This window comes from Uranotaenia lowii, unplaced genomic scaffold, assembly GCF_029784155.1.
Source record: "Uranotaenia lowii strain MFRU-FL unplaced genomic scaffold, ASM2978415v1 HiC_scaffold_63, whole genome shotgun sequence".
In the NCBI taxonomy this organism is placed as follows: Eukaryota; Metazoa; Arthropoda; class Insecta; order Diptera; family Culicidae; genus Uranotaenia; species Uranotaenia lowii.
The window spans coordinates 22,501-125,000 of record NW_026598567.1 but is presented as its reverse complement, the minus strand read 5'-3'; the positions used below and the strand labels follow the sequence as shown (position 1 = coordinate 125,000).

Below are 102,500 nucleotides of genomic sequence, written 5' to 3'. Positions count from 1 at the left end.
TAAATTACTCGTTCCTTGAAACTCCCACGTACCAAGTTTCCATCTTAATCCAATGTTTTAAGCATTAATATCGCAAAAACAGTGTTAATATGGACGACCCCTTTGGCCGATCTTTGACCCTGAGTTTGAAAATTGGAATCAATTGATAGTTCCTCAAAATACTCTTATGCAAATTTTCATCAAAGACAAATCTATAATTACGCCAATATCGCAAAAACATTGAACAGTTGATATGGACGACCCCTTTTGCCGACCCCTTTTGTCGACCTCTTTTGCCGACCCCTTCTACTGAATTTGATAACTGGAATCGATTGTCCGTTCCTTAAAATCCCCGTCTGCAGATTTTCATCTCAATACAATGCCTTATAACGCCAATATCGTAAAAACATAAAAAAGTTGATATGGATGACCCCTTTGGCCGACCCCTGATTCTGAATTTAATACCTGTTATCGATTGCTTGTCCCTCAAAACACTCATGTGCAAATTTTCATATCAATCCAATGCATAATAACGTCAATATAGTAAAAACACTGAACAGTTCATATGGACGACCCCTTTTGCCGACCCCTGACACAAAATTCAATATCTGGAATCAATTTCTCATCTCTCAAAACCACTATGTGCAAATTTTTGTCACAATCCGACGAAAAATAACGTCAATATCGCGAAAACAATATTTGTCTTGTATGGAAGACCCCCTTTAGAAGAGGTCATCCGAAAATCGGAAAACATTTTTCATTCCTGGTCCTAATGAGCATCAATGCCAAATTTCAGCTCTCTAGCTCTTAAGATGGCTGAGCCTATAGTGGACAAACAAACAAACAAACAAACAAACCCACAGAAATTGCTTTTTATATAAATATATGTATAGACAATCAGTAACTAAATCTGTTTCAATCAAACACCTAAAACAATTTTGTAACATTCGGTTTCAAAACACAAATGGATAATTTACTCATTTTTTTCATTTTTTCATTGCTTCTATCAGACATTTTCTGACTGATTTGTGGATGGAAAAGATATTGTTCTCATGAATCGTCCAAAATTCCATAGAAGTCGCATTTTTAGGTTCATGTCTGAAATATTGTACATTGCTTAACTTTTGATCCCATCGATAGAACTTTTAAAAAACTTCAGACATGTTAACTTTGTTTTCCAACAATCTCTCTGAAAAATTTCAATATAAAGCGTTGCGTAGCTTCTGAGATATTGTAGTTTGAATAATAAAAGTAAAAAAAGTTAATAAAATTCCTGTGTAATAATAAATTCCTTTCTTTCCTTTTTGTGGAGAGATAGAAAAAGGGGAGCGGGCTTCTTTACATTTTCCAGCATAATTGGAAAGCTTATAAAGCATATGGATCTAAATTTGGCATAGGAAGGTATTTGAAAACGAGAAATGTCTCTATGATATTTTTAGAACCCTCTGTTCTTCCTGTGGGGAAATCTTAAGGTGGGAGGGTGCACTCATACATTTTTTACATCACTCGAGAACTTATCCAGTAAATGGAATCAAATTTCGCTTGGTAGGGTATTTGAGTAGTTACGAGGAATATTACTATGAATATTAGGTACTATATTCTCCTTCCAGTGGGGTGATAGATAAAGGGGAGTTGCCTTGCATACAATTATATGCAAAATTCGAGAATCAATCAAGCAAACGGAACCGAATTTGACAAGGGTGGTTATTTGGGTACGAGAAATGTTTCTATGATTATTCGGGACTCCACCCTCTTTGATCGGGGAGATACAAAGGGTGATAGGCGGTCTTCCATACAATTTATTGCATTATTCAATAACTTATCATGCAAATGAATTCAAATTTCACCTAGGATGTTTAAGGCTACGAGTCAAGTTTCCGCGATGGTTGAGACCCATCTGCCTTTCCACTGGGGAAAGCGGAAAGGGGATCTTCCATACAGTTTTATGCATTACTCGAGAACTAATCGAACAAAAAAAACAAATTTATCATGAAAGTTTATTAGAGTACGAGAAATGACCCCTCCCTCTCTCCTACGGGAAGAGGGGAAGGAGGAGGAAACAATATCTTTGGATCACTCGAGAACTAATCATTCAAATTAAATAGCAGAAGTTATTTGTTTAGTTTTTTTCTATAATTGCTTAAGGCTTCTTCCTCATAGCACTGATTCGATAGGAAGGGCAAGTTTAGCTCCCATACTTTTTTTTTGAATAACTCGGGTGCTAATCTAGTAGATGGCAACAAATTGGGACTTGTTTTTTTAAATACAAGAAATATAATAAGTTTGTGAAACTTTTCAAGCAATAGAAACCATATTTTACATTAGAGGTTTTTATAAGATTCAAGACCCCTCCTTCTTTCAGAGGAGAAACGGGAAGAAAGAAAGCTCGAAAACTTATTAAGCAGATGGAGCCATATGTGAAATGTGATGTTATTGGTTACGAAAATGTTGTTATGGCTGTTCGAGGGTCCACATTGCAGGGCAGAAAGCGAACCGGGCGCAGCTCTGGACAGTTTGGCGGGTTCATGTTCTTTGGAACTAAATACCTCATACATCTCCAGGACACTTTTAGAATAGTAGCATGATGCCAAATCTATCCCAAATAGCGGAGCTTCGTCATGCTGCTGCAAGAACGGCAAAAGGCGCTTCTTGAGGCATTCAGATTTGAAGATCTCGCCATTTACTGTGCCCTTTATCACGAAAGGCTCACTCCTCAGTCCGCAAGAGCAGATGGCATGCTAAACGAGATATTGAGACGAACTTCGACTTTTTTTCTTCTTAAATTTGTCGTCCACATCGAATTTGCTCTTGCAGGTGAAAAACTTCAACTCCAAATATTTTGTCAACATCTTCCGTGCCCGAGTTTTAGCCGTCGATTGTTGCCGCTCATCGCGGTTTGGGAAGTTATGTACCTTGTATGTATGTAGTCCAGCTCTATTCTTTGCATTCTGGACGTAGCTCTGCGACAAGCCAATCTTTTTAGCCAAATAGCGGCTTGAGACGTTGGGATTTGCTCTAATCATCCGCTTTACCTTTTCCTCCGTCTTTTTGTTCTCCGGTCCCGGTTTTCTTCCAGCTCCTTTGCCGTGGTTCAACGTCAACTGCCCCTGGAACCGCTTCAACACTCTGGAGACGGTTGGTTGAATGGTGAATGTTCAATATTTTTCCCAACTGCCGGGGCGACAGGTCAGAAAATTCCAGGTGTTTGGAAGGAATTTGTTCCCTCGACTCTTGTTGATTCACCTCCATTTTCGTTGAATCGAAAAACACGACTTCGTTTTTGACAGCATGTAAGCAATACACATCAATGAGAAAGTGTGTGTGGTTGATTTTTACCCAATGGTAAAAAAGTTATGCTCTTTTAAATGTGTCGCAATAATTTCGTGTTCGTCCTTTAATGCAGTTTCGTACTACTAATTTTTCATCATATTCACAAAAATCAGGGAAAATTTTGCTTTTAAAAAATCTAGGCTTACCAAGTTACCAGGTTGGGCCTCCAAAAATTATGCAAATTCTGAAAAATCAGACACATTGGCAACTCTGCATGCGAGTTATACATGGAGTGTATCGATAAAAGATCCAGCAGTTGGGGATGATCAACACAATTGGATTTTTATGTTTCTCCCGAACAAAATGTCTCAAAACCTGTAACGTTTTTGAGCAAAATTGAGTATAGAGCGATAAGATGCAGCATTAAAGCACCCAAAACATAGTTATTCACCCACTGCGTGAAGGAAATTGCGCTAAAGGCAAACGAGCGTGTAGCGACGCAAGAAAATTTCTCGACGCTCGAACAACTTCAAGTTGCCCGGTTAGAAAAACCGCTGAGCATAAACGTCGACAAGTAAAAAGGAGGGAAAAAAGCTTGGTGTGCTTCATCCACGCGGCGTAGTTTTTCGGAAGTGGCAGCCGTTTGTTGAGGTGGCAGAAAAAAACCCTCTAGGAGGCAGGATCGATTCCTGATTTTCATCACCTTGCTCATCACGACCGGCGGAAACATCGACACGTGTGAATAAGGGAAAAACCCTCACACAGAGGGCCGTTTGTTACGAATCGGAAGTTTTTATTCCGAAGCGGCTGGTTTTTACAAAGAGCCGGAAGCCCTTTTTTATTCAGAATCAAACTTTTTTACAAAGAGCCGGAAGTTTTTATTCCGAAGAAGATTTCAATTCCGCACCTGGAGCAAGCTGTCATCACGCACCGGAAGCGGACTGCGAGTTTATTTTGTACCTCTCCGAAAGCGAACTGCGGAAATTATATTTCGAGCCGGAAGTTTTTATTCCGAAGCAAGCTTTTGTTCCGCGCGGAAGCAGGCTGCGGAAGTTTTTTGTGCCGCTCCAGAAACGGACTGCGAGTGTATTTTGTTCCGCCCGGAAGCAGGTTGCGGGAATTTCTTTTCGGAACCGAAGGCGAAGAGCGGGAAGTTTTTTGTGCCGCACCGGAAACAGACTGCGGGAGTCTTTTGTTCCGCGCCAGAGGCAGACTGCGGGAGGATTTGTGCCGCACCAGAGGCCGACTGCGGGGACTTGGTTACGCACCGGAAGCAGATTGCGGGAAATTTTATTCCGCACCGGAAGCAAACAAGTGCGAATATAGGCAGCGCTAGTACCGCGATTGGAGCTGAAGTTGCTGAGTGGCAGAGGAGGCCAAGGTGCGCTGGGAGAGGCGCAGATTCACCGTGGAAGCTCGATCTTGCCTAAGAAACTCCAGGAATTTGGCAAAACGAGTGGAGCAGCGGTTCCGTGATGAACATATCACCGTGCGAGCGAATCATGCATGCAGTAAACATGTTAGTCGATATTCTTGCTACTTTAGTCTTACACAGCAAAAAATTTCTAAAAGTATACGCAATCTAAAACAAGAGTGATCTATTTTTTCACAAGTGTAATTGAAAAAAGATGTAATGTTCCACTCTTTTTGATGTAATTTTAGTCTTTTTTCAAAACGTGAATAAAAATAAATTGTTTTGCTATAATTTTACATTTCGTGATGTAAAATTCAAGCGGTCGATGAAATGTATACCACAAACAGTGTAAAATTATATCTGCTTGATTTAAAATCGAACGGCAATGTTTCACTCGTGCCATTTTATATTCTTCAATTCAGTTTGCGCGTCGGTTACAAAGAAAACTGCTGCTAAGGTTGTTTATTAATTTTTAAAACATGATCCGGTGTTCTTTTTGTGATGTTTGGTGCTCATGTGTTGAAGAATTCTTACAACACACAAAAACACATAGAAATATAAAAATGTTCAGTTGTCCAATAGATAACTGTGTGTTGAAATTTCTGTCGTACGAATCGTTTCGAAAACACATAAAGTATCGTCATGTTGGAAAAGATAAAGTCAACGAAGAATTACTGTGTTCCGTCCAAAGCTGCCAATTCAGTACTAACAATTTCAAAACGGCAACGAAACATGCATTCGAGCATTTGCGAGCAGGAGAACCAGTGCTTTGTCCACTTAACTGTTATCGGCTAAAACCATTTGGAACGAAAAATGCTCTGGAGATCCATAACAGGTACTATCACCGAACGTCAAAATTTTCTTTCTCGGAAACTAAACCTTCATCCTGCAACCCCGAAGCAATCGACGTAAATATTGAAGGAAATAATAGAGAACTTCCGTCTGACACTCGAAAATCATTTGATGAGCCTGAAGATGATGGAAGCGATGAGAGATTAGAAACGGATTTGAGAAAGCTATTTGGTACTCTGTTTTTGAAGCTTCTTACAGAACATCGTCTAACTGATTCAGGTATCCAAGAAATTGTTAACACGTTTGAAGCAGCTGTTACATTAAATTTGAGACATCGAAGAAGAAGAAATCATCCTGTTGAGGTCGATTTGTTAGAAAAAATGTTTAGTTCTACAGGCCCATTTCGTACTTCGCATAAAAGGAAAATGTACTTCCAGTCGCAGTTTTCGTATGTTGCCCCTGTTCGTGTTAGTTTACAAAGGAATAATTCACATGAAGAATGTTTTTATTACTATGTCCCTGTAATCGAAACTCTTACGGTTATGTTGAACCATCCACGAATTTATAATTCAGTTTTTCGTGAAAAAAAGACCAAGCCGGATATCTTATGCGATTACACTGATGGTTTGAAATTTAAAACAAGTAGTTTTTTTTCACGGAAAACTATAAACTTGTTCCTCTATCAAGATGCAACCGAAGCTGTGGTGAATGTTGTAGGAAATGCTACTGGCCGACATAAAATGCTTTGTGTATATCTTGTGATTGGTAATCTTGATCCACACCTCCGCTCGCTGACCGAAAATACACAACTGGTAATTTTATGTAAAAATAAAGACTACACTTATTTTGGACCCAGCACAGTGCTAAGGAGATTAGTCGAAGATCTGAAGGTGCTAGAAGAACAAGGCATTACAGTCCACGGAGGAGGAGATGAGGAACGTGTATATGGTTCCGTCTTTGTGACTCTGAACGACAATCTAGGAGCACATCAACTCTCAGGTATGACAGAGAGTTTTTCAAAATTTTCACATTTTTGTAGATATTGCCATATACATTACAACACATTTCAAATCGACTTCAACACCAAATCACAAGATCGAACGCCGGAAACAAACCTACAAGATCTCGCCACAATTCAGGAAAATTCAGGACTGGTAACGTATCGTGGTACAAAAACGAAATGCATCCTCAATGAACTGAGATATTTTAATATTTTCGATAACGGTGCGCCCCCGTGTGTTGCTCATGATATATTCGAAGGTTGGGCTAACAATGACCTGTTCCTAATATTTCAACGACTTGTTAAATATAAGGTCGTTAGTAAAACGTTTTTGGAATCACGCGCCAACTTTATTTTCAAGGAACTAAAGCTAAGCACCAAAATCAATTTAGATTTGAATCGTAAGGCAAAAACTATAAGAGCAAAAGCTACAGATATATGGCATTTAATACAAATTTTGCCTTTAATATTTTTAAATCAAAATATGGACATCCAAAATAACTCTTTATTTTCAATGATGCTTTTGCTGAAAAACATCACAGATCGTGTGACTTCCCCTGTAATTTATGCCCACCAAATAGATCTTCTAGACTCAGACATTCAAGAGTATTTGGCGTTAAGAATGGAGCAGTTTAATGTACCGTTGAGACCAAAGCATCATTATGCTCAGCATTACCCCATGTTGATCAAATGGTTAGGACCGCTAATATGTTACTGCACCTTGTCATGTGAACGGAAACACTGTTTTTTTAAACGAACGATTCGCAGTTGCCTGAACTTTAAAAACGTGTTGAAGACCTGCAGCGAAAGACATCAGTTGTACCAGGGAATGCTGAGCATGAAAACTATGCGATTCGAAAATAACTTTTTGGTGAAAAAAAACATTGAGCAATACGACGATTTGGGTCTGGATGTACAACATGTTCTAGAATTGCATGGATTGCGGGAAGGTAACATATACGCAGAATCGGCCGTTTACTGTGGCCATTCATACAAAACCTCGGACTATCTGTTTTTGGATCACGCAGACAATGAGACGTTTTTCGTGCTGCGCATTCTTTTGTTGGTGTGTGATAAAAATACCAATCAGATCTTCGTAGTAGGCGAAAAGTTTGCGGTATCTAATTTAGTGGAACGCGGAATAATGTGCGTAAGCCGTGACTGCATTGAAGTACTATTGAAACAAATAGTAGACTTCGTAGATACTACACCACTACAGATCTACAGGGAAAACGGACAGGATTTGTTATATGCGAAGCATTGCATCCCACTTTTTTAAAATGGCAAGTCTAACAATGTTCAAAATTTGCGATTCCCATCGTTCGGCACGGCATGCTATTCCTGCGGTTTGTTCGGTTAAAAGTTTGATCGAAGAAGGTAAATTACAAAAAAAAAACAAATCAAGACATTGAAAGTTATCTAACTTCTCTAATTCATGTCTTTTGCCAGGTTCTATTGTTCTAGGAAAACGAATTTCGCAAATCGTCATTGAAAACGATGGATGCCGAATAAGTTCGGATCTAGCTTTATCGGCATTCAAAAACGATCTCCTGATGCTGTTGGCCCCTTCTGAAACCTGGGCGCACAATCCTTCATCACCAATGATCACGTCAACCGAATCGCAAGAATCGAATGGTGAGTACCTTCTTATCATATTAAACTTTTCGATCATCTGTACGTATATAACATGTAAACTGTCTAAATTACATACCAGAAATTCCATTTCATTCCCGAAACAGGAGGGATATGGTCAATGATCTCCCGCATAACAGCTTTCTTCACAATTCTTTCTAATTTCATTATCTGGAATTCAACGAACAGGCCACATTTAACAGTTTATATTTAAATATGTAAATTATTATTGTTAAAGTTTCCTGTCGGATCTTAGAATACACAACCAAAACTTGAATTTTCACTTCACAAATAATACTGAAATATACTTTTTTCAACATCAGGGGGGAACTAAACAAACAAATTTGCTGAGTAACTTTGGCTGAATACCTTGATTGTTACTGTTTTCAGGTGCTTTTCGAGCAGTTGTTCAGTGCAACCGGGTAAATTTCAAACGCGAGTTTCGGAAAAAATATGATTTTTTGTACTTTGACAACTGGTTTATGAAATGACAGTCTTAAAACTAAGCCTGATGAACACTTCAAGATTTAATGTTAGCCTTATAAACATTAGTTTGGAGACTTTGAGTACGGGTGTGGGATGCCAGCACCCAAGTTTTTTTTTGTAATACTTATACAAAAATCTTAAATTCGTCTACATTTTTCTCAGACACGCCAAACACATATTTTGAATAATATTACAACTAAAAGGTACAAAGACATAAAAAAAAGATTTATTTAAAAAAAATTATGTTTATTCATGAGATTTGTAAGTATTACCAGCTTGGTCATAAAACATTAAAAATCGTATATGTATATTGAAAAAATGCTCAGTTTTCTAGCTTATTGTGTTAAAAAAATTGTATAAAATTTAAACATGGATGAATATGATTAGCAGTATCGATGATTTATCTTAACTGCGAGTAAACATGATTCGGATAAAAAGGACATTTTGAATACTTATGAATAATATTTGTCATAGAACTCTACACAATACACAATATGTATATTTTTATCTACAATAGTCATCTGAAATTAATGCGTTTAATTGTTGATTGCTTAAGAAATTGACAATTTCAAATTTGTCAGTGAAAAACCAAATCAATTGGGGAAATCAGCTTAATTAGGGATAATTGCTTATTATATGTGTGATTTTTTTCTTATGTTTTAGGATTGAAATTCTGCTTTGGATGCGCCCTAAAAAGATAATATTATTTTTTAATGCATAGCTGTTAGTAAATTTTCAAAGGTACTGCATCATTTGGAAACCTCCCGTTTGAGAAAACTAACTTCAATTTTCAAGGTTCTCGTTATGAAATTGGAACCATTAAAATGTGGGACAAAATCGGATAGGTGTTCAACAATAAAGGGTAAGTTCTTCTTAACTTTGATAAGGTTTTTAAAACATTCGAATTTAAATTTCAGGATGCTCTGTTAAAACTTCTAATTATATATCAAGAAAGAAAACTAAGCTGAAACAACGTCTTCAATATGAGGTGATTAACAATTACATTGCCGAGTTCTACTCTTTGCAGCCGTTAAAATTTTCTTTTTTAAACTTCTAGTACTAGTGGAATACAAATTTCATTGGATGATGGCAAAACGGATTCCCTGACTGAAGTTGCCAAATGGATGTTAAGGCATTAGTGCTTATAAATGAAAAATCATATTCGACGTTAGGATTGAACTTCTACTAAAGAATATTTTGTGTAAGCAATTTTCTTTCATTATTCTTCAACTTTATTTAAATGTTTGTTATTATTTACAGATGTTGAGAGAGTGGCACCACTCGACGTTAAAAAATATATCAGTGACAAATATTTAACCAAAAAACCCAGCAAGCATCACCCGAATTATCCTTCATTATATTAAGATTTTAATTTATACCACTTTATTCATACGGAATTGTCTGTTTTTAAGTCAAATTTAAGTTGGAAACTTTCAACGTTCCGAACAAGCGATATCAATGCATAGTTTTAATCAAAATTGTAAGAAATGAAATATTTAAAAGGAAATTGAATAACAAAAAAATGACCTTGAAATGGTTTTAATGCATTTGGAAAAAACCTTATTTTAATTGATCAAAAATATTTGTAGAATATCTTTTTTTTAAATTTATATTCTTTGAAAAAAAATCCTTGACAAAAAATTTGGTTTACTATTTATGCAAAATTTCATCAACTTTTGTTCTTTATTTGATCTAGATGCAAGCATCAGAATGTTATACCTTACATAATATAAGTTAATATTAGCTACCTGGAACTCTCCAATAATATTGGAAATCTTCAACTCGTTGTAGCCCGTTGCAGTGGGCAGCAACCAAAATAACTTACACTGAACCAAATCTGGCAATCTCGTTATTTTTCAGTTTATGTGCTATCATGGTAAGTTAAATGTTTTGTTTCACAAAAAAATCATTATGATTGTTTGAAATTTATGTTTTAGGAATAAAAACATGTTTGATAGGTAGATGAAACAACGACACTTACTACAGGCTATATAATCAACAATCCAACCATGAAAAGGAAGCGCAAAAGGCATTCGACGATAGAACAAAATGCAGAAGTAAAATAAATATTTCCCCCGCTGCGAGGTGCTACAAGGTTGGAGAAAATGGGCTGCGGTGAACAATATTTTAAGTAGAATTGAATACTGCTAAGGATGGAAGTGTAAAAGGCATTCGTACTAAAGGTAAGTTTTCATATGCATAAACTTATTTATTTTTTATTTATTAAAAAAAATTACGATTTCAGACATCCAATCGATCGCCCATTGTGGCTCTTGTCTAGCTAATGTGACAAACAAACTTAAGAAAACATGCAGAAGTGCGGATTTGCTTTCTGGTTCCAAGGAACAACACTATATGATGCTGGTTTCAATTCTTCAGGGTTAAGGCGCAGGCTATCACCTAGCTAACAGAAGCGCAGAACTGAAAACGACCGGTTCTAAACAGGGCTGATGTGGAAACCGGAGCTCTTTGGATTTAGATTGAAAAATCAAGCAGAACGAAACTGGAGGTAAATAATGGTATGATGGCTAGTATTATAATAACAGTTCTCATAAATTGCTTCTCTTTTTCAGATTGAAAAGGTTCCGTTAGACCCATCGACTGTCTGAAAATATAGTAGTGATGAAGCTGGAGTAGGAGGAGTCCCGGGACCAAAGACACATTACGTCCTACGTACCGATGTTTCAACCAATTCCCAAGTTGCCTTTTTAATGCAGAAGCAAAATTGTATTGCATCTAGAAATACAGCAAATTTAAATTTAAATTTTTAGCTGGCAAATTACATTACTGATCGTATCACATATGTACGCTAACAAGCTACTGTAATTGAAAGCAACTTAAAAAAATAAAAATTGTGGGAAAACAAAATACGAGCATATTTTATTACACTTATCATACCATCCTTTTCACTATCTTAAACAATAAATTTTATCAATTTGGCTCGATTTAGAATTCCTTGAAAATTCCTATAAAAATAATCTTTCGTATAATTGGTTAAAAGTAGATTTTCTTCAGTGAACCCATCGCCTAGTGTGAACTAGGCTTAACCTATCATTTGTTTCCGTGTACAAATATACAGTAGACTGAAATATATGAAAACAGGCGAATTTTATAAAATTTCATTTAATTGAGGATTACACTTTTTAGCATAAAATACGTGTAATAGTTGAATAAACTACATGATAAGAGAACAGATCGAGAGGTCAGATAATCGACATAGCTCTGCTTTTTACTTAGCATTCAAGAAGTGTAAAAAAGATTAGAAAAAATAAATTCAAAATTACTGTCCTTTCTAATAAAATTCTAACAATTTGTTTACAGATACTGTTGACGAGGTTGTACAACTTATCACCGACGAGCAACATATTCAAATCGAGACATTGGATTTGATGGAGGAGTGTACAAGGAACAATGAAATTGACAATAGAATTTTCGAATCTATTAACCCATCAGGAGATGTAGTCGCCCTCAGAACATTGAGTGAGTTCGGCCAACATTCTGGGACGATCATTGCGGATGTTCCATTGGATGATCTTGATAGCGAGATATCGGAAAGGATAATAAATTCGGAAGAAACCTCAAATCAAACTGAAGAAATGAATTCGAATATAAATGTCATGATGAGCACTAGAAGAGTACTCAATTCTGACCAAAAATTTCGAAAGTTTCGCGTGAATTGGGAAAAAATCGGAGGCACAATTTTGAAAAAACTGTCTGCTTTGCATGAACATCGGACTAAAAACCCTGAAAGCGCCATTCCCAGGGAATTGCATTTTACTAAGCAAAATTGGACCAGTTTGGTGCAAAGTGTTATTGACCAAATGATTATCATCGACAAGAAACCAAGTGCAACAGTTTTGGGCGAAGTGGCCAAGTCGATTCTGCTAGAATACCCTTGCCTTGGATTTACGGATGACGATGGATTCGAACGGTTGCTTGGATACATTCCACTGAAACAAAAGCTTATTAGCAGACGGAACTATTTACTAAGATTTGTTAACGAACAACCGCATCAACGAGCATCGACAAGAAAAAGTACGAACCGTAATTTGAGGGCCGGTACGCTAACAGAATATTGGCAAATGTCGTCCAATTCTTGCTCAAAAGAAGTTTTAAGTACTCTGCAAAGAAATGATAGCGAATTGCTAAGTGACGACTTTTTGGTCGCATCACAGCCATACGTTCGTTTCATATTGGACGAATCAAAACCTGTGCTCGAAATAATGTCTCAGTTCCCAGTAATGAAACAAAAGAAATTACTATCATTTCATTTTGAAAGAGCAACGGGAGTACCTTCGGATTCAATGCACAAATATTTTACAGCAAAACGTTGTAAAATAATTGATTATTCCAAAACAAAAAAAAAGTTTCAAAGCCTTGATGATGACGCAACCGATTTACAAATAATCGATTTTATATGTGGAAGACTTGGCGAACGAATTTCCGATTTAATTATTGCCAAAGAGGTAGGTTTCATATCTGGTTCCTTTATATTACAGAAAAAATAATATTTTCGTTTTTTGATTGAATGTGCTCGATGATTAAATAAATTAATAACCGTGTAGTTTACTTTTCGGTCTACTTATTTATTTTAAACCATCTTCCGAACTAACTATTATGAAAAATAAAACGGTTATTTTTAATCAAATTTTATAAACTTTCTCATCTTTCATATCTACTGTCTTTCGCTTACAATAAGCTTCTCTACACCCACTGTGGGGCGGTCACTTTTTTTTAGTCACTAGTTGATAATGCAGTGCTGCTGACTAAAGAAAAACAATGTGAATGTAATAGGAAAGCTATTGTAGTGTAAGCGAAAGATTGTAGACATGACAGATAAAGTTTATAAAATTAAATTCACTTTTTCCGTTTTATTTTTTATAATAATTAGTTCTGAAGGTGATTGAAAACAAATAAGTAGACCGAAACGTAAACTACGGGCCAGTTTATTTGTTTAATCACCGAGAAAAATCAATCAAACAACAACGTTGACTTAAACATTTGGAGAGCAAAAAATAAATAACATAACAATAAATATCTAGGGAATATAATATTACTATAACTTCTTTGCTTACTTTCAGATGGGAACTCAGCTGCGCGAACTGAGGGTCGAGAGCAATTGTCCTGTGATTGTTGCCATTGGTAGGAAAATTTTGCATAATCTATTTGATAAAAATCTAATTCTCTTTATATATTATAGATCTTGGAAACAGAGCATCAATGCACTACGTGTTTCTCGATGAAGCATGTGTGACAGGAGGAACCGTTGATTTAATTGAAGCCCTATCAGAATTAATGTATGTGCAGTTCGTGTACAATCGAATGTACTCAAAGCACATTTCGAAATTCCTTGAGTTCATTCAAGAATATTTTTTTAAAATTTCAAGTGTTTCTGGGTCCAAATCAAAAGCTACCAGGACGAATCGGATCCAAAGATTGGTTGCTTCTGTTATAGAAGAAATATCGAATTTTTCTTCCCCTATTTGATTTTTTTTACGTATAGTTTTGTTTTTATGCATAAGATAATTAGAAAACCGGATATTAATAAACAAATATGTATGTATATGAAATGAAAACAACTTATGAAGCTTTTTATCATTTGAACGAAACTCAGAATATTCCCTGTATTTACAAACTGATGAATGAATTAAACGATTCCTTAAATTTGATGAAATAAATAATTGGCTGTATTTATTTATCATTGTATAAATTTTAAATTTACATCGCATTGTATTTTTACACGACAATGTAATTTAAAAACATTGTTTTCTTTTTTACACCGTTTTTGATCTAAATTTACACGCCATTATATTTACACTCATTGAAAATTACACCGAGATAGAAATTTACATCAAAATCGATGTTCCGTTTTCGTGCATCGTTTTCGATCTAAATTTACACGATTTTTTCTAGCTGTGTAGGGTGCGAGGCGAAATGCCACTATTGCACAAGCTCACACTCAAGTTATGATTGCTCTATTTTGGCCACAGATAGCGCCATTTTAAGTAAAAGAGTCTTACACTCGTAACAAACCCTATACGAACTGTAGGCTCGTTGAGCACCCTTTTCCCGTGATGCGATCTGGTCCAAATTTGACATCGCTTTGCACTAGGCATAGAATCAATATTAGCTTGCAGCGAATAAAAGCTGCGTTCAATCGTTAGTAGCGATTGGTTTCGACTAGTTTCTGTTAAGTGGTCGTTGTTCAATCGGCTGATGTTTTGGTCGAAACAGATCTGGTCGTTGTTCAACGGAGCATCGATCGAAACTAGTCGAAACCGATCCAGCTCGAAAGCAGGATTCATTTCTACCACACTAACACACATGCAGCGTGTGTGTTAGACAGAGAGCATGTTTTTGTTTCGTTTTCGCCATTTCACTTTCGTGCTCTGGATGTTTGGATTCAGTCGGCGCACACAGGAGAATTTCACCCAAAAACCTGGCCAAAACTCAAATTTAAAATTTCATTGGTTATTTTTATGTCAATGTTTATTTGATTCTTGAATAAATTTAGCACCATGTTCCGGTCAGTTTTTTTAAATCTGATTTGTTTATAAGCTGTTGCATCTATCGAAACTTTAGTATTTTTATGAGATAGATTTTTTCAACAAATCGTTGAATCAGCGCGACTACGTCATATCAATGAATAAAGCTTTCTTAAGTGACTAAAAATGAAAATTTGAAATGGAAAACATCAATGGAGGGATGTTTAATAGTTTTAAGTATAATAGACAAAATTCGATGACTATAGAGACAGTACGCAGCGCTTTGAAAATTCTTCTATTTATTTTTTGTTTTAAACGTTGATTTTTTTTTTACAAATTAGTGTTTTTGTTTATGTTCCCAGCAAGTCCTGGCAAAATGTTTGATAACATTAGAAAATTGATAACTTCAATAATCATGGGCAAAAGAAAAAACTCGCGCAAACTCGCGCATTTTTGATATTTTTAAGTTTGAAGTTTAAAAATATTGATAGATTTTTTCCACAAAAAAGTCACCTAGGGCTTCGTTTATTTTAAATTAAAGCTCAGTAGAATTAATGTTCTTTTTCGAATATTTTCAAATGTTATTTAACTTTCAAAAACTAATAAAAAAAATCTAGATTTTTTTAAATTTCCTAATTTTTCCAACCTGGATTATCTAACATGTCATATAAATGTTAGAAAATTACTAATAGAAAATTATGAAAAATTACGAAAATGGTAAAAAATATTTTAAATGATCTAAAAAAAAATGTTTCATAAGTCAAAATAAACTTTTTTATTGATTTCAAAACTAAAAAATACTTTTGGCCAACTTTTTCTTCTACGTACTCCTGTGTGCGGCGGTCGGTCTCGATCCTGTGTGTTTCGGGTCGGGATTGTCGCTGTGCTTCCAGCAATTAATTTTTCATGCATGATCTCTGCTGGCACCGCAATCAAACGGTTTGATGTGGTGCTTGCGGGAGATACTTTTGAACTTTTTAGGTACCAACCAAAGCCGTGCGAACCCGCCCCCCATGGAGATTTTTTCCAAATAAAATTTTCGTAGATTTCCGGAATATTATTTGACCTTAAAAGGTGTTTAATAATAAGTGTTGAATTAACACTTTAATCAACCTAATTTTATTTGACGACATTATAATTGAAAATATGTTAAATTGTAAATTTTAAATTGCAATTCAATTAACCTTTTGTTTTAATTGAAACTCTAAATAAGACATACAAAAACACTAGCTCGTCATTTGAATGGGTTTTAATTAAGAAGTGTAACTGAATAAGAACATAGTTTGAAAAATAATTTAACGCTTTTTGACAAAAATTGAAAACAAAAACGTGACATTCTAGAATAAAAGTTTCGAATCAATTATCAAACTTTCCTTAATACTTCAAATAATTCTGCGAAAAAAGCTATAGAAGTTTTCTATTTGATGACTTTTGCTCATTTAATGAATTTTGAAAGAAATTTTAAACCAAATTGAATTTTAGAAAAGCATAAATGTATAGTTTCGCAGGTTCCAAAAATTTTTGAATGAAAACGGTCTGTCTGGAAATTCGTGTGTACAACGCACAAAACACGCATTAGTATTGGTGAACGTACACACTTAATCTTTTCTCCTGTGGTCGGGACGATTTCGACCTGTATTTTCAACAGCTGAAATTACAGGACGATTTCAGGACAGAAAAACAGCTCAGGAAAACAAATGTCAAATTTAACGGTAGGTTCAAAACGGATTTGTCCTGTGACTTGCAGGAAGTTTCAAAATTCTCCTGTAGGCTCGAAAATGTTTCCCATCCCAGATTTACATAAAAATGAAAGGGTTTATTATGCATAATATGAAAAGCACATTGTTCTTCGAATCAAAGTTTTATTACCCTTTGAAAAACAATCAGATTAATGCTTTACAATCATATTGCTGTTATTACTGCGTTGCTGCATTTTGTGGTGTTAGATCCAGCCTGAAAACAAAAAAAAACAACGAAAAGTTAATTTTTCAGTTTATTATAAATTATAGAAGATTTACCTTCTCTAGCAAAAAATGTATGCCACTAAAACCAGCAGTTCAATCTCCAGCTTCTTCATCAGACGCCTATTTGGTTTTGGAGTTCAGCAGCCAAAAACGGATCTGTTCCTTAAAATTGGAGCCACCCTCTGAACAATGGACGCCACACTTCGCCGATGAATGCTCCGGAAGGAAAACTGTTCCTCTCGGAGAAATCGTTTCCCATTAGCCCCGCGGATTTCGGCCGTATCTAAAAAGTGAAAAAAGGCAAATAAACATTAATAAAAGTGTATTAAACAACTTACTCATTACATACCTCTCTCCCGTGCAGAAATGGGCAGTTCTCAAGATGGCTTTTATTGAATTTGTCCTCGCGGTTCCAAGCAAATACGAAAACACATGTCACTTAAAACAGTGATACAGGAGATTGTTGTCCTGAAATTTTTCGAGCTCCTGAGCACTCGAAGGAGAGTTCCTTCAAATTTCAGGAGAAATTGAGTGATACGAGAATCGGTTAGCAATCTCTCAGTGCCACAGGAAAATCTCTTGTTTTTGACAGTTCAAATGTCATTTTCAGCTGTTTTCCTGTGATTCAGAGAATCACGGTTCCGAGCAGAATAACTGATTATCAACTGTCAAAATCCATTCCTACTTGTTTCGACCTATTTCAACCTGTTTCGACTAACTTCCATTGAACACACATAAAATTTCACAGGTGTTGAATTTCCTATACAAATTTTGGGCTGTCTAGTGCATAGGCCTTTGTAATCATGGTTTAATGGAATTTAAATTTGACTAAAGCTGAAAATAATATTTGTAATATTGATAGATTAACGGCTTTTCAGACAATTGTTGTAATCAAAACGATTGTTATTTACTACTGTCCAGACGTTTCGGCTATTTGTTGTAGCCTTCTTCAGTGGAAAATAATTGTCAAGTTCGTTTCTTGTCTAGTTCCTATTGTAGCTAAATACTAATGGTTGAATTTCCTGTATAAAAATGCTGCATCAGTAAGACTGCATTTGTTTTGTAAGACTTTGTTTTGTAAGACTAACCTTTTCTTCCGCAACGACGCTGGCTACAGGTTTCGAGCTTTCTGGAACATTGACCAGAGCCAAACTGGTCAAAGTTTCCTTGGTCACTATTGGCAGCAGCGGGAACCATGTTTCGCTGGCGCTGTTGGAACTGAGCGCCAGAATGTTGGGATTTTTGTCGTGCGTTTGACTTTTCGGCTTTGCTGTCGTTGTCGTCGTCGTCGCTGATGCTGCCCCGGAGAGCGTGCTCAACTGATCGTCATTGATCAGCAGAACTCCGAAAAACTGTTGCATCCGTTGAATTGCACGTTTCACGTTGACATTTAAATGGAAGTAGAATACGTCAAAATCGAATGGGTCAATGTGGCCTTTGAATGTAGCCACCAGATGGTTACATCGATCGAGGAAATGCTTTTGATCAGATCCAGTGAAAAGCAGCTGGAGGAATTTCAGATCAAAATAGTATTGGAGGGAACAATTTTGATTTTTCTGAACGAATTCATTGCTTGCTAAAACCTGATAGTGTTCCATGAAACTAGTTGTAAGACGATCGATGATTTGAACATGAATCGGTTTAGGTAAGGTGTGCGGAATTTGGTGGTTAAGGAGAGAAACGATAGCGTGAAGTTGCTTTTGAAGTGGAAAGCTGGGGAGAGCCGGTATGCGTATCGTGGATTGAACGATCTGGTTTTGTTCGTCGTTTTCTTCAATTGTGATAGTATCCCAGAGCTGCAAAGAAAGAAAAAAATAAAAATTAATTTTAAAATAACCTTTGAAATAAATTTAAACAACTTACGGGAAAATGAGAAAGAAGTGTTGGATATCCAACGTTCTGTTCAAGAAGGGGCCACATCTTGACAAAATCCTCCAGCCAAAGAGACCAAAATCGTGAGCTTTCCTCATCCAGAAGACCTTCGATACGATACCAACGATCTTTCGTGTTGGAGTTTCCTTTTTTCTCTTCTGCGAAATTATCTTGCCAAGGAGAATATTTTTCCGTTTGTTTGAGAGGTGCAATACATTGTTTTAATGCGGGACATATTGTTTTGAAGCTCGCGGTTAAACGGGCCATAAGAATAACTGCTTCTAAGTTATCTTTCAATTCAACTGATCTCAGAGAGCTTAGGAGTTCAGTGAAATTTTGGACACTGCACTCACTGAAAAATTCCTCAAATTGCTCTGATTCGCTTGGACTGGAAGTTTCTCGAAAAGAAATTATATCATTTGTCATCGATTGAATTTTTCCATCCAAATGAAGTGATAGCTCTACCAAGGCCGGAGGGAAGGCAAAATATTTCATGAGAAGTGGGTGGGAAGCTAAATGAGTGCGATCAAGGGCTTCTTTTAAATTTCTTGGAATATCCTCACTGGACTCAGACCAAACGAAAGTTTTATGTTCTCTGAGTAATTTGTCAGTTTTGATGGACAAAATCAAGTGATAGACATCTTTACGGTTAGCATCTATTATTTCGGACCAGTCGTGTTCAATTATTGCTTTAGCACGTGAATTAAACAGTGGTTGATAATAGAGCAAATAAAAATTCAGATTTTCCGGCAGAGACAAATTACGACAATTTTCAGACCACGAGCCTGGCCGCTCGGCTGTTTCAAGACAGTGTTTTTTGACATCTTGTAACATTTTAATAGAAGGAATCAAGTTAAAGAGATGACCAAACTGATTCGTGACAACTTTTTCTACAGTTTGCAACCAGTTTTGAGAACTTTTACGAACTAGTTCAGAGTTCAGAGGTTGAAGCTGAATCCTTGGACGAAAATTACGTATAATTCCGGGTAAGATCTGTATAATTTTGGGATCCTCAGATTTGAAATAAGCAATGGTTGGTGGTGAGCTTTCGTTGGTGATTAAGGAGAGTTCTTCTAGAAGGAGAGCATCAGACCCAATGAAACACATGTGGATCAACTCAACGGTATTCATCAACAGTTTTAAGCTTGTCAAGATTTTGTCCTTAACCTTTTCATATTGGGAAACTTCTTGAACCACTCGGGAAAATGCTTTCAAGCGCATTTGAACAAAAGTGGACAGAATATGATCCAGTTGACAGTTTTCCAAGAGTAACAGGCTAGCTAAACATTTAGCCGCTACGTCCGGTGATAAATCTTCCCGTTCCAAACAGTTGGCACAATTCTGCTTAATGGTAAAAAAGAATTGGCTCAAAACTGCCCATTGTTTTTTAGCAACCGGGAACTTGTTCATCATGTCACTGTTTGTATCCAATTGTAGCCCGGTCGAAATATGCCTCGAGAAAATGAACAGCTGTGTCGCCACGAAATAATCCTCAGCATCGATGGCGCTCCAAATTATTTCCGGTAAACTGGTCAGTAGTTTTATCTGCACAATCACACCGTGAAATTTGCTGTTCGAGTTTTTGCGCTGTGTCTTATGCGTGTCAGTTCCGGACCGGAAGCCGATCAACTGATGTTCGTTGAGGTTGCGACAGGTGGTGGTTATGTTATCGATGTTCTGGATTATCGAGCCGGCAGTATTCCGCATGTCACCGATTGTGTCCGCCGCTTTTAGTAAATCGCGATACCGTTCCCTAAAACGCCGTGAGGATTGATTAAATTGAATTATATTTAAAAAAAAAAGTAGTCAAAAACTTACCCAACCATAGTGCGTAATTCCTCTCGCTTAAGTTCGACTTCCGCTTGAAGCCGCTTATGTACCTGATCGATTTCTGCGACCCCATGCTGCTCGAAAAGTTTGTCGACGTTTATGTGCAACAGATCCGTTACGTTGGCCATATTTTAGAGGAAAACTCTAAAAACTTATGAAAACTTTCCGATAAAATTCAGTTTTTTCGGTGCCACATCACTTGCGTATGAGCTGAGCAAAACAAAACTGTTCAATGACATAGTCCATTTACATGTGTAGGTGAGGGGATTCGGTCGAACAGGTCGAAAAACACGAAAACATCGCATGTGGGTTTTCAAGTCAACGCTTAACAAAATAAACTGATTTTGAGTTAATATTATCCCAGTCACGTAAAATGAAATTTTGAATACTGATCAACACATTCCTAGTTTAACGTGTACGCGCATCGGCCGCTTTTTTTGTCACGCGTGAAGAAAATTCAAATTTTCAAACTGAATTGAGTTGCGATAGGCGTTTTAATTAGGATTATTGGAAAGTTGAAGTCGTGGTCGTTAGTTGTGGAGTGGTTTAGCAGCAAATAGCGCAATACCGAGAAAGTTATTATAAAAGCGAAAGGACGCTGTGGTTTTTGGTGCGTATGTGGCAAGTGAGGTTAAGTGATGGGAGGCGAAACGCAATTACCGGATCCACCGGATTTGGAGCAGAGATCAACAGGAGCCGTGAAAAAAGGAAGCAATGAAAGAATGGTGATTGAAGGAGAAAGAACATCGAAGCAGGACAGTGGAAAAAAGGATAAACCGGTCTTCAACTACACGGTTACCGATTCGGGGCCGTATAGGGTGTACTTTGAGCCACGCAGTGAAGCAGCCGAAAAATTTCCTCAAATAAATAAGTTTGCTTTGGGAAGTGCTTTGAGAAAAATGGCTGGCTACAAAAATTTTATTTCAGACATGAAATACGTAAGCCGACAGAAAATTATTGTATTTCTCAGCAGTTACAACAAAGCTAATAAGCTGGTTGAGGAAATAAACGCATCGTCCGGTGAGTACAAGGCATACATTCCAAAACATTTGATATGCATTACCGGTATTGTGAACGGGATACCAATTAATTTGGACATGGGCGAAATACAGGAGGATACGGAGAGTGATGTTCCGATTTTTAGTATCGACAGAATGCACCGTTTCTTCTATAGAATCCACCTCCCTTTATCAGGAGGAATTGAAGCTGTTGCATGTCATACAACTATAAGAGGTAAGGACTTATGCGTTGTCAGTTTGTACTGGCCTCATAGAGTTGCAGTGGATCGAAATCACCTAGAGGATCTGTGCTCAGTACTTCCTGAGCCAAGGTTGATCCTGGGTGACTTCAATTCACATGGAACTGTCTGGGGAGAACAAATTGACGATAGTCGTTCTACTCTTATTTATGACATTTGTGATAGTTTCAATTTAACAATTTTGAACACGGGTGAAAAAACACGGGTACCTAAACCTCCTGCAAGACAAAGTGCAATTGACCTCTCACTCTGCTCAAACTCACTATCATTGGATTGCCAGTGGAAGGTAATCTCTGATCCCAATGGTAGTGATCACTTACCAATCAAAATAACAATCACCAATGGGGCCAGCACTTCAAATTCAACATATATGGCATATGACCTTACAAGACACATCGATTGGAAAAAGTATTCGGACAAAATAACAGATGCCATTGATACTATGAATGTTCTACCTCCTTTGGAGGAGTACCACTTTCTTTCACGCTTGATCCTTGAAAGTGCACTTTGTGCTCAAACAAAACCCATCCCAGATTCATCTGTTCTTCGAAGGACCCCAAATCCATGGTGGGACCAGCAGTGTTCCAAGCTCTATAAGGACAAATCAAAAGCATTCAAAGATTTTCGAAAACATGGAACCCTCGTCCTTTTTGAATCATATGTTTCCCTTGAAAATCAGTTCAAAAAATTGATCAAAGGGAAGAAAAAGGCATATTGGAGAAATTTCGTGGGTGGTTTATCACGGGAAACATCCTTGAGTACTTTATGGAAAGTTGCACGAAGCATGCGTAATCGATCATCTACAAATGAAAGTGAAGAATATACACATAGATGGATATTCAACTTCGCACGGAAAGTCTGTCCAGATACTACACCTGTGCAAAAAATAATCCGGAACGTGCCTCCTGATAGGTGTGGTCTGGATTCCAGCTTTTCGATGGTCGAATTTTCACTTGCCCTCCTCTCTTGTAACAATTCAGCTCCGGGAATTGATAAAATCAAATTTAACTTGTTGAAGAACCTTCCGGACGCCGCAAAATTTCGCTTGTTAAATTTGTTTAATCAATTTTTGGAGAACAACATTGTTCCTCAAGAGTGGAGACAAGTGAGAGTTATCGCTATCCAAAAGCCCGGAAAACCAGCGTCCGATGCGAATTCGTACCGTCCAATAGCGATGTTGTCTTGTATACGCAAATTGATGGAGAAAATGATTTTGTTTCGTTTAGACAAATGGGTAGAAACAAATGGTCTCCTTTCAGATACTCAATTTGGGTTTCGAAGGGGCAAAGGAACAAACGATTGTCTTGCTTTGCTGTCTTCAGAGATACAAATGGCGTACGCAAAACGTGAGCAAATGGCTTCAGTGTTTCTAGACATAAAGGGAGCTTTTGATGCAGTCTCAATAGAGGTGTTGTCAGACAAGTTGCACTCCCGGGGTCTGCCTCCTTTATTGAACAACATCTTATACAGCTTGCTTTGTGAGAAACATCTGAACTTTGCTCACGGAGATATTGCAGTTAGAAGAACCTCTTACATGGGCCTCCCCCAGGGTTCATGTTTGAGTCCACTTTTGTACAACTTTTACGTAAGTGACATCGACAGTTGTCTCTCTGAAGGCTGCACTTTAAGACAACTTGCAGATGATGGCGTAGTATCTGTAACAAGTGATACTGAGTCACATCTGCACAGACCTTTACAAGATACTTTAAACAGATTGTCTTCCTGGGCTTTGGGGCTTGGGATCGAGTTCTCTCCAGAGAAAACTGAGTTGGTGGTTTTTTCTAAAAAGCATAGACCAGCTCAACCACAGCTCCAACTTCTTGGCAGAACGATCACTCAATCGAGGTGTTTTAAGTATCTTGGGGTTTGGTTTGATTCCAAATGTACCTGGAGAGCACACATTGAGTATCTGAAAGGAAAATGCCAACAAAGAATCAATTTTCTCCGTTCAATCACTGGCACCTGGTGGGGAGCCCATCCGGAAGATCTTTTAAAATTGTATCGAACAACCATTCTTTCAGTGATGGAATATGGTAGCTTTTGTTTCCAGTCGGCTGCCAAAACTCACCTCATCAAACTCGAGCGTATCCAATACCGTTGTCTTCGCATCGCTTTGGGCTGTATGTCCACAACGCACAACATGAGTCTTGAAGTTTTGGCAGGAATACTTCCTTTGAAAGATCGATACAATCTACTATCACTTCGGTTCCTCATCAGGTGTGAGGTCATGAACCCATTGGTGATCGTTAATTTTGAAAGGTTACTAGAGCAAAATCTTCATACCAGATTTATGTCTATATACCATGTCCTCATGTCAATGCAGGCAAACCCTTCTTCGTACTCTTCAACTCGTGTTTTCATCCCAGACTACGATAATTCTTCTGTCCAGTTTGATTTGTCTATGCAGCAGGAAATTCGTGGAATCCCGGATTCGCATCGCCCACTTCAGATTCCAAGAATTTTCGAAGCTAAATATAGACACGTCGATGCTGACAAAATGTACTTTACCGATGGGTCTCTAATTGAGGAATCAACGGGATTTGGAGTTTTCAACGAAACAACTAGCGCCTCTTATAACCTCCAGTCACCATGCTCTGTATATATAGCAGAGTTAGCTGCTATTCACTGGGCCTTGGACAGCATCGCCTCACGGCCTATTGGGCACTACTACATTGTAACGGATAGCCTAAGCTCAGTTGACGCAATACGCTCAATACGACCGGGAAAGCACTCGCCGTTCTTCCTAGAGAAGATACGGGATATTTTGAGTGCTTTAACAAGACGTCGCTTTTCCATCACCTTTGTTTGGGTTCCCTCTCATTGCTCGATAGTGGGCAATGAGAAGGCAGACTCTCTGGCAAAGGTGGGGGCGACGGAAGGCGACACGTGTCCACGTGAAATCGTCTTCAACGAATTCTACTTCTTAGTACGAGGGAACTCTCTTGTCAACTGGCAGCGCAAATGGGACGAGGATGAGGATGGTCGGTGGCTCCACTCGATTATCCCAAAGGTAAGCCTTAAACCATGGTTCAATAGATTGAACTTGAGTCGGGATTTTATTCGTATATTTTCCCGTCTCATGTCCAATCATTGTTCCTTAAACGCGGTACTCTATCGTTTTGACATTGCTGGTAGCAATTTGTGTAGTTGCGGCCAAGGTTACCATGACATCGAGCATATTGTTTGGTCGTGTGAGGTCCATCTTGTCGCCAGAACGAATTTAATAAACTCCCTTAGGGCCCGAGGAAAACCACCTAATGTTCCAGTTAGAGATGTACTAGCTGTGCTAGATTTGGACTACATGTTCGAAATCTACCTTTTTCTAAAAGCTATCGATCTTCGTCTATAATTTCTTTTTTATTTTCATATTTCCCTTTCTATCTTCCTTTCTCCTCTCACAAAGTGTTAAGTTAAGAAAACAATTGTAAACAACAAAATCGGTTTTGGCTCCTTAAAGCCTAAAGGTATGAGCCGTTTCAAATAAAGAATTGTTAAAAAAAAAAAAAAAAAAAGAATGCACCGAGGCAAGGAGAAGACTCCCATTAATAAAATCCGCGTAACATTCCGAGCTCAACAGTTGCCTGATTCTATTAGGATCTTTGGATGCCCTGCAAAAGTTAAACCATTTTATCCAACGATAGTAGTTTGCCACAAATGCCTGAGATTTGGACATAACACTACGAACTGCAAAGGAGCGAAGCGTTGTGATAAATGCGCGGAACGACACGAAAACGATGAAGATTTTGAAAACTGTTTGAATCCGATCAAATGTGCAAATTGTCGCAGTCGCGAACACAGTTCAACTGACATCGATTGCCCGGAGAAGAAGAGACAACAAACCATTAAAATGTTGATGTCCAAGCGCAACTGGACTTATGCGGAAGCAAGAGAACAAGTCACCATTAATCAGAACGTGTATGCTCCACTACAAAATATCACAGATTTCCCTACTCCAGCAGAAAGCTATGCAAGCATGACGCAAGGAAATTTCAGGTGGAAGGATCCATTACGGGAACAATGGACTAAAACAAATCAGGACCGGAAATCCATTCAAGCCGCCGTGAAACTTCACAAAGACCAACCAAATACAACTACAAACGGACAGAAAGGTAAGAGGGCCCGTTTTGAAAATCCTACAAAACCTACATTGGCAGAAATCGTTACTGAAGAGCGAAATAATATTACTCGCACCGATGAAAGCAATAATCTTGGTTTAGGACTTCAGAATAGATGGAGAGTGGGAGACCAAGAAAGATGGACAAATGAGGTAAGAGAAGCGCAAATATTTTATGAACGAACTTTCCAAGAGAAAATGATGTCGTTTTATACCGAGTTTATTGGTCTTTTGGGACCACAAGAACAAGTAAAAGAATTATTCAACAATTGCACAAAAAAACATTTTAATCTGGCAAACTCGGTAGTACTCAATCAAAAATAAATTAATATGTATTTATAAAAAACATGATGAAAAACTTCCCTTTTCAAAACCATTTGCCGTCATGGATGATCCATATAAAGGTTTTAAAATTGTACAAGCCAACGTTCAAAGCTACTTTAAAAACAAATCAGAAATTCACAGGGTCCTCTCAGGGGAGGATTTCTCCGCAGCTATCCTTTCAGAGACTTGGACAAATGAGCTCCTTGAAAAGACTAATAAATATAATTTATCAGGATACCATTTCATACCTCATTCAAGAGAGGATAATTACGGTGGTTCTGGTATTCTGCTGAAGAATACCTATAGCTTCAACAAACTGAACCAGGTACCAAATCTATCATCGTCGACACAGACAGTTAGCTTGAGAATAAATAAGCTAGACCTAATTTTATGCTCCGTTTACATTAGCCCATCAATTTCCACATCTGATTTTGAAACGGACATTCAAGCGATCCTATCCAGCCTAGATCAATATAACAAAGTCATTATCGGCGGCGATTTCAATGCGCACCATAATGAATGGGGAGATGACGTTTGTGACCTTAAAGGAAGGAAATTTTTAGATGCAATCAATAATAGTCGACTACTTTTGCTAAATGATGGTAGCAAAACTTTTATTCCGACTCAACTCAACAAACGTTCAAGCGCCATTGACATTACCTTGTGTTCTGTTAGCATTAAAAATCTAGTTAACTGGAAAGTACTGGATTACGGTATAGCTAGCCATCACATGTGCTTAGAGATACTCTGGGTAACTAAAGTACCAGTGCAAAAACAGTTCTACTATAATAAAACTAAAATTGCTAATCAGCTATCTAAACTGGATGCCTCACAAATAAATTGTGTCAACGATTTGACAAATAATGTCAAAAAACTTTTCAAAGAAAACCGAATGAACTGTAGAAGAACTCCCAAATTCTGGTGGTCAGACAGCGTAGACGAAGCCTGGAAGCAAAAAACGGAAGCTAGGAGGAAGTACAACAGACACTCTACGCTTGAAAATTTAATTGACTTTAAGAGAAAAGCTGCAAATTTTCAACGAAAGAAAAGGGAAGAAACTCGAAAAAAGTTTGAGGAGTTCCCAAATGAAATCGGGCCCTTTATCAGTTCTAAGCTGCTTTGGTTAAAGGTTGGGCGCCTAACCGGCAAACGATTTTTCAAAAAGGAAAACAACATTCTCCATGACGACGAAACTTTGGCTGAACAATTCCTGGATATGCATTTTGGTCCAAATGACCCACAATCAATCGAAACCCCCTTTTCTATCAACAGTGATAGCTTGCTAAACAAGGAGAACTGGTATAGGATCCTAGGCAGAAAGAAAAAGTCATCAGCTCCTGGGGAAGATAACCTCTCCTACGAATTGTTATCTAATCTGAAGACAGAGCTTACAGAAAAGCTGATTTCCCTTCTAAATGAAATGTGGAGAAGGAGTACCATCGACAAAAGCTTGAAAATTATAAAAGTAATTGCGATACCTAAGCCGGGTCGCGATCAGAATACGATAGCTGGGAAAAGGCCGATTTCTCTTGTTCCAGCAATTACGAAGCTGGCCAATTCAGCTGTTCTGGAACGGCTCCAGAAGTTTCTTGATGAGAAACGAATATTGCCTGATAATTCATTTGGTTTCCGCAAGAACTTATCTACGAATACCTGTGTGAACTACGTTCTCAATTGGGTTAAACAGAGTAGACGCCTCAATTTTTTAACGGCACTGATATGCATCGATTTATCCAACGCATTTAACGCAGTCAGACTGGATAAGCTGGAAGAAATCATGTTGAGGATCGGCGTTCCACAAGATGTTTTGCTTTGGACAATTTCTTTCCTGAACAATCGACAAATTGTGTTTCACACAAGTAGCAAAACTATCACTAGAACTATAAACAACGGGCTCCCTCAAGGTGATGTGTTGTCTCCCACTCTCTTCAACATCTACACCATAGACCTGCATAGAAATGCGAACACAGAAGTCGAATTGGTGCAGTTTGCCGACGATTTTGGCATTTTGCTCCGGGCCAAAAATATTGATGGACTCAACGAGCTAGGTCAAGAATATCTGATCAATTTTACAACTATCGCAGAGTCACTGAACTTTTCCATCAACCCGGAGAAAACGAAAGCTCTACTATTTCAAAATGGCACTAAAAAGCTTAATATATCTATCAACGGCATCGGACTGGAAACTGTAAAATGTCATAAATACCTGGGTGTGACTTTTGACCGTTCTCTGAGCTTCGGAATTCACATCAAAGATCTGAAGGCAAAAATTCAAGACCGACTCAACATGGTGAAGGTTCTCAATGGAGTCAAACATGGAGCTCACCCTCAAACGATGCTAAAAATCCACACGGCACTTTTCAGAGCCACTATGGAACAAAACTGTTCGGTTTACAACAATTCCAGTTGCACAAACCGCAACATACTTACAGTTATCAATAACCAGTGCCTAAGAAGGGTTACAGGTTTGACCAGATCCACTCCAAGAAATGTAATTGTTGCTCTCAGTGGGCAAGAGCCCGTAGGGTTAAGACAAGAATTCGTGACTTGCAAGGAATTATGCAGACATTTCTCCCGCAATAATGTCATTGCCCAACAGTTGAGAAATGTGGTGCTACCAGAAGATAAAAATAGCTGGAAGAAATTTTCGTATCAAGAGCAAATTTACTGGGTCCACAAAGAGATTTTCGATAACATTCAGCCAATCTTACGCTCAGAATTTTTCCAACCTGTCGAAATATTCCCTGAATTGGAAGGTCTAACTACGACGAAACAAAATACGAACCCGATGAGATCCAAACAACTAGCCTTATTCGTTATGAACGGTAGAAACAAGGGTAGAGGACGTGTTTTTACTGATGCCTCGAAAGATGGGTCGAAGTGTTCCATAGGAGTGTTTTTCGAAATGACGAATCTTCGGCTTTCCATGCTGTTAGGCAAGGAAACAAGTATAACCTCAGCAGAATTAATTGCCATCAGAGAAGCTACACGGATCATCGAAGAAAGATCACTGGTGCGATCGGTAATATACACTGACTCCAAAGCATCCTGTCTCATGTTACAGGCAGCCCAGGAGTCCAAACAAGACGAAAGGATTTTAATCGAAATTCTACGAGTATGCTCTCTCCATCAAGTTGCTATTCAATGGATCCCTAGCCACGTTTCCATCCAAGGAAACGAAATTGCAGATAGTCTGGCTAAGCACGGCCTTCAGTCGGCTAACGTTTATGAAAACCACTTTATGGTAAAGGACAGCATGGCTTTCTTCAAAAGGTACTTAGGAGAGAAAACAGAGTCTTGGTACAGCTCTTACTCGGAGGAGAAAGGCAAAATTTTTCATTCCATTCAACCCAAATTCTCAAAAACTCCATGGTTCATTGGACAAGATATGGATGGCAGAGACATTCGTCTCTTGAACCGTCTAATGACCACTCACGACTACTCGAAGTACTGGCTGGCGAGGATGAAAATAGTTGAGGACGCCAATTGCGAAACTTGTTCAGTACCAGAAACGGCAAACCACATAATAATAGAATGTCCCCGGTTCACATCTCTAAGATTACAATACGATTTCAACGGATTATATTCAAACATTCAAGATATCTTCAAGTCAAAGACAATTATGCACTATAAGGAAATCGTAGAATTTGTACGCAAGACAAAGATCGAATTCTAAATCGTACCGACGAAGTATAACAGGGCATATAGTCTAAGCCACTGGCCCTTACACCCCCTGGACTGCAGCCCAAACAGCCACAGTCCAGAAGTAGAAAGAAGAAGAAGAAGAATACTGATCAAACCGACCAAACATGTTAACTTACCTCAACCTCAACACGTCAATGTTCATCGTTTTAGCTTTTGATCTGGCAATAGCTCAGCTCGGTCTTTCAGCGCCTTTCTATTATTTCAGTCCTTGCACCACTCAAGGCGGTGTGTCCTCCAAATCTCATCCGACATTTATTCACTTCTTCCACAAATTTTGTCGAAAATATTTTTGAGATGCTCAGAAATGAACGTTTTGTGATATGGAAATAAAAAAAAAATTGTTGAGTATTATAAGCAAGCAGTATATTGAATATTTTTAATGCATAGTTAATAATATTTCAAGTGTGTTTATCTAGCTTTTTGCTAGTTCATTTTTGTAAGGATAATAAAAGGAATGGAGACCAACACAACTTATCCATATTCTCGCATATGACCATTACGATGTGTAGCGGGGAAAACATTTTATGTGGAGAGTCCTTCATTGAATTTAGCAGTCCCTGTTGGTATCACAGTCCCAATATACCTACATAATGCATAATTTCAAGGCATATTTATAGTTTGCCTACCATCACCTGTTCCAATAAATAGTGTAATATGTGTTGTTGTTGATATAAGGAATATATTAGCTTATCAATTGATGAAACTTTAGTTCAAAGCAGTAGAAGCCAGAACCGCAACGCCTCGTTCGTAGAAGCTGTGTGGGTCCTGCCCGGGAGCAACGGTCATATCGACCGTGAAAAGTAACTCAGTACGAGTAGAATTTAGATATACTGGCAGCGTCAACTTGGCCGCTCGGGCTCCTTCAGCATCTATGCGTGTCCATTTGAGCAACGTCAACGGAAGCTCTGTCATAATAGCCGAAGTAAGCAGCAATTGGTTATTTTTGCATTGTGCGCCCTGGAGTTTCAAACCGGAAACACAGAAACTACTGTCCTTGAGATTATCAAATCCATCGGAACCGTTCTCAGTGATAGTGACATTAAGTGTCAGCTCCTCAAGTGACCAACTGTTGGCCTGGGCCACGCATTGACGCGTTGCTGTAATATACGCTTCCGGGTTGAACAAACCGCCTAGCCACACAGGGAAACTCTGTAAAAACAATAACATCAATATTTTTTACAGATAAACCGAAGCAAAAATGTACCTGAAGCTCCTTGGCACCAGCTTGTGAAACCAGGGTTGAAACTTTCTGCAACTGTTGAACGCGATGGCTGAAGTCCGTAACCCATTGGATAACGGTGCAACCGGCAGGGACAGTATATCGTCTCCATCCTGCTGGTAGAATGCCTCGCACCAGTTCGCCAAGCATAGTACGGTGATAGTTGGTTTGCTTTTTCTCACCTTGGCAAATGTAGACGACATCCTGCAAATCGCTTACCACAGTTTGCAACAGCTTAGCACCGGAGGAAACCTCACGTTCAAAGTAGCGATACAATGGATCTTTAATGTTCTCCACAGTACGTTTTAAGGTAGCCAATTGTTTAGGCAGCAATTCCAACCAAGTCAAAGCGCTGTTGTGCAGCGTCTTCATCCAAGAAGGTCGACCATCTTCCTGCCGGGTTTGTACGCTGTCCAAACTTTCTTCGGTACTGTAGGCAAGTTCATCATCGTCCTCCAATTGCTGCATTTTCAAAAGCTTGCTGACTAAATCGGTACCACGTGTGGTTAACAGAACCTTCTCAGCATTGTTGGGCAAGCCCAACCAGGATGGCGTTTGGCGATCGGCCAACGCCTCAATCCATTTTAAGAAGTGATCACGACGGGTTCCATCGGGCATAGTAATGTGACGTTGTCCATTGGGGCCGCCAGCTACACCATCAACGTTAGCAACCAAGGCAAACTCTGCCTCAAAACTGTGTGCGGTGAACAGTTTAGATAGGAAAGATGAAAGCAAACGTTGATCGAAATCATTGTCAATTTTACCACCATAAATACTTTGAGATAAGAGCGTAACCAGGGCATCCCACGGTACCTTCTCCGGAGGAAGATTAGTTCGTCCCATAGCAGTTGCATCGATCCAAGTGTCCAGAGTATCACAAGCAACGCGTAAATCGGATTCGTTGAATTCGTACTTCTTGGCCCAGCCGAGCGGAACATAGCGTAGTCTTTCCTGAACAATGGCGTGGAACCAGGAAAGGAGAAAATACAAACGTGCTCGTTCACTTGGAGGTTTCATCATACGAGCTGCTGGTACAGTCGAGAAAGTACGTAGCAAGTTGGCTCTAATACCTGGTGGCGGTTCATAGACAAAGATGCGTCCAGCACGTAACAAGTTGACCGGTACTTTCGGGTTGATTTCCATCGTAAGGAAAAGACGGAACCCAGAATGGGGCTGCAACGAATGTAACTTTTTCTCCAGTTGTACCAGCCACTGAGGCGCCAGGTGAACGTTCTTAAGCAGAACCCATCGACCAGTTTTGCAAGCCATATTGATGGCTCTCTCTGCTTGATTAAATCCTTCGGCGGACCCAATGGCAATGCTAGATATTTGTTTGTTGAGTTCAGCAGCCAGATCATCGACGCGCGAGGATGCATCGTAACCGGTAACGGAGCAAAGCAAAGCAGGTGTATTGCTGCTAAGCTCTTTATCAACACATGCTGCAAAATCAAGTTCCTTTTCGGCCTGTGGCATGAAATCTTCTCCAAGTACGGTAGAAACAAATAGATGAGCGGCAGCAATAACTCGATCAGGTCTAAATGCTTGAATCAGTAGCAGTTGATGCATAGATGATGCAATTGCAGATAATGCCTTTGACTCATCCCACAGAACAGGAACATTTTGTTCCGGTGATCCTTGTTGCAACCAAGCCGTTAGTTCGGGAATCGACTGTATTTTATCCATCAATTTTCGGAAGATGGGAAGGCGGTTTGCTAGTCGTGTCACTGATTCCAGCTGTTCAGCACTTACCCCGTCGATGTGATTGGCCGAGGCAACCAACCCTTCTTTGTTGCGAAGGAAAAAGTTGAACTCTTGATCCAAGTTTGCTTCGGTAGTTCCCTTGAGGTGTATACGGCAAAGCAAAATAGCGAACGTAAGCCGATCCGCATGGAGCATACCTCGACCTACGCGCTCGTAACACACCTTGTATAACTCTGATGTGATCACTGACAAACGTGCGGTGTAGTCGGTTTTACCTTCCAATTTGGGATTGTTATGCAATACAGTACTGAAAATGTCCAAGAACATTTTCAATGAGTATTGATACAGGAAATGGACTTGATTCAAACTATCCATGGTGAAGTATATGTTGCTACAGGCTTGTGAAAGAGGAAGATATTGCTGGGATACCGTTTCAATCTCTCCTATGACCTTGTCCGTTTCTTCAACCTTCTGTCCAATATCGGCAGCTTCTTTCTTCAGCGTTTCTAAAGTCGTTATTACAGAATCATCGTCCAAGATCTTGCCCTTTGCATCGTTGAGAGCTTGCAATAGACTCTTCTCCAACTGACGAAGGCGGAGATGGAATTCACCCTGCAGTTTAAGGAGATCAGAGCGCTTTTCATCAATATCCGGTCGTTCAGCTTTAAGAACTTGGTTCAAGCATTGCGATTGCAGTGAACTTCTGGTAACGGTGAAATTGACGAAAGTTACACGAGAGCAAATATCAGGAGGGAATTCCACTGTAGGATCACGTGTAGAGAGGAAAATTACAAATGAAGGTGACAAATCGATGTCCTGGTCTCCGAGAGTAATCAACACTCGACCACCCGTTCGACGAAGTTCTCGGTTCAGTACCGGGTTGAGGATTGGATCATAATTTTCGACATCCTGCACCAGCAGTGGATTACCGAAACGGAGAGCTGATTCCAGATTTTTACGGAACGAATCATCAAGGAAACTGGTTTTTGTTATTTTCTTATCTCGGAACTCGTTCAAAATGAACTCCGTTGCTTGACCAGAAGGATCGATAATCAATGGGTACCGGTTGAATCGTTTCAACATGATTGCGTTTTCTGTACATAGATCATCCGTCGGTAAAGCGTTCGCCTGCCAACGCAATCGCTCGTCTGGGTTCGAGAGATACTCCGTTCTGGCAATATCAGCTCGGAATTGTATATTGGCTGCTTGTAGATGCTGACACCAGGTCGAGAATAGATTACTGCGGTAATGCTGATCAAAGTATCCACCGTAAGCAATAAACGCTGCCGAAAGCAAGACATCCCCGATGATGGTGGACATCTGGGAACGGAACGTTTCACTGGTCGCTTCCCAACGTTCGCGTTCGATGACCAGAGATTTCAACAGGGCTATCGAACGGTCGACCTTCGCTTGAACGTTCTCCAAATCATTCTTGATAGCTTGGGCTTGCGAAATCAACTGAGCGTATTCCTCTTTGTAGGAGGCAATACTCTGCTCCAACTGGGTAATAAGTTCCTTGACTTCTTGACCGTGTTTGATGTTGGTTTCTGCTTGACGTTCCAACGATCCAAGTTCATCTCGCAGTGGTTCTACACGCTTCAACATATCAGCATACTCCACCTGTCAACGAATTGGAAAATAAGTTTTAACTTTTATCAACTCGTCGAAAGATCTTATTCATACCTGAGCAATGGCCCATTTAACCATGGGTCCACAAGCCATTGAAGCACGGTTAACTTTCTCAAAGTTATAATCCGGATTGCTGATGTATCTTGACTTCATCTTTTCGCGCACATCATCGCTGTGGATAAATCCGCGTTGAAAGAAAGGAAATTGATGTTTAAATCGAGCAGATTTTCTTCTGATTTGTATTAATTGAAAGGTTAACTACAACGTTAGACATAACAATAAGCTACAGCAACCAGCATGCAATAAAGCCATTTGTGAAATCAATTGAGGTCAAACGAGAAAGAATGTTTGCTTTGGCATCTCATTTCAGACGCAATGAAAAAACAAAATTCTTCTAGCCAAGAAGTTCTGAGAGTTTTTTTAGGTAAATAAAGAAAAAGATTTCCAAAAAACAGGGCATAACAAGGTAACAAAATGTAAAAAAGATTTCATTGGGAAAATTTTGCACAGAAGATTTTAGCTTTTCAACACTTTAAATCCAATATTTACTTTTTGTTCCAAAAAGAGATTCATATATTCGTAAACCAACTAAACATAGTACCTATACATTTTTTAATGTCAGACAGTATATCTGAGAAGAAATCCAAAATGTGGGATTTGTTACAAATTTTAAAATATGGTGAGAAAGTCTAAAAAAGTAGCATTAGATAAGTTTAAATTACTATACAAAGAAAGACAAAAAAAAACAGTGTAAAAGGAAAATTCAAACCTTCTCAAACGGCAGAAAACTAGACTCTCAAACAGTGAAAAAGTAAAAGAGTTACACTAGAAGAATGTCAACTACGGAAAACAACAATAAAAAGTAAACCTCATGCTTACGTTATATCTTCGGTACTGAAATTAGACACAATCGAATTGATAAAGTTCTCCCTCATGATGACGGCACGGATCGATTTCCAGTCTGAGGCGTTCTCTCCCAGTAACAGGCAGATCGATTCCAGGGCCAGCTTAACAACGGCGGGCGGATTTGCCATTGAACGAACCTCGACCAGATGCTGCTTCTTGATAGATTTGACCGCTGTTCGTATTTTTTGTTATTCGTTGGTATTAAGTAGTTTGGTTGTATTTCGATAATATATGTTGAATGTTAGCGGACAAGAGTTAAGCATGATGCGAGTTTGAGGGTTAAGCGTGTGGTAAGAATGAAAGAGAGAGAAAAAGAATATTACAACCTTTAGTTATTCGAATGTACACTTTGCTAATGCAATAATATGATTGATTAAAATGATCTTATTTCGTCAACGACTTCCCCAGTAGAAATTGATTATACGAGTATTCTCTACATTCCGCATTCGTGCTAACATTGTCACATGATTGCCATCGAACAGTCGATAGTCTGTGTTTACATCACTCAAAGCAACATTGCTCGTTGAATATTATTTTGTGATTTTTCCAGCGTTATTAGCGAACAATAATAATTGTAACACATATCCATTTTGATTATAAATAGTTACATAGGAAGGAGATGATTAGAGTAATTTGAAGGGAAACCATAATTACGTTAACATGGATGTGTCGAATTTGACGATCGAAGTAATGAAACTATCTTTGACCAGAATCTGACGGATCGCTTTCCAGTCTCCACCACGATCATCTTCACCCAATAGAAGACAAACTGATTCCAGGGCCAGTTTGACCGGGGCCGGTGGATTGGCCATCGTACGGACTTCGGCAAGCTGCTTCTTTTTTATATTACTGACAGCTAATTACCGAAATATATGAATAGTTTTCATATGGGGAACATCAAGATTTGATTCCTGAAAAAAAAATCGTTCTGTTGTGTGTACATACCCGCTTGAGCGTCAATAACTGCCGGTTCTACTTGAGCTAAGTCAGCCATTACATCCTTGCGTTTCTCCTCGATCTTGATAGTCTGCTCAGCTAGCTGTTGTTGGATCTCCTGAGATTGGACCTTCTTCTTTTCAGCTTCCTGTTGGTCTTTGAACATTTGTTTCAATTTAGCGTTGGCAGCTTCGTTCTTGGCATGTAGCTCCTGCGATTTAACTGCTAACGATTTCTGCATTTCTTCGACCTGAATAAAAAAGACATTGAAGATAATTCTCTACACGCTTGTAAACTGTTCAATTTACCTGTTCTACAGTTTCGGCGATTTTGTTCAAACCAACATTAAGATGAAGCTGTTGTTCCTCCAAATCGCTTCTCTTTTCCGAATACAGTTTCACAAAGTGATGAATGAAGTCCAAATAATGACGGGGAGTAATTGCCATTGTTCGACCACCACGTTTGGCTAAACGAGCATTTGCCTTGTGCAGTGTCTGGTGCACGTAAACACAAGCATTAATGACAGCATCACGATGCGCCGGCGTGTTCGGTATCAACGGGCAAGCCGATGGGAAGAAGTCTGGTGCACTCCAGGTTGGTTTATCAAGATCAACACGGATGGTAAATTCTTTACCAACTTGGAACAGGGCTGAATCTGACCAATCACCAAACCAGTTGAGGACACACCTGTTGAACAGAGCAGGAGATGTGGCTGCGCGATCCTTTAGGCCATCAGTCGATGGGTTCATTGTGAAAACAACATGCAGGTTTCGCATAACTTGTTGTGTGAACCACTTGTAAAGTTCATCGCTAGAATCCAACATCAGCCCTTCTCGTTGAGCGCCTTCTTTGCATTGTGTCATAAGTGTTGTATACTCATCTCCTTCGAATAGACCAGGAACCTCTCCGTTGGCCAATAGCGTGTTCATGCGTTCCAAAAATCCAGAATCCAAAACATTAGATTCGTCCAAAATGAAAGCGATCTTTTCGTCTTTACAACCCGAGCGACGTAACACGCATCGAAGGTCTTCATCAAAATCGTCGCTTGTATACTTGTTATGGACCTTTATTTGGAAGATTGATAATCCATTCATCCAGGCAACGAAACGAGACAACGTTGTCTTACCGGCACCAGAAACACCAATCAGCAACAAATGGCCTTGCGGTTGACGGAAGATACGATCAATTCGAAGAACATGCTCCAGCACCTCATCAAACAGAACCAGTGGAACGTCCAATTCTTCCTCGTAGAATACCTTCAAACGGGCTTTGACGTAATCACGCAATTCCGATCGATTCACCGGCATGTAGTCCTTCGACAACCAGTTGCTGTAGAGAATGGGGCGTTCCAATGCTTTTTCGCGGTCTACGCTTGGGAAATGTTTCATGGCGACCAGGTCTATGTTCTCGTTCGTCCAGCGACGTTCAGATTCTTCAACTAGACGATCCTGGAACAAACGGAGCGCCTCGTGAGCCCACAAGCGTACCAATCCTTCTACAGGTAGATTATCCAGTGGGCGGATGGCCTCGCAGATACCACGAACCCAGCGTGTCATTTCACGAGGTGAGTACACATAATGCGGCTGCATGTCTTGGGTGAAGCGATCCTGAGATGCCAAATAGAATTCAACCATGGCATTTGTGAGTGGTTCTGCATATCCGCGCAAAGTTGGCATCAAACGTAGCATTGCACGACTGAATGTTCCATAAATCTGTTTCAGGGATGTTTCTCCAGGATAATCAACATAGATAATCGGTACGTGTCGGAGGAATCGATGCGAAAGCGGTTTTCGACCCGGGTCAGTTGGAGGGTTACATGCTCCTACAAACTGGATGCGTTCTAGGGAAACCCACGATTGATCACCAGCCCTGTAGAAACCTTTGTGCTCAACCAGTTGACGAAGGAAAGAGATGACTCGCTGCGTGCCATATGAATCCATATCCGGGAGATTAATTTCATCGCAAAATAGTACCAACCACTTGCCTAGTTGCACGGGTGCCAGTATAACACCGTTAGGTGTTTTGCGATATTCGCAATAATGATCAAATGTTTTCAACAACAGTTCTGGGGTGGTTGCAGAGGAGAAGTTCAAACCAACAACTTCCATGTCAGGCAAAGCACGAAGAGCCGAAAACAATGTCATAGTTTTACCAGATCCTGGAGGACCGCACAGTACTAGCGGTTTGTGCTCAGCCAACCAAGTATAAAGAAGTGATTCGTGTCGTACGGTGTCCAATGTTGGAACAACTACATCTGGAGCTGCAACTTTGTGGGTTTCCACTTCAATTACTGGCACTTTATTAGACCATGGGACCCAATCACCTTGGATGTTGACTTCGTAATCGATAATTGGGCTGCCACTTTGTGCCGGTAGCCCAACGGTAGTCACACTGCGAATAAAATCGCCTAGATCTGAGCGCACTTTCAGTTTAGCATCTCCGGCAAATGACCAAAGCAGAGAATAGATCAACAACTTTGGAATATACTGTTCCAGTTGCTCTGGAGGAACTGGGAAGTCTGGATGTTGATGGTTGAAATTTAACACATTTCTGGCCCCCTGATTCAACATTGAAAACAGCGAACTTAGCGCACGCAATCTGGTGAAATCCATAATGTGTTCTTGTCCCATAGCATACTCCAAACAACGAACTACCAAACCATCTGAACTGAAATATGGCTGTAGCATCGAAGCGATTTCTCTCTGTGTCTGCAATGCGGGAGACAACTCGTCATCTTTCTCGTTACCTTTCGCTTGGGAGCTGAAGCTTTCTTCTTCACTATCTTCGAGTGGAATATTTTTCAAACGTGCCATGTAGTTCTCGAATATCATTTCAGTGGATAGCACATCTTCTGAGAACCAAACCATACCGCAACGTGAAACTGTAGCCAGCGTAGCGTATTTCAGATCCTGCACTTCGAACATGATCCTCACATTCGGTGGCAAAGACAAACGTTCGCCGTTAGGGAGTGTTAGCAGTTTGTTGTCATCCAGAACAGAATTCAAGTTTTCTACCCATTCGGGATCTACATCACCGTCGAATATGATCCATTGACGTTTGTTTATTTCACCTCGAACGTTGTCGATAATCTTACGTAGAATATGAGTGAACAATCCATCAGTCCATTCACGCGTGTTTGGATCGAGAACACCGTATAACGCCTCCTTTGAAATGGCTTTGGGATCAATAACATGAGCCACACCTTCAGTGCCTTCGAAACGTTCAAGGGCTTTCAGTAGCACACGCCAGGCGGTCGATTTTCCTGAACCAGAGGGACCAACCATCATGAGACCATGGTTGAGGTTCGAAATTTGGTAAAGTTGTAGGACCTAAAAAGTTGAAATCAGTTAAAAACGTTCTAGTGTATTCCGTTTGATCAGGTAGGGAATAAAATACATGGCACACAACAAAAAAGTAGCGATGGTAATGTATCGTATCGTAACGTAACATTGAAACTCACTTTGTCTACCCATGTTTCGCCGAATCCCTTTTAGTTAGTTTCAATTTTTGTTGAGGTTTGATTAGTATGATAAATTAAATAGGGAGAAAAGAAAGATCGATTTTAAAGTTAGTATTACTAAACTACCTAAGATCGCACACATTTTAATGCAAGTATTGAAATATTCCAAATGTATGCGATTGGAATAGGCAGGTAGTGTGAAGCCAATTGAACATGAGTGTTTAAAATATTAGGTCTCGTCGAGATTGATAAAACTTATCATTCCAACATACCTTTTCCATCCATGCACATCCTTGTTCGTCGCCTTCGCCACACACCAAGTACTCCTCTCCGCAAACCTTACGGATTTCGTCCTTGAGTCCTTTCATTTCGGCTCGAGTATATCCGACATTGGGAAACACGTCACTCAGCAGTGAAAACAGTAGAGGAATGTCTTCGGCAACCAATTTGGGAACCATTGTTTCACAAACAGATTGTATAAGAATTTCTTGTTCGGGAAGATTTTCAGCAATTATGGCTTCGTCAATGTTTTCATCTCCACGTTGTCGATTTTCTTCTTTGATTCTCAAGATGCGATCACGCTTAACATTACCGGCTGAAACCAACACCGACTTCAAAGCACGCAGTCCAAAATCGTAGTGAGATTGGTTCGACAATTGTTCATCACAAAGCTTGAAGAATGGAACAATTTTGCAAGCAAGTTTTTCAGCAGTACGGAAACCTTGACTGAACAGCATCACTTCAGCAATCAATTGGCGATCCGGTGTGGTCATAGCAAGCGAGCGGAAAAGCTTCTTCAGATTGTCCGGCAGATTGGAACGGCCAGCGTAGCCTGGATTCATTGTAATGAAAATGGCCATGTCAGTGGATACACGGACCTGTTTTCCGACAAGCTCAACGGTGATGCTCTGGGTGTCTTTGACGGTATCTTGCTGTGATTTGAGAGCTTCCTGAATGGTTTGAATCTGCTGCGAAACAGCCGAAAGCATACGTTCCTCCAGACGGTTGAACTCGTCGAAGCAACCCCACGCACCAACTTGACACAGACCGACGAAAATACGGCCCATTGCCTGGAAATCAAAGGTTTCGTCGCAGTTGAACACCAGCACGAAACGACCCAGCTGATTACCGAGAGCCTTTACCGATTCCGTTTTACCAGTACCGGCTGGACCAAACGGTGATCCACCAAGTCGTGATTCCAGCGCCTGTGTCATTGTCAGGTAGCATCGATCGGTCAACGGTGTTTGGACGAGACGATCCTGTACGCCTAGATACTCAAAGCCGTAGAAGAACCGAGCGTTGGCCATGTGGATGGTCAGCTGTTGCAGTACCTCGGTCTGACGTGGATCAAAGTAGAAACGCATTTCGCAAAGCCAGTGGAAAGATTTGGGATTACTGACTCCGTGAGCAATTAAACGCCTAGTAACAGTACGTTTGTGAACAAATTCGTTAATCAGATGTTCAAGCTTTTTACGACGAAGCGCTGGTTGTTCTTGGAGTACAGAGTCTGCCAAAACGTTCAAAGTAGATTCTACGGTGGTCAAAACACGGTTCAAAGGGTTTTTGTTTCCAGGATTGTCAGAAGACTGTTGTAAAGCTGCTTCAACATCTTCGGACCACAAAATTTGAGCTGCCAGTACAACTATCTGAGCTTGATATTTGTCGCACCATTCCATATATTTCTGTGCATCAATTTCATCCTTGAACTGTTTGATATCTTGAACAGCCTGTGCCAAATACGAAGCTAGAGTAAATCGCATTTCCTTTTCGACCAAAGTTAACCATTCGTTGATCTTTGGATGTTCAACAGTCGATACAGGTTTAATAAACTTTACTTCTTCACCCTCACGAGAAGCAATTCCAAGAATAACTGTGTTATCCTCATTCAACAATATTGAAGCAACTCCAGCGAACATTTTCTTGAAGTGTTTCTGGAGACGGGCCACATTCTTACTGTTACCGATAATTTCAAGCAAATCTTCATCACCGACAAAATAGAACCGTGGGAATGAAGTTCTTTCTCGTTCCAAATACTCTCCAAGAGCTTTCTGGATCTTTCCAAGCAGATCTGCTAGTCTTTCTAGCGAACGCTGAACACCAGGAATGTTTAATACATCCATAACTTTAGGGGATTTGGCAACCTTCTTCATTAATCCCAAGAATTCTGAGCTGATACTTTGAAAGCGAGATGTTTCAACTGGAAGCAGAGTTTTGATGTCGGCACTACCGGAGAAAATTCCCTCCAAATAGACCCAACGTCTCTGGACATCAATCCACACATCAAACAACGAATTGATACGATTTAATTTCTCCTCCCAAGTGAGTGCTTCTTCTTCGAAAACTTTGTAGTAAGGTGACAACTTCATAGCAGCAACCGAATTAATGTGTTCTTTAACCTTGTTGAACAAATCATCCCAACCACGGATGATGCGGCATTTGTTCTGATAGTTGATCAAATCCAGCTCATAGTTCTGCCAACTTTCGCGAACTTGCTTCAAGAACTCTTCTAGGGCCATTTCACCTTGAGCAACCAGTATTATATCTTTCACGATGGATTCGTTCTTCAGGAGGTTCACATCCCATACTTGTCCCAGAGTAAGATCCGATAGCACCCAGCTAACGCGAAGTTGTTTTGTGAGTTGCTTCCAGTGTCGCTCTTTAAGGGCGTCCGACTTAAGCTCTACAATCATCATATTTACCTTGATATAGCTTTGTAACAGTTTCTTGACGTACTCATAGCTCTCGTACATTCTTAAACGAGCCGGAAGTTCCTTCAGTTGATTCATCATAGCTTCCAGCGATTGGCGTAACTTTCTTGGTTGAACTGACAGCCATGGCTTCTCTCTGGTTTCATCGATCTGGGCCCAGATTTTAGACAATTCACTCCAAACACCACGTAAATCTTGCAATTCCTCAAGGACAACAGACATACATTCAGTGCTATTGTTGGGAATAGCAGATTCCTGAAGTTCAAGAGCTTCCTTTGCTTTAGCCACGTTATCACGTTCCTCCTTCAATCGTGAGAATTTAGTTTCGAAGATATGAAGCTGTTGGAGAGCATCATCCGGACGGGTACGACCTCCCGTTGGCTTATTCTTTTCCCAATCATTCAAGAAGTCCAGCGTTCTCTGCTCAACAGCCTTGTCTTCTGCGACGATCTTTGCTTGCAAGCTGGCTACTTGAGTTTGAATAGCGGAATCCTTACGCTTCATGATTTCGTTAAATGCTGACCATTCGCCTTCGATGTTATCCACATGCAACCAATTGTTGGGAAACTGGAAACGCTGACGTTCCAAAATCCTTTGTGCTTCACGATAGATGTCCACCTGCTTGTCCCAAACAAGCATCTCTTTCTTCAACGATTGAACATAGGTAATGAAACTTACAGCATCCGAAGTACTGGCGGCTTCGATACTTTGTTGTTCCAAATCGTTACGGCTCTTTGAGACTTTGGTATGGAACGTAGTCATTTCGTTACCGAGAAGTTGGCCGAATTTGCTCAGAGCTTCCTTATGCCAAGAATCGTATTTCAAAGTAACTTTGGACTGGACCTTTGCGTAATCGATTACGATGGGTCCGTAAGCGCGACGAGTGTCCGATGTATCAAATGTAGTACGAGATTTCTTAATGTCATTTAGGCATTTGATCCATAGATTGATATCTTCCCCTAGACGACCGTACAGCGTATCAGCTTGCAGATCCCACAAACTCTGGTATCTCAACCATTCATCGACGTAATTGCGCACCTCAGAGATTTGGTTTTCGATAGCGCCATATGCACCTTCCAATGGATCTGAACCTAGAGGAAGTTTCGTTAGTAGATTTCTGTACGTTTGTGAAACTGGTTTGTCCAATCCAACTTGATAACGAGAGCTCTGTAAACGGGTTTGAGAGGTTACAATTGCCTCCCAAGCGAACAATTGTTGCATTATCTGGAACCGGGCTTCTTCGATCGACGGGTACAGATACATCTGCTGATTTGTAATACGGATTTCATGAATGGCTTTCAAAATCTGCGGATCTCCTCCAGGTTTAATGGTAGGTTGTGTTGGAGCATCTGTGTCCATAGATAAATCAACTTCTTTCTTATTACCAGTTAGTGCATCTGTCCATGCTTGAATACCAGCTTGCAATCTGGCGGCTAACTTCTTCTCTACTTCTTCATCCAAACGAGCAACCCAGACGTGTAAGTTAGAGTACTGTTTCAACGACAGATCATCAACGGCGTGTTGAATTTTAGAAAGAATATCGGCAAATGTTGCCGCACTGTACGGACAGGTTTCCAGGGAGCGTACGTCCACGTCCAACTGTTCCTCGACCACCAGCAAGTCTTCCACTTTTTCTTGGAACGAGGTAACATTCTCCGACAGACGTTGAACGTACGGATCCAGTTTGTAGCTTTCCCAGACAAGAGCAATGCCTTCGGAAATAAGCGCCAGTACTTCTTTGCGCAAACCGGCCACTAGAGGGATGATGCTAGCACGGTCCTCGATCTGCGTGTGATATTTGGAGGTTGGTAGTAAAAGAAAAAAATAAATTAGGACATCAAAAACTGACTAGAAACTAAATGACTTGAACCAGAAACTTGAACAGTTCGTGCAAAATGATATTCGTAGCTAGTTGACGGCAAGAAAGCGTGAGAATTGCGCAATGTATTTCTTTGAAAATCAGAAATTCCTCCAGCCAAAGCACCATCACTCCAGAAAAATATATGAACGTAAGTAGATATTTGATAACAATTTATTGTTTTATTTTTCAGTTAAAAATAAACAATTTTCAACGATTATTTTGTTTGAATTTAATCTATGTTTTTTATTGGAAGCTGGATCAATTTAGCAAGTAATGTTTCCAGTGAATGAAGTAAACGAAAATAACAAAAGGTGAACCAAAACATTGGTATGTTTTAAACAACATTTAGAATTTTAATGAATAGTTTACTAATTTCAACACTTATCGCTAATAAATGTATGTTATAAATCATTCTATAAAATATAAATTAAATGTATGATTTAAAAAAGAAATGAAGTTCTAAAAACAATACAGAGCTAACAAGAAAAATTATCCAACAAATACGCTATGAATAAAACGAAAAAAAAAACCAACTAAGTAGCTAAATTGTATAAAACATAATTATACGATCACTGACAAATGCGGAAGTTTCTAAAGTTCGCTGGTGAATCTTATTAATAAGATATTTTGGGTTTAAATCTCTCGAATAACGCTAAGTTAAACCATAGAAATAATTTGCAGTTTATATATTTATTTTAAATTTTACATGCGTAAGTTTATAATTTGCATGAAATTGTTTAAATCCAAAATGACATTAACTAAGCAATGAAAAAGCGTTTGAGGCATGACGATAATTTTGGTTATTTACAAGAAACCGAAAGATTTAAGCTAAGAAGCAGAAAACTAAACGAAAGTAGAAAAATATGAAAAAAATATAACAACTAGCTAAATTAGCTATTTCTACCTTGAATACTGAATTTTGTGCTAAACTCCTATTTGTTAGCTGCATGGAGAAATAATATTGTTGTACAATACATATTGAGCGATATAGTGTTCGGTAAATTATGTACTGATGTGAATGTGTTTGATGTGAATATTAAAAATTTTACGTGATCATGTTCTAAATGAATGACGTTAGACGGATTGATATTTTTACTAAGTCAAAAGTCAATGTTGTGGGGTGTTATTATCGAACCATAAGTAAACAAAGAATGTTACCTTTTCCAGAGTACGCTCGTAGGTTCTAACGCTTTCAATCAGTGAGATAGCAAATGGATAAAGTTGGTTCGCCTGGTGAGCTTTGTTAACAATGGCCAGCGGCACACGGAATCCCAAACTTTTCAAATTTCGAACTTCTTTATAAAGAGTTATGATTTCCGGCAAGAAGTTAACTCTAAGTTTGAGTGTGTTGCCACGTCCGGTGCGAGAACGTGTTGCCTCGATCAAAAAGATCCGTCCGGTGATACCGGTGTTGCGTTCTTGCACTTTACGTGCCCACTCGTGGAACACTTCCATTGTCGAAAGCTTTGCTCGGAAACTGTCTCCGTCGGCTTTGAGTTTTTGTCCATCGTGATGGGATTCCCAGCCCTTGCCAAGAACGTCTTCTACTCTTTTCAAATACATAGTAAGTTGGTTATCGATTTGACGAGCCCAGATGATGGAACCGGCCACTGGTGGTAAGTCCCGAACCACAGACAAACGACAGCTTTTGCTCTGGGGGTACTGAACCTATGGGATGGAAAATTCAGTATGTTTTGATATAGATCATATAAGCTTATAAATTTTACCTTGAATTTTTCATGCAAAGCTTCAATATCATCTTTGACGCGTTGAATAAGCTGTGTTTGATACTCTCTGATGGCTCCTCGGATGTGCGGTCGCACAAATAGGGCATTGAAACGCGAGAAAATTCTGAACATTTCATTAGCATTTTTTGCGGTGCCAAGTTGATCCCGCAGATGAGCTGTGATGCGAGTTTCGACTCTATCAATGCGTTCGTCGTAGCGCTTGATAGCCGCATCCCAAGCTTCGGATCCTTCCTTGGAAATGTCCAAGCATTCAATTTCTTTTACGTTTTCGTATGCCAGATTGACTTCTTCGATGGCATTGGCGTCAGCCGTTTCCAAACTGTAGGGTTGTTTAGTGTCAGCACTGCCCGCATCACCTCCGCCGGACATTCCGGAAGGTTGACGAGCAGGACGCAATACACGCACAATCACGGTACGCAATTGTTCATGATGACGACGGAACTTTCGCATATGCTCCATACGCTGTTGAAGTTTTTTGTGAGCCGGAGCGATACGCCAGACCATTTTGATGTGTTCGTCGCGCTTCTTTTTGACAATATCACGCAGAATTCCTTGCAGTTTGTCGTATTCATCGTCCCAGCAGCTGAAGACTTCAAAACATTGATTCATCACTCTCTCGAATTCGTCAAATGGAATATGCATCAAACGTCTTGTGCCCAACACTTTCAACAACTGTTGGCTAAGATCTCTTGAGATAGCCTCAATTAATCTGAGTGCTCGCTGAATAGGATATTTGGTGCTACGGATTTTTCTAAGATGATTGAAAATAGACTGCACAGCTTGACGAATTTTATCCAACTCTGTAGCAGACAACAAATCATTGATTGGAAAGTCTTTCATTAGCGGATTATAATCGGCAACCATAGCTAAGATTTGTTTAAGTCCAGTATCGGTGTCAAAGGAAACAGTTGCGTGGAATCGTTTACCATGTTTAAGGATATTCAAAGTCAAAGCCACTTCCGGAGATTCACGTTTTTCCTGGATGCGATGCAAGGCTCGTTCAAGATTCAACCAGAAAGAGATTTCTTGCAGCGCAGTTCCGGAGGAGGGATCACGGTCTAACTTGGTGACCTTTTGAATTTCCTTAATCCAGCGGTTAACTCCATTTTGCAGGGTGTTCAGAAAGGTTGAGTCCTCTAGTTTATCGCCAAAGTCAGTTATCTTAGCCTTGCGTCCTTCGTCGGCACATTTTTTCAGAACCTGCGCCACGAGCCCGTTGATGTTCAAAGTAACTTCAGGAATATCGATGTTTTGCTGCAAATGCAACAAACCCATCTCTAGTTCAGTGAGTTTCTTCTCGACAGATGGGGCCATCTTGTCTCCATCCCGATCGGCCCTACCCGATTCCTTGACGTAGCTTTTGAAGTACGGAGCAAAGGTCTTACTGATGAACGAATGGAGCGTTTCGTACGGTGAGCCTTCGGAGAAGTTGATAAGTCGAACCTGGGAATGGATCGTCTTATACGCCTCAATGACGGCCCCACGCTTGATGCACACCAGAGACGCCATCCGTTGGCTGGTGAAGTGTACGTCATTGCTGATGTAGTAAGTGACGTCGTCTTTCTCCTCTTCACCTTCCGTTGGTGGCTCATTTTCATCATCTGAAAAAGACAGGAAAAAAATAACTCAATATTCCGTTGAAGGCACCGAACCCCAAAATTTACTATGATTGTTGATTCTCTCCGTTTTGAGTTAATCCACATCCAAAAACTTAAATCGACTCTGTGTAGAGATGAATCATCCTATAGAGGATAAAAATTCCTTACAAAAAAATCAAATCGACTCAAATTATCTCGAGTTGACATGAAAAAACTAGAAATAAAAGATTAGGATTTTTGCTGTTAATTGGCTACGCTTTGTTGGGCATCAATTATCGATTTAAAAATTCATAAAAATAAAAATACTAATTAAACTTGCGACTTTGGAACCACTGCCATTTCACTATTGAAAAATTGTGACTCATCAGTATTTTACCTGGAGCCGCCATATTGGAAAATTAGAAAGTTGCCCCATCGTACCCCAGCAGCCCCAATCGGGCTAGAAAAAAATCGCTAACTTACCCTTGAAACACGACCGCTGGATGTACAACGCCTGTGTCTGGGGGTCACTCAGGAACTTCCGGATGCACTCCTGGTTCGAGGGATCCTCCAGGGCAGCGTTCAACGGCACCGGAACGATGTCTTCCTCCGGTAGCAATATGGTCACCGCCTTGCGGATGTAATTGGTAAACGAGTCGTAGTTCATGATGACGACGCTTTCGGTGTCCTCGGACGCCGGAGAGTCACTCCCCAAGCTACCGACGGTAGCCTCCAGGGAATCACCCATGGTCGCGAATCGGAATTAAACGGTTTCGCTGAAGAATTCGGAAGATTCCCAGCAGATAACTTTGCACAATTTTTCACGCCCACTGAATAGAGAACGGAACGACACGTCCACACGCGAGCGAAAATTTTTGACAAGTGAGGAGAAAATGGCAGCCGTTTGACAGCAAAAATGGCTGTCAAAATTGTTCATCGATTTTTTTTAACACGCTTGAAATTTTTTTCAAATATTTCTGTTTTTAAACCAGCGTTAAACTATTTAAAAATGAGCTGAAGTTAATAGAAATCTGAGCATATTATATTATTTTTAAAAGCATTTAATTAAAGATAGGTTCGATTTAAAGCATTATAAGTTTGAAAATGCAAAAATACGATTAGAATTATTAAAAAGTGAACATTCAAAATTCAAGCATTTTGATATTAGAAAAGTTACAAATGAGCAAAAATTAATTTAAAAGGACTATTTCAACTGCAGCAGTGTGAACCTTGATCGATTTTACGGTTTGTTATTGTCCCGTTATTCTTGAATCTCGACGAAAATGATCAGCTGTTTGGGACGCCAGCTGTTCCGGTTACCATGGCAACGGCCGTCACCTCCCACGCCACCCGCAGAAAGCCGACCCACCACGACCGTTTGTTTTGGTATTTCTGTTGTGATCCGCTGATTCTGGTCCAAAATAGGGGAAAAAATTAGTCGCATGGCACGCGTTTGTAGAGTTGTTCGGATTGTGTAACTTCACTTTAGTGATGTTTAAAATCGAATCAAAGGTTCGAGGGATCCTCCAGGGCAGCGTTCAACGGCACCGGAACGATGTCTTCCTCCGGTAGCAATATGGTCACCGCCTTGCGGATGTAATTGGTAAACGAGTCGTAGTTCATGATGACGACGCTTTCGGTGTCCTCGGACGCCGGAGAGTCACTCCCCAAGCTACCGACGGTAGCCTCCAGGGAATCACCCATGGTCGCGAATCGGAATTAAACGGTTTCGCTGAAGAATTCGGAAGATTCCCAGCAGATAACTTTGCACAATTTTTCACGCCCACTGAATAGAGAACGGAACGACACGTCCACACGCGAGCGAAAATTTTTGACAAGTGAGGAGAAAATGGCAGCCGTTTGACAGCAAAAATGGCTGTCAAAATTGTTCATCGATTTTTTTTAACACGCTTGAAATTTTTTTCAAATATTTCTGTTTTTAAACCAGCGTTAAACTATTTAAAAATGAGCTGAAGTTAATAGAAATCTGAGCATATTATATTATTTTTAAAAGCATTTAATTAAAGATAGGTTCGATTTAAAGCATTATAAGTTTGAAAATGCAAAAATACGATTAGAATTATTAAAAAGTGAACATTCAAAATTCAAGCATTTTGATATTAGAAAAGTTACAAATGAGCAAAAATTAATTTAAAAGGACTATTTCAACTGCAGCAGTGTGAACCTTGATCGATTTTACGGTTTGTTATTGTCCCGTTATTCTTGAATCTCGACGAAAATGATCAGCTGTTTGGGACGCCAGCTGTTCCGGTTACCATGGCAACGGCCGTCACCTCCCACGCCACCCGCAGAAAGCCGACCCACCACGACCGTTTGTTTTGGTATTTCTGTTGTGATCCGCTGATTCTGCACTGAACCTCGAAAACACCCAAACTTGAGAACTTTCCCCGCCAACCCGAATGAAATTCCCTCCCTACAGGTTTGGCTATTGAAGGCATAACCTAAAGATAAGCTCTTAAAGGAGAACTCATCCCCCAAAATCTGATACCGCAATAAAATGGAAATCAAAATAAAAAAAATTACAGCAGGTAAGGGAATCACACCCATACCTGCAATGGCTCTGCGATTAACATCTCAGGATGCTAACCGCTCGACCACCGGAGAGTTGTTGAGAGAGGCAGCTACATCATCGTATATGCGAGACTTTCTGCGAATGAAGCGGGAATAAAAGTTATCCCCCAAAAAAAAACAGTTCTTCGCTTTGAACTTACCCCCCAAACCTAAATCTGCCACGATGGAGGTAACAGAATCAGATGCGCTTACAACAAAAACCCCCCAAAAAAACAGTTCTCCGTTTGAAGGACAAGTTTGGCGTATTGGCAAGCTGTGATTTTTTCACAAACTTAAGTTGTCAATCTTGAACTTAGGTTTGGCGGGTAGCAGTTCTCAAGTTTGGGTATTTTCGATTTTCAGTGTGGTCCAAAATAGGGGAAAAAATTAGTCGCATGGCACGCGTTTGTAGAGTTGTTCGGATTGTGTAACTTCACTTTAGTGATGTTTAAAATCGAATCAAAGGTTGAAACTATTTAAAATATGCTGCACGTCTTTAGCATAAGTGAAACATAAGCTAAGAAAATGATGTTGATGATGCTAAACAGTGCAGGTCGCGAATTATTAAAACGAAAAAGTACAACATGGATTCGGCAATGTTATTCCTCAGCGGATTTGTTGGTGAGTATAGGGCTACCAGTAACCATCTAGATAAATCGTCAAACTGACAAAATTAGCATTATAATCATATTTTAGTTCTATAACATCACTAATCTACATCTACAATAATCACATGAACATTGTTTGAAAATGTAAATTCAAGCGCATTTAATTGTTAATATTTCAATAACTCGATAGCTTTTAGAAATCATTATTGACTTGTTGAGTTCATTATATTCGTTTTTAATAAGAATTCATTGATTTTTTCGGATCCAAAAGGCATTTTTAAAACGCAAGACAAAAAACGAAAATTATCAACAGCAAATAAAATTTAAGCAAATTTCAAAACGAGATCATCTCATAGCAGTAAACACTAGTACTGTACTAGTGCGAGATTTGGATTACCCCTTAATAACTTCGCAACCTATATCTCCTGTGCTGGATAAACGCGTAGTAGATACAAATCTGCAGCTCACGACAACTGTTCGATAACGACTTGCATGAACCTATACTCACTCCTGTTGACTTCCTAAATCCTGAACTTTCGTATCATACTTCCTAAAAAATTCTTTGTTTAAATGATCTACGACCCAATTAAACTTGTAAAACAATCCCATGAAAAAAAATATAAAAGTAGAAGTGCCTAAATTTATATTAAAACATTGATTTTATAGATTTCATTAAATTATGGTACCTTTTTATTCTTTTTTTAAGAGCACCAAAGAGTTAACATCGGACATGAAACTCGCGATTGAGAAGAAATGGCACAACAACCTTGGCGATTATCGATTTGACCCGGCCAGTTCGAAACCGAAGCGCTATGTACTGGCCATGTTCCCCTATCCTTCGGGTAATTTACACATGGGACACGTTCGTGTGTACACCATAAGCGACGCAATGGCCAGGTTCTATCGTTTCAACGGGGCCAACGTGCTTCATCCGATGGGTTGGGATGCCTTTGGACTTCCGGCAGAAAATGCGGCAATGCAGCGTAAAATCCCGGCCGATCGTTGGACCCGGCAAAACATTGACCAGATGCGCCAACAACTGGAAAAGCTTCAGTTCAGTTTCGACTGGGACCGCGAGTTTGCCACCTGCGATCCGAAATATTACCGGTGGACGCAAAAGTTGTTTCTCATGCTGTTTGAGGACGGTTTGGCGTATCAAAAAGAAGCACAAGTTAACTGGGACCCCGTAGACATGACAGTTTTGGCCGATGAACAAGTGGATAACAATGGGTACTCTTGGCGTTCAGGGGCTAAAGTAGAAAAGAGAGTTCTCAGGCAATGGTTCATCAAAACTACACAGTTTGCCAAACCTTTGTACGAAGGTTTGTCTGACCCTATTCTAGAAGATTGGAAAGATATCATTAATTTACAGAAGCATTGGATAGGCGAATGTAGCGGTTACTTATTCGATTTGAAATCTTCGAATAAAAACGAAACGCTTCCGATTTGGACAGAAAACCCAGAAAATTTGAAACACGCTATCTTCGTCGCTGTAAAACCATCTAATTTGATAAATTCCGACAAGAAACCAGAAGGTCCTTTGGAATCGTATGTCGAGAATTTTCTGACCGGCGATCGACTTCCTATTATCATCACGGAAAAAGTTGATTACCCAGAAGGTTGCGATAGCTATCTCGGATTGTGCTCTAACGAAGCCGATGTTGAAATTGCCAAACGATTCAATTGTCCCGTAAATAACTACAATAGAAAAAATGTGCAGAAAGAAGAAATAGTTAAACTAGCTCACGAAAGTAACAGGGGCGGTTATCCTGTAAGTTCTAAGCTACGAGATTGGTTAATATCCCGACAGCGCTTCTGGGGAACCCCGATACCTATAATTCATTGTAATAATTGTGGCCCGGTTCCTGTTCCCGACTCTGAACTTCCGGTGGCCCTGCCACTTGAGTCGGTAGGAATGCCACTCTCAAAGAATGATCCCTGGCGCAATACCACATGCCCCAAATGCAACTCAACTGATGCCCAGAGAGAAACCGACACAATGGACACATTTGTGGATTCTTCTTGGTATTTTCTGCGATTCGTGGATCCGAAAAATACAAAAGATCTCTTTGATCACGAACTTTCACGCTCCCTCATGCCCGTTGATCTATACGTGGGTGGGAAGGAACACGCGGTACTGCACATGTACTATGCGCGGTTCATGAATTACTACCTGTATAGTAAGGGGTTAGTTCCGCATCCTGAACCTTTCAAGCGCCTATTGGTACAGGGCATGGTTATGGGTCGCTCGTTCCGACTCAAGGGTAGCGGAAAGTACATTCCAGCATCCGAAGTACGGATGGTAGACGAGAAAAAGAATAAAGCAATTCATGTACCAACTGGGGACGCGGTGGTTTGTTTGTGGGAGAAAATGTCCAAATCGAAACTCAACGGCGTAGATCCTTTGGATGTGTTGCGGGAACATGGATGTGACACACTTCGGTTGATACTATTGGCCGATGTGGCGCCAACATCCCATCGAAACTGGTCGGAAGCTAGTGAGAATAAATAAATTTTTTGTTCTAAATTTTTTTAACTAAAACATTTTTTATTTTAAGCCTTTCCCGGGGTGCTCAATTGGTTACGTCGTATCTGGATGACTATGCACGATTTGCGAAGCGCACGAGAGGCAATCGGTCCCGAGACCAAAGCAGCTCCCGATACGGAAGAATTCCGCCAACAAGATAGCAAACTTTGGGATGCGCGCAATTACTTCTCAGCGGGTGCCACTTTCAATTTCAAATTTTCGCACCAGCTCAGTGTTGGTATCAGCAAGATGCAGGGCCTTACCAATGCCATCCGCCGATCGGACTCCACTGTCATGGCTTACAGTCCACAGTATGAACGGTCCATTGCAGCTCAAATCATTATGCTAGCACCGATGGCTCCACATTTTGCTTCTGAACTGTGGCAGCATTTTGTAGCTCTGCCTCATCGCCTGAATAAGAACTCTGATGAGATTCAGTGGGACCGAGGATTATTCGACCAGAACTGGCCCGTAATTGATGAGGATTACGCTTTGGACCTTACATTTAAGGTCAGTTATTTTCTATTTTAAAAACGCAAAATGATTATTTTATTATTTTACAGGTCAACGGATATGAGAGTTGTATACTGAAAATTCCGACGAAGGATCTTAATCAACTTACACACCAACAATCATTGGACATGGCCCTGGAACAGAACGCAGTCACCAGCTACATAGGTCGGCGAAAGATTAGGAGTAGCGATTTCGTCCTGTACCCGGGTTGTGAAGCAATTTTAAGCATTACCCTAGAACAGTTGTCCAAGGAAGACAAACTGGAACTTGAACAGTTAGGTAAACTGCACGAAAAGGCTAAGAGCAAAGATAAAAGTAAAAGCAAGAAACCCAAAAAGCAGAAGCAAATAGTGGAATTATGAAAGATGAAAATATAAATGCTGGAAAACAGACAGTTTTCCATCGTTGAATACACAATTTATCTTAGTGAACATGAGAGTGCCCCAAATGACCCGACAATTGAAAAAGTTATGCGCTGCAGGCTTAAATTGATCCTAGGCCATAGTACAAGGTCTTATGCCAAATTTGGGCCAGATCGGATCACGGGAAGTGGTCGCTCAACGAGCCAAAATTTTGTTTGAGATTTTGGGACATTTTGTTCGGAAGAAACTTGAAAATTCAGTTATCGTGAATAACTTTGGTCCACTTCGTGTGTACTAGGCCTAGGATCGAATTAAGCCTGTAGCGCATAACATTTCACAAGCTTGAAATTTCTCATACAAATTTGGGGCAGTCTAAGGAAAATTTTCGGATTTTCAATAACGAAAGGAAAATATGTAGCTTCATGGTTTTTTTTATTCAAATTCTTCGAACGATACCAGTTATAATTTCAGTTATCGAATCAATGGTCAGGTAAGCCCGAGATCAAACAATACAAATATGGATGGATCTTCATAACCCAAATGTCCATAATCATTATAGAATTTCAAAATATTGCGTTCAAGCACACGGGTTGGATGTCGCAGAAACTGAATTCGAAATAAAGCTCTAAGAGCACCTGTATCCGTGGTCCAAACAGTCGGTTTAGATCCAAATTCCGACCCGAGCAACCGCACTGGTGATCCATTATACCAATTTCAACCCAACTTTTTTAGAGCTGGTATAAGGATTGATCGCGTCTGTTCCCCAGGTCAGGGGCGGCGTACAACAACAACAGAGCGTCTGTTCTCCAGGTCAGAGCGGCTCAAACAGTGTCTGCCTCGCAGCGAGCGGCTGAATTTATGAAACGCGACTCCCGCCAGCTAAGTCCAAGATGGCAGCCCCATCGCGGGATAGGGGTTTTAGGCTAACAACCTACTGTTCCCGACTTCAAATTGTTACGGAATCCGAAAGAAATGACCGACCTGGAACTTTGGCGACGACTTTTAGCATGAAAACACGGACACGAATTGGAACTTGGAACGTTTTAACCCTTGCCCAACCAGGCAAGCTGGCTCAACTTGCTAGAGAAGCTAACCGCCTCAAGCTCGAAATTCTGGGACTGAGCGAAGTCCGTTGGCCTAACACTGGAGAACACAAGACACAGTTCGGGCAAGTACTGCTTTACTCTGGCATACGAGGAGAACATGCTACTCGGGAACGAGGAGTTGGTTTCCTGTTAAGCCCGCAGGCCTACGCGGCCCTCATTAGATAGGAACCGATAAACGAAGGAATAATCGTAGCCAGATTTAGAACACGGGTTAGGAACCTTACAATGGTCCAGTGTTATGCGCCATCTGACGTTGTCGATTTGCAGGAGAAAGAGCTGTTCTACAGTCAACTGAACAGCGTGGTAGAGAAAATTCCGAAGGGTGGAGAAAGTCGAGTGGCGATACGACGCGACGTCCGCCCGGTCGGAGAATCCAGAGGTGAAAAGGGCATACGTTGAACAGCTAGAATTCCGAGCCTCGGAATTGCCGACAGACGGAACAGTCGAAGAACAGTGGTGTGGAATCAAGAACGCCTTTATCACGACGAGCCATGGTACTCTCGGTAAAGTTCGTGGAAGAAGAAGTGAATGGATGTCGGATGAAACTTGGAGGATGGTCGATAATCGGAGAAAGGCGAAAGTAGGAATTGAGCAGGCATGTACCGGGTCAGCCAAAGCTGCCGCCCGCTTACGTTATGCGGAGCTGGAAAAGGCAGTTAAACGAGCTTGTAGACGAGACAAGAGAGCCTAGACAAACTCCCTAGCCGAAGAAGGAGAAAGCGCCGCTGCCAATGGAGATATCCGATTACTTTATGACCTTTCTCACCGCCTCAGTGTGGTGCAAGGGCTAATGCAAGAATGCCGCTAAAAGACCGCGCAGGTCAGTTATTGACCGATAGAACAGTTCAGCTCAAACGATGGACCGAGCACTTCGAACAACTCTTCCGATTCACGAATAGCGATGGCCAACATAACCCGCAGCTCGGAGCGCCAAGAGTTAGCCGCATAAATGGCGTGAACTAGGAAGCGCCTTCGCTGGCTGAAATAGAAGCGGCAATCAAAAACATGAAATCCAACAAAGCACCTGGGATCGATTGCATCCCTGCTGAAATGCTGAAAGCCGACCCTGCCTTGTCAGCACAAATGTTGCACCGTCTTTTCGCTGACATCTGGGATACTGCAACATTCCTGGCCGACTGGACGCAGGGTATCCTCGTAAAGGTCCCGAAGAAAGGAGACCTGACAGAGAGCGGCAACAAGCTGGATTCCGATCCGGACGATCATGTGTGGACCACATCACAACGCTACGAATCATACTGGAACAAATCAACGAATTCCAGGACACTTTTCTGCTGGTGTTCGTTGATTTCGAAAAAGCATTCGACCGACTTAACCATGAAAACATCTGGGCGGCTTTAAGGCGACGAGGTGTCCCAGAGAAAATAGTCCACCTCATCGAAGCACAGTACGAGGCATTTTCGTGCAAGGTCTTGCATGTATTCAACAATGGAGCAACTGGACGACCTTGACCTGGCAGACGATATTGTTTTTCTCGCCCAAACACAACCGGATATGCAGAGCAAACTCGACGACCTCACCGAAAGTTCCGGGAACGGGAACATTAAGTAAGTAAGTAAGTAAATATAAGGATTGATCCAAAACTGATGAGATTTGGATCCAATTTGACGCAGTTTCAAAAGCCCTTTCTGGGAAATCGGAGGATCCATACACGTAAATAAAAAAATGTAGACTAAAATGAAAAAGGATGTTTAAGAAATTTTCATTTCAATGAAAAGAGTCTACGTTGTAGAATTCTTGCAAACAGATGATGCCCTGTAGGTATCACTAATTTTCTAAAAATCAAACCTGAAGACAACATGTCAGCATATTTTAGTGTACGCTTAGAAGAACAGCAAAATTTGCCATCATTAAAGTTTAATTTTTAAAGAGTAGAAAAGTAATGAAAATCAAAATTCTACCAAATGTCTTCATCATACCCTGTTAACCAAATATATACCAGGGCCAAATGATATCAAATTAAAATTCAGAGCATAACAGCAAAATGAGGTATTATTTTGCTGTAAAAGTCTTCTCCGGGTTTTAAAGTAAAAGGGTATTCTGGAGGCAAATGTATAATGTCTATATATGTAAGTCGATTGAAAGGAGTACAGAAACGGTTTGTGAGATACACTGTCATGAATCTAATCCAGAGTTAATACTTGCTAGATTACGAACACATTGCTAATTTTAATTTAGATCTGGATTTATTTGATTGATAATCTGTTTAAACTTAGTTCAAATCAGCATTCATGTGTCCCTACTTGCCTTACAGCCGAGTACCAAGTCGTCTGTGTCACACCATTTTCTAGCTGTGTTGGCATTGTCTCAAATATTAAAATTTCATAACAAGTAAATCTATGATACCTAATTTGAATATTCGATAAAGGAAGAATTGAGAATCACCATATGACAAAAAAAAATAAATAAATCGCAACTCTGTAGTCTTTCGTACATCTTTATTACCTTGTTTCTTTTTCATAGACAGAAGTAGCATTGCTAAGTGTTGATTGTTAACATAAAAAAACACTACCTTGACTCGTGGTGAGCTTTCTAGATTCAATTTTAACAATTACTCATGTCACGCCGGTTTTACAATGTTGTTTTTGAGAAATTTATGCGGTGTATTTTCGACGAACTCACATTTCGGTGAACTCGAGTGTGACGTTATACATAATATCTAGAAGAGTTTTTAATTTGGTTTGGGCTGCTCTACTTTAAAGAATACATCGTCGTCATGTTTGTATTTTTTGATGAATTTTTTATGCCAGGAGTCGTTTTTTTCTGGGTGCGTTTTTGTTGAACACAGATCTGTGCAGATGGAAACATTTTTATTTTTTATCTCCCCGCTGATGTGTTTTTCTGGTTATAAGTTGCTTTCGATTGGCGATGGCAGTTGCTCTGGACAGGGAACTAAAACGATAAAGAAAATGAATTTTTAAAAGTTGTCAGCTCAACAATCACTTATCAGTTTGGAGTAAGGAATATTCTTTTGTATGAAGGAGAAGATGTTTCATAATCTCACTGATTTTCTCATTGAATTATTATTTTTAGAAATGTTCTTATTTCAAACAATTTGAAGTTGCGATTTTGAGCTTTATTTACATTGGTCAACATGACATTTCCAACAAGACCGACTTTTTAGATTTTAGCTAAATCCTTATATCTTCATAGATTTTGGTTTTGGATATTAAAATAAAAAAATGCTAGCACTCAACTCATGTTTTTTTTAAATATATGAACTGGTTGTTTGGTTTTGATCACCGCACTTTTCTATGGTTTTCTTTAATTGATATTTTTTCGGTGATTTATTAAGGACGAAATTAAAACTGCTGTTTTTTACGTTTCGGCCTACTGAGCTTCAGCCATCTTCAGAAAATAACTTGTTTTGCCGCGTCCCAGCAAACATTTAAGAGGGTATATCGCAGGAACAACAGAATTATTCAAACAAATATACCAGATGAAAAGATTGTATTAAACTTACCAAAATAGCATATAGCTACAAAAGTGGAGGCGAAATATCTACAATGACAAGATTTTAACGATTCGATTTCCCAACAAAAAGCTAAATATACGATTTTAAGTAATTTGAGTAAAACAAAAAAAACTTCCCCGACCGAGATTTGAACTCCAGTCCTCCGAGTTGGCTGTCTGGTATCTTACCACGATGCCAACTCATCAGTTGATATGATTTGCGCTATAGCTCTATATCTAAGATTTTCTGTTCACGAACCGGTAAAAGGAAGAAAGAAAGAAGGATCGCCTATTTATCGTAAATCAGTTCACTCAAATCGTAAATGTCGAATTAGCATATTCTCAACTATTTGAAGACATATTTACGAATTGACTAAACTGCTATCCGATTCAAATTTTTTTGGGCATAGCTCGTCGTAAATGAATGAAAGAAAACCACTTTACACCACCTTGTTTACGATGGTTATTAAAAATGTCTTAAAATTCGATTTGGATTATCATTTCTATTACGATTTCATGTTACCTGGGGTGTTTCCGCGTCCTAAATAAATCACCGAAAAAAAATCAATCAAAGAAGACCATAAATATATGAACTAGAATTAATAAATAATACCTATATTATAAATTGAAAAACCCTCTTTTTTATTTATTTAATTTACTTACTAGTGGCTCCAGAGAGTGCCTTAGTTGAACCCATCAATGTTTAGAGATTTAAAAGGGATGTTTTTCATCAAAAATTCTCTTAATTGTTTATATTTGCACATTATTTTCTATTTTTGTTGCTGCTATTGAAGTTTACAAGAGAGTTTACAAATAAATCTAACGAAATATTTTTTTTATTTATGCACATGATGATGATGATGGTCTCACTTCATTCCCCCGCACATGTTTGAGCAGGTCAAGTTATCTTGAAGATAATTTACATGTGATTTGATTTGAAATTCGTTTACTTGGAAGAGTGCCATGCGTTATCCTGATTAGGCACCTTTAAATTTATATATGAAAATGCTTTCAGAATCAGTAAGTAAATAGAAATTGTCTGATTTTTTGCTTTGTGTTTAGTTAAAAATGTGCTTAATCAGAAATTTTAAATTTAATACGCGTGCGTGGCTCAACCGTATGCAGACTTTCTCTCTAGCTTTACTTTACTCTGCAGACGGCAAAAGGCCAAAAATAAAATAAAAAATAAAAACTAAATAATATCATCATCATCAACGAAAGGAAACAATGATATATTTATCTTTCACTACGATCACTTAGCAATAACGTCAGATATTACAATCTTCCCTGATTATCTACTTTTTTAAACACTTCTCTTTTTATGTGTGAAATACAAGTTCTTGAATTTAGTTAGAGTGAAAGAACATTTAATTTCTCGCTGTAACGAATATAATATAGATATAGAGCCGTGACTTATTTTTTTTTTCTATGTATGTATGTATGTATGTTCATTACATTATTTTATTTAATTTTTTGGTAACCGCATTTTTTTCTCACGAACCATAGAAAACCAGTTTTTGTCGAATTAATGGTGATTGGTGGCTTCTTAATAAGTGATTCAGTAGCCTTAAAAAATACTGTATTTGATTTCTTGATTATTATCTTAATATTGGTTAATATCTTGATTTTCATGTAGAATATACAAAGTTGAAATTTATCAAAGGCATCATAGTTTTGAGCTTCTCAAAATTAAATAAATCTTCACGGAAGAGACATTGTGCAGGATAAAGCAAAACAATTAAAAGAATAATTTATTGCAACGTTCGTACAATGTACTTCAAAGCTGAACGGCGTGATCTTGAAATAAACTAAAATAAACTAAAATATTGCCTCTTAACCATTGTAGTCAGAAGGTAAAAATAAACAGTGTATTCCGAATTATTGCTGGCAAGAGCCTTGTGGCTCCAGAGAGTATTTGATCATCTTTGGTTCATCGAGTTGACTTTTTTTTAAAGGAATTTAAGTCATGTGGGTTGCCTGTAGATGTTGAAATAATAAAAAAATAGTATTTAAAATTTTAATTTACACCAGAATATGTTCTTTCAGAAACGCCATGTTTTTTAAGCAGTTGAGAAATATTGAAATTCGGCACTCTTTATTACCATGTTTTACAAAATTAGTATCTATGAGTTACAAAAAGTGTTGAGTTCAATTTTGTAGAAAAATAAATCATTATTAAATTTATAAGATTTGAGTTATGTTTCTTGCGGCAAGCGAAAAAACGAGAATTCTCGTATTTGGTTTACAATGTGATATAAATAAAGATCTGTACAGTCCACAAGTATGTACAGATTTCATTTTTTCAAACAGCAAAAAACTTCCACGGAACTTATGCGAACTCATAGGTTCCTTTCTTGAGTAAAATTTAAACTGTTTATGTGCTTAGAGTACTCCTGACTTTGACGGTCTCTTTTCTATTTTATATTACATTCTTTTTTTAGAAGCATCATCAAATCGCATTAGAAATGATAGCTCAAGTCGTTCACAATGTTAATGCCAATCACAATTCCTACCTAATAAGTAAACGATCGTAAAAAGGGTTACTTGAAGTCGGTTTAAATCGGATATGATAAAAACCCACCATGTTTCAGATTCTGAAGATGATTCCACTCAATTTATTCTTCCGCGCAGGCTTCAAGTGAGAAAGGCGTCGTACACAAATTACGTAACGCAAAAAATCTAGAATTTAGACCACCTCCTCCCCCCCTATGTAACAATAATACCGTATTTGTTTATGCCGAGTGTTGCACTAGTGTTGCACTGGTGCACCACTAGGTGCTGTCAAACTGTTTGTTTATTCGGACGGTGTTGCACTGGTTTTGACCTGTCGGAGTTCTGCTTACGGACGGTGGCCCACCGATAATTTTGCCAGTGTTGCGAGAGAGCGTGTGAGTGAGTGAGATAGCAATACACTGGCGACGATTTGTGTTTGTTTTTATCGGGTACGGTGGAACACTCCACGAGTGGAGAAAACAAATACAGTATAAGTAACGTTTGATAGGACCCCCTTCTATAGTTACGTAACGCTAAATACACCCCCCCCATATTCAATTTTGAAATTAAAAGTAAAAGTACACAATAGGTGGTATGAATAAGAAAATAGCAATTGCTTCGATAGCTTTTACTTAGCTCGAACTTTAGAATGGCAAAATTTGAAAGCATTAGCTCAACTAGATATGAAAAAACAGAGTAGTACATTTACTTTCAACCAACTCCGAATAAAAAATATGCATGCCATTCGAAGTATTTGATTCTCAAAACTGCTCGAAAATAGCAAAAGCAATTACTAAAGTTTTATTCATATCTACCAATGTAACGGGGGTTCTTATCTGGGCCCCCGTCAACGGTAATAATAACAATGCGCTTGATCTCTCCTTGATAACGCATGATCTCATCTAATTCTGGTAGTTCACACGCCCTGTTGAAATCCAGTCCATGCGAAAAAGCTGTTGATGAACAGTGTTTCCCTGAACGCACCTACTTGACCACCATTGACGCTTTCGCCAAAAAAAGAAAATTACAATTCTTTTCTTTGTTTTTTTTTTCATTAATTTGTTACGTAACTGAACCAAGCCCAAGCAACCAAAAGTTCGGATAACATTCCTCTATCAGGTTTAATCAGCTTAATCGAGTATGGTAATACAACTTCTTTTCAGCTCAATTTTTAAGTAGTTAAACGAACTTTAAGGTTGACAAATATTTCGCATAAATCGCCAAACAACTTCTAATCAGCTTTAAAAATTCACTTTATAAGCAGCATAAAAAATCGAAAAAATTACTCTTCGCACCCTTGAATTGCCTTCTCAAGTCCGCTAATTTGATTCATATGAATCAACCATATTTGTTACTAACTCACATTACATTTAAAAAACATGTTCTTACCAAGCCTCGAACCCGAGTTCGCCGCTTGAAGGTCGAGATCCATACTTGTTGTCCTATATGAACATCATGAGTAGGCAACGATTTTACTCGATGTGATGATTTTCTTTAAAATGACTTTCAGGTTCTTAATTTCTACTTAATTCCCACTTTGAAGTTGTTAAAAAGTTCTTCCGGAACTAAATGTGTACTTCACATTGTGTTTATTTATGCAAACACGTGTTTAAGTTCGAAAAAAGTAGATTTAAGCCTTTAAATCTACTTCATAGTTTCTATAATGCGAAGTTGCTTTTGAACGCCCGTTGGAACTAATTAAAGACTTTTAAGTTTACAAGATAGTAGGGGGAAGTCGTCTACTACCGGACACTTAAGGTTTTTAAGCAATAACTCCGAAAATAATATTTATTTAACATTTATTTTTCGATAGAATTGAAGAGTAACAATATTATGATTAAAAAAAAATTATAGAAAAAAAAAAGTTTCGAAATACTCAGTTGGTGGAAGAAAACATTTTATGTCATTTTTTGGCCAAACCTGAAAGTGTCGTCTATGGCCGGACACGTATTTTCTATGGCCGGACAAAACAAACTGCTTACTCAAAGTTCACACCAATTGCACAAAAAGGTAGGAGGACGCTTTAGAATGCCTGCACAGGTCTTGTGGATCCAGTCTTTACATTCAGAACATCTTATAAAGCCATTTTTTTCAGTTTTTTGACAATACAGGCAAACACGTTTTGGAATTTTTTGTTCAAAGCAACTCTCTTTGTTACCCTCACTCAAGCGTTTCTGTTTTTTAATAAATTTCTGCATTGATTCCCTATTTTTATTTTCCTTTTCCTCAGCCAGTTTTATGTTTGACGGCGATGTTAGAATTGTGCTTTTCTCAGATTTTCGGTGCCTTGATTCCGATCGTTTCAGTGCAGCATCAGGCAGAGGTGATAGTTTTTTAATGCATGCAAGAGCTGAATGATTGGTGGACGAGTTGACGAGATTTTCTGCTACGATTCCATCCGAAACAGTTGAAAAATCTTCCAGCGAAATGTTAGTTGGAGCACTTGGAAGAAAATCAATGTCGGTGGAAATGTGTTGATCAAATGGATGAATTCCTGTACATTGAAATCCCGAGACGGCAATATCCACTCGTGCCACCTTTGAGTAAGCCTCCCCTACGAGGCCGGCAATATCGTATTCTGTAATACGAGCTCCTGAGTTTTTGCGCATCCATGCGTTACAACGCTCATGATAAGCATTTTTGAATGGCTTCATGAACGTCCTATCGAGAGGCTGCAGTTTATGGCTTGTGTGTGGCGGAAGACTTAATAGATGGACAAAATGATCTCTGCAAAAATTGATAACTTGCAACGTTTTGTGGCTGCTGTGTCCATCTAGAATCAACAATAGAGGGGATTGCAATGTTGGGTGTACAAATTTCAAAAAATGCTCAAGCCAAATCAAAAATGAATCTCCTGTCATCCATCCTTTTGGTTGAGCCACTGCTATGCTTTGTATGGGGGCGTTTAGCATGAGTCGGGGATTCATTTTATGTCTTGGAAAAACAAACATCGGTGGAATGTAGTTCCCAGTTGCACTCATACAAAAAATGGTAGTTATGTTTTTTCCTCGTTCAGCAGAAGCCAACTTACCCACTTGTCGGAGCAAGTATTTTTTGATGTCTAGGAACACAAGTTACCCCTGTCTCGTCGCAGTTATATATTCTGGACGGCTTGAACTGATACTTCGCCATCATGATGTCCAAATTCGAATAAAACCTGTCAACCTGTGTACGGTTGAATCCAACTGCTCTCATCAAGCTGGTCGACTCAGGAGTTCGCAGTGAAAAGCCATGTTTTTTCATGAAGTTGTAATAAAACGTGTTACCAGCTGCACCCTTCACGGCATTGAAGCGGTGAGGAATTTTTAGTTCAACCGCCAGATCAAAGGCGAGTTTAGTGAACTCCCCCTTGGTGAGAGGCATGCACCGATTCGCCAAATCTGCAACATGCTGGGCAAGGAGCTCTTCATGTTCAACAGAGAACGTAGTTTTAAAACCTCCGGTTACAGGATTCATAACCATATCCTTGCCAGATCGAATCCACCGTAAGCGGTCCTGCAGAGTGCTTTTAGGGATATCATACTTGACGGCTGCTTCCCGTATGGTCATTTTTTTTTAAAGCACCATGTCTAGCGAGGCTTTAAGCTTCTCTGGAGACCAAGATTTTCTTGTTTTAGTTTCCATTTCTGTTTCCACGCTATTTGAAAGCTGAAATGATGAAAAATGAGATTTTTAGTTCAGTTCATATTTTTTGTTTCTTGTCCGGCCATAGAAAAAACGATGGTGTCCGGTCATAGACAAAACACAAAATTTTGAACTTTTTCTTTTTTAGTATGAAATTTTATTTTTTTTTGTCTTCTTTCTTCGAAACAATAAAGATGACATAAAAACAAAGGTGTCTGAGTGCAACTCACCTTTGACAATCCAAAACAAATAGTCACAATTTAAGTGAAAAGTTAAGGTGATCCTCTTCCCAGCACTATGAAAAAACTCATAACAGCTATGGTTTGTTTACCTTTACAGATAGGGTTGCCATAAATTGAACACTGCCCGGGGTTGCCATTAGCTCTGTTTTCGTGATGTCAAAAAATTTTTAGGATTAATCAGTTTTAAGAAATCACTGCTGTCCGGCCATAGGAGGTGTCCGGCCATGGACGACTTCCCCCTACAACAGAGATTTTTTGCGAACTATTGAGCTGGACAAAAAGCCTTGCAGCCCTTTGATAGCTACTTGATTAAAAAAAAATGAGAAGTACGTAACAAGTAGATTTTTTTTCTTCATACAAACTTTAAAACAAAAGTAGAAACAGAAACCAAAACAGTACTTTAAAGCTTTTTTTGAGTATTGGCTGAACTTAATAAAGAATGAAGTTCCATGGACCTCGAAAAAACATTTTGAACAGCAAAAAAGTTCCACAGAACTTTTGTACAGCTATATATGAACTTATTAGTTTGTTCCTTAAGTGATATTCGAACTTTTGGTTGCTTGGGAAGTACCCCCCCTCCCCCCTATGTAACAATAAGTAACGCAGACTCAAACCCTCTTCCCCCTCTACATGCGTTACGTAATTTGTGTACGACGCCAAACAGCCATGTAGTTCTCTCTGCGACTAGCAGTGCAACCAGATTCCGATGAATCAGGTGGTCCAGGCAGGCAGCCAGAAGTTAGAAATATGTATGTATATTGCCTCCACTTTGATAGGCAAATGCTGTTTTTTCAAGTTTTCAAGATCATTCTTTAATGTATATAAAACGTATAACAAAGTTGTTAAGAGTTATACCTACAAAAATGTTTGCTGGGTGACAGCTGAACACAGATTTCCGAAAATCTAGTACTTTACTTCCTAGCAAACATAAAATCGCATTAAAAATGATTCCTCAAGTCATTTGAAACGTTACTGAGAATCGTAATTCCAACTAACGCTAGTAACAGGTCGTAAAAATCGTTACTCGAAGTCGGATTAAATGGTTTAAATCGGATATGATAAAAAATCCGCCATGATTACAGACAGATTGAATCCGCCATTTTGAAGACGATTTCGTTCATTGACCCGCGTGGGTCAAGTGAGAGAACAGCTTTGTTGTTCTCTCTTCGACCAGCAGTGCAAACAGATTGCTAAAAATCAGATAGTATATTTGCAAGAATTGTCCAATGATAGAAGCAGCAAATATTGTCGCTGGCAACGTTTCGCATGCGTTGAGAGAAAAAACTTGTGCTCTCTTGCATTCTTTCAGTATTTATGAATAAGGTGTCGAATATCGTCCAATTCATATTCCCTTATCGCTTTAGCCAAAATTTGAAAATATGCATCTATATTGCCTTCACTTTGGTAGGTAAATATCTACTGTTTTTTTAGAGTTTTATACGATCATTCTATAATGTATATGAAACGTATAACAAAGTTGTTGAGAAATATACCTACAAAAATGTTTGTTGGTTTTTTTTCGGAAGTCAAATGTCCGGACTTCCGAAGTGAAATTCAGAACTGGCGCGTTAATATCAGTTCACCAGCAAAGTTTCCAAAACAAATTTTAAAAATGCACAATAACTTTTGATTCATTCCTCTGGGAGATTATTGGTCATCGGCAAAGTCATACTTCGAATCTTCAACTATAAGAAGTACCTTACTTTTTTAAGTTCCAATTTATGTCTGTTTTTTTTTTGAAAATGCTCCTTGGAAAAGATCCAGAACTCGAACGTAGTGCTAAATTTCTCGAGAATTCAACTGAAAGATAAGAAGGCAATTTTACAAGAAATTGATAAAAGAAATTGACTAGAAGGCTCAACTTTCATTATTCTTTTATAAGCCAAACTATTACTTATAAATGAAAACTTCTGGCTTCAGATTGAAGGTTTTTTATATTTATATTTATATTTATTTTTATTTTATAGTTGTTTAATTTTCATCAAAGTCTGTTTTCATTTCATGTAAAATAGAATGTACTTTATATTAAAGCTAATAAATTCGATTTAACCTCAATAAAACGGATACTAATTTAAAAAATTTGTAACCGTTCCCATTGAATTTATAAGGATTTGTAAGAAAATCATTGATCCATTATACGGCATTCCGCTATACGGCCGTGTTTTTGAAATGGCTGTATATCGAGATATGACGACGGAATTTAGGAACCAAATTTCATTTCATCCTCTGAAAGTTTAAGTTCGGGTCCAACTACTTTAACATATACAGTTCTGAAAACAAATATAGCATTCTATCGAAAGTTAAAGTATTAAAATTAAAATACAAAAACCTGCTTTGTATCTTTCCTTTAATATTTTATCAACTTACACGACTCCGGCAGTATATCATTTAAGCAGTTCCATCATGAGGTTTCGCACATACACATCGATCTGCGAGTAGTCGATCAAGGTGTTTCTCACCATCTCCACCAGTAATGCAGGCCACATACTGTCCAGCTGTTGCAGTTTATCTACTGCGTTGCAGGTGTTATCAAGCATCCGGGCAAAGTAAACCTTTCCTTTGCCGCGCATAGCGATATCGTCCTGCGTCACACTGTGTTTCTTCCACTGTAAAGCCTCCTTGCCGACTACATTTTTAAGGGAGCTGTCTGCCTGCATCAACCACTCTTTGGCAGTCATTTTGGAAGCATGCACTGTCTCTTCCAGACGCAATCGCTGTAGAAGCGGCTGTAGCAATATCTCCGGTAACGACCACAGCACCAAATCCGAGAGGCCACTGTACGTGTGCTCTGCCATGTGAATTTCATCCTCGGTTATCTCTATCCCATTGATGTGCTTCAATCCCCAGTGGGAAAGCCGATAGATGGCATAGTTTCGCCATGATTTGCTGGCGATCGGATTGCCTTCGGGATCAATCGTCAACGAAGCTATCCCTTGACTCTCTGCAAGTGCGTTGATCTGACCCAGACAGGTGATGTTCGTTTCTTTGAAGATAAAGTTCTCAGCATTCACGAAACGGATCTTTATTCGACAAAGAATCGCTGTGATGTTGTTGAAGTTGATGTAACTGAACTTGACGGTGTTGACATCGCCAGCCTTGGTCATGTTCCACTGTTTATCGATGAATTTGAGGGCACCGAGCCCGTAGACATTGAGGTATCGACCGCAGATTTCGATCAGATAGTCGCCACCTTGTTCCCGTTCCCTTTCGGTGACCTTTACTTTAGTAGGAGCTACGCAAGTGCTCGGATTGAGAACATTGGAGGTTAAATTGTTAGAAGAGTTCGAGTTTGGAATACTTTGGGTGGCCAAATTGGACGTGTTGGCTAGATTGCATACATTGTTGATTACAGCTGCGTTGCTGCGGGCAGTATTGGTTCTGGAGAGCGTTCCAACACCATACCGTTTGGTGGGAACTCCTACTTTCGACTTTGGCGCATGGCTGCCACTGTGCCGTGATTGATCAAAGTCAGAGGCCGACGATACCGTTCCTGCAGAGTCGGATGCAGTTTTTGATGATAAGGTGGAAAGCGTTGATAGTTTATCGTTGTTTGATTCGTCCGTTGGGCAGGAGGGTGCGATCTGTTCTTGATCGCTTTGTGGCTCTTCGGGTGTGTCTTTTGTTTCGGGCGTAGTCGGAGTAGATGTTTTTGCGTCTAGTTTCGCTTGAGCTTCCTCGTCATCGGTGCTGAGTGCGCTTGAAACGCTTGAGTCTGCATGGTGTGCGCTTGATTCGGAAGATTCTACTTTTTCTGCTGCGGTTTCTGCCGGTGTATTCTGTTCAAGAAAAGGTGCTAGGATAGGTGGTAATCGAAAGTACTCCTCAGCGTCCTGCTCGGAAACCTGCGATCCAGAGTTGTCTTGAGATGATGATCTGGTGACCTTTTTAGCGGGCTGTCTTTTGGGGGTCCTCGATCTGTTAATGTTGTTAGTGTTTGTTCCGGTGATGTTGCTTGTCTTCTTTAGTTTGATTTCTTTAGCAGAATCCGGGGTACTAGCGGGTATTTCTACTTCTACTTCTTTTCTTATGGAGGCATGGGCTCCGTTGGCTGTTCGTTGAACATTGCGACAAGCAGCAGACTGTTGGGATCTGAGCAGTTCCCAATTGGTTCGGGCGTTGGATATTATTTCTTCCCGCCGTATATTGTGACAGACATCCGTGGTAAGGTTGGTGTAGTTCAAGTCAGATAGTTCTTTATTCTTTCGCCATGCGGAGGCTGCTCGTCGAACCTGCTCGGTGATCTGCATTTGGCTGAGAGAAACCAAACCGGGCAGATAACTTACCAGGAAAGAGACGCAGTCTCCGGCCAGCGAAACAGGGTTGTTTTCGATAGTCACCTCTTTAAGGTTGATCGCCTTGGCGATGGCCGACATGTCTTCAACGCACTGGAGATCGTTATGGCACAGCCACAGTCGTTCGAGACTTCGCAGATCGTCAAATCCATGAATCTTTTTCAGTCGATTCCGCTTTAGATTTAGTTCTTTTAGATTTACTAATCCACTGAAATCTTGAGCATGGATTTGACGTAGTTGATTACCAGCTAAATTTAGGGATTTGAGCTCTTGAAGCTGATTGATCTTTGATGAAATGTTGCTTATTTTATTACCATGAAGATCCAGCACCCGAAGCGTTTGTCGGAGAGACGTCAAACCACTGATGTCGGAAATTCGGTTTTTACCAAGTAATAGCACCGTTATGCATTTAAGACCATCAAGGCAGGATATTTTTTCGATCTGATTATCGTAAAGGTCCAGGAATACGAGATTTTGCAGGTTGTAACGTGGTTCCGCCGCTGAAAGAATTGGCGAAATGTGATTTTGAGGATGTGTGTAGCTGGTCCCGTTTGTTGGTGCCGTACAAGTTGGTGTAGTTTTCCCGCTATTATTATTACTAGGCGATTCCACGATGTTAGTTTCGTTTAAGCTGTTCAAGCTGTCGATGCTGAAAGAGGGTGTTAGGAGTAGTTTGTTTTTCAATTTGGCTATGCTACTAGCAGTTTGTTGGTACGATGGTGGGGTTGGGAAGAGAGTAGCGTTACTGATGAAGCTGTTGGATTTCTTTAACAGGTTACGGTGTTGAGCATTTAACAATATTGAAGAAGGCTTTTGGAGGAACGCGTTTGTTGGGCTTGTGGCACTTGTTGGAGATTGCCCATTGACAAATCCGTTTAGGGGTTTGGATGCTAAGGTTGTTTTTCCGGTCATGTAATTGTTGTTGACGTACAGTTGATTGCGAGATGTAGATTTTTGCCTCAGAAACTGTTTGGCGGTCCGGCTGGCGGTATGTGATTGATGATTAGCAGTGGTGGTCGGCATTGCTGTTGGACTGTTAGATGAGTTGGATATTGAAGTATCTCTAGCGGTTGCATTGCTTGGGATTGCGGGATTATTGTACGTTGTTCCGGAGACGGGAGCTTTTCCGGAAACTTGGGCGGTTTGCGGGATCGCCGTTTGTTTCGCTTCATTGTTGTTTGAATCCGTCTCCGTTGGAATGCTGAACACATTGATGAGATTGTGTTGGAGTGATAATAAACGCAAATTTGGTTCATCATCAATAATCGGTATAGCACCTAGTCCTTTTCGATCAAGATTGATCCTATCGGGGTGTTTTTCGCGATCCTTATCCGATCTCTTTACAATTGTGGACCCATTTTGAACAAAAACACATCCATCCGGTTGGGGTTCATTATTGTTAGTGTTTCGGTGTTCACGCTCTGTAACGATGGCTTCTTTTGGGGCTACGATCTTCTTGTCGCTGATTTTTTTCAAGTATGATGAGCTTAGCGTACTGTGCGAACGGTGAAATGTTTTAAGCCTATTCGAATGACTTAATCCTGCTGCATTATTGACACGGCTAGTAAGCTTTGGCACGACGGATTCAATTTTGAGCAATGTGTTTTGCGTATTGCTGGAATTGGAACTAATTATACTTTCATTGATGTGAATTGCTGATTTTCCGCGGGTTTTCGTTGTACTCATTTGAATATATTGCACTTATCGGTTTATTATGTTAATGTCGGCGATATGTTACTATAGTGTGTCGCTGTTGTTATCCCCGAAACAGTATCCTTTTTTAGTGTTCGTTATATTTGGGCACGTTCTCACGAATAAATTCTGCACACTCATACACTCTTTTTCGATGGAAGACCATTTCGCGAATTCGTTGCTTAGAAGGTACTCAACTGGAATCAATCGAATTTCATAACTGTCGAAAGTTTTCTTCTAATTCACAAGTGCAGTTTTCTATCACATCTTCGCAACACGTGGTCACTTCCGTCCAAAGTGTTATCCAAAAACTTTTTTTCAAACAGCCAGTGCCCTTTAGCATGCCCTAGTTTTGCAACTTCAAATGAGGCCTATTTCCAGGCGTTTTTATTTGTTCCACCAACATTGCTCTTCTTTTTGCAGTTGAATAAAAATTGGAAAAAAACTTTTCAGACCACACCGTTTCTCGCGTGCACCGTTCGTGTCGTCGTACCGTGAACTGATTCGTGAAGATTCGTCCTTTGCTTCAGGGGGACCTGGGCTCACATAAAAGCTGCCAGGCTATCGTGAGTGAATGTGTGGGTTCGATTCGATGGTTCTGCGCCAAACAACATGCCCGTTAGCTGTGCTATTGAGGTTAGATATAAACAAATTCCCTAGCAATTTGGCGAATGTTGTTAAGGTGAAATTACTCGAGTGTGTTTATGGATGTTTGGCGTGCACCAGGCAACGTGCTCGGATTGTTCTGTGAAGTATTGTAATATTATTGCCAGGAGTACCCGGGCCAAGTGAATCACTTCTGGGGGGATTGATAATGGAGTGAAAAATTCCATTTCGATGCTGCTCATATGGACGGCAGATTCTTGGTTTGCTCTATCAATGATACCGAGGGGCAGCCCGATTTTATTAGTACTTTCAAACATTTCCCATACAACTGCAACGATCGTGCAAGACATTTACTGAAATGCGACCCCTGGGTTTTCTTTTCATTGAAAAATGTTCGATTCATTGAGTCGCCTCCATACAATAGTGTGGGTTCAATCTAGCAGATTCGACTTTGCCATAGTAATTTTTGTTTATCAATAATAAAGATAGAATGTAAAATGACATCGCTCTAGCCAAAACCAACCACCACCCACCGAAATTATTTAGAAGGAACCTGAGAATCGAAGGAAATCATCGGTCGATTCAGCTATTGATAGATGCATCTTCTCAGGGTGAAAGCGTTATTGAGTGCAAAGAAATCTATTCCTTTCCGCAAAATGTCACGCCTCGCATTCGTGTATCCTTGCCGATTGATTGTAATTTTTGTTCGTTTTTTGTCCACTTTGCCCTTTCGGCAAAACTTAGAAAAGTCAAAAGAAATCGGAAAGTTGAAAAGTTTTTTTTGTGAAAAAAAAAAAAATGCAAGTCTACACATTAATATCTATTGACACAACAAAGGTAAAAATTTCAACAATTTAAATGTTTTTTTTTGGAAAAATTATCAATTACTGCTCAGAGAGAGGGGTGAATGGACTGTTATTGGCTTTGTGGTGGTGAGGAAAACGGATAACAACAACCGTGTCGTGGTGTTCCAATAGTGCAAACTTTTAATGATTCACCTACCTAGTAAAACATTGCACATTCGTATCTAGGTTAGTGCAGAGCAATTGTTTGAGACAGCTATTAATTTGGGCCACTTCAAGAGGAAGCGTTGGTAATTTGAAAATGTATGGCTTTTAGGTTAGGATGATTCAAGTTGGATTGTCATAAATAAAATGTTCGAGATTTGGTTCCGAAATTTCAAGTTAGGTAGGAATAATAACAATACCAAAAATGCACAACAAATAAGCAAATTGATTTCTAAAACCATATTTTTTTAAGGATTTTAACTAACTATCAGTCTCAGATTTTTTAAAGTAAAAACGACTGTAGTAGAAACAGTCGTTTTTACTTAAAAAATCCGAGGCTGATAGCTCCAATCATTAATAAAACCGTTTTCTTACTCATGTATGACTAGAAAAAATAATAAATTTAACTGATACGATTCAAATCAATCAATAAATCAATGTTTTCAATAATTGTGATTTACTATAAATTATTGATAAATTATGCAAAATTCTGATCCTTATTCTAAACCATAAATTTGTTAGAAAATAAATTTTAAATAGTTTAGTTTACAAATTTGATATCAATAGTTCAGAAACAGTAGAAATAGAGTGATTTAAAAGATTTAAAAAGAAATCGAAACCAATTGTGAAATAAATTTCAGACTTCATTTCATTATTGAAAGCTTAAACTGACAATGTACAGGTTCGATAATGGGTGATTTCTTGAATGATTAATAAGGGACTGTTAAAAATAAAAATAAGGAATTCCCAGTTTTGTTGTTAGGTTTTTTCTCGTTTGTATTTTCGCGAATATCAATTTTGGTGAACTTTAGGTGTTTTGGAGACTTCTGTTTAGTGTTTAGAAAGATACATATTAAAAGTGATTGATATGCATCCAAATAATTGAAATAGATGCTTTTCATTACTGAATTTGGTGTTCTGTTGTGCTTGGCGAATCGTGCGAGAAGTAAATCAATCGTTGGTTGAAAAAGGAAAAGGTTGAGAAAAAGGAATTATATTTCTGGTCGTCGTGATTTTCATATTAAAATCAAATAAGTTAAGTTTCGGTTGGAGGGATATTAATGAACTTATGAGTGTGCATCAATCGATGAGTGTATTTCCGTTAAAATTTGGTTCTCGTAAAATGCTCATGTAGATTTCTCCGGGTGGAAGAACGTAAAAAACAAACTGGAGGTCTGAGCAACATTTTCTTTCGGCTCGTATTTGTTTTTTATTTCTGTACTTGACGGAGCCTTAAGTAAACGCGAACAATCAATTGTCGGTTAATGTTAGGCGGTTGAAATTAAGGGAACAGTGATGTTGAGAACATGTGAATGCAAGTAATTTGTGGATGACCGGAACCAGGAAAAATAAGGAGATAGCACCAGCGGAAACCTTAAGAGTTTGGTGAGATCGTTTCTTTTTAAAATTACTTCTTTAACCCTATTTCGTCCTAGATTTCTCCCAATTACCAATCAATCAATAGTGTTAAATTTTAGCAAAATATCATATGAAGCGTTTGGCAGGGAACTCCACGCTTTATTCCTCTCTTGTTCCTGTATATTTCGCGGTTTTCATCACATGGTTGGCCTGGCCGTAGTAGAATCTGCAATGCATGGTAATATGTAACAGATAATACGCTGAAAAGAAAAATGAAAGACGCAAGTCTTCCATTTTCCAGGATGCCTACATATTTTGGCCATGTTGATGTAAGAAGAAAAAGAAGAAGAAGGAATTCCCAGTTTTGTTGTTAATGTTGAAAGCACGAAGCATATACTAATTTACTTAAAATTGCACATTAAAACTTAGCTTTACAGCTGCTATTACGAAATATTGTTCGAATTTTGCATAAATTATTTAAAAAATATGATCGATTCAAGAAACATAATTTAAAATAATAAAAAACCGTCAAAAGTTCTTAATATTTGAGCGAGTTTTGTAATTTTTAAATTTTAAGCACCAAATATTTTGTCTTCGTCTTTTTCAATATAGGGTCATAGGACAAAATAAAGAAATTAAGTTTTTCTTATCAAAAATTCACACTTTCAAGAAGATTTTTTTTCTCGAAACTCAGGATTTAAAAACAAAAAAAATTATGAAAAATATTACAAAAATTTTAAAAAGTCTGACTTAAAAAAATCGGTAAAACTAAAAACCTGATTCTAAAAAATTCGGTTGATTTATTTGGAAATCAAAACAAAATATGAAAATTAAAAAGATAAGTTTTTTACAATCTAGTAGGAAATTTTTCAATAAATACATCTTGACATTTTATTAAAAATTCTATTGATTTCTCAAGGAAACAGCCTTTAGAAGCCTATGACTTCAAAAATTTGGTTGATTTTAACGTCCTGAACTCTAATCTTTTATCAGATTTGGCCTGTCACCTCTAGTTTTGGTGATATGATGTTTATGAGTTTTAAAATGAAGTTGGGTTGAATTTTGAGTGAATTGATAACTCTTGAACTAACAAATGTACTTGAAATAAAAACCTGATCCTGAATTTGTTTATTATTTATTTGTTTTTAATGATATTTCAATGATTATAATGAAAACTGAGCTTAAAAATTTAAATTCTACAGTTTTGAAAAATTTGACAACAATCATTACTCATAACACTGATATTAGTGAAGAAAGTTTGAAAAAAAGTTTTCTTACATTCAACAAATTTGTTAAATCCTATCGTTAAAACTGCCGTATTTTACTAAATGGGGTAAAGTAAAAAAATAGTTAAATAGTTAATAGTTAAAAATACTAGTTTAAAACCTTGATTTTAAATTTTTAAGGTTTTTTTTCAGAAAATGCATAAATTTCTTAAATGTTTTTAAATATTTTTCTATTTTCAAAAGTAAATTCAAATATTTATAAAAGCTGATAGAAAAAAAGCTAATTGAATATTTGAAATAAATGCACCCAAATTATCCCAAATTATCAAAACCCTTTAGAATATGAAGTTGAGCATTGAGAAGATCAGGAAAAAGATATTCAAATGAGTCTGAAAGTGGTTTAATGAAAAATATTTCATTTTGACATTAAATTTGTAATGACATAAACGATTTTTGAATAATCAGAGAGATAAGTATTAAAGTTGGATGTTATGTTTCAGATTTTGTAGTATTGAACACATGTCAAATGGCTTATAACTTGATGACGTGTAAAATTCTTGTTCGATGCATAAATTTTGAAATTATATTGGTTGCTTTCAAATTCTTAATAAAATCCAATCTAAAGGTAGGAATTTTGTATGTCAAGGTTTGAGTTTCAATGCATATGGTTTATTGAATCGCGACTCTAAACTTACAATGAAAAATAAGCTTAAATTCGTTAAGGTCATATATATAATGCATTAAAACAAAATAAGGCTCTCAGAGCCAAAAGGTATAAGTGACACGTTTCAAACTATATTTGATGATTTTTCGGATTTTTAGAATTTTATATAACCCTTTGGTTCCAAGGGCCTCAAATGTCTTTGGTCTCTACAGTGACTTCCGCCGGAGGCGAACCAATTTTGTGACATGTTTGTTTCAACTTATTTTTGAACACCTTTGGGATCAAAAAATGTCGGCATATTTACTATAGTAAACTCATTTCTTGATGTGAAAATTTTACTTGGAATAAATCTCCAAGGGGGGATAGTTAAACCCATAAACCCACCCCCCCCCATCCCTCTCGTACGGCCTTGCTCTACATATATTTAGGTAGTTGTTGAGGTTTCTCGCTTAATCGGTTCTCACTCCAGGTTCGACTATACTTAAATTGTAAGAAAAAATTTTCAACGGTTTCTGTAAAGGCGTTGACTTAGATGGACATTGTTCCTACTCTAGTGTGAAAGTATGTAAAATAGCATAATCAAAATGAAAATTCATATGCTGATAATCGCTAATGTGAATACAATCGTGGGAAAAAATTATATAACGGAAAAATGTGGGAGGCGGAAAAGTGGCTCCAGAGACTCAAGTACTAGAGGTATCAAATTATAATCAGCTTTTGCCCTGTCAAACCTTAGAAAAAATCAAAACGACCGGTTCTAGACGAATGTGTTCCTATTCGATGACAAGGAGGATTTATTTGGCGAAATCTAAATATTTCAACTAAACGGGGTAGCATTGACCACTTTTTCAATATTTTTCGATGATTTTTTCTGTTAAGGGGAATGTGGCATGTTTCATATTTTAAAAACCAGTACTGGACTCTTATGAACGTAGAAAATGGTTGCAGAAATTTATTAGACTTCTTTAAATTTGATTTACAAATCGATTTCGTTTTTGTTTAGAATTTGATACTTTGGGGTAACATTGATCGAGTCTCTATTTTGACGGTTTTAACGAGTTTTCTTGCTTATAAAGGATACCAAACACCTTCATAACATTTACACAATTCTAGTTTATCAATTGCTAAGACAGTTCGGAACCTCAAATGATATAAAATGAATCATGAAACTCTACAAAATTGAACACAACAACACTTTCGGTGGCTCAAAGATACTAAACTTGTAACTTTTGGTCCAGTGGATTCTTAATGTGTTAAGGCCGACCAACAATTAAAATCGAAAGAAAGACAATGATGCTGCATAAATTGAGAGGCTAAATTTTTAAACATTAGGGGAGAGTGGGGATACTTGATCCCCTTTTCTTATTTTCACCATATCTTTTTGGAAAAATTTTAGCAACTCGCCGTATTTGACATTTTCTGACAGCTTGTAACTTCGAGTTTCTATGCTCCAAAAATTAGAACGATACTTGAACCCGTTGATGAACTAGAAGCATTTTCGTAGGAGTAAAAAAAATGCGATTTTTCTGAAGTTAGGGGAGACTTGATCCCCTATTGAAGGAGACTTGATCTTTTATTCAGGATACCCTAATCCTTGTATAAAAATCAAACAAAACCCCAAGATAGAATATTAATTGACTATTTAGGTCATGTTTGTTCTCATTTCACAATTTATAGCAGACATTATAAGAAAATTCTATAACCTTGTCTCAACGCTCATAACATTGCATACTTAAAGGCGTTATTTTTTATAATTAAGAGAAAATTAATTATTTTTGCTCTTTTCTTCAGACAATTGTTTGATAAATATTAGTTTTTGGATAAAAATTAGTAATTTCGTAATCAGCAATCATAACGATCAATTCAGAAGAAGAATATGCCGTTTGGAAGGGGGATCAATTGTACCCAACTCTAGGGGATCAATTGTACCCATAATCAACATTTTAGAAAACTTTTTCTGAAAAAAATTGAGAGTTTTCCATTGCTTTGAAAATATGGCATTATGAAGTTCATTTTACGCTCGAACGATTGATACATTGGAACAAATATTTTTTTTCATAATTTGCCCATGAAAGAAACATTTTGAAGTGATGAAAAAAGATCTTCAAGTTACATTTTGTGAAATTTTTCAAACAAAGTTCAATTACTCAAACAATTATTTCGTTAAAAAATTTTAAACTACAAGCATTGTTATTTTGCTTTTTTTGGCACATTTTTCTAGAACATTTGATTTTTGTAAGACATTCCAGTTTCGAGATATAGCTAAGGAATCAAGTATCCCCAGGGATAAAGTATCTTCATTCTCCCCTACTTATAAAATTTTAACTAAACAAAAATATTTTTGCCTTTGATTGGGTTTCTAGCCTTTGTCCTAGACTGACTTACTCTTGGAAAATATCCCTATTTTTTAAATTTATTTTTTATTTTTATTTGGACTTGCAAGTCGGTTTGGAAATTCATAATTGAATTTAAAAATAATTATGGAAACCCAAAACATCAAATTTATAACTATGGATTCATGACTGAGGGCTATGAAACTAATTTCAATTTTTGGTTCATATCTAGAATTCTCATCTGGTATTTAAAATCAAAAAAAAAATTTTTTTTTGTAAATTTCAGAAAATGTTTAAAAATTCAGAGACAGATTGAAAATCCAAATTTTGAATTCAGGTTCAAAATTCAGCATGAGTTCTACAGTCAAAATAAATAAACTATTTTGGTAAGGAATTCATATTGCAAGAGATCGCAGGCTATTAACTCTAATTGTTAGTAAAATTTCTTATATTTAACAAGTTAGTTTATTTGCTATTCAGCTGAAAATGCGCTAATTTTCTCTCATGAAAAACTTATTTAAAAAAAAAAAACCACTAACAGGAATTGATTTTTAATGAAAAGTATGTGATGATGAAGAAACAAGTCTCTTTAAGAAGTTGCAGGGAATTTCATATGTTTTAGCATGTTGATCAAAATTACTAAAAAAGCAGTTTTTACAAAAGCCAAATTTCAAACTAAAATCTTTAACTAGGATCGAGTTTGCATGAATTCGGTTTAAACCGCAAAATTTTAATCTATCACTCTTACTTGAAAATTGGATTGGATTTTCATTGTTGTTTAAAGTCTTTGAATTTATTCAATAGTTTGATAAATTTAGCTTATCTATTTGATTTGAGCATAGAATAAGAAAAAACTTGTTGTAAGTTAACTTACTTAATTCAAATCAAATAAGCATAAAACTGGTCAGATTATCCGGTTTTGACCTGTATTAACCCGGATTTTTAATTCTATAAAATTGGGAAAGGTTCCGGTTCGGTTGTTCAAATTTCGGTGAAAAAAAAACTGTTTTTTTTTTCGAAATTATTTACATTTTTTGCTAAATTAAGCAAATAAAACTATTTTTTTTGCCCATGTTCGAACTGAAATGTATTGGTCACCCTGACATTGCTGGAATGCGCCTTTAAGTATAGTGTCCATCTGAGCACCGCTATAATGATGTCAGTTGGCTCTATTGTTAAATCATGTATGAAAAAGCGGGAAAAGTTGTAATTTTAAATGTAGAATAAATAAAATCTCTCTTTTCTTGTGAATCGTCCCCCAGTTAAGACGCATTTATCTTTACCCATCCGAAAATGGTCTGCTAAAACATTGGTGCCGTGACCAGGATGGGAAAGCTTTCACCAGGAGTCGGTATCTCCTGACACAGCGTTAAGCTATCCCGACGAATCACCCTGGACCTAACGGAGCGATCTGATTCTGCTAATTACACCTTGACGGTCACCGAAATTCCCGTGCTCGACAGAAGGCCACCGCAAACAGCTACCCAATTTTGAATTAATGTACCAGAAGAGTCCCGCAGACCCGTTGACCCAAAGGCCCATAGACCCACAGAAACTTTAACCCGCTGAACTGACGTCCCCCAGTGCCTTAGTCCTGCAGAATGGTTGTCCCGCTGAATTTTTGTCACGCTGAATGGTATTCCCGCTGTATGATTGTCCCGCTGAATGGTTGTTCCGCTGAATGGTTGTCCCGCTGAATGGTTGTCCCGCTGAATGGTTGTCCCGCTGAATGGTTGTCCCGCTGAATGGTTGTCCCGCTGAATGGTTGTCTCGCAGAAAAGTTGTCCCGCAGCAACTGAGAAAGCAACTGAGTCGTTTGAAAAACACCGATTGTCCTGACTACCGTAAGTTCCAAGTTCTCCGGATTCCAGTAGTCTACGTGAACCTCCAGATCCAAAGAAATCCGTCCCTTCACTCCGCGTTTTTAGACAAATTACAACGATTTTTTTACTTAGAATCTGGTGATTAAGTCAACAACAGTTCTGTGGCTCTAGTCTTCTAAGTAGGTCTGTGAAAAATTTAATCAAAACAAAATTAGGGCTACCGAGGTTAAAACATTTGTTTTAGTTGGCCGGTATGTTCGAACTGAAATGTATTGGTCACCCTGACATTGCTGGAATGCGCCTTTAAGTATAGTGTCCATCTGAGCACCGCTATAATGATGTCAGTTTGCTCTATTGTTAAATCATGTATGAAAAAGCGGGAAAAGTTGTAATTTTAAATGTAGAATAAATAAAATCTCTGTTTTCTTGTGAATCGTCCCCCAGTTAAGACGCATTTATCTTTACCCATCCGAAAATGGTCTGCTCAAACAGCCCAAAATTGAGATTTTTTGAGCTAGGTTTATTTAAAAAAATACGATTTTTTTTAGCTTGAAATACGATTTAAAATCTGGTTATGTTAATAGATGAAAAAATTTTGATTCAATTTTTTTTTCTTGATTTTTGTTGGATAGTTTCTGGATTTTTGTCAAATTGGCCCGGATATTGCCCGGATTTTCGTTCAAAATTTCGGAAATAAAATATCCGGGTATTGCCTGGACTTGCCCGACCAGGATACGTGAGGGAGAACTTCTGGTAACCTTAAGCTAAGTTTACCATATTTTGATACCATTTTTAAGATTTAAACCATCGAAAAAAGTTTGTTTTAATATTTTGTAAATTAAGGATTCTTCATACAAATCTTAATCATCATTCGAAAGAATTTAGAATGTATTTTCGAAAGTTTCTATTTAACACGAACATCCATTTATGTAAAACTAGCTGACCCGGTGTGCTTTGCTACCCCTTCGATGGAAAAATTAAGTTCGTTAATATTTTTTTTAATTAAAATAAACTTCTTTTTAAACAAACCTTCAACATTATTCAAAAGTGATCTATTTTTTATGACATCTGAGCTTCTAGATTGTCTTGAGTCTCAACGTACCATGAAGGTTTTAAGGTTGAATAAGCCACCCTTTAGAAAAATAAATAGGAGGGAACCCTGTGTCCTCCGAGGGATATTCAATACAATGAAAAAAAAAACACTTTCAATTAAAAAATTGTCCCTTTTTGAAGCGAGAGGAGTATTAAGAAACAGGCAAATTTGAACATAATTTAAAAGTTTTCCAGACTTTACGGAAACACTAAGATATTAGTTTCATTAATTAATATGTTTTGTATGTTACATTTATTGAATATGAGAGCCTTCAATTAATACAATAATCATCTAATTTTATAAAAACTTATTTATTAATTTGATAAATCATCTCATTATGTCAAAACGTTTTCGTTCATGATTTTTTAACAAAAATACTTCGAGGAATTTTAAAATTTGGTCAATTTGTTGATTTTTTTTTTGATGATTTCCCTCTCCATTTTTCGGATTCAGAAAGGTTTGAAAATGTTACAGAAACCATTCCCGGTCTTGAAAACAGCTTCACTCCAAATAATAAGTTGATCAGTTCCAAAAATTGGTCGAATTATGTCAAATTTTTGACAATTTAGTATAGGATTCCCCTCTTTTTTGGATTCGGAGCGGTTCAGAATTATTATGGAAACCATTCCCGGTCTTGAAATCGGCTACAAAAAAAAATACACGTTGATTAGCTCAGTAGTTTCTGATTCTAAAAATTTTTCGAATTGGGTCATATTTTTAATAATTTTGTAAGGGAGCCTTGGGAGGCTTGAAAATATTTTAGAAATTATCTCCGATCCCAAAAACTCTTACAAACCAAATTTCACATTGATCGGTTTAGTAGTTTTCGAGTCTAAAGGGAACAGACAGACAGTCAACCCCCTTTTAAAACCTTTGAAATTCTGGAAAACTCCTAAAATGCAGTTATCTTTTCAAATAATTCGTAGAAGCATTATTATTCACTTTTACAAATAATCTTGTTTTTGTTGAAAAACCCAAGTGGAGCTATTCTTATTTCGCACCCCTTTTTTCACACTTTGGTCCTCAATGCCAATTGCTACGTCCAAAAAAAAAAAAAAAAACTTATGCTTGATTTATCCGTTAAGCAATTCAGAACAAACTGTGGAAGCAAATTTTCGATATTTTCAATAACTCATATTTTAATAAGCAAAACACATAGTGGTACTATTCTTATTTCGCTCACTGTATATAAAAGATAACTGAAAAATAAATAATCAAATTACGATAAAAAATCATTTTTTTTTTATTTTCATGATTTGTTAAAGCAAAACTGTCATAGAAAAAAATTGGTTGGGGACACCCCCCCTGAGGCAGTTCTTCCTACGGCCCTGAACACACACATATAGGATCTCAGTGAAACTTAATGTTTCTTTAAAGAGATTTAAATTCTACTTAACCATAAGCGTACATCTATCAAGAAAGCTATGGCTAGCATCTTATTTTTATTTTATTTACATAGTATTCCGTCTCACGACATAACTTGACGAACATAATTCCTGAAATTCAGTTGGTCCATGGCAACCGTTCTCCAATTTCTCGGGCACCCCACGTTCGCCAGATCACGCTCCACTTGGTCTAACTACCTTGCCTTGCTCGTTGCGCCCCCGCTCGTCTTGTTCCTACCGGATTCGTAGCGAACACCTGTTTTGCAGGACAGTCGTCCGGCATTCTCGCAACATGTCCAGCCCAGCGTATCCGGCCAGCTTTCACCACCTTCTGGATACTGGGTTCGCCGTAGAGTCGCGCGAGCTCGTGGTTCATCCTTCGCCTCCACACTCCGTTCTCCTGTACGCCGCCAAAGATGGTTCTTAACACTCGTCGCTCAAATACTCCGAGTGTACGCAGGTCCTCCTCGAGCAATATCCATGTCTCGTGCCCGTAGAGAACAACCGGTCTAATGAGCGTCGTATACAGGTTGCACTTCGTGCGAGGGCTAAGTCTTCTCGACCGCAGTTGCTTGTGGAGTCCATAGTAGGCACGACTTCCGCTGATAATTCGCCTCCTGATCTCACGGCTGGTGTCATTGTCTGCGGTCACCAGTGAGCCGAGATAGACAAAGTCTTCGACTATCTCCAGCTCGTCGCCGTCGATCGTGACCTTGTTACTACTGGACAAGCGGTTTCGGTCGGTCTCGGATCCGCAGGCCAGCATGTACTTCGTCTTGGACGTATTAATCATCAACCCAATCCTTCCTGCTTCGCGTTTCAGTTTGCGGTAGATCTCCTCCACCGCCGCAGATGATCTGCCGACTATATCAATGTCATCGGCAAAGCAGATAAGTTTACTGGATCTGTTGAAAATCGTGCCCCGCATTTCGCCCACCGCTCGTCGAATAACACCTTCTAGCGCCACGTTGAACATCATGCAGGATAGACCATCACCTTGTCGAAGCCCCCTGCGCGATTCGAATGAACTCGACAATTCACCCGAAATCCGCACACAGCACTGCGTTCCATCCATCGTCGCCTTGATCAGTCTAATCAGCTTCCCGGAAAAGCCGTTCTCGTCCATGATTTTCCTCGTTACGGTCAATCGTGTCGTATGCGGCTTTGAAGTCGATGAATAGATGATGCGTAGGGACTTGGTGTTCACGGCATTTTTGGAGGATTTGCCGTAATGTGAATATCTGGTCCGTCGCAGACCGTCCCTCCATGAAGCCGGCCTGATGACTTCCCACGAATCTGTTTGCTTGCGGCGTTAGGCGGCGGAGTAGGATTCGGAACAACATCTTATAGGCGGCATTGAGGACAGTGATCGCTCGGTAGTTCTCACAGTTCAATTTGTCGCCCTTCTTGTAGATGGGGCATATTACCCCCTCCTTCCACTCCTCCGGTAGCTGTTCTATGTCCCAGATCCGCACTATCAACCGGTGTAGACAATCGGCCAACTTGTCCGGGCCCATTTTGATGAGTTCAGCTGCGATGCCATCCTTCCCAGCCGACTTGTTTCTATACTGCTGGTGAATGGCTTCCTTAACTTCACTCATCGTTGGGAGTGGCTCCTCTTCGTCGTTGGCTACGTCGGCGATGTACCTTCCCCCACCGTCTTGATCTCCTGCATGTGCGCCGTTCAGGTGTTCATCGAAGTGCTGCTTCCACCTTTTGATCACCTCACGATTGTCCGTCAGGATACCCCCGTCCTTATCCCGCACTGAACCAAATCGGGCTATAAAATGTATAAGATCATTTTAATAATAATTACAAATACTATGTCTAATAGAAACTAACGGTAAATTCATTGAAAATTATATCAAAATCCAATACTTTCTACCAGTTCGTCGATATCGGACAGTATCCGGTGAAAGATATTAGAAAAACCAATAAATCTTAAGAACTTTTAACACTTTTTGAAATGTATTGGAAAATCCAGTAGATTTGTTCGTTGAGTTTTCGTTATCTGTTCAGACTCAGAGAAAGTAAACCAGCAGCCGGCAAACATAAAATGAATTTAAACAGGACGTCTGGTGTATTATGACCTCAGTTTGTATCAGGGTGGTGCGGAATCGGAAAATCCTTCAGCAGCGAATAATCAAACAGCTAGTGATAAAAAATTTCCTCAAGAATGTTACAACTCGTCGTAAGTAAACATAACTTCTGAATTAAATTGTAATTTGTGTTTTCAATGAATTTATTTTTTCCAGCTAACATTTTATTTAAACGGGAGCGCACGGATGAATAAAAATTAGACATCTGGCCAGAGAAACGTTCGGGCTCATGCATGATTATGATCCGGAAGAGGTTCATCATACTTAACCAACATCAATATGAGAATAATAATAATTATTAAACTACAATTTGAAAAATCTGATGAATTCCGCTCGCTGTTCCTTCATTCCATTTCTGGTTCGCGAGACTCTTTAGGAACCCGAACCAGAAGAACTTCCGGACCTGCCACCGATGCTAGTTGAACAGATCTTCGCGATTATGAAAAGTTTTTAATCGGTAAGTTTAAATAAATTAAGGTTCCTCAACGAATAGTAATTTTCAATAAATATTAATTGCAGGTGACAACAAAGAAACGGAGTACGGAATGGCGTGTGGAATCCTTAAACTTGAACAGTACTGCTGAGAACAATAGAACCGAGTCCGGAATGTTCACCAAATATACAAGGACAATTGATTGGAACGGAAAGTTTTCTTTTTAGGTTATAACAATAAATATGTTTAATCAAGCTCCATAATGTTTCTCATTTACGCTGCAGTGAATTAAAACAAATTAATTTAAGAATAAATTGAACAACGGCATATTTTATGGAATCTATGAACTATTAATTTTACTTTTTTAAATAATAAATCAAATCATCCTGGCGCACTTTGAAATTCATTGAAAATTCCTTTAAAATTAATCACCCATATTTCGACCGTCAAATCGTAAAAAGTATTGGATTTTCCTTTAGTGCAAAAACACTAAAATTTCCAATAAAGCTTATAGCCCGATTTCGGTCAGTGCGGCACATTTCGGCTTGCGGCACGAAGCCTTTGCGGGATGCGTTGATTTTCTGATAGAACTTTCGTGTTTCTTGGGAACGATGCAGCTGCTCCAGCTCCTCGAGCTCCTCCTCCTCCAGGCGGCGCTTTTTCTCCTGGAAAATTCGGACTCGCTGCCTCTGACGCTGTCGGTGATTTTCCACATTTCGACGGGTGTTTCTTTGCACTACTGCCGCCCGCGCGGCATTCTCTTCGTCCATCACCCTCCTACACTCCTCGTCGAACCAGTAGTTCCGTCGAGATCGTTCCACATAACCGATGACGTTCTCCGCAGCACTGTTGATGGCTGTTTTGATGGTATCCCAACAGTCCTCGAGAGGGGCTTCGTCAAGCTCGCCCTCTGCAAGCAGCGCTGCTTCGACCGATTGCGCGTAGTCTGCCGCGACCTCAGGTTGCTTCAGTCGCGCGATATTTAACCGAGGCGGGCGCCGGTTTCGCGTGTTGTTCACTACGGAGAGTTTTGGGCGCATCTTCACCATCACCAGATAATGGTCCGACTCGATGTTGGCGCCTCGACAGGATCTGACGTCGATGATGTCCGAGAAGTGCCGGCTGTCGATCAAAACGTGGTCGATCTGTGATTGAGTTTGGTACGGTGATCTCCAGGTGTACTTGTGTGGGAGGCGGTGCTGGAAAAAGGTACTACGTACGGCCATTCGTTTGGAGGCGGCGAAATCAATAAATCTGAGGCCGTTTTCGTTGGTCAGCTGGTGCGCACTGAACCTTCCAATTGTCGGTTTGAATTCCTCCTCCTGGCCGACCTGAGCATTGAAATCCCCGATGACGATCTAGCATCTTACAAATGCTGAAACTACCAGCTCACAGAATGAAAACTGCCGTGACCGAGACTCGAATTCATGACCTCTGGATTAGAAGACTTAAACGATATTCTCTAGGCCACGGTTGGCGGACAAAACAATATCAAAACTCCAGAAAGGAATATTCTTCAATTTTTGTTAACATGTGACATTAATCATAAAATTAAATTCTTTAACTCCTTTTTTTTGGTACATTATATCTCCGAAACTATTATATAAAACGAGAAACTGAAAGATGATTCGAACCAAGTGTATACACCAAATTAATTCAAAATCAGATTTTGGGTCAAAACTATACTTTCTATATATTATCAATGATCTATTCTGATCAATCAATCTATTTTTACCTTTGAAATCACATTATTTGAAACGCAATATAACCAAAACTAGAGGCTTTAGACAATATCAGACATAATATTTGAGTCAATCCTTATCCAATAGTATATTAAGTAATACTGTTAAATCTTTAAATTTTTTGATTGTTTTTTTTTATTGCAATAAGTCCCTGAAACTCATACAGAAAATACACCATAACATTTTTCCACGTTGTATTTTCTTGGTCCCATACAAAATTTTTCTCATATCGCCTAAACTTCAAAACCCTATGTAAATATTATACAAAGTCCTTGTACCCGAAGAGAATCCAATATTACCCTTTCTATTTTACAAAGTTTATTTATTAGCCTATATTGTGTAAACCTATTGAAGAGACTTCTGTAGTGAATAGGAATAGCAATATAAATAAATAAATACTAACACTATTCTGATAAAGAGCAAAAGCATGAACAATAAGCTAATATTGTACTACGTCATTAAATGTAAAAATTAGTTAAATTTGAGAGAAATCTCAAAACATATTCAAGCGTGTTAAGAAAAAAGACTATAATCGCAAGCTTACGAGAAAAGGATAGACCTATCAGGTGTAACGATTCATAGAAAGAGAGAGAGTGTGTATAACGTGAGTTCGACGGGTTTTGGAAAACGACATTCTGTTGGTTAAGTTTGCAACGAGTGGACGCAATAAGATTTTTTCGGCACATGAAATGAGTTGGTGTAGTGAAAATAAAAGGAAATTCTTCGAAATGGACCAGGCAGAATACGACAATGGCGCAGTATCTGCTCCTGTGCGGTAAGTCATGATTATTTAATTTAAATTTCCGATTTATGATGGAAAATAAGAAAACCATAAGTGACAAGATGGCGTCTGACTTCTTGTCGGAAAAGTAAATTTGGGGACGACTTCTCCGCCATTTTTAATTTTTTAAATCAGTTGGAATTAAACTATGAAAAGAAATATTGGAATAGCGTCGAACGATGAATATTTCTACAACAAGTGAAAGTGATTGTCTTTACCAATGCGAAAGCGAATTAAAGTTGGTTAAGGTTTGAGCAACCATATCGATAAAACACAACATGATTGATCGCGAACAAAGGTGATTGAAAAGTTACTGAGAAAAATCGTATTAATTTTTCTTACACCATTGAAAAAATGAACAAGTTGATATTCTTTACCTTTAGAAGCATTTCACTTGAAAAATATATTAATAAATCTTGTACACCTTGGAAACATTGCTAAACACGAACTGTGGATAGAGTGCTAGTCTCTACCAATATTATCAATAAATTATATTGATTGATCTTGTATATCTTGAAAATCACTACAACTTCATTTCATCGTTTGTTTCTAAATCTTAGAATAAAATTCAAGTGGGACTAGAGATTTGTCAAACAATGATATCATTACGAAGCAAACAACTGTTAATTTTCTGTAAGTATTTAGTATAACATTGCGTTGACAGCCCATACATGACCCCGTCGTTGGTTGTGATTCAATCACAAATGCTAAAGAGCTGTCCCTGATGAAGACAAACAGAACGAAAGGAGGGCGTTCGGAAGAAAAATAATCCAATAAGCAGCCGGATGTAATTATTGCCTTACCAGCACAGTTTCTGCTATTTATGTTTGGTTTTATTTTCGTTTCAGTAGATAGCTGTCACAACTCTTTGGCCTTACATTGGAATATGTATGTTAGTTCTTGACTGCTCAGGACAGGCACAATGCAGTCGTACATGTGTAGAATGTTTGAAATATGGTAACTTTAAACAAACCTCAACTGGTGAATTTGTGGTTCCGGTTTGAAATTAACAGTGGAAGAATTTCTAACTAGTTATTAGGAAAAACAATTGCTACGATACTTCTAAGTAGTGCAGGTGATGACCGGTTCACGTAACTGGTGTGCCCTCTTCTATGGGCGTGTCAAATAAGATTTTGTAGGGCCATTCACGATGTATGACGGGTCCGATGTCACCTTCTAAAATGGCGATCAATTCATCGAGGTACCGCACATCGTCAAGGTCGTCCGAAAGCTTTCGGGCATCCGCCAACAGGCGATTGGTAGTTGCTTCGAGTGACTGAAATAGAAGAAAAATAAATAAATTTATACACATTCACATTGGAGGGGTTTGGCTTACCAAAATGTCGTTATGAAGCTCAACTGATTTGTACATCAGAGAATGTATGTTGGTATCCAGTTTTCCTATTTCTTCGATTTTATCCGAGATGTCCTCGATCATGCTGGAGGTGGTTGAGCTGTAACTGGTTTGTCCGGAGGAACTTCCGGAATCGTAACCACTGGTTTTCCGTCGATAGTTTTGCAGCTGAAAACTGTTCATTATGTTGGATTCCAGCAAGCCGAAGCATCGATATCGCTCGTTCCTCCGGACCGCACTGGATTTGCTTCGTGCTCCTCCACTACTCTTGGGATGTCTGTGCAGCGGGCTGTATAGATCGCACTTCTGCCCTTTACTGTGCTTGCTGTCATCGTTGTTGTGCTCTGAGTTTCGTGAACATTGATGCTCAACCACATGTTGCTCATCATCACTGGATACCCCGGAATCTGCACGGAAACGTTCCCTGGAACTGGACTTCGATTTGGGCTGATGAAAGGGTGAAGATTTCAGCAAACCACAGCAGCAGTCCACGTTCAGATTCAAAGTGTTGATGTCTGTTCGTTCGAGTTCTTCGTACAGGGTTAAGGCATTTTCCTCGTCCACCGATAGTGCAAATTCCATGGTTGATTAGCTGAAAAAAATAAGGAAAGAAGTTTAGATAAATGAATTGATAGTGCTTGAAAAATTTCAACTGTTCAAGTTTAAATGAATTTAAATGTAATTTGATCCACTTTGAATGAAGTGTCTCTAGTTTCAGTAACTTACTGAGTAAAGCCATTTTAGTTAAGTATTTAACACTCATCGTGCGTGATACGAAAGCGAATTTGGCAAGGACGAAATATTCTTAATTCTCAAAATCTATAGTAGGTAGTCTGGTGAACGATGAAACTTATTTCTTATTTAAGAAGAGAAATCACCGTGAATTTAATTTTGGATGTGCCTCCTATATTGGGTACTACTTCTTCAATACAGTTAATTGGTGCGGGACAAAGAATTTAGTATGAGGTCAAGCTTCTATTCCAAATGCTCTTCGCTCATTTCACCACCTTAGAATTTTCTTCTGATCTTCTATCCGTCTTTCATTTCAACTCTTCAACTCTCACCGATAAAGCCGCAAATTATTTTCATAAAAATGAAACTTATTTAGAAGAAGAGAACCCTTAAGCAGCAAATTTATCTTTGTGAAATATAATCAACATTTGATTTCAAGCTTTTCTAGCTCTAACAGCTAGCCAAATTTCCAGGCTCAAGATTTTGATGCGTATCAATCTGATTGCAAGTATTATAAAAACCGCATAGCTCAATGTCACGTTTCGCTAATTCTATGTGGTTCACACTGCTGAGCTCATTCGCGTGGATAAACGATCACTTGAGTGGTAAATGAGCTTGAGCTGAGCCACTCAATAATCATGTAGCTAGGTATAAGTAAAGATGTGCTTATTACTGTTTCCAGTTGTTATTAGTTAGTTACTTGCCTGTGCTCTACTTCTCGCGGAACGAAAACATCATTTGCCATGCACAAACACATAGGAGCTCAATATTACGTTTCGTCGCGAATAAGCCGTCCGAGTCTCTGAACTTATCCGTATCCATATCGAAGATCAACATCCTTATCATACGGGCTTACAGGGCTTAAATTTTAGCTTCTTTAAGACTTCTTTTTTTGTTTGTTTTTTAACCTTACCTCAGCTACCTAACCTAGGTACTATTTTTTTCGGTTTTCCTCTCTTATCTTTTATTTAATACATTCTTGAGCTAACAAATACTGCTTAATTATGTACATTAAAAAGAAATTCTCTATATCCAATGGAGTCGTTTTCAATGCGATCAAAACAGTCGTAAATAAGCTAACCCACGTCACAAAGTTTAACATTTTCTAAGTCGAAGAATACAGATTTTACATGAAAATGACGAGACGATTCTGAAACACTAAATTTTATACTGCCGCTAATAGCAAGTCCGTTAAACTTGCGTTTTTGTTGAGTTAAGAAAATAGCAATAAAAATTCTTAACTTGTTATGAGAAATTTCAAAAGCATTTGTTAATTACGTCACAAACAAATACCTTTGCATCATTGCTTGAGCAGATCATCAGAATTTTGTTCGATTGTGTTGAAAATTATACTCTGGGATGCACATGTGATTATTTTCACGGTAGACATCTAGCAAGAGTAAATGCGGATGAAAACCATGGCCAGAAGAAGGCTTATCACGGCCTGCCGGAACATATTTCTTGAACAACCTTGGGTAAGCATTCCACATTGGCCACATTTAGGAAAGCTACTGGAATTTCAAAAAAAAAAGGAAATGCTCAGTTTGGCCCGGTTGCCCAGATATCTTAGAAAAAGACCCGGATTTTGTTCTGTTTTTTCCCAAAAAAAAAGCCCAAAAAGTCTCGATTGGCCGTGCCTCGGGCAATTTGGCGGAATCGTGTTTTTCGGCACAATACAGACGTTTTGGCTTTTGTACCGCCTTAATTTGTCTTTGGCGTAAATACATGATACCAAATCGGGCAAAAATGTCATGCTGCTTGATCACTGGCAATAAACGCTTCTGGAGGCATTCCTTGATTTAGTTCTGGGAGTTCATTGTATCCGATGTGACGTACGCCACACCATCACCTTCTTGCCAAATTTTTCGGTGAAAATGGCCTTCTCCGTTTCGGGGATATCCTTGTCCTTGCGTATAATGAAGTAAATATTGTGACCCAGGAAGGGTTTTATAGTCCAATTTCACATACTTTTCATCGTCCATGATAATGCATCCAGAACTTTTGCATAATATTGAATCATACAGTTTCCGGACTCTTGGTTTGGTAGAAGCGGCTTGATTTGGGTTCATTTAGGGTTTTTCTGCTTCCGGTAGGTCTTGAGCCCAAGTCACTATTTAGCACGCTTCACGTTAGACGTCGTTAGACTTTTCTCGCCACATCCCGAACGGAAGCCGATGGTTTCTGATTGTAGGCATCCCTGACCTTTTTGTCGATAGCAGAACTTACAGGACCAGTTCTTCGACCACTCCTCGGTTCATCTTTAAATATACATTTTTTGACTGTTAACGGTGTGCTTATAAGGCTATGATCATTTAGTATCCGGGCAGTTACAAACGTGTGTACATATTTCAAAAACTGTTCATTTGATCGAAAAATTAACTTTGGAGGAAATGAAGACATTTAATGTAAAAATATAAAAAAAATATTTATCAATGAATTCAAGAAATACTCTAACTTTATCATAAAATCTCTTTTTTATCCTTGCACACTTTTTTCAGTCATGTATTTATTTATTTTTTTTTACCACAGAAGCAAAACCTCTGCAAAATCATGATATTCTACACAAACTCACCTGGAAAAAGCAATTGGAATCTGGTTGGAACCTTTTCATGAGTAGGCATCTCGAAGAATTTGATTTTTTAAATCCGATTTTAACATAAATTTTGTTGTCCATCAGAACACATCTGTCATATTGCGTAAAAACCGGATGCACAGATTGCGATCTTTGGAACTGATCATTTTAAGTTATTTACTTGGTGTCTACTAGTCAGGCAACACTTTTTGGCTGCCGGAAATGGATTTTTTGCATTATTTAAGGAGTCTGCATTCAGTTATCCTCAATAACCATAGAATTTAAGATCAAGGGTTGCACTCCGATGGTTGGTTTGAACTTCGTGTGGATCCTAGAGTGGCTCCTTATACTTCTTAACCATTTGATTCGAAAAAAAAAATCAGAAAAAACCAACAGTTCATGAGCTTTCAAGTCAACAATGAAGAATTTTCGAGGCGCAAAATGCGAAAAAGTAGCAAAGTTGTGCAAAATTATTTTTATAGTGTCTTTTTGCATCGTAAATATCTCAAACACACGTTATCTTAAAAATCTATCAAAAATAGGCAAAATAGTCCTTTTCATAACCAACACAACGCTCTTAAAGTTTTGCATATCCGAGCTCTATTAACGTAGCTATCACCGAAATAAAGTGCCCGGATACTTAACGATCATAGCCTTAATATAGTATAGATATTATAGTATATAGTATAGAACAGTCTATACTTGAATTTTAACCGGATTTGATCGGATACTGCCTGATTATTGAGTTTAAAATTTAGAAACCCAATGCCTAGGATACTGCAAGGTTTTTGGGTAAAAATGATGGAATTTTCCCGGCCCGGATACGTTCAGAAATAAATTTGAAAGCTTAATGTAGGGTATGAAGAGGACTGTAAGTAAAGATCTCCTTTGCTTAATCATTTTATCCAATTAAAATTTCAAAACATAATGTTTGGAAAAATAGCAAAAAATTCTTCACATGCGAAAATTTGCTATATTAACCGGGTTGATCTGCATCATATTCAATGCGCGGTCACTGCAGGCTGCACATGTAACTGTATGTTTCAAAGCACACAACATGGTCGTTTATCACTATAATTATTGACTTTGGACCGACATGTGATGATTTTTGCGATTGCACCGACTTGCGATCATTTTTAAGAGCAAGTTGAGTCGTGTTGGGAAAAAGTGGTAGAAATTTCGATACTCGTAGCACATTTTGAAAATTCTACCATGCGAAAATGTGTTCAAGATCTTTGGCCGTTGTATTTTTTTACAACACTGTTTCTATTTCTGCAGTATATGATAAAAAGCTTGAAAATGTTTTGCCTGGTAAAATTTTCAAAATGCGCTACAAGTGTCAAAATTTCTACCACTTTTTTCCTACCGAGTGAATTTGCTCTGAGATGGGACAAATTTACTTAAGGTCTTTTGAATGTTCATCAGTTTAAGGTTCAAGGTTTTTTGTAACACGAGATTCTCCGACTTTCAGTAAGTAGGCGAGGAGTGAGCGGGGCACTCAATGAGTTTGTTTACAAACATAAGATTATTTGCACAGCTTTTCTGTGGTTTGTTAGTAAACAAACAGAACTCCATGAGTTCCGCAGTTGCATAGCCTAAATATTTAGCTAAAATGGCTGAATCGGCAATTTTATGTACGGTAGCATCTCCTAAATCTACATACCTTGGTTCTCAAATTACATTTTTCCCCTAAAATGATAATGTGGAATCATCGTAAAGGTGATTCCACTAATAAACTTAAAAGTGATGGAAATGCAAAGGGACGGACTTGCCATGAGCGGCAGTATAAGAATCGGTTGGGATCCAGCTGAGTTATAACAGCGCGAATGAAGTTTTTGTCAAAAAAAAGGAATATGAGCCCTAAAAGCTGTCTTGATTCTTCAGATGGTCGGATTTTTACAAATCGAACATAATGTGGTTCATTTTTTAGATAATCTATAATTTTTCAACAAATTCAACATTATTGGAATTTTTTTTTAAAAGTATTTTTATTGATTTTTCAATGCTAATTGCGAGGAACGGTTAGAAAAATTAGAAATAGATACCGAAAATTAAAGATTGAACAAGTCAGAATGACAAGATATCACTGTTAAAGGTGTACACAAAATTTGAAGGCTGTTGTGAAAAATGGTTCAGAATAGCTTGAAAATTCGTGACGTGAATTCAGTTCACAACGCTGTTTTGTTTAAACTGAGTGATTTCACGTTACAACTTTTAAGAAGCATAACTTTGTTTGTTGTTCTTCAATCAGAAAGCTTTGTACATCAATCTGTTGGTAATTGATTTGTTTAAAATTTGTTTTAAGACATCGGTATTTTATTTCTTCAGGGAGAAAAGAAAATTAAGGTGATACTGATTGGAGTCAAAAATGATCAATTCCAGCGTAAATTCACGTCATAAAAGCTATCGATCACCAATATAAACATACATTTTTTTTAATAATCAAATCATTCTCATTCCAAAAGGAAAATAATTTAATTTATTTATTTCATTTGCTACTATTTGCTACTTTGTTTTCATTCTGCAGTAAAAAAATTGGTTGACCTCTAGATTGATAACAGTTCAGAAAAGTCTAAGCTTGTAAGGTCTTCTTTAAGGATAGAAAAATAGCAAAATTTAGCTAGAAATAATAGCAATAAAAATGCACAATAAATAAGAAAATTTATTTTAAAAACCATTTTCTTACTCATGACCATCGCACAAACTGAAAAACTAATTCATTTGAAAGTTACATATCGGCTGACAAAAAGAATCAACTTTCCAGTTCCCTTGAGCGAATTTTATACACTTATTAATGAACTTGAAAGTTGCAAAAGTGATTAATATGTGCGTTTTATGTGACATATTTTTCTCAATTCCCATGATTGAACTATATGTACTCATTAATCAACTTGATAGTTGCAAAAGTGATTTATATGTAGGTTGTAAGGAACTTAAGTCACATAAAGGGCACAAAAGTGCTCAAAACGGGGTTATTCTAAAGCACAAACAGTGCATTGAGGTGCTGTTTTCCTTGCTGGCTGGCTGCTAAAAAATCATATCACCACTTCGAGTTTTAATTTCAGTTAGAAATTCTACTGTGGTAGCGTGTTCGATTCTCATCACGAAGGTTGGGATTCGATCAACAAGCCGGGCAAGTTTTTTTTTCGATAAGTAATTTGATACTTTAGTGACCATTCTGATGCGACATATGTAGGAAATGTAAGAAAGAGGCAAATGAGCAGCAAACTGAACAAATCTCGGCAGTTTTTTTTAATCCGGTGCGTAGCATCATGGCGGCACCATGTACTGAACATAGTAAATAATCAAGAGAAGGTGATATGGACCGATGTCAAGGATGCAATTGAGATAGAGAAAGAATTTTTTGCTCATTTTACAATTTTTAGGAAGCTAAATTAAAGCTGGCCGCTGGAAGCTGAATATAAGATCATTAAGACTTGTTAAGGAACTTGAAAGTATCAATGAGAACTTAAATTTTGAGCTGCATAGAACGTACTTCATATCAATAATGGGGCTGAGTAAGCTTTTTCGTACCTGTTTTAAGGGACTTTTGGTTGCTTGGGAACTGTCCCATGTGACTTTTGGGTCATTTTTACTTTTTTGCTGAAAACGGTCTCTTTTAGTGATAACTTTCGAATAAAAACTCAAACAAGTATACTTTGTTCTGAACTTATACCACATTTTCCATCAAAGTGGTTCTCCTATGTTGATATTTCTACGCAAGGATGTCACACTAGAGAAAATTCTATAGAAAATGCATTGACATTGCATTAACATTTGTTTAAACTGTTGAATATAACGTTATTCACCGAAAAGAATACTTAAATAGAGAGTGGCAGATGAGCGAAGAACCTTGAGTGATTTACTTAGAGAAATTTTCACCATCACTTTTCGGTAGGCACTACTTACAAGATCGATACTCAACTATACGTTTTTATAAACAATATTTTTTTTGGAAAAATATAAACAATACGAGTTTTTAAAATGATAGAATAAGTGTAGCCGTGTGACAGTTTTTCGTAGAACTAGCAGCGGAATGGGTTCTGATTCTACGTAGAAGCGTTACACGAAGCATTTTTGGCCTTAATTTTCCATTTGTGGTAGGAAATATATTACTTTTTTCAGGAAACATTGTAAAATTATTAACGTAACTGTTTACTAAAAAAAAAACTGTAGGTAAATTTTCAGTTGGAGAGAAAAATTGGAAATATAGCTGACATTTCAATCGCGTTTTTCACTTGGGACAATTTTGCTAGGAACGGCAGTAAAGAAGGTGTGGCTGAACTGATTAATACTCGTTTATTTTAGGGTTTTGTTTTCCGTTGAAATTTATTGCGTTCATGTGAATTTTTTTTTCAGGAACTATTTTTGCTGATTGAATATAATGAGTAATATGTACTCTGAATGAATGAAGTCATAAAAACAGAGCGTTAATATAAAATATGCAATATTGAAGTGTATTTTCTAACCTTCCAGTGAAGGTTAAACATAATTAAAACTGTAGCAATGATCGTTTTAATTCCTAGTCTTGATCGCCCACAACACTGATCGCTGATATACGCATGCACTAACAACTCCGGAGTGACTCATAACGTTTAGTTTCATAGAACTGACATGTGTAGGTAACGATATCGTTCTCGTTCTCAGCGTCGCTCAAGCAGACGATCAAATTGAATAAGATAACTGAATTGGAGAAAAAAAAAACTGACTCATTGATTCTGACTAGCCATACCTCCATACAACATGTAATTATTTTGGTTTTAAATTGTACATTGTTGTTTGGTCAGTTTTATCGAATTTGTTTACATTTGTATGATTCATTCAATGCGATCTTTCACTTGCACGAATCGTTTGTTTTTTACTGCCTTGATCGATGAATGAATAGTTTGAGTATAGGTGGCAGGAAGGAAATTCTTAATTATTTCGATTTTCGTTACAACAACAATGGCTCATACCATCGCTCGTTTGAAAGGGAAGAGACCCTCATTCTTCCGAATGCCTGAAATAGCACATATTTTAACTTTCACAAATCGTAGAAACGTACTTGAAGCAAGGTTGGGTTAAGTGTTGCCGCTGCTGATTAGCTGTTGATTAGCGAGCCTTCGACAAATGCATGTCGGTACCTTGGTTGCTCTTTTTTGCTATTTTTCTGCCCGTGAAAACACTCGAACTCGATTCGCGAAAACAGAAACCAATCGACACCGCACCGCACTGAAAGAACATGCGAAATTTCATACACCACTTGAGGGTAACCGATGCCGGTGACCGTGGCACAGTGGGATCGATGCAAGTTATTTTTTAATTTTTTTTTGAACAAATTTCGGGAATAATAACCGGGAACACACATGACGATAAGACGAATTTTTTGAATACTTTCCATCATTGATTTCCGTAGGAAAAAAAGTTTCTTTATCCTAATGTTCGGAGCAACTAGGGTAACACAAAATTTATGTAGACATTCCGAGGGTGTGTTTGGTTTGGTTTCGTGCAGGCCGCTCGAGATCGCGTCCGATTCAAACGGCATGTATAACCCAAAGGATGTTACACACGCACATGGCCCCCGGTCACTTACTTATTTCGTATCTTCATTTTAGCGCAGTGGCGTGTGGCTATATTTATCTCTCGTGTTGAGACTGGTTTGAAATCAAAATTTAAAATTGTGAAGCTCATGTATCGAAACTCTTTGTGTCAAGAAAGAAAACGCATCTCCTTAAAGAGTACAACGTTCTTATTTCAAGGTACGCCACTGGGTTTTTTTCCTACTACCAATACCTGTGGAGTGCACTTGGCGGATATTTGATAGCCACTATGTTCATTCTCATATATCACGCCGGTTTTCATCGCGTTGTTTACAATTAGTTCTGCGGCCATTCGGTACAGTGGATAATAATGGAAACAAACATTTGCATCTCACAGGGCTTATGCTTATCTATTGTGAACCTTTGCTCGTTTGAGAATTCCATAATGGTTTACAAGGAACAACACCATCGTCTAATAACAATGAATCACACAAATTTTTTATCACATGTTTTAAATGAAAATTCGTAAAATTCCAGGTTTTCACTCTCCATCATTCTCTGCCAAATATGCATTGCATGTATTTTTAAATTCATATTTGATTGAATTTTTTCTGGTTAACAAACGATTTAAGGGAGATAAGGGCATAATGGCCACCTTAAGGAAAACGTTTATTTAACCAAAGAGAACAGTTATAATATATGAATTACATCATTGTTTCGTGTTCAGACACTCAAATAGTCTATTTATTACCTAGTTGGATGAAACTTTAAAAAGTAGATTAAAACGTTCAAAACTGCATTTTAAATTTTTTTTACCGAAAGCTGAAAACCAGTCACCAGGGCATAATGAGAACCCCCCCCCCCCTGAGGCAGTATAAGCTCAATTTTTCGGGGCAAGATGAGCGTTTTCTGTCGGGGAATCTAGCAGCGAATTCGGCTGGATGAAGTCAACTGAATAATAGAGCTACAGCTTGACTTGTTTCATCTGACGATTTGACATAATAGTAAGGTGTCGGAGAGATAATCAGTAGACTCGAGTTCGATTCCTGGTCAAGGTGGTTTTTTTTTTTTCATTTATCATTCATGATCGATGCATTTTGCACTAAACGGTGAGGCGTAGATTCATCAAACAAAGCAATAACAAAATAATCTAGGTTTGTTTTTAAAATTCAAAGAATTAACACATGCTCTTACATTACGTTTCTGGTGTTTTGTTTGACGGATGATGCTGCTAGCCGTATAATGTAACAATCAAAAAAATCAATCGTGAATGGTATGTCAAAAAAAAAAAATCCCCTCGAACAGGAATCGAACTCGAGCCTACTGATTACCTCTCCGACACCTTACCAATAGGCCAAATCGACAGATGAAACACGTCAAGCTGTTACTCTGTTATTCAGTTGACTTCATCGCTGAAATCGCTGCTAGAATATACGGCAGGAAACGCTCATCTTGCTCTGATTAATAGTGCTCTGTTCGCCCCAGGTCAACAAATTTAAGTAAAAACGCGTTTTAAAATTGATTAAAGTGAAAAATTAAAAATTTTATGATGGTGAAAATTGAGAAACAATGTGTAAATCATGTTGCAGTGCGTACATTTCAGATCAAGATGATTTAAAGGTCATATAAGCTTATTTGATGGTGCTCAAAAATTATAATATTTTCGTCACTTGAGAACCTAGCTGGTTATTATTTAATATTTGTGTAAATATGAAAAGGATATTTCTTTTTTGGTGAAAAATTAATACTATAGGTAGTACGAAACAAGTCCTCATGAAAATTTGTTTAAGAAAATACGTACTTTTGTAGAAAAAAGGAGTGCTTATTATGCCCTGGGTGCTCGTTTTGCCCTTATCTCCCCTGAAAATGTAAATAAAAAGTCAAATTTGGCACCAGACCCCAGGAATGATAGGCGCACTACTCAAGATTTCGAAAATAATTTAGAAATGTACTTTGTTTCGAAAATTATCATTGGTAATCAATACTCGGAGTAAAATCGTGTACTGTCAGTGTTAATATATGCGTGGTTGTGCAATTTAAGACGCTAGAAAATAAAATGAAAAACCGATGAAATATATAGGAACTCAATGTACTGAAATCTCAGATGGAATTTCCTCCGTTGAAGAGAAAACCCCATATTCGCAAATTAAAACAATATAAAGCTTCAATAAAGATGATTGAAAATACCCCCGTACCAGTAGAAAATGAACGAAAACGCTATTTGTGATTAATAAAATTTAAATCAAATGCCACCCAACATTTGCGTCCAAATTAAACGAATCTTCACAAAAGCCTTTCCAAAATGTGCTTTTTCTGTCGCTCTGTTTTTGTCTAACAGAGCCGGAACTATCCGAAAACATTCTTAGCAACAGCTTTTCCAAACTATACTTTTCTTGTCACTCTGTCTCTGTTCACAAGAGCCGCAATAATTCGATAGTTTTCTTAGAAACAGCCTTCCCAACCAAATCAAAACAAACAATCGGCAGTAGTAGCCTTAAAAATCCACGCTTCCTAAGCCAACCCCGTCTTTTTTTTCATCGGAAAGCCAAACCAAAACAAACTATCAGAAACAGCAGCCTTAAATATCTGTGCTTCCAAATCCATTACGTCTTTTTTCCACCAGAAATCCAAACCAAAACAAACAATCAGAAGCAGTAGTCTTAAAAATCTGCACTTCTTTAGCCAATTTCGTTTTTTACCACCGGTAGGCCAAATCGAAGCGAACAATTAGCAGAAGCCGTCTTAGAAATCTGCACTTTCTGTGCCAATTCCGTCTTTTTTCCACCGGAAGGCCAAATCATGATAAACAATCAGCAGCAGCAGCCTTAAAAATCTGCACTTCCTAAGCCAATTCCGTCTTTTCACACCGGTAATCCAAACCAAAACTAACAATCAGCAAAGCTGCTTTAAAAATCTGAGCTAGCCGATTCCGTCTTATTCCACCGGATGACCAAACCAAACAATCAATCAGCAGCAGCCTTGCAAAATCTACACTTTCCAAACTAATCCGTCTTTTTCCCAGGGGCCGAATCAGAAACACTTTTCGTAGCAGCAACCATAAAAATATTTGTGCTCCTTGTGCCAATCCGTCTTTCTACCGGAGGTCGAATTAAAAACATTTTTTCGTAGCAGCAGCCTTAATAATCTGCGCTCCCTGTGCCAATCTGTCTTTCTATCGGAGGCCGAATCAGAAACAAATTTTTCGGAGCAGCAGCCTTGATAATCTGGGCTCTCTGTTCTTATTCTACCAACCACGCCATTGTCATTATTTTACGATTCTTATGAATCTCATTTCAGAGATTCACTCATACACGTCTGTCGCTCACAATAATAGATCAATAGGTGGTATGAATAAAAAAATAGCAATTGCTTCGATAGCTTTTACTTTGCTCGAACTTTTGAATGGCAACATTTGAAAGCATTTGCTCAGCTAGATATGAAAAAGCTGAGTAAAACATTTACTTTCAACCTGCTCCGGATTAAAAATATGCATGCCATTCGAAGAAATTGACTAACAAAACTGCTCGAAAATAGCAAAAGCAATTACTAGAGCTTTATTCATATCAGCCAATGACTGACTTTGTTTTGTTTGTTTTGCCCAGTGTTACCAAAATAACAAAAGTGGCCATAGAAATTATTTTATATATCTTCAGTGTTGCCGAATACAACTCTTATTTTATTTTTATTTTTTTTAAAACATGATCGGTTATATGAATAACGAATAACGAGAAATTCCAGCAAATTAATTTTTTTTGATATTTGAAAGATAATAAAAAATAAAAAAATGAATACACAGTCAAAAAAATTTGAAGAATCAACTCTTATACAAATGTCCGAATCAAAAAGCAACCAAATATTTCACAAAAAGTACTGAAAAACATCATTGTCTACCGATAAAAAAACGTATAAAACTCCAGTCTCTTATCAAAATCCTCCGGAATATTTTATTGATATTTTCGATTAATTATTTATCTTCATCAACTTTACCCATTGACATTTCGCACTGATTAAAACTTTGAAGTTGTGGCTCAGTGCGATTATACTTGCGCCCCTTTCGGGGGAGAGAATTTGCTGTTTCTATCGATCCCGACGGCAACGGCCCTATTTTTCTCACCCTCATACCCGGTTCGGTATGAAAGTGATTACACGCTTGAGCATTTTCACTATACTCGCGCTTGCTGCGGATGATCTAACTAGAAGTTCAAGCACGGTTCAAGTTCCTCTGCGCTACAAGCTTTGTATGGAAATTTCAAATTTTCAAATTTTTGCATCTCCCACAACTTTGTATGGAAACGCAATTTTTTATTCAAAAATCACCAGAGGTGTACTGAAAGTTAAAAGAAATATAACTTTTTATTTTAACTTTTATCCAAGAAAAGATATTCGATGTTATTAAAAAAA

The 102,500-nt window shown here is 38.4% G+C and overlaps 7 protein-coding genes across 15 annotated transcripts in view; 3 read left to right on the top strand and 4 right to left on the bottom strand.

Moving 5' to 3' along the window:
- Nucleotides 1-6,384: 6,384 nt before the first annotated feature.
- On the top strand, nt 6,385-14,071 carry LOC129760505 (uncharacterized). The gene is made up of 5 exons (XM_055758158.1): nt 6,385-7,832; nt 7,905-8,090; nt 11,895-13,039; nt 13,655-13,715; nt 13,774-14,071. The coding sequence occupies exons 1-5, from the start codon at nt 7,706-7,708 to the stop codon at nt 14,058-14,060; spliced, it is 1,806 nt and encodes a 601-aa protein (XP_055614133.1). The 5' UTR covers nt 6,385-7,705; the 3' UTR covers nt 14,061-14,071.
- Nucleotides 14,072-17,762: 3,691 nt separating this feature from the next.
- On the bottom strand, nt 17,763-20,944 carry LOC129760501 (conserved oligomeric Golgi complex subunit 1-like). Its single transcript, XM_055758152.1, has 3 exons — nt 20,713-20,944; nt 18,886-20,647; nt 17,763-18,818 (listed from the first exon to the last, which is right to left on the bottom strand). The coding sequence occupies exons 1-3, from the start codon at nt 20,850-20,852 to the stop codon at nt 18,063-18,065; spliced, it is 2,658 nt and encodes an 885-aa protein (XP_055614127.1). The 5' UTR covers nt 20,853-20,944; the 3' UTR covers nt 17,763-18,062.
- A 418-nt stretch (nt 20,945-21,362) lies between these two features.
- Nucleotides 21,363-30,096, top strand: LOC129760500 (uncharacterized). The gene is made up of 3 exons (XM_055758151.1): nt 21,363-21,849; nt 25,624-26,091; nt 26,870-30,096. Exons 1-3 carry the CDS (start codon nt 21,363-21,365, stop codon nt 30,094-30,096), a joined length of 4,182 nt encoding a protein of 1,393 aa, XP_055614126.1.
- Nucleotides 30,097-30,463: 367 nt separating this feature from the next.
- LOC129760498 (dynein heavy chain, cytoplasmic-like) lies at nt 30,464-49,879 on the bottom strand. 7 transcript variants are annotated; one of them, XM_055758143.1, is made up of 13 exons: nt 49,350-49,879; nt 48,354-49,281; nt 46,273-47,894; nt 45,704-46,213; nt 45,450-45,488; nt 40,249-44,469; nt 39,977-40,003; nt 36,825-39,845; nt 36,526-36,766; nt 36,235-36,436; nt 34,729-34,846; nt 31,330-34,665; nt 30,464-31,274 (listed from the first exon to the last, which is right to left on the bottom strand). In XM_055758143.1, the coding sequence occupies exons 2-13, from the start codon at nt 48,616-48,618 to the stop codon at nt 30,831-30,833; spliced, it is 14,046 nt and encodes a 4,681-aa protein (XP_055614118.1). In that variant the 5' UTR covers nt 48,619-49,281; nt 49,350-49,879; the 3' UTR covers nt 30,464-30,830. The 7 variants fall into 7 exon arrangements, with proteins under 7 accessions (XP_055614118.1, XP_055614119.1, XP_055614120.1 ...); XM_055758144.1 differs by lacking the exons at nt 36,235-36,436; nt 49,350-49,879 and adding an exon at nt 35,554-35,752 and having other exon boundaries at nt 48,354-48,908; XM_055758145.1 differs by lacking the exon at nt 39,977-40,003 and having other exon boundaries at nt 48,354-49,879.
- A 959-nt stretch (nt 49,880-50,838) lies between these two features.
- On the top strand, nt 50,839-54,753 carry LOC129760503 (leucine--tRNA ligase, mitochondrial-like). The gene is made up of 4 exons (XM_055758156.1): nt 50,839-51,062; nt 51,756-53,547; nt 53,608-54,086; nt 54,140-54,753. The coding sequence occupies exons 1-4, from the start codon at nt 50,967-50,969 to the stop codon at nt 54,449-54,451; spliced, it is 2,679 nt and encodes an 892-aa protein (XP_055614131.1). The 5' UTR covers nt 50,839-50,966; the 3' UTR covers nt 54,452-54,753.
- A 3,290-nt stretch (nt 54,754-58,043) lies between these two features.
- Nucleotides 58,044-71,847, bottom strand: LOC129760504 (uncharacterized). Its single transcript, XM_055758157.1, has 2 exons — nt 67,755-71,847; nt 58,044-58,467 (listed from the first exon to the last, which is right to left on the bottom strand). Exon 1 carries the CDS (start codon nt 71,363-71,365, stop codon nt 67,772-67,774), a length of 3,594 nt encoding a protein of 1,197 aa, XP_055614132.1. The 5' UTR covers nt 71,366-71,847; the 3' UTR covers nt 58,044-58,467; nt 67,755-67,771.
- Nucleotides 71,848-88,713: 16,866 nt separating this feature from the next.
- The window catches only part of LOC129760502 (uncharacterized), a 21,829-nt gene continuing 8,042 nt past the window's right edge, over nt 88,714-102,500 (bottom strand). For 2 of the 3 annotated variants that reach the window (XM_055758155.1, XM_055758154.1), the window contains exons 2-3: nt 89,259-89,868; nt 88,714-89,198 (exon numbers count right to left, since the gene is read on the bottom strand). In XM_055758155.1, the coding sequence (XP_055614130.1) occupies nt 89,010-89,198; nt 89,259-89,858 (789 nt within the window). In that variant the 5' untranslated portion in view covers nt 89,859-89,868 and the 3' untranslated portion in view covers nt 88,714-89,009. Of the gene's footprint in view, nt 89,199-89,258; nt 89,869-97,624; nt 97,802-102,500 lie in introns of those variants that run through there. The other variant, XM_055758153.1, reaches the window with a different exon arrangement.

What these genes read in the sequence shown, in the direction of transcription:
- LOC129760503 (XM_055758156.1), top strand. Translation starts at nt 50,967, where the DNA reads ATGATGTTGATGATGCTAAACAGTGCAGGTCGCGAATTATTAAAACGA. An exon ending in TCGAAACTGGTCGGAAGCTA is followed by an intron (nt 53,548 to 53,607) that starts GTGAGAATAAAT and finishes TTTTATTTTAAG; the next exon opens with CCTTTCCCGGGGTGCTCAAT. An exon ending in CTTTGGACCTTACATTTAAG is followed by an intron (nt 54,087 to 54,139) that starts GTCAGTTATTTT and finishes ATTATTTTACAG; the next exon opens with GTCAACGGATATGAGAGTTG.
- LOC129760504 (XM_055758157.1), bottom strand. Translation starts at nt 71,365, where the DNA reads ATGAGTACAACGAAAACCCGCGGAAAATCAGCAATTCACATCAATGAA.
- LOC129760505 (XM_055758158.1), top strand. Translation starts at nt 7,706, where the DNA reads ATGCGAAGCATTGCATCCCACTTTTTTAAAATGGCAAGTCTAACAATG. An exon ending in TAAAAGTTTGATCGAAGAAG is followed by an intron (nt 7,833 to 7,904) that starts GTAAATTACAAA and finishes GTCTTTTGCCAG; the next exon opens with GTTCTATTGTTCTAGGAAAA. An exon ending in CGAATCGCAAGAATCGAATG is followed by an intron (nt 8,091 to 11,894) that starts GTGAGTACCTTC and finishes ATTTGTTTACAG; the next exon opens with ATACTGTTGACGAGGTTGTA.
- LOC129760501 (XM_055758152.1), bottom strand. Translation starts at nt 20,852, where the DNA reads ATGGCCAACGTAACGGATCTGTTGCACATAAACGTCGACAAACTTTTC. An exon ending in GAATTACGCACTATGGTTGG is followed by an intron (nt 20,648 to 20,712) that starts GTAAGTTTTTGA and finishes ACGGCGTTTTAG; the next exon opens with GGAACGGTATCGCGATTTAC. An exon ending in CACTTCTTTCTCATTTTCCC is followed by an intron (nt 18,819 to 18,885) that starts GTAAGTTGTTTA and finishes CTTTCTTTGCAG; the next exon opens with CTCTGGGATACTATCACAAT.
- LOC129760500 (XM_055758151.1), top strand. Translation starts at nt 21,363, where the DNA reads ATGGGAGGCGAAACGCAATTACCGGATCCACCGGATTTGGAGCAGAGA. An exon ending in AATACAGGAGGATACGGAGA is followed by an intron (nt 21,850 to 25,623) that starts GTGATGTTCCGA and finishes ATCCAACGATAG; the next exon opens with TAGTTTGCCACAAATGCCTG. An exon ending in AACTACAAACGGACAGAAAG is followed by an intron (nt 26,092 to 26,869) that starts GTAAGAGGGCCC and finishes CGGACATTCAAG; the next exon opens with CGATCCTATCCAGCCTAGAT.
- LOC129760498 (XM_055758143.1), bottom strand. Translation starts at nt 48,618, where the DNA reads ATGGGTGATTCCCTGGAGGCTACCGTCGGTAGCTTGGGGAGTGACTCT. An exon ending in ACGAGCGTACTCTGGAAAAG is followed by an intron (nt 45,489 to 45,703) that starts GTAACATTCTTT and finishes TTCTCCATGCAG; the next exon opens with CTAACAAATAGGAGTTTAGC. An exon ending in GCGAAACATGGGTAGACAAA is followed by an intron (nt 39,846 to 39,976) that starts GTGAGTTTCAAT and finishes TCAACTTTTTAG; the next exon opens with GTCCTACAACTTTACCAAAT.